Here is a 121,896-nt window from a genome sequence, read left to right on the forward strand (position 1 = left end):
TGACACCTGACAGAGACACACTGCTTCCTTCCAAGAAAGGTCAGCAAATGAAAGTCAATGCAAAATGGGCAGTAACTTGGAGGGACGATAGTGCCCCACAGAGCTCACCTGCAGCTCAGCAGATGTAAAGAAGATCACAGGTGGTTGCCCACATCAAGGACAAGTAGGGAGCTCAGCAGCTTGCAGGCAAAACCTGGCACTGAGGTTTCTCGTGGCCTCCTGGCAGAGCAGCTCCCCTTGGCCCCTTGGCCCAGCTGAGGCAGAGGGAAGGGGTTTTAATCAAGACCTGGGTCTGGTAGAAGGAAACGCCCTCACCCACAAGCCACCAAGAAACAGTTAAACACAACTTTTCCAACCACCAGGTGCAAAGCACTGTCCTTCTGGGGGAAATTTGGGGGAATTCCTACTCCCCAGCCATCTGCTCTCTTCGCTGCCAAGAACATTTTTATAGTTCTTTATCCTTCTCACTGTGGAAGGCAACACAGACTGATGCTGCTCTTTTGCCATCTTTTGGGAAACAAGGCTGCCTACACCACTGTGTCAGCCCGGGAGCAAAGGTCTCCCATCAGTTGGATGTCCTGCACTGCTGAACAAGGAGAGGAGCTGGATTTTTCCATTGTATATTAGTATAAAAGTTCACCATAACAAAAACAGAGGACACCAGTCCATCAGCAGTTCACATCCAGCCACAAACCATATCCCCCAAGTGCCAGGCACTAAAGGAACAGCATCTTCTGCAGATGTCTAAGAACAGGGCAAGGGACAAGTATGGTTTGTGAACATCTCTTGCAAGAAGACGTTATCTGGAAGAATGACAATCACTCTTAAAAGCTAATTAGGCCTTGCCTATGACAAAACGTCAGAGTGAAATAAAAGTGTCTGATCCAAATTTGTCAAGTGTCTCCCAGCTCTTCCATAAGACATTGCGATTTTTGACAGAACTGTGATGCATGAAGTCAAGACTCATCTGCAAACTGCAGATGAAGGTATGATTAAGGGAATAAGAATCACTCCTAGTGGTCTTAATCAATTAGTTTCCACTCCTTGAACACCTGCCAATGTAAAGTCTATTCTACAGGCCATTTGCAAGTGAGCAAGGAAACCTAAGTTGCCAGTAATTTCCTGTAACATCCGGAAAACACAGTAACCGATAAAGCAGAAGGTGAATGCAAGTTATTAAGTCTTCCAAAACTCTTTGTTCAAATTCCAAGTTGGCCATTATTTTGTAGTTAATCTTCTGTCCGTTTGTGGTGATGAAGGAGGCAGATGTTTAATTAGTTTTAACAAAAAATTCCATTAAAAATTGTCTTGCTTCTACTGAACTAGATTTATAACCTGTGTAGACACAGACAACTGAAATGCCAGAGAAAAATATTCTTGTGGGGAAGCTAAGAAAATCTGTATCTCAGAACATTTTCTCGTGCTCTCTGGGACCTTCAAGGTCTGTAGTCTCGGATAGAAAAAAAACACATGCATTTTTCAGCTGTCACCATCACTTATTCACTTAACAAAGGAAAAAGAAAAGCCTAATTATTCATGGGTCCCTTTTAATTTGCAGGGTTAGTGATGTTCAAGAAATAAATTTTTTTTAAAAAAAGAGAGAAAGAAAAACACACTGATTAATTATCCCTGCACTTAGAGCAGTAAAAAGAGAGAATTGTTTCCAGGCAGGTAGATCCAGAGTGGAACGCTCAGGAAGCATTACAACCCACAGTTATCCCAGCCTAGCACTAACACCACAGGGTTGCATTTACTTTTCAACCTTCTGCAGTTTTTGCTTGCACGTTTTTATGTAATATTTTGCTCGGGGACTTGTTTTGGTGCTATTCTGCCCAAACAATCTCATCAATGCAATTTATATACCCATCCTCCTCATCTACCGCTTCCCCAGAATCCTCAATTCAGCAGATCGAGCAAGCAGAGTTTTTTTTTTTTCCTGTATAAAACAATCTTTTTAGCTAGATTAGGGTCATTTATTTTAATTTTTAAAAGCGTCCTTTCATCATAACCCCCCCCCCAGCTGTAACAGGAAAACCCTCCACATGCAGACAAACTGTTAACAAATAACTACAAGATGTTTCAAGCTCGTGTTTTGCAATCATATATTTTGCTATTATCCTATTGTGCACAGAAAGACCTACAGTCCTGGTAATTTTGGCTGTTCAGCCCTCTCTGTGCTCCACACGTGCTGCTGTGACTGGGAACAGATCCACCCCCAAAAGGCTGCTGGCATCGTTTTTCCACTTGTTGCAATTTTCTTTCCTCTTCTCCTAATTAACTCTATAAAGCTCAATGCTCTCCCTTAACCTAAAATATTTTAACATATGCAATAACATCAAACCACCCCACAATTAATTATTTGCAAATACCAATAAAAACATACTTTGTGGCACTGCACAGCCCCACCAATGCAAATTGAGCTTAGATGTAAAGCAGATGAAGAGCTGAAAGGACTCGCTTTTGATCACAGAAAAAGCCTGTAGCACAATGAGACTTTGGCCTCTTTCAAGCTGCATTCTCGTTTTCCCATATAAAGAAATAAAAAAGGCAAACATTTCTTCCAGGGCAGATTTCAGCCTTATACAAAATTGAAATTTTCACCTTCTTTAAATAACACTACCCTCTTTGCCACAGTGAGCTGCAAACTACATTTGCCAAGACCATTTTTTAAATGGCTGTTACAAAAAAGGTTTTTCCAGTAAACATAATCATGTGCTTAGACTGGGCCTGGGAAGCGTCCACTAAAACCACCCAAAGAGAGAGATGTAACGGCAGCAAAGTTTTCCTTCATGCAAGAACAGGTCTTAGCTGGAGGACATTCAGAGTAAGCCTTCACCACAGAGTGGCAAGGGGCTTCTTTAAGAAAGCATAAAAAAATAAGAAAAAAGCTAAATTTTCTCCATTGATTCAGCCCCCCCACTTTTCCCAGATAGTTCAGATGCAGCTGATGAGAGTTGGGCTTCTTCCTCAGCTGGAACCAGAGCTCTGAGGAGTTATTGCAAAGCCCAGCACCTTGCTCAATAATTGCATTGTCAGAGGTTGCATTTTCATTACATGTGTCCACAGCCCCCCCCACCCCTCGCTAATGCACCCCAGCCCTGCACTGGGCAGGCTGCAAAGTCTCATTCCTGGTGAGTAATAAAAGCTGCTTGTCAATATACACAGGAGCAAACCCTGACAGAAAGAGGGTCACTGGAAGGAAACGTCATAAAGGGTGGGGTTTTTTTTAGGTTTCCAACAATCAGGGCCAGGTTCCCCCTGGTCCTCAGAAAAGGGGGAGAGGAACATAGGCTGGAGCCCCAGGGTCAGCTCCTGCTTCCAGAGCCATCCCACTTCTGACCCAGCAAACCTCTGTTGTCACACACAAAGCCATTCCCCGCTCAGAAATGCCCAGATGGTTTAGATTATCTTTCTGCCTTTCTAAGATGTGCCTTGTGCCCAGGGCAGGAGCAGTTTAGATAGCATATATAGAAATAAATGGTAACTATAAAGCAAATAACAGCAGCGTGGAGGGAATGATGTCTCCCATAGTGTGTTAAGGGACTGTTAAGAAACACAGAACAAGCCACACTGAGTATCAGATCAGGAAGAATGGTGTTTTTCTTCCTCCTGGTGAAAGCCCAAAGGCATTTCTTGCTCTGCTCCGAGGCACAGTGCCAGCACCACTTCTAACAGAAACTTGTTTTCTGGCCAAGCAGACAGACTGGGAAGCTCTGGTTAATCTGAAAATGTCCTGCTCTCAATACTCCAGCGGGTGCTAGATTTTTCTAAACTACTTCTTTACCTCCCATAACAGCAACTGACAGAACATCCTAGCAAGAGAAGTCTGCTTTCCCCTCCCTTTCCTCAACTACAGAAGTCCCTTCCTCCTCCCCTCCCTGAGCATATCCCATTCATCAGCCTTCCTCAGCAACACTTCCATCCTCTTCTGAACTTACTGCTCCCACCTGGCATCTCCTGCTTTATCATTCAAGCAATGGTTTGCAGGAGGAGTCTGAAAGCACCCTATGTGTATAGTATGGGGGCCTAAGGAGGCTGTTGGGAAGGAAGAATGTATTTTATTAGATTGAATGGAGAAGGGGCACAGTTTAATCAGTAGAAATGGGGTGGGGGGGAGCGCTGCTTGCAAAGGTTTGAAATGCCTTGCATGGGCCACAAAAAGACAGGACATTGAAATACAAGGGAAAAAATAAGTACTATCACTTGACTGACATCTTGCAATGTCACAGGAGACCTGGGAGTTTCTGCATCTCAAACATCACTTTCCGAGGGGCAGGTTGATTCCTGGACCATTGCTTTTCCCCCCTCGAAGCAGGGCTAAGGTCCTGAGCACAGGGAGCGGAAGTCAAAAAAAGAACACACCATACCAAAACAAAACAGACACCACACATGCAGGGATGTTCCAGAAGCATATTCAAGGTGGTTTTGGGGTTAACAGAAGTCCAGCTCCTCGAGGGTGGTGAATGTGGCCAGTGAGAGACAATCAAGGAACGTGCATGATAATCAAAGACACTGAGCAAGAGTCTTCAGAATCAACATGGCTTTGGCAGGACCCAAAGCCAGCCCTAGGGTAGTAAAAACATCACTGCCCAAATAAACTAGAACAAGCATCGAGATGCTGTTGGGTAAATAAAGCAGATGGGAAAAAAAAATAGGCACTGGGCTCTTTGTAGCAACAGGCAGGTTCAATGCGAACCGCTGAAGACTGGAAAAATCACACCATGGAAATGTCACTGCCTGCCCTGCTTCTCTTGTACTCTTCTCTGCACAACATCCATGGGCCACCAGCTCAGACTGATGGCTCTTCAAGGCAGCTTCCACCATAGGGTGAGTCCTGCACAGCAGGAATATAACAAAAAAATAAGTATAACTTGGTATGGTCCCAAAACTAAATGAACACTTAGCTTCAATTTGCACTCAAAAAGGTGGATTTTGAGCTCTGAGACACAAATAGGATGAGTAATATGAATGAGTTAATAGAAACGGAAATCACCCCCATCTGAAGTGGAAGTAAAACCCAGAGCTTAACGCACTCAAATTAGGAGAACTGGGTAATTCCTGAGGATAATGATAATTAAAAAAAATAAATCTATCAAGGCATAAATGGCAGTGTGTGCTAGGGAACAGCAAATGTAAAGCTGCATTTAAGAGAAGCCTATTAATCTGGCTGCACTAGTGTGCAAGATTTCCTGAACAAGTTATGAAGGGAACAATAATTAAAAGATACAGTGGTTAATGGAAAGTGGTATAAAATGTAGCATGGGTTTACAAAGGGAATCTCATGCCAGACTGAATCTAGTACCTTTCTTTAAAAAGATAACTGGCTTTCAACAGGGGAAATGTGGTAGGTCTAATATATTTGCACATCTGTTAGGAACTTGGTAATAAAAGTGCATGGGAAATTACTAGTTGAAACTACAAAAAGAGAGAGGATGCTACAAGAATTAGTAGCAGGTGAGGAACTTGCCAAGGAGGTAATGGGGATACACACACGCAGAAAATTGGTCCTTGAGGAGGCTCAGCTCTCCTGGATGGAGCTCAGGAGCAGCATTGCCTGGCACTTTCACTGCCAGCACTGGCTCAGGCAGGACATCTGCAAACTTTGGTGGCAACCTCGGTGGGACAGAACATGTCACAGAGGCACCCTAAAATGACTCCAAGCAAATAATAAGCTTAAACTGACTTTAAATCAGAACTGAAACTGAATGACAGACCAAAGCCAAACAACAGAAACCAATGTAAGACGGGGGGGTAATCCAAAGTTAGTCAGCGCTCTGAAAAGGTTTAATAAACTGAAGGTTCAATGTCCCAGTTGGGGATATTGATATTATCACCATAAGACCACATCAGAGTGATGCTCCCCAGCATGCAGCCCTTGCAACAAGAGGCCTCACTCGCTTCAGGGCACCCAGAAGAAATAAACACTTGTCCGGGCAGAACAAAGGCTCACTCAAGGATAAATCCAAAAGAAAATCACTCAAGGAGAAAGTGAGGGTTCTCCATCACAGGAAGTCTCCTCAGGTGGCATCCCTGGTCTAAGGGCAGGGCTCCGATCACAGTCCCGTTGCTCTGAGCGGACTGGTCCCATCTGGCTGTGGCCATCATGACCATGGACCAGGAGCTTCTCTAGTTCTGGGCTGAGGACCCTGTCTATTGACCAGGAGTCCAGCCCCTTCTGTTCCCCCAGCCTGGGGGAGTTGTCTGTGAGGAGCCACTGTACCCCGAGGCACAAAACATGCTGAAGAGCTGTTAACTGCCCTATTGAAAGCTCCAGATCTCATGGGGTGTGTGTAACTGCTGCAGGTCAGCTCCAAGAAGGCTGGGCTTTACTGCACAGGGGTCACAGAGCAATCCCCAAGAGCAGATTAATAAAGTGGGATTAAAAACAAACAAAAAACCCCACACGACACATCTCTAAATTCAGTCACACATTTAGGCATTACTGAGCATCTGTGGTCTGACACGAGAGCACATCATTTGGAAAGGGACCCCAACTCAGAGTAGACATGAGACACCAAATGAGAGGTAGCCATGAAAAAAAAAGAGAAATTCAGTTCTCAAATACACCAAGTTAGGAAGCTACCCAAAACCTTTACATAACATTACAGAAGAACACAGCAACATGCCCGTTAAGGATGTATGCACCATTTCATCACTCACATTTTGGAAAGTTTGAATGGCACCCATCACTCAGACACACACAATGTCCTTTCCAGACACAGCAATAAAACTACAACATTGAGAACAGCTTGTGTTTGGCTGAAAACAAACAGCCAGCAGATCCTTCCTGGTGACAGGCACAAGTTCCAGCCCAGCGTTCACCAGCTGATAGTTGCATCCCACCTGGTTCAGACCAATTGCCAACAAAACATTTTCTCCATGTTCTTGCCCTCCCATCTTTTATCTTCGGCGACCCTGAAAAAATTAAAGCCACTGCTGGGTTTCTGTGGTTGATGAAATTCAATTCTCACATTTCAGGCACTTAATAAACCTACATGCAGAACCAGGGTTTTTTTTCAGGGAGTGTAACAATTTATTGTCCTTTGAAGTAGGCAAGGACAGTGGTGTAAATGTGCTTAGTTTTAGAAAAGTTCTGTGGAAATTGTATGCCATAAAACATCCAGTTTCTGATGCTCCCCAAGCCTGCAGTTCTCTCCACAGCTGCACAACAGCTTTGTTTCTTTGCATGGTTTAAGTCCAGAATCCCTCATTTCCCTGCAAGTTCAGCCACATCACTGTATGTGGCAAGATGTGAAGTTTGCTTTGCGCTGACAAAGAGGAAACCCAAATACTTCATCCCCAGCTGTGAGCTATGGATACTGCTGGGGCACCAAAAATGGAAATCAAGCATGTAGCAAACCACCTGCCCCACAACGACCAGCAGCATCAGCCCCCACCACAGCCAGACTAATTTCGTGACATTTTGCAGCATTTAAGGTTGTTCTCCATAACCTAGACAGAACCCCCTGAAATCTACTACTAGTGTAGTTTAGGAAAAAAAAGACACCCCTTGGCAAAGGAAAGGACTTGGACCATTCTCCTGCTATCAGACAGGGAAACCCAGTGCTTATTTTTGGCTATTAATCAATATGGTGCTGGCACTGGTCAAACCCCACACAAACTGATTGGGGAAAAGCCCACACACCTTCCCTGCACCACGCTGGGCAATTTCAATATCAAACAGGAATGATATTGGTCTGCACCATGGCTGGCTGTGTTGCTGCTTGGGAAAGCTTTCCTCAAAGGCACCTTCTCCTTGTCTTGCAGGAGCACCTCCCACCCCAAGTTTCCCCCAAGCACAGTGGCTCTTCAGCTCCAGAATCACAAGCCACTGCCTAGAAGGCACAAATTTCCCTATTTTAGCAAAGTGGCAGATACTCCATCAGCATGAAAGTGTCTGTATGGTTATTAAAGAAATAAAATCAGGAAAGGCTGCACACATCAAGTGGTACTAAACCGCTATAAAATTCAAATCAGGCTGCATTACGTTACACAAACTTGCCCCAAAACCCATCCCAAGTAAGGTTATTAAATGGAAGTGACTCAAGTGCTGTAGAGGAAAAAGAATATGAAAATTCCCGAGAAAGCCAATGCATAATTTTCCCATCTCAGTTCTGTAATGTGGCAATGCTAGGAACACTTCTTATTTTGGGAACATCAGGCCAGCACATTCTGTCTCCATCCCAGCATGCTCTAATCAAAAGCATCCTGATCTCAGGTTCAGCAGCTATTTACAGGAACAGGCAGCAGTGTGCGAGCAATCAAAGATATTACAGAAGCAACGAGTCCAAGCAGCCTTAGCTGGGTCTCCTACCCTCGTGAAAGGCACATGTCTTTGTGCTTTAAAATCTCCATCCACCACTACACCGAGCCAAATGGAGCAACGCAGACAAGATGTGGGTGGTATGGCCAAGCCAGGCTTTCCAGGGCATTTCCCACTCAAGGTTGCTAAAGATATTTTGGTTTAATTGCACTTTCTGTGGTGTGTCTTGCTGCCTCTGGGTACAGTCAAGAAATAAGAGAGGAGGTTAGGAAGGTGCTCGACCAGCCTGGAAAGCACCTGCAAAAGAGCAACAGCACTTAAAACTTGGCTTTCCAACAGCAGACAGAAGAAGGTCCAGTCCTGATGAAGTTTATGGTTTAACTGTCTTGAAGAGGTTCAGGCATGCAGTAACTCACAGCTCTGCCCTCCCCAAAACCAAAGATTCAGACATTGTGAAATGGAAATCAGTGTTGATGAGCGAGAGCTCACTTTTTATTACCAAAATAATGAACAAACAGCTACTGCTCAAAAGGGCAATAGAAGGCTTTACAAGACCATCCACAATTTGAATCTTAACAAGCATAAAATATCTGAATACCACAAGCATTTGATCTTTTATGAGAGGGAGAATATTAATTTACTGCTGAAGAACATTTTGGTTTTTCGCCTCCTATGATGAATCTCCCAGAGAAAATCAAATCAGTTCACATTACTACATGTATATCATTAGATCATACTGAGGTACCATTCAGAAGGTAATTGAATAAAGTTTTTAATCTTAGGTGACATTCAAACATAAGTAAACAGTTTTCTCACTATTAAATATCACTCTTACTTAACAGGCAGCAGACGCAATGTCAGCTTTTACAGAGATTGCAGTATTAAGCTGGACAAAATGACAGAGCTGACAGTCTCTCTTCAGTGATCTTTAGAAAACAAAGTTTGCTTGCAAACATCACCATCTCAAACTCTCTGGGAAAGATCAGCTATACATGGAGATGGTCAGAAATTTATAGAAGACATTTAAGCTTTATTTGCAGAAAGTTAATGTTAGTTTTCAAAAAGACAAGAAAACTGATACAGTTTATGAAACAATATCTTAGCATTTCTCTTATTCTGTTACTACTATTAGCTTTTAGGAAGAATATGAACATGTTGTCATAACAGTTGGTATTTAACTGAAATGCCAATTATGGAAAAAGGCAATACATAATATTGGTAATCAGTGTTTTCATTTCTGCTTATCTCAATAAAGGCATACTTTGAAATAATTCCATTGAAAAACTGTGATAGCTTTCACTGAAAGCCTCATTTTAAAGAGATGAAAAGAGACTTTGGGGTTTTTTTGTTGTTTTTTGTTTTTCCCTGACACAAGGGCAGTTTGCCCAGCTGCTCCCCAGTCTCCCAGCTGCCCCCTCCAGTGTTCGGTCCCGCTGGACCCGCACAGCCCTGCAGAGAGCACACGGCCATAAGCCCCAGCAAAGCTGGTGGGATCACTAAAAAAACACCCACAATTAAAACTCCAGTTTTCTTTGCACCCTGTCTACAACCAGCAATTTGCCACCCGCAGGCCCCCACGCCCCCCATACTCGGGGAGGATGCTTGTGCTGCTGAGCCACAGGGCATCTCCTGGGGTTAGCCACCCCGACCCCCAGCAACCATCACAAGAGCAGCATGGAAAAAGCCAGCCTGACAGTGGTTTTCCCTCTCTGGCATTTGATTGAGCCCCCTTAAGACACAGCTCTTGGTTCCTCCATGCCCATCCTTCTGCTGAGAGTCACTGGGAAAACTGGGGCAGCTCAGGTGCTGGTGTCCAACTCTGCCTCTACTCATCACCTTTTTGGGCACATACGCCCTCCTGAGGATTTAAGGAAATCAATATCCTCTGGTCTATGGGTATAAGTAAAACAAGGCTTCCAGGAAGCAGCACTATATTTTTTTTTTTTTTTACTACATCACTGTTCCAATAATAGAGTAAAATAAGAAGGAATAGACTTGCCTGGAAGCTTTCCTCACTGCTTCTTTTACCTTAATAGAGATATCACAAACCCCTTTTTCTCTAGACATACAAACATTTAAAGAGTTTGCAGAATTTGCCAAACACTTCGAAACTGGCTCCACCTCAACACAAAAGTTCCCACAGTATAACCACCCTGCAATAACATCGACCTGTAAGAGACATTGCAGCCAAAAACCAGCATGCCTGCTAAATTGAATGGTATTGCAGACTGCAAAATTCTCCAAAAATGAGAACTAAATGCAAGAGTCCACAGACAACTGGTGGCCTCCTGGTTAGTGCCAAGTTCACCCAAGCCAAAACCTCCCAGGGACTTCTTCAGAAATCTCAGCTCGTGGCTTCAGAGACACCCATCTCCCCCTTACTGCCTGATCTATACATCAAAATATAGATTTTCCTACTGCCCTGCACCAGGCTCAGTCCTGCTTAACCTGCATGGTACCCGCTACATCCCAGTGTGTTTGGGAAACCCCTGCAGTCAGAATTGCTCTCTGATAATGGTTAACAATCCAATTAGCTTAAAATTAGCTGGTTTTAAGGTGCAAGGCAATAACATTTTTAAGTCAGGAAGAATCCTCTCCTTTAATTAACTTTTGGAGAAAATAAGTTTGTCAAATCAGGTATGGATATGTTTGTTTTGGTTCACTAGGTTTCTTAATAAACACATTAGCTGCAACATACTATGCTGAGCTTAATTGCACAGCTATAACAAAATTCAATAAAGAACATAGTTAACAATTGCTAAACTGCAGTTGCTCCTGTTATTGCTCCTCAAGTTATTACAGCTGGTAGCAGTCATCTGGTTCCCCTGGAGTCCGAGCAGAGCAGGGACAACATCAATCCATAAAAGAGGCATAAAAATGGAGAGGCTAAAATACACTGAAATAATTGTGTAGCATGGTTTTATAAATTTCAATTTCTGTTAACACTGCTTCCCATGAAGAACAAACAGCTTTGGCTGGCACAGTCCATGCTTCTCCCACCCAGAAGCTGCTCTGTTCCCTCACCAAGAGCTGAGCTCACTGTGAATTTAGCTGCAGAGATGCTCAGAGCACTGAGGACGAGCCCTGCCAAACTCTGCAACAACACACCAGAATGAAGGATCACAGCATCTCTCGCTCCTGTGGGGCTCACTCCTAGGCCAGGGAGGATCTAATGAATCATTTTACTCTGCAAGTCAGGACATGGCTTTAAGCATTTCTGTTCATGGACTGGAAGGAAGAGTAAAGAAAGAGGTACCACCACCACCTCCCTGCTGCCATGGGACACATCATCACTGCTGTAAGGATTACCAGGGATGCCCCCCCTGCACTGAGAGCAGTATGGAGAAGGTCTGCACACAATGGATTTTGCTGGAGGAGACATGTCCCCCCTGCAGGGAGCACTCCAGGCACAGCCTCCTCCGCATCCCAGCCCCTGCAAGTCCCACGCTGTGCGCAGGCTGACCCAGCCGAGACAAGAAGCAGCAGTGACAGAGACACAAACAATTCTAGTTTTGTTTGACATAGCTTCAAATTTCTGTTCCACCTGATAAGCTCAGCAGCAGCAGTTGATCCCAATACATATATATATATAGAACACACATTCATGTGATTCATGAGATGGACGTTTCCTTCTCTGCCCATATCCCTCAGTCAGCACACAAATTAACCTCAGTCAATCAATCATTCTGCTATCAGCACCCATCACCATATATTAATGCCAGTGATAAGATGAAGTTTAGATACAGGCCTCTAACCTCTGGCTGCTGCAAGTGAGTTTACACAGCCCGTACTTTCACAATCCCATGAGAAGCAATAATACCTACTACCTCTGTTTTAATGATGAACACAGACTGCAGATCCGTACTTTTACGGATACCCTGCAGAAAGGTGAGGGGAAATGCACTCCATAAGCATACTGATGAGTTATATAGAAGAGCTCCCAGTATCTATTAGACCCTCCAGTGTGATGTAGTCTATTAAGGGGGACACAGGCTGGATGAATTACCTTTCTCCACTCTTTGAACAGTAGACAAGAGAAGCTGTGGACAGAAGGAAGTTTTCTGGCTAAAATTTAATCAGACAGAAGACAGTGCACAGGGGGTTTTTGCTGCTGTTCCACCCATCATCCTTCAAGAGGAAAAAAATGATCCTTGCTCAGCGATGCTAGTAGAGAATTACTGCTGCACTGGGGATGAGGGTTGAGGGCATTTTCTTCACAAAACAGACTCCAAGAGTTGTTCATTCACTTTTGCCTCTTCCCAAAAGCAAATAGTGTCCCAAGCCATCCATTGCACATACCCTCAAAATGGTGTCATTTGTTCCACTTCTTAGTAAAGTCCATTTTGGTCTAAAACAGCAGCAATTTAGCAAAGCAAAATAAATTCAACTTCTTTTGGTAGATGAAGCATATTAGTCCTGAAAAAGATATGCAGCTTTCCACCCCACTCTGCTTGCAATTGCAGCCTGTACTTGGCCTCGGGTGCTTCAAAGCATTTATGTTTGGAAATACTGGTTGTCTGCAAGTAAAATTGTACATTACCATTCATGGGAAAGGGCAAAAACTCTCGCCAAAGATTTTGCAGGTGTCTGGCTGACCATACGCCTCTCCAGACCACACAGCCATCCCAGTAGGCATCACCTGTGACTCAGTCATAGTTTCCCCACTGTTTGGTGCATATTTTCTCTGCAAAGGTGGTAACAAATAGCAGAAAGAAGTAACCCACTTTAGTTGTGTCACAGCAGAAAGTCTAGAGAGCATCAATTAAGGTCAAGGGGAAGATTTAAGAGGACTAAGAGCACAGGAGCAGTCAGCAGCAAAACACTGCCAATTAACATAAAAAGCACACAAGATGTTCATTCTATTAAAGCTAGTTAAATATTGAGATTAAATGTTATGAACTATTAAATAAAATTAAAGCCAAAATGAACTGCCATGCATGCTATGCTTTGCCTTATAGTGGCTTATTAGCAGTGCTGGCCAAGGAGCACCACTCTGCACACATCACCAATGCTGCTTCCTCCCAGGGTTTGCCACCTCATGCATCAGGCTCTTGGTAAAGCAGATGAGCAAATGCTCAGCCCTTGTGTTTCAGGAGCCTGGCCTCATCTATCTGAGCTAGTAACAGCTGGCAATGCATAATAACCAGCAACTATCACCCAAATGTTTCAAGTGACAGCACACTTTTCAGAGCAGCTTTTATACCCCTACTTCCACATGGTCACTAATTAGTCACTCCTAAAAATACATCATTTGCCCTAGAGACCAAGGGGATTAAGTCATAGAATTTCTAAGACAACATGATATTTCTATAGGAAGAAAAATTGGTAAGTATATGGAAATGAACAAGCTCTCAGAAAAGGTTCTTTAATTTTAAGTGAAGACTGTTCCACATCACCAACTGTTTATATGCACTGATTGAAGGCTTAATTGACAAGGGATAATTGCTTATTCTTCCTAATATAAGGTGAATTACTTTTTTCTGACTCAGCACATCATGCTGATGAGAAGCCTTGCAAAACATTTGTGACAGAATAAGTTTGAGAGAGCTGGAACTGCATACACTTTTCAACAGGAGCAGGTCAGTCGTCTACATAGACTGTGTCTGCCTCACCCCAAGCACTGAAGGACCTTGCTGAGACCTGAATCAAGCCCATGACACCAGCCACGAGGGCTGGATCTCCATGAAAATAGCTCAGCTCAGTGCCACTGATGTACCAGCAAATCATCCCTGGTGCAAAATCTGCAATCAAGGAAGCACAGACGTGTTCTGAATGTACAATAGGACCAGAGCTCAAAACTGTGAGAGGCTCTAAATATTATTCACTAGTCCAGTGAATGTAAGATCTACTTAAGACTACAAGCATTTAATAAAAATTAGCAAAGGCTGATAATTTCTTTGCAGAAAATACAGCACAAGGAATGAGTGGGAAGAGGATTTAAACCCCTGTAATATTTGAAAGTAAAATGTTTGTCCTTAAAACGCTTCACAGCTCCTTAAAGTAAGAAAAAGATTTTCCAAAAAGGGTTTTACGGATTTGAGAAGTATATTTGGAAATCTTTCCAGAAGTCTTGGAGATTAAGCTGGAAGAAGTTATTACTGGGTGCCTTCAAGTCCAACCAATTCCCCAGGCTCAGCCCACTAGCAGCAGCAATCCTCCTCAGCACAGCTTGCAGGGTGGTACAAGGTCTTGTCAGTGTTGACAGTGAGGTCTTGTACAAGCCAAGATGACAGGATTCTTCCTTGATATCATGCATTTGCTTGAGCACCAAAATCTGTTTCAGGCAAGCAAAGCAGACCACAGTAGTACTTTATGGATGTTCTCACCACCCACCCCAGCCCTACTGACTTCAAAGGCTTTGGATGAGGCTATCACACTCCAGGAGTATCTCCAGCTCTGTTTTATCAGATTAGAAGCTGCTTTGAAATCTAACATAATCCCAATGTTCATCCTGTTTCAGTGGAAAGATATTTAACCTAATCCTTTTTAACTCTGGCTACAGAGAATAATTGGCCAAGACTGGCAGATAAGCAGTTAAATTCTCCAGTTCCTTTTTCAATTAAGGCTTCCTTGAAAATAACCTATATAACGTTTAATGAACTTAAAATAAGCAATGCTTATTCAGTAAGTTTCACTGGAATTAATTTTTGTTTTTATATCCAAACAACACTTCTGACAGGTAGAAAAGTAATATCTCAACATTAAAATCTGCTGTTGGGAGATGTAATCTAGTATTTCTTTCAGATCAATGCCAATGCTAGTGAAGAAGTTTCTTAATCAACTTCACTGCTCCAAAGACCTCTTAAAGACAGAAAATAAGTAAAATAAGTTACATACGCAGAGATCAGGGTTCATCTTCCCTTGTGGGGTACCCAAAAGGTTCCCCTTTGCTGGCTTTCCCATTTGCACACACACTAGGGATGGCTGCTGAGCATACGTGGGTCTGAGTTCAACTTCTTGCCTCACAATGGGACAGGACTCACTGCTTGGCCACAAACCGACCAAGTCAAGGTCTTTTTGCTAGATCTGCCTCCAGTGTGTGCATCCCACACGATCAGTGTGGTTGGGTTGCACTTCACAGCTGGACAGTTCTTGGCCACAGCCTGTGCCCTGATTTACACAGGCACTTGGAAGCATCCTGATGCTCAACTCTTAAACATCCTTTGCACAGATCTCTTCAGGAGTTAGTGGCAGCATACAGCAAAAGGCAACAGCAATCTGTCAGCTAGTGTGAGGTTCGCCCTGACGTAATTTCCCTAAGTCAGAGCTGGACAAGGAGGAATCAAGGCTGACCCTCATCACCTAGATCAGATCTGAAAATGGAGCAATATTGCCTTAACAAGTGCCACTGAAGAATCTCAGCAAAAGGCAGATAAGCACTAACAAGACGCAGATTAACAGTCACTTTGGCTTATCTGTTCTTACCTAAGGGAGGGAAGAGTCTCTAACAGCAGGAGAAATGGTCCCAAGCAGCAGCAGAAGCTTCAGGAAGCCCTCTAAGCCCCCACATCCCCAGGCTTCCTTACCCAGACTTTAGTACTCATTACTTGCCTGAGTGGAGAGGTGGAATACACTCACTTCACCCCAAGGACAGGCACTTACAACTCAACACACACTGCTAAAGGCTTTGCAATACACATGTTGTATTTCCATGCTGTAAAACATCACTGTTACAGGTTTCTGCTGTTAAAGTGAGGGAGACAAGAAGGGAAATGGTGGAAAGCTATGAGGCTGGATTGTGTCTTTGAAGCATTTTAGGGCTCCAGCAGTGATGTCCAATTAACACAAACAGCCAGTGCCAAGAGCACTCCCAAAGAACCAGGTGCAGATTACTCTGCAAAATACACACACCAGCTTGCCATCTGCATGTGATATGTTTTCCAGAGGCTTTGCTACCTCACCAAGTAGAGTTGCTTTCTTAGCCTACTGCTGTAGGCTGTGGGTTTAGAAGCAACACAACAGAAAAGAGGAAAAGTGAGGATAACCCAAAGAAAATAAACCTGAACTTGCTCTAAAGGAAACTACTGGCTCATTCATCAGCCAAGAATTAAATGGCAATGGCTGTTCAGCTTGGGTTTTGCAGTACTACCACGTGAAATGAGGCACTTTTACCCTGAATTCACTTGCTCTGCATGCCAGAGGAGGGTTATTGATATATAGTTGACAGAGGGCAAATATTTTGAGATCCATTCAGCATTCCTGCCACATGGAGGGTCTGCAAGAGGCTGTATCATTCACAGACAAGGGTATGATGGCAACACACAGTGCCTCTGCTGCTAGCACAAGATGCTCAGCAAGAACACAGCCCAGGTCCCTGCACACATGTGCTGGCCTCCAGCTGCACCAAGTCCATAGTGGAAGGTGTGATTCTCCAAACTCCAGCCCCAGAGTGGGACCTCTGTGCCCATCATTATTGCTGTCATAATGAGCTCAGAGCCCAATGCTTGGAGCTGTGGCGACACCAGTGTGGTTTTTACAGCTCGAAACGAATCCTTGAAGGTACAAGTGAGAACTGCAAGGTGAGGGACTCACCTTCATGCTGTGCAGAGCACACCAGCCCATCCAGGTGAGGTGTCTCTGCAGTCAGCTGCTGTATGGAAACAGATTTCTCCATCAAGCATTTACTTTCATCCTACCAGCCTAAGTTTAGCCAATCTTACTATCTGTCAGAGAAAGTAAGAGGGGGAAAGATTACATCAGGGAAAATAGGAAATCAAAGATGCTTCCTCTGCACTTCAGAGTATGAGAATTATTGAGGTATGTCCATAACCTCAAGAGGTCTCCAAGTGATCCTCAGAAAAATTAGTTATGATACATGATTAAGCCAAAGAAATTACCCGTGGCTGTTGAACAAGCTCTTGTAGCTCAAAAGATGAGACTGTGTTAAAGCCCAGTGGCACTGCTGAGCAGCTTTGCATGCTCTCTTCATGCTACAGTTAATGGGGCACAAGGATGGAGGCTCACATCTGTGGTGCTTGACATCAGCCTGTGAGATGGTAACACATGTGACAGGTGCTCGAGGACAGCTATGCTGATTGGCCTCATTTTTCTCATTTTGTACCTTACCCCTGATTTCCACCTTGGAAAATTTAAATGAACTAAGACAGTGGTGGTTTCTCCTTTGCTCTCCTGGGTTAAATTTCTTCACTGTTCCAGACTCTTCAAGCAACACTGGGATTAATAGAAGAAGAAAGGAAGGAGATATTAGGGTTTAAACGCAATTTATATAGCCAGAAACTTAGGAACAGGGTGGAAATTAAAAAAAAAAAAAAAACAAACAAGCTATTTCATTCTTCTAGGACAAATTTTTGTATATTTACATTGTACCTACTTCTTGGTCATCAAAAACATAAGAGCAAAGGGGATCCTTAGGGGCACCCTTGCCCTATACTGCTATGTCACACTCTCTTGTGCCACCAGCTCTTCATTCAGATTTTATAAAAAATAGCATTTTCAGCCCCAAGCTTAGAGCATCCAAGAGACAGTTAGCTTTGTGCTGGCCAACCTCTACCTGAAGTGTTAATGGAGACAGCACAAAGAACTTATAGGGACAGAAATAAAAGGTTGGGGAAGGCAGTGAGCTGCAGAAACACATTGGGCTTCTCATATCACTTTCTCACTACATAACCAGGGGGGAACAAAAAAAACCCCATAGTCTACATAGATTGCAGCAGCATGCTTTGCACCAACACGCATGCAGCTTGTGCTGCCATCTTGCTTTACAAGTCCCTACACAGAAAGACTCTTCAATCTCAACCACCACCACCTAAAGAAAAGAAACATTGCAAGAAGGTGGAGAAAAAGCCATTTTCCTAGATTGTGTTAGAGTTGCTGTAATGAAGGGATAATGTGAGCCTTCCTCATGCAGGAGGTGCTGAGCAAACAGCAAGCTGCACCCAGTGGAGAGGCCACCAGCTGCTGTGCAGAGCTGGACACAGAGCCATGTTCTGCTCATATCCCAGACCCTGGTGGGAGTCACCCTCGCAGCAGCACAGGGTGCACATAGTGCTTCAGAAGAGAACAAGCTGCCTCAGACAAACAAAATAACTTGAATTTCTGCCCAGCAAATCATCCCCCTGAAAAGGAACTTTCGGATCAGCATTTATTAATTCTGGAGTGTGGGTTTGTTTCCAAGAAGCTTTGTCGGCTACAACAATAAAAAAAAAAAAACCTGCTGATTTGGCAAAGTTTCTGATTGAGAAGAATTCAAGTGACAGCATGAATGTTTTGCTGATAATGAAATCATATACGTTTCTGTTTTATAGCCACTGCTATCTGCTGCAGAATATTTATGGAATGTGCAAAAAAAAAAATCTATATGCTCAGCACAGCTCGAACTTCTTTCCCCTGGACAGTTTTTTTCCCCAGAGGCTTTTTGTGTAAAAAGAGCAGATGTTACCTCCCAGAGGTCCAACAAACTGACATCTCTGCTGCACACACATGGACCAGCTCACCCCTTCTGCACAGGATCGAGCTACCAAGAAGCATTAGATGTGCAGGTAGGAGCTACACAAGACATGGATTCACCCACACACATGAAATCCCATTACCTGGAGTGCAACAGCCCCTGCTCGTAGAACTCAAGGGGGCAGAGGACCTTGCAAAGGGACATCAGCCAACAGGGCTAACACTGCTTTGAAGCCCCCAGGCTCTCCCCAGAGCCTCAGCAGCACCAGCCAGAGCCCTCCAGCCACAGCATTACTTTATCCAGCAAAGCCTTCACCAAACAAATCTCACTTGGGAAACATCTGAAATTTAGTTTAGCCAGAGGAACATACAGTTGTCCTGCTGCTATGCACAAGGCACATAAAAGCCCACTTAACAGCTCTGTTTCCCTCCTATAATTTAATTTAAATCTAATCAACATTAGTCCAAATAGATGCCCTCATAAAAGATTCTTCTAGGCAGCCTAGCTTATGTGTGTTCTTTTATGTGACTTGAAAAGTCTTAAAAAAAATCACCTCTTGCAGTTAAGACTGGAAGCATAAGGCAATTTCCAGCTCTGGCTCTTTCCTTACTCAGTTTGCCTGATAGATCTTTGGGCAATGCTGCCAATTACTTGATTGTTGCAAATTCTCACACTGCTACCTCTGAAAAAGTGTGTTGACAGACACCGATGACTGTAGGTCAGAGTAAACAGCTGGCAAAGGGCTACTAGTGTTTCTGTGGAGGAAGCAAGACTATCAAGCCTGGAGTATTTATCAGACTGCAGGAGAGCTGACTTGACTGCTAAACAGGGGAGGCTGGGTTTTTTTCCTCTGTTCAGAAGAGAAGGGAGTAGGGATCTCATACAGCTGTTTGCTGGAAAGGAACAGCTTTCCAGTCTAGCAACAGCAGCCCTGCCTGAATTACCACTATCCTGACAGCCAGGATATATTGCCCTACTACTACAAGAACAAAATTCATGGATTCTCAGCTACAGCCCCTATCATTAATCATCTAGGTACAGAGATTTGCCTTGTGTGCATCTCCAGCAGAGCCCTTTGATATGCAAAGGATGTCTTGTCCCCCAGGTGATGGCTCTGACATGGTGGCTCAAGTGCACAAACCAGGACCACTTGTTTCCCTTTAAAGGACCATGATACAAGTGAGGCACACTGTGAAGGGCCTGGATGCCATCTTTGACACCTGCCTTCCTTAAGGACGTGCACATGCTGGAGATATAGAAGTCTCCCACTCAACTGAGAAATGCAGCCTGCGTGCACCAGATCAGGATACCCAGCTAAACTGTTATGGTTCATATTTGCCAAGTAAAAGCATCCCAGGTATGTGCAGACAGGGCACTGCTCAAAACTTGATGTGTGTGCCATCGTTACTGAACACAGCTGGTTTCCTGCATTTCTCTGTTAAGTTCACCAATCCATATAGAGAGGCTGTTACTGTTATTGATGTGCCTTGGACCCCAGGAGTCCTCACACTCCCAACCCCAAGAGCTTTCAAGTCATGAATTAAGCCCTAAGAGTCATTATTAAAAAAGCTCCAACCATTGCATTATTTTCATCTGCCATCTGTTTAAATGCTTTAGGCTATACTTAGCTCAAGGTTTCTCTCCACAAGAGCTAGAAATATACTTGCTCTTAATGAAAAAAGTCCGATTGTCCTGGAGTTATGCAATGATTTTAAGTTTTCATTATTGCAAGACATGCAGTAAAGGCAAAATGCTCCAATGCTCCCAACTTGCCCTTGAGAATGTCTTGCTTAAGGTGGGGAAGAATAAAAATCCAGGATCTGTCCAGAGCTCACCTCACATCATTTGTTTCTTTACACCTATGGAAAACAGAGGTGAGACTGTGCCACAGTTCACACCATCAAGACAGATTTTTCTTATGATTAGGTTTCCTCTCTTAGGTGTTCACATGCACTCCTCCTCTTTGATTTTAAGCCACTAGATCAAGAGGGACAGGGTTTATCTTAACTTTTTCACTCAGATTCATTTTCAAGTCACTGAAAGTGACCTGGAAAGACCACAGCTTGAACTTTCTAATCTGTTCTAATGGATCCACCCCACTCCTCACAGAAAGCAATCTTCATTCACCTGCTTTCACCACAAGCATCATTAATGGTAACAACATGGGGAAGAAAAGAGAACATTTGCCATCAACAATAAGGCTTTTTAAATTCTGCGTTTTCCTCTTTACTGAGCTCCCATTTTCCACAAGTCCTAAAGAGGAACAAAGCTCAACTACAGCTGATAAAAAGATGTTCCCTTCAAGAGTTACAGTACCTGAAGTCTACAGACCCCCAGCCAAAAATAGAAGTAACAAAAATCTAAATGGGCTAGCTCATGTAGGAGAACACTTGTGGTTACAAATTAGGACCCAATGCTCCTTGAAATGAGTGAAAAAATGTCACTGAGATCACACTTGGCCTTGCAAAGAAAAAAAAAAATCTTTAAGAATAGCCTTAATTTCTATATTCAGTAGGAATTCAAGAAAAATCCAGTATGTTGTTCAAGCTGGGCAGCACTTCAGTTTATTTTCTGCTCTATAAAATAGTCCAATTGGAAACATCTCCGTGCATACATTCAGTAACTCTATTTCAACAGAAAAAGAAGCCCTACCCAATACTGCAGATAGCTTTAACAAATATTGAAAGGATTGCTCCACAAATACCACAGTCCTGCACAGCTCTGGAATCAAGGACAGCAGCCAGAAGGTGGATGCACCTTCCATACATAAAGCACCCCACTCTCCTTCCACAATACCCTTGCTATGCAATAATTCCCTCTATTTGGATATCAGCTTAGTCAATAGCAATATAAAGCAGATTTATAGCAAGACATCCACAAAAGAAAGTCACAAGGAACTCAGGCATTCACATGGCTGGAAAGGTAATTGCTCCATTAAGGAATGAGACTGTTCACTGAAGTCAATGGAAATGGTCTTTATTTGTAACTGAGAGCCCACAAAAATAGCTATGCCTTGTACCGTGCTCTGAGCAGCTCCAGCTCGCGTGGCTTGACTTCAGAAGTTGTTAGCAGACTCAGACATCTGTGAGTCTTCACATCATTGATGAGGACCAGGCACCTTGCACAGTCCCCACTTTTGGGTGGCAAGATGAGCAAAAAAATGGAAGTAATTATACCCTAAGTTAAAGTAATCTGCAGATTCAAAACACCTGTCCTGGCTGTATCAAATAATATTTCCTGCTGCTGATACCAAGGTCTCCTTTCTGGAGAGCACTGAATGCTCTAAAGCAGCTGTATCACTCACAAGGGCACTAACAATTCCTTTAATAAGTAATTTTTAAACCACCTACCACACTCAGCCATTCATACCTTTGGTGCTTATCTGCTGCTTTACTGAGGCCCTCTGGTAAGGTACAACATGATTGACTGGAAGCTCTCTAGGGTGAGGCAATTTCCACAGAATATGGCTTTAACAAATTCTACATAGCCAGCTGGAAAATTAAGAACTGTCGCTTTCTGATTTATTAAGATTGAAGTGGTCTTTATAAGTGTCTTCTCAACATGCCAGTGCTATCTAATCAATTTAAGATAAATTAAGGGTTTGATCAGCTTTTGTTCCACAAAAAATTGACTTGATGATTAGAGACAATACCCTGTGCATTATTTCATCCAGTGCAAGACAAAACCAACTGTAGCTTGCTATGAGTGGCCAATTTAGGGTGCTTGAGGCAACCTGACCCATTAAGCATCACTCCATACTACTGCTGACTAAGAATGACTGTAAAACATACTTGCTTTTCATTTGACTTTATGGGAGAACTGTAACAACCAGTGTTTAAATAGCTTTACACTGCAACATCTTGAAATGTGGAGGGGCAGAATGGATCAGGCAAGCTCCAGCAACTCCATGCAGCTCTCCAAGATCACAACAATGCCTCCTCCAAAGCCTTCCTGACCAGAGACAGAAATGCTTTCTGATTTTTCATCTCAAAAAAAGAGAACAGTCTCCAAGCAGTCAAGGGTAGTTGACAATAGCAAAGCCCAGAACCACAAATTCCTGTGTCAGGTAACCAACCATTTCCTAAATCAGGTAGAGAAGAGGCTGGGAAGCCCACACCATCCTTTCCTCCAGACATCTGCAGGGTCTGTAGAAATACCCCCACAAGGAAAGAAAAAGCATCACCATGGAAGCATCTTCCCAGCATCTACAGCATAATCGATCCTTCAATCTCTTACAACACAGGGCAGCCAGACACTAACTTTAACACAGCTGCTTTGACTTGCTATTGAGACATCAGAATTGCTGGACAGTATTGATAAATTTGGCCCAACATCCTTCACCCTCTCAGTTGCAAGAGATGCTTCCCAAACACACATTACTGATGGCTGCCAGTCTCCTACCTGCCTGCAGAGATCCTGAAACAACTGTGTATTCATTTCAGGGAAATTATTGAAACAGGGACAGGAAAATATATAACCCACAGGAAAAAAATAGTTCCTCTTTGAGTGTAACAGATTGCCCCCGGAAAGATGACAACCTTTGTGTATTTGCTAATGGAATAAGCCAATGATATGACTGGGCCACAAGAACGGCTAATGAGTTTTTTGCAATTACTACAGAAGGTCTGCTCAGGAGAAGCTGGAGATTAGTGTCATTGCTCAGGCAGTAGGGAATCTGAAAAACAGGACAAGCCCAGGCATCCCAATTCAAGAAAGATCTAATTCAGACTGGAACAGGTACAAAGAACTGTAGATATTTAGTTAATCTCACAGAAGGAGATTTAAAATAGCCGATTTGAGTTTGCAAATGAAAGGCCAAGGGTATAATTACAGTCTTTGAATAGATCAGGGAGATCACTAGCATCAGACCCTGCCTATTTGTACACTGAGGGCCCCAAGAGCTGGAGTGATCCCTGTCTCCACCACCAAAGTGTAAGACAAAAAGCAGTTTTGGCACATTTGGGGTTTTGCATATAATTTCCAGCACAAACTCATTGGTTAGTTAAGTGTCTAAGCATCAGATGAGACAAGCCTAGAAGAGCTTTCTCATGGGGGAAAGGGAAAAATAGGCATCCCTTGTTAAAAGGCATCTCCTCATGTAGAGAGGGTGACACTGTGGCACAGCCAGCAGCAGCCTGGTCTGGACTTCATTTGCTTGTGGCTTTGACAACAATATCTACATGAGCATCATTTCACCTTTTCATTGGCAACCGTCTTTCTCCTGGGAGGCTGTCTGAGCACATCCCAGCAGCAGCACTGGGATCCTCCCCTGAGCCAAGACACCCAGTTAAACTTTCAGCTACTTTTTTTCCTGACAGCAAGTTGTATGAAAAAAGAAAAAAACAAAAGCCCCAATAGCATCTGCAAAACTGTCCAGATTTTTCAGTCTCCTCATCATTTAATATTTCCATGAAGCAATTACAAGTTTTTCAGAAGAGGAAGGGGGAGAAAGCAAGCTTAACATATTGAAAAATTAAAAATTTAGGGGCAGGATAAAACTAATTGAATCTTATGTTGAATTATACAACCACAGGAATGCCAGTGCAATTTTATTATTCATACTTAGTCTAATAAAACCCTCAGGCCTTTAATTTGTCTCCACTCCAGTGCCATCCTGCATCAAGAAAGGGTTTGGCTGTGGAGCAGAGATCACACTCGCTACAGAGCACCACAAGCTGTAAACACAGCCAACTGGTTCCCCTATGGGACTGTCATCAGGATGCTCTTTTCTAAGGATAAGTCAGAGAAGTACAGCATCCGAGAGCTCATTTACTTTCATGCTCTGTACAACTGCTTTGCTGTTGAAAGTTGGCACAAAACCACACAAAGCACCACCACCCCCACCTCAAACGAGCTCACAGACATAATTCAGCAAGTCCATCACCACTTGCTGCACTCAGAGGGATCCCAACAGCATTAACTGCGTCACTATTTTACAGTATCTCCACCTGTTTTTTAAAACGCTCCGATTACATCATAGCTCAGCTTCTCCAGACCTCCCATCTAGATTTTTGGGGGGAAGCAGGAGGTGGTACCACAGCACGAAGGAAAGCAGGCAGCACAATACAGGAAGGAAGTTCTTGGCCATGAAATGCTTCAGCTATCATTATCCTCAAAGGCTAAATCTTTATAAGGCCCTGGAGACACAGATAATTTCAATTTTCCATGCACTAGTGGGCAATGCAGAGGGGGAAAAGGAGCACCTAGATGGAGTACTGATCCCTGCCAGTCACTTGCCCCTCTCAAACCATCAGACATGCCTAACTGGGCAGGGTATAACTTCCACAATGCATTTTAAGAAAATTTCAGCTATAAAAAGGCAACAAGAAAATGAACAGCTGACTAAACTGTGGCAAAACTGAGATGTTGCATGATTTTGAGGAATTATTTAATTGCCCTTATTGATACAAGCTATGCATTTGTAAGCAGCTCAGTGCCTCACCAGCCTCCCGCCAGACTCAGTCATCTTAGCTGGAAGACAAGAAACCATGAAGTTCAAGGTTACCACACCAGCAACCAGGCTTTAGGTCTGGAAATAATATAGACAAGTAAGCAAAATATCTCTCAGCCTCAGGGCATTCAAGATTCAATTTCATCTAGTAATGCCAGCCACATGCTATACACCGCAGTGCTTGGCAGCATCATGGGCAGAGCGAGGCACACGCTGATGCCCGTGACCACCCAGTACCAAAAGGTACTCTGGAGGGATCCATCCTGTCTTCGCTGTAAAGATGCCCTTTATGCAGTTCTTATCTTCAAAGTTTAAACCTCCTCCAGGATGAAAAGGACCATCAGAGCTTCTCCCTCAGACTGCAAAAGGCAACATGACTACACTATCCTGCTGCCTCTGCAGGAACATCCAGGGCAGCAACCTGTAGAGCTGCACTAAGTAGGTACATATGGTCAGGGACCACCTTCAAAACACAGCAATTTTAATTATTTTTGTTCCTGTGCTTGACACATGGCATTTCACCTTCTATTCCCACACTGTTCCTACCTAAAACTTGCTCTTTCTCCTCCTCACTTTAATATTTTAAGCTGCAATGGAACTAGATTTTTTTCTAAGTAAAAGTTCATAGCCAAACAAATATGTCCATGTCATAAGAAGAAGGATTAAACAGCTAAAGCGGTGATGTTTTCAGGATTAATCTTACCTAAATAGTTTATTTCTTCATTTTGAATTATGAACCTCTTTTTACATAAATACTGATAGAGTTTATAGATCATTCCTGAAAGCAACGTTTGGTTAAAGAACCTCAGAAAAACACACTCAGGGAAGAGAACTTGAGTCTTATTTAAAAGGCAGTTTTTGCTATCTACCAAAGAATCCACAGCAAGATGATAGATAGGTCACTTTTTTTTATAGTGTTTTTATTTTGACTAAGAGGATTATCATAAGTGTTGTGCTACTTTCACCATTGTTGGATTAATATAAAATGAAACATTTACTTGATTATAAAACCATTAGGCATTTCCAAGGACTATCTGGGACTCACCATTCTGAAGGATTCAGCACTGCATGTACCCCCTGTATTGTGGAATTCATTGAGAGCTGTCGATACACATTTCCTTCAGAAAATCAGAAGGCATAAGAAACCCCATGGCAGACAAGATGCAAGACTGATGAGCTGCAATCAGTATAAATTAGCACCTGCAAAGGACAAATCCAATACTCAAGAAAAAAATATCTATTATGACTATCAGAAAATTCAGGTGCAACACAAACTTGAGGAAGTCACAAGATTGTTATTTACAGAAAGGCCTGTTCAGCAACTGGAGCTTCACAAAAATCCAAGAAGCTGCCAGTATCCACTCAGACACCGTGGAGATGGGTGTAGACCAGCACAGCTGGACAAACCCAGCTCCACCAAGCAAACTTGAACCTACATTTACAGACTCTTTTCTTAGCAGTGCTGTCTGCTGGCCCCTGGCACCCCAGATACCTTCCATCTGTATTCTGACATGCAGACTAGCTCTGACCACCAGGCAGGACTGTCCGTGCCCTGGTTTCTCACAGCTATTTCCCATCTGTTTTGAAGACCACCTTGTCAGACCCCGCAATGACCTGGGATAGCTTTAGTGTCTTGCTTTAACAAGACAGCTAATGTGGAAAAGCCTGTCCCAGATGCTGCTGGGTGTAGCTGGTTCCCAGTCCTGTCCAGGCTGCTTGTGCCAAAGCCAGATGCTCAGCTCCGAGCTTGGCACCAGCTCAGGGGTTGTTGGAGGGCTAGCTGGAATGGAAGAAGTGTTGGTTCTTCCAGAGGAGCAGTTCTGCAGAAGGTTTCTGTGTGTTGTGCAGGTCCAACGCATGTATTTTTTCCTATGCACAGCTGTGCAGCCAGTACAGAGACCCAAATGGACTGGAAATGCTCTAACAGACCATGTAGATGAGAAAAGGGTCAAGGACAAGCACAGCCCAGTGTCACCAGGCAGCCCCAGCAGGTGACATAAGCTGAAGTTATTAATTTCATCTAGATCTCCAAGTTCTTACTACATCTGCACAATCTGGGTAGCAATCTTATCCAACTGCTCTTCCTTAACTAGGAGATTAGAACCATTAATTAGCAGCAGGTCTGAAGATATCTCCTTTCCCTACTACCCCAGTTTCTCAGGCACTTTGATAAATACTGAGTTTCCTCTTGCAGGGGGAGGGATCATATCTGCAAAGTGTTAATAGTCTAAAGCCACTTTCAAAATAGCTTGTACCAACAGATAAGTTTATCTCAGCATTTTAAAGACAGCAGCTCCAAACACATTTTCCCCCCCAACCAATTTATCATGATTTATATCAGGCTTGGGTTTTCTATTTCAGCTTCACTTGCCTGATTTTTCAGCATTCTGTAATCAAACCCCAAGAGGCCCACGACTCCTGTGCATGACATCATCTGCTTTCAAGATGTTCTTGTGTTATGAAATAAAGTAGTCACTGTGTCAGGCAATAAACAAGAAGAGAATATTTCGTTAATACAAAAGAAATTATTAAAACTTGGCAATTTATTTGGGAACATGTAAGTGCTTTTGTTGGTAGAAGAATGCCATCCCCAGGTTTTTTTTATCTTGGGATGCACTGATGGATGGTGATACTTTGTGCTTTGCAGTGCTGTGCATTTACATCTACTTTGTTCCCTCAAGTGGGGCAGGCTTTCCAATGGATTGTCACCATTTAGTAATTACAAATATAAATGTCACTGCTGTCAAATAATATAATGCACCTCACACATCAGGACACAAGCTGTTTAAAAATCAAACTATTATAGTAAAGCCACCGCTGTGTGAATACGCCTTGATTAAATTCATACGCATTAATCATTTTTAATAAAAACTGAATTTTGTCAAGGCAGCAATGAACTTTCCAGAAGATGTAGGAGCGAAATGTTTCCAGAAAGCACTGTTCCTCCAGGCATTGCTTTAGCGCTGGAGAACAGTTTGAGCATATAGCGTACGGCTGAAAAAAGCATTTTATAAAAGTGACTCCCATATAGCAGTTCAATTCTGCAAAAGCCCTGAAAGCTGCAACTCTCAACATACGGCAACTGCTCACCTGAGCACAAGTGGAGCCCTCACAATCAGTAGCGTTGTCTGCATAAGCACGGTCCCTGCAAGCCAGGGCCAGGGTCCATGGTAATTGGTTTTACCACACTGTCAATCCCACTCCCAGGAAGAGGTTTCCCTGCCAGCCTGCTCAATGCCAAGACAGTTTCTATTTTCCACGCTGTCAGTCTCAAATCCTATCAGATTTCAGGCTGTAGAAGATGGATTATCTCAGCAGCATTATGACGGATGCACTGCTGAGGATGTCCAGTTACTCAAAGAGAAAAGGGTAAATCTTTTCCCCTATGCCTTTCTATTCACTTCAGACCCATCTGCCATCCATTGCTGCCTTCATGTCCGTCACGCCTGGGAACTGCAACTCTACTGAAGGGTCTGCTGTATGCATTAATTAAACAGAAACACAGTTTGATGGAAGGATTCAGCTTCTTTATACTTTTAGAAGAGGGATACCCTGTGCAAACAAGCTATGATTATTTCCCCTATATATTACAGAAGTTATTCTGCATTGGGATCAAATTGTAGTCATAGAGCAGAGCAGCCACTCGGCAACATGATAGATTGCTGTATCAGTCACACCTGTGAACCTTATTTACAGAAGCACCACAAAAAAATATTTGAGCTGGCAGCTGTTCCATTTTGAGAGCAAATATAGCTAAAAATGTTTTCTATTCTGCAGAATTTATGACTTAAAAAAAAAAAAAGCGTGTGCAAAACATGTGCTTCTCCTCACAGTCCTTCAGCTCCTGCTCGCCTTTTTCAATAAAGAGCCTTAAAAGCATGAAGTATTTGCTAAAACACAGACAATGATGTTGATGGCATTGTTCAGTCTATTTATGAGAGTTCAACTCTGAGATTGAGAGCAGATAAGAGAGGAGAGAAATCTTGTTCAGCCCCAGATGCTGCTCAGCCTCAGCCTGCTACACATCCAGCCAAACCAGAGGCTCTATTCTGGATTTACACTACTGGAGCTGGGTTCCACCATCATGGAGTTTGCCTGCACTTCAAACACTGGTTTCCCAGGTGAGATAGAGCCTTGCCCAGTTTGAGGTGAGTGGAGACACTGGTGCCAGCCCAAACAACAATGGCACAGGGGACAGCAGAAATCACCTTGGGACACAGCACAGCAGCTGCCCACTCCCTGGGTCAGACCAGTCCCAGATCCTCAATTTCTTACCTTCCTCACCACACTTCAAAATCCCAGGAGAGCTCAGACTCCCCACGTAAATTAGGCATAGCCAGAGGTACAGTCCTGCTGATCTCCCCCTGCTCTCAGCCCCATGCTGCTCCTTCCATCACCCTGGTACAGCTGCACATGCAGCTGCACAGCACAACACACTGAGGAACTGATTTGGGCTAAAAATAGGGGCAACTCTTTTCAAACAGTCTCTTAAATTTAGCTTCAGAAGATGCAGCAAAACTCTGCTTGAATTGAGGCTAGTCTGCCAGGAGCGAGATGCCTCCTGGCAGGGAGCACCCATGGTAGCACGCTATGCTCCTGTCCAGAGATATGAGGTTTCTCTGTGCTGCCCTCATGCACATCACCATTGCACACCACAGAACCCATGGCCCCCAGCAACACTGCAGTCCTCCCATGGGCAGCCCCACACCAGATAACATTGCAATGCAGCTCTTGTGACCTGCCCCAAGGGTACCAAGTGGCTTCATCACATCATCTTAACCAGCAGCAAAAGCCCCTAGATTTGGGGGTTTACTATTTTCAGTATCTGTTCCTGATCAGCTGAAACATGCATCCAGGCACTCCACAAAAGCCATCTCTCTGCAACCCACAAAGACAACCAGGCACATAAAATGCGAAGAAGGCAGAATTTGTTATAAATGCAATAGCCGGAGTCCACAGCCCTTCCCCTTCCAACTCACACCCTCCTCTCAGTTAAGCACATTAACCAGCTCCGCAGCCCAACCTCCTCTTCCTGATGTAGATGCATGTCAGCAGAGAAGTTGTGCCAGGACACAGACCACATTGCCACCTACCCACAGAGTCAGCACTGCACTTCATACCCACAAATCTTTCCCAGGTGCTCATTACAAACTCTGGTCAACATTTGAGTTCCCTGGCACCAGCCAGAACAGCTCTACTGAAAGCTGCTTGAACTGCAAGATCTTGCACCGGCACAGCCCCCTCTACCCAAATGTGCCCCCTGAAAGACCAGAGAACTTCACCATGTTTAAGTAGATTTGCTTTCTCACTTGGTTTACCCAAGCAGAAGCCTTCTCCTGCTCCTCAGCACTCCACAACAAGAGATTGAGCCCCAAAGCAAAGCAGCCATTTCAAGCACAAGCAAAACAGACTCTCCCCAGACCTTCACCCAGGCTCTTGAGCAGCATCTCTTCCCACAGCCATCATCCCATCTGCAAAAGCTCTTCACCCATCACCAACCCTCTGATGTGGGGAAGAGCCTTTTATAAATTCATGGCCCTTAATGTTTTTCAGGTGGTCTGCATTCAATGCACCAAAAAAAGAGAACTCATCTTCTCCACCTGAAAACTCATACCCCAACCTCCTGGGTTGCTCAGGGAGGAAACATGTGACTCTCATAATAAATCATTTGTGTTGCTTCATAGGAGAGAAAGAAGAGGCCAACCTAGAGGAAAAGGCTGACAGTGACCAAATGTAAATATATGTCATGGTTTGTTGTTATTCTTTTCTTTCTGGACAAAGAAACAAACTTTGTATGTGGTAGAAATATAAAGATGTTAGGGGGTGTAGTCAGCAGCAAAGCACACATCTTCTAAAAAAAAGCCCACATGCATACAAATATAATAAAATAATCCATGTCTCACTGTATTTCAGCATCAGTATGTCAGTGAGGTGTACATGCCACTGATGAAAAACCAGCACTGGTGCTCCATTTGCAGAGCCAGGTCAGAGATGGAAGAACAACCTGGAGTTCACTTGCCCCCATAAATCACCAGCAAAATTGTCCTGTGTGGAGAATCCCCTCTGCAGCCAGCTGGGGGAGGCAGAATGAGCAAAGCTCGTGATTGCCAGCTGGGCTGCAGTGGCCAGCGGGGCTGGTTGGCAGCCACCACCTGTCAGAATGTCATCTCCAACCACGGTGTACTGGCTGGACCTGCGCCTGTTTTCAATGTGCAGGGTTAAAGTTCTTTGCATTAGTTTCAGAAGAGACACCAGCTCCTCAGCAGTCTTCAACACCGCAAACCTGTCAGCAATTGCTGCTGGGGTGCGATGAGGCACCCCCTACTCTTGTCCTTGCATTATGAATGAAAGTCAATCAAAGGGGACCTTATTGTGGACCATTGCAGAAATGATGCTCTGCAAAACATAGTTTTGCTCTGCACGTGCAAAACGTGAGGTCACTGAGATCTCATAGGTGTCACTTGCAGGTTTGGAGCACCAAAATCCCATGCGTCCCCAGCTCGGGGCAGCAGCAGGGGCTGAGAGCAGCATCCCTGCTGCAGCATCCCTGAGGCTGCTCTAACTTACACTGGGGTGGATGTGAATACCAATTCTCACTCCAATAGCAATCCAGAGAGCACAGCATCCTCCTCATCACTGTAACGCCTGTGCAAGAGCAGAAGGGGTGAGCACTGGAACCTGTTTCTTTGCAGCTGGGAAAGGCACTTGCCCTGCTGCGAGGACTCTGGGAGGTAAAAAAGTCATTTTGCTGAAGTCATGGCCATATACAATACTTCAGTGATAACATAGCCCTGGAACCCATCTCCATAAACACCGGTGTTCTGATCTGAATCTGAAAATCTTTTAAAAACCTGTTCAGACACCTTAATTATTTTAACCACTTAGCCATCATGTTCCAGTATTGATTTGAACACATACCAATTATTTAAGTCAATTGCCTATTAAAATTCATTTTTGGTGAAAGGTCAAACTTGCAAATTGAAACCAGATGCACTAAATTATGCCTATCCCTACTGCGATCTGCACACAAGTTCATTGTTATGTTTCTCCAAAAGTAATTTCTCTTGTCAAATTTTGCTTTGTATGCCCGTGTCGCTATTACAAATCCTACTAATTAAGAGAGCTTTTTATTATTGTTAACAGAAGGTTTTAAATACTGCAATTTCAAATAAAGATATGTAAAAAGGCATTGGGGCTTAGCTACCTATAGCGTGCTGCTCCTGATGTTCAGAGAGAAAGGAAAAGGAACTAAGTTTGCAGCTGGATGTGCATTTTATTCAGTTACAGAGATCTAAGGAGCTTTAAGACTTCCTATTGAGTACAACAGCGATAAGTGGTACCCTCCTCCAAATCTGCCTGCAACATCCTGGCTGCACACGCAGGACCGCATCACTCACACACTGCGGTGACTTCTGGGCAGCTGTTAATCCACTTGACGCCCATCAAGAGGAAAAGGACCCGGGAATGGCCTCTCCGTGTCACCTTGAAACTTCTCCCGGCTTCTGATGAAAGGCAGCAGAAGCACAGCAAACCTCAAAGCAGCTTCAAAGTGGTTACGCTGCTCTCTCCCTTCACAGCCAGAGCTGGGAAATCCCACCCTGGTTTGCGTTGGGTTGCCCTGGGGTAGCATCTGATTTTAAGGTCCTAGAAAAATAAAGGCCAGTTACTCATGGGTCGCTCTGCCACTGTTTGCACATCTTCCTCCAACACACCTGCTGCTCTTTGCATGTTTCTTTTATGAAAAGGATAAAAGTGGCTTGCACAGTAAAAAGGCACTGGCACAAGGTGGGAAACATGGTATTTTTTCCCCAGGGTCTCAGAAGTGTTTTGTTTCCTTTGAGATTGACCCTGTAACTGTCCCGAGGGAAAAATTAATTTTCTTCCCAACTGAAAATCATTTGAAAGGAGGAAGGCAGTTCCAGCGGGAATATGCTGGCATTCCCCCTGGGAAAAATGGAAACAAGCCAAAAAGGAAATTTTCATTTTAAAATGCCAACTTCAAATAGGACATCTGCATTTTTGCCCTCCAATAGCAGGCATCGTTTTTTTATTAAGATGTTTTGAAATAAGGTTGTGTTTTGGTGGAAGGAGGGGGTGGTTGATACTTCTGATTCATAGGAAAATCTGATCTCTGGCCATCTCTGAACATCTGAAAATGTTTTGAGCTCTCTGCAACACAGCCTACATTCTCGTTTCAGGGTGCTACAAGTTGCACAGTTCGAGTCAACAAATTTTAAGCATCTTATGTTCAGTTCATTATGTGTCTCCCAGCCCAGGGAATCGCTTCACTTGCACATTGCACCAACGCACACCAAGGCTGTACTTTAATTACAGCTACTTCCATAGTTCTTCCAAGTTTTTCTAATAGCTCTTCAAGACAATCACCAGGGAAAAGTGGAACAGAAAAGCCAAGAGAAAGGAGCTGCTGTCAGTGCCAAGCACAGTCAGTGGTTCAGCAAGTACCCACAGACAAATGATCTTTTCTTCCAAAAAGTTAAACATTTCCTTTCTAAGGTTCTCATTACTTTCTAAAAAAAAAATATATTAAAAAAAAAAATATATATATATATATGTGTGTGTGTGTATTTCTTTTCAGTGGAGCTCTAGAAAATCTTTCCAATTTCCATATACTGTATTTGCTGAAGAAAGGAGCAGCCAGTCCCAAGTGGGTCATGCCAGAAGCAAATGGGAGCATGTGGGTGTTATAGGGAGGGTGGGTGGGTGTCATGGGGAAGACACATGGGTGAGTGTGACTCTCAGAGCTCTGTCCCAGAGTGAGTCCTTTGTCCTCTTATCTGTCACAATCGATTTCATTTTTGTCTGCTGTTGAGCATGGCTGGGGTTTCTTGAGGCATTTGCGACAAGAGCAGGGGACATGCTGCCCAGGGCACCACCTCCCCAGCTGTGGTCGCTGGAGGCCATGGCAAAAGGTCTGCAGGACCACAGCTTTTGGAGGTCCCCACTGGGGTTTGAAACTCTCCATTTGGCCAAATGAAACCATAGGAAGAATTAGTGCCTTGGAGTTACATAACCCAGGGTTTAAATCCCAAATTCCTATATCCTCTCTCCCTTCCTTCTTTAAAACAAGGGTGAGATAAATAACAGCCTAGACTCAGGCAGGATTCCACAGTCCGTGTCGGACAAGTCCTGCCTGTCTGAATGCGAATCACAAAGGGGAGACATCTCAGAGCAACTTCCAAATGACCAACATTGAGGAGTTACAACAATTTGGCTGAGCTCATCCCATCGCCATTGTGAGATGGTCCCCAGGTAGGGAATGCAGCTGATGTGAAACTGATGCTACACTTGATCTTAGCTGAAAGCCCATTAAAAAGAAATCAGAAGAGACTGGCTAAAAGCAATTTATGGGGTTACAAAATGATGTATTACATGCACCATGGCTCTAGGTTTGCGGTAATTTAGGCTGGTATTGATTGAGCAGAGACTGGGGCATATTCCACTACCTTTTTAATTTCAGTCTGATTTGCCCACTGCTTGCAGGTCAGCAGGCAATTTGATGAGACAAAAACAAACCAAGCATTAGAGCAGCCTAAATCACCCACTTTTAGAAGTACCTTGTAAATAACTTTTAAAGCTGAACAAGGAGAACAAAATGAAAGAGCTGGCTATTAAGGAAATCGAGACTGAAGTTTCAGGCTGAGAAAAAATGGTTTCACGGCATAGCTAAGAAGGAATATCACTTACACACACCATCGTTGCATGCCTTTATTTTCCCAAACAAATAGGCTGTATTTTTCCTCATATTACAGTGCTAATTCTGATTCAATGTGAACTGATTAGATAGCAAAATAAAGCGAAAGTACACAAGGTTTCTTACAAAGGCCTCTAATCATATCATTGCAGCAAGGGGATGGGTGATTTGGTGCTATTCCAGATTATTCAAACCATGTAATTGTGCAGGATTGTCTCTATGATCCAAGGAAAGGGACAGGCTGTAAATCTGAATGTAAATCTCCTATAAGGGTAAATCTGGGATGATTTTTCTCCTGGAGATACAGCACTAAGTGTACTAGCACACGGGAGGTGTTAGTCAATAGTCAAAACCCATCAGTAGCTGAGGTGGGGAAATTGCCAGTTGACTGACAATATGAAAGAAAATTCAGGAGATGAAGTGCAGGCAGAGGAACTGGGAGGAAAAGGTCATTTAATTCTTTGTTATGCCCCTTTGAATCTGGGGTTGGAGTAGTACCCTCCTCACAAAGCCGCATTAATGTGCGTGAAATCCCAGTTCTTTTCCCCTCTCCTACTCTCTACTTCTAGAAATATGCCCCGGGTAACTTTTCAAACACATCCACAGTCTCACAGGGTGAGAGGGTGGAAGAGGGATGTGGTAAAAGGGGGAATTGCTTCAAACCAATGAGTATATCTGACTGCAAATGACCTTCAGTGTCAGCTACGGCCCCGAGCTCACCTCTGCTGCCTTCGGGTATTGATCACCTGTAGGTCATAGGCAAAGGTCTATGTAAAGAAGATAAATTATGTAGCTTATACAAGCCGTCAAGTGTTGGATAGAAATGGATTTTCCAAGTTTACTGTTACTATCAAAAGCTTGAACTCTGATGTGCACAGGGAAAGAGAGACACACAAATCTCTGATTGGACTAATTAGCACTTTCCTGCAAGAAGACTTCTCTGATCTCCAATTGCACTTTCATTTCAGTCTTTTATTATCGCACTTGTGAGGCTCTTTTCTACTTTCTGCAGGTAAAGGGAGGCATGACCTTATATTCTGTCACACGCAGATATGATGTCAAGATTTGCTGAAGCTCAGGAGGGAGCAGGAAAACTTTCTGTATTTACTCCAGACCAAACAGTCACCGAGGACCCAGTTCTTTATTTCAGGTTACCAGGGTGTTTGATCAAATAGCATCCCAGGCAAGATGAATTCCCACAGTTTTGGCTCATAATAAAAATCAAGATGAGTGGAGTGGGAGAGGATAACATCTGTTTCCATGGATAGGCCTGTGGAAGTGGTAACCTGTTCCCAGATACACGTGTGTTGGGAAGGCCAGCCTAGCCAGGCTCTGATGGGCTCTCACAGCATGGAAACTGCAGGGCTCAGCTGCCAGACAAGCCAATTACACCCTTCTAATAATCAGTTCTACAATAAAACGAAACGACCTGAGCATCTTGTTCCTTTGCTTCAACTCCAGCAGTCAAAGAACTCAAAAGTTATTGGCAGTTTTAATTAAAACTAGCTTTGAGATACAGAGCAACCTGTAATGGTTATGGCTCATCCTAGATAATATTGCAATAACCCTCTCTCATATTAAATATAGCAGCAATATTGTTCACCAGAGATGAGGACATTAACACAAATAATCAGCCTCACTGTCATGGGGAGGGCACTGAAGCCAAGAGGGGGCCTAAAATGATTGCATAAAAGGCATTTGCTCCTGAAAAAGAGAATAACCTGGAGCTCCCTGCCCTCATCAGCATCCTTCCCAGAAGGCCCCTGAGTCTCCAGCAGATTTAGTTCAAAATTCCCTTCCTCTCTCAGCAACGTGCTGTTGGTAGGATGCAATTTCCAGGTTCCTGCCCCTGCCTGGGCACGGCCTGCATCAGACGCAGTCTCACTCACATCAGCCATTTGTCACCAGCACAGAGCTTCTGCAGGCACAACAACTGCAGATGTGTCCACAGTTTCAGCCCTGCTCAGCTTTTCTGACTCCACACCCTTGCCTTGGCCCAAGGGGTTGCAGCAAACACAGGGCTCAGCTCACGGTTATCTAGAACTTAATATTAGAGATTTCTTCTTCCTTCTTCACCTTGTGTCTCTAATTAGATAATAAAGACAGGTGAAAAAATACTGGGTTTGTACTCAAGATCTGTAAACACCTTCACAGGATTGTTTTCAAACTTCTTGGGGAAGCGCTTAGGTTTCCGACAGATGATACATGCCTTATAGAACAATTAGATCCTGCTAACTTGAAATCCTCACAAAATCAAATGCACTTTAGTGGCCATTCTGTTCAGGAACAGTTCATCCTTGGGAAAATATTATTGCTGAAATGCTATGTGGGTCTACAGCTTAGAGCTGGAAGATACACTTAAATTCTCTAAAGAGGCTTTAGGAATTCATAACAGTGCTTGATCTACCTTTTGGGGAGGGAATATGTCTTTTTTGCACTGCAACAGCTGAAAGCATTAATTGGTTGACATTTTCACCAACAATTCATTATATTTTATTATGTGCCTTTTACGTGTCTGTTCTGTTGCCCCAGTGCCTTGCTAAATATTTCCTAGCTGCAGGATGGCATCTTGAAAAGGGGGAGAGTTGCTCTGTCCCCAAAGAATAAAAGCAAGTCAAAATTAAATGGGAAAACAACTATCACCACAACAATAATCAAACTGCAAACTGTTTTTCCTCTGGAAACTCTGGAATGTGGCAACAAGACACATGTTTTTCAGCAAAATAATTATGATATAATGAGGCTGCCCTAATGTGTTCAGTGAGAGACACTGTTTTTAAGACTGACTTAAATGGAAGTACAGAAGCAGAAGAGGTAGCCTAAATGATAGTTAGGCTCTGTATATTCTTCCCCAATCTGGAAGATTAGGATCAGTGTGGTCAGAGAGAGACACAAGTGTAAAATCCAGATCTGGATGTCAGGCTTTCCCTCAAGAGGTAGAGAATGTACAGAGGGAAGCTTTTGATTAAGATTCATTTTGTAAAGGAAATGTGTAAGTCTCTATCTTTATCTGTTCACTCTAGTGCCAACAAGTAAATAACCTCAGCCTTTCTGATCCCTGAGGAATGATGATTTACAACACTGGTAATGTGCACTGAAAAAAAATACAACTTGTTCCTGAAAACCACTGATTAAAGTGATCATAGCAAAGCAAAATAACTCAGAGCTTCCTCCTTTTATCACTCATACCTGCTTTACCCCTTGTTACTCTTCTCAGCAGCACCTGCTTGGATTTAATCTGCAGGAAGGGTGCTTGTCCGCAATGCCGATCAACATAATTCAGCCTTTGCAAACATTTACCAGTGCCAAGGGACCTTCTGGTAATTATTTTGGCAGAAATATTTTTAAGAAAATGAATTGCTAAAATAGAGCATCCACAGAGACAGCGACAGAAGAAAAGAGATGACTAAACTGTAGTATCCACTGCTGTGAAGGGCTGTTGAAAGAGAGGGAAGCACAACCTGGGAGATGTTCAGTCTTGTCTCATCCTCCATCACCGCCCGATCTCCACCAGGACTCTGTCGTGGGAGGAATCCATAAAGAGCAAAAGCTACTAGTAATGGAACTGAATATTCAATTCCCATTTGGGCAATTACAAATCTTTTTTCCTGGTCTGTCTCCCCTCTCCTGGTGCCTCTCTGCACTGCCCCAAGAATTGGGTGACACGCTTTTCTCATTTTCCTCCGCCACACTAGAAGTATGTTGTAGCCTTCATGGAAAGAAAGGACCTGAGTGCAGAACGTACGGGGAAGGCTTCAGGAATGCAGACACCATTTCACTTTTAGAAACTGAGAATCACAGGAAACTGGGCTTAGAAAGAACTCAAGACTTTCCCCTACACGAGTGAATCTCCCTGGTCAGGGCAAGGTCTATGTGATGTCATTCCTGGCAGATGTTTGAGGAGGTTTCCATCAATGGACACTGCATGACTTTCCAGAAAAACTACCCTAATGCTGCCTCCATGGCCAGCACAAATTTCTCCTCACACCTAACCTGAACGCACTGCTTTGCTCCACCATGGACACTGAGAACATTTCAGTTTCCCTACATTTGCTTTGTACACATACATGGCTTGTAAGTCCTTCCACTCAAACCTTTTGCTGGTGAGCTCTTCCATCTCCCAAAGATCCAGCAAGGTCCAGTGACTGGATAAGGGAATGTGGCCGATTCAGATTAGCAACAGGGTGTAAATTCAAACAACACAGGTATTTTAACAACTGGGACAATTTACCACAGGCTGTGCTGGCATGTAAGACTGGCAGTTTAAAATTAGGATACCCGATATTTTTAAATTATCACTGTGTTTCCAAAAGGAATTAATTCAGAAGCATCCTCCAAGTGTTTACCCCGCATTACTGCACTATATTAGCCTATAATTGATTGTTAGGTCAGGATTGCAACCTGGCAGGTTCCTCTTCCTTGCCTAATTAGCATTTCTTCCTCATAGCTCAGTGCAGGACTTGTTTTTTCCCTACAGCTCTCCACCTCCCATGCACACCCACTCACAACACGCACCTCTTCCCTCTCCCACTGACAATGATCCAGCAGAAGAACTGCCATTTGCTCAAGTGGTCTGACTCAAAGTTTCTAACAGAACAAGGTGTTCAGCCTGATGAGCTCAAAGCAGTCAAAGTGTTTCACACTCGGCAGCCCAGGCCAATTTGCCATTCACATCCTGTACGTTTTCCCTCCCGCCTCATCTGCAGCCCTGCAGTGGCATGAGTCACTCACCTTTCCAGCCTCTTTAAGCAGAGACTTTCCTGGGGCTGAGCCAGCCCATGGCACGGCACAGAGGTGTGACACGGGAAGACCTGGCCCTTATGATGAGTGCACAACCAGCCTTCCCCAACCCCAGCACTTGGCTTACACAGGGTGTAAGTTCTTCATAGCATGAGCCCTGTCTGTCTTCAGCTGCATAAAGTGCCTGTGAATAGCTGAAACACAGCATCACCCTAGTCATCATGCAAATCTCTTTCTAGCACCCTCAGCCAACTTCCCCCTTTATTTTGGTCTCAAAAACACAACTCTTTTCTCATCCCAGCCGATGGTCCTGCTCTCACAGAACCAGGTATGAGGGCCAGCTGAACCAGTCACTGTGAACGACCATATATCAGTATTGTATAATACCAGATCCTAGGCAGAGCAGTGCCAGAAATACTGGACAACCGCAAACTGGAACAGAAAAAGAGACAAACTGGAAGGGGTTTGCAGAAACCTCAAATTAAACCAGACTGAGATGTCTGGCACAATGCATTAGGGAAGATTAAAAGAGTTAATCTGCATAGCTTGGCTGAACAGCGCAACTTGACAGCAATAGCCTGGATTCAAAGGAAGGCGAGAAACTGTTCCCTGGTACAGGGAACTGGCATAAGAGGTAATGAGGCGACACCAGTTTGGACAAGAGCAATTTGAGCAATTAGGAGCGGTTCACCTATATCTAGATACAAATTTGTAAAGCAGGGGAGGATGCTTGAGTTTCTGCAGCCCCTACACCCGAGTGTTTCCCTTCTTCCACAGCAAACAGAGAAAGCACTTGCTGGAACTGCCCTGCTGCAGGCACCTCTGCATTTCCCACAGTGTCTTGCAGGGACATTATTTGCCCCAGATAGGACACAGATGTCTTTGCAGATTCCTCCTTAGGATGGCTTCAGGTTGTACGTGGTGAAGCACCATTGGATGTGTGGGTTGTTGCATGAAAGCTGGCAGTATGGGTACAAGGAGTGCAGCTCCTGGAGCACACAATGGTCCAGCTCTTCTGAGGACTACAGTCCTTTCAGCAGCGCAGACGTGGCTTACCCAAACAGCCCGAACCTTTGTTGGCCCTTGGGAGTGGGGGAATCTTATCAGATCAGCCTCTGATTTCCTCTCCTTCCACAGCACAAGCAAGTATGCAAAGAAGTAAGATGACATTTGGCGTCTTGCAGAGAACAGCAGATAGTTTAGTGAGATTAAAGAACAGCCTCATCTCCCACAGAGAGCATCTCGGCAGGGCTGGGCAGAAACTGGCTCCGCTGGAAAAACGCTGCTCCAGCGCCTCTCTGTGGAGCTGAGCTCCTGTTCTTCCCTCACAGTCCTCAATCCACCAAACAATTTTCTTCTTATTATTTATTTCATTTTATTTTTAATACAGAGCCAAATTGCTCCTGTTATAACCAGGCAGCACTTCTGAGTTCACCGAACTTGGCACTGAGCTAGGAGTTGGCTCAGCCGAAACTCTAACAGTTTCATCTTTTGATGGTGATATTTATGATACCTCTTAAAGGCATTTCTATGGTTTCCAGCAGCAGAATAGCTCATATTGGCTCAGACCTTCAGCTGCCACGGGCTCAGAGTGACCAGGAGTGGAATAATAGCTGGCAAGGGCATTGTCTTTGGAACAAGCAAGCAGGTGTCCCTGGTCGTCTCTAGAACATGCTGTGGAGCTCAGCACACAGCTCCATCACCAACACACGTGTCAATACACTGAGCATACCAATTTTTCTGTATCCCTTCAAAGAAGCAGGAAACAAATGGTCCCCTGCTGAAGTCATGAGTAAAAACAAAGGCTCTTCATCAGCCTCCTGCAATGCTTGTTGTTTTCCTTTCTCAGTGGAGCCTGCCAGCTCCTGGTTATCTTGGCCAAGCACATGATTAGGGTTTTAGAGCAAATTCAAGCTGCAAACAAACAAGCACATCTTGAGATGAATGCACACAAACTGGTGGCTGCAGAGTACTTCTAACTGTTTAGCGGATCCTGTACTGCCTCTTCTTCTGATGCTAGGCAAGCCCTGCTCCTCTTCTGGATGGAAAGCAGATGGGGCAGGATTTAGGGAACAGATCCACAAGCCCTTTACATTTGCAAAAATAGCAAGAATTAGAGCTAGTGCTGTTCGATGGGTCACACATTAATTGTGCTGGCTCTTTGCAGCATGGGAAGCAATACAGGAATAGGAATTGCTGCCCTGAGTAATACCCTGGGCCCAGTTACAGCAGAAGGTCCGTTGTTTCTTAAAGTACCATAGAAACAAAATAATTAAGTTGTCTCTGCCACCACAGCAAGAACAGAAGAATCAAGGATTGTTCCTTGTTCACCTCAGTGCTGAATCAGGTGGCTCAGCTTAAACAGGCATTGAAGGTGGTTTGAGCAAACCCACTTGACTTTGCCCTGAAGCAGATGGCAAGGGCTCACACAACCCAGTAGCAATATCTGTAACAATCAGATGAGCTGCGAAGCTGTAGATGGTGGCAGATGGAAAATGACAGCACAAAAGGCTTTCCTATGGCCCTCAAAGCCCTTCACAAAGGTAACAAATAGGAAGGTTTAATTCAAATAGCTGTCCTTCTCCAACCAGGCATCTGAGACTGGAACAAGTGGAATGCTTCTCCCCTTTCCTACCTCCGCAAAAGACTGGCTGACTTTATTTTCAGAGGATGAGCTGAGACCTCTCATCAAAACTCAGTCCAATGCAAAACAACTTGCTATGAGAAACTGAGTGTCTACATCGCTCTGTCTGTGCTGAATCCCTGGCACCCTGCATTGATGCTTTGTGGAATCTTTGAGGGAATCATGAGAGGGAGATCTGGAAAAAATACCACTCACCCATGCACACAGATCGGATTGCTTGCTGGCAGATTTGTCAGATTCTTTATGGATTAGGCAGTGATCCTGGAAGCACAATCAGTTGTCAAAAGACTGTGGCTTTCTCATGGTTTTTATGCTTGAGAAAGCATGTATTTGCTATACTCGAAAATGTGTGTTTTGTGTCACCTCCCCTAAAGCCCATCAAGTTCCAGCAGACCCCTGACTGCTTGAAGAGCAGCAAAGGTGCTCCATGCAAAACGCTGTTATGCTGTCAGCCCCTGACAGAGCAATGAAACCCTGCAGCTCATGTCTAGGTGCTGCCGGTCTGCCACAAGACTGTGGACCTGAAAATACTAACGGGTGAAAGACTGGTCAGAGAGCCTGCATCACTTTTTGCCCCATCTCTTGAAGTATACAGGGCAAGCTACTAACTTAATACACTTCTGGAGTAAGAAACAAATATGTGGATGCTTGGCCTCACATTGCCACTGCTAGTTCTGTGTCCTGTGCTGCCTGTAGGAGGGATGCTTGTTTTTGACATTGTGCTGGCCATGCTCCTGGCCTGTTTTTGGCTAAGCACAGCTCTGATTTCTCCAAAACCCCAGTTTCTGTCCTGCTCCTCAGTGACATTAATTCTTGGCTCTAACACCAGTTCTAGCCTGACCTTAACCCAGTGAACGCGCCTGCACATTTGAAGACTTCAGTTTCTAAGCAATCTTATCCCAAAGCTGCCTGCTTTGAATTCAGAAGAAACAACTGGACTGTGGAACAGCCTAGGTCAGGCCTGATAACACTTTGCAGTGTCACTGCTGCTTGGCGCTGCTGTGCTCTGGAGGATGCCACCTTCACAGCTGATTTGCTGCCTGGTTTGAAAAGACCAGGTCTCTTGTCAAGCAAGAGCTGGGTCAGAGAAGAAGATGAAACACATGGGTGAGCCCCAGCAACACAAGGACAGAACATCAGAATCATAAAATGCCAGTCCTGTGAAGAGCAAGAGACATTTACGGGAGAAAACGCTTTATTAATGAGGGACATTGTAACATACCACATTGCTCTGATGCTCCACGTCTATGGAAGGACTCAGAGATCCAGCACAAATCCTTCGCTGAACCACACAGGCTTGCCACCTCGATGGGAAGCCTTTCCCACCCCAAGACTCCTCCATCAGCAATGTTTGTCTCTGAGGAGGAGGGGCTGAACCCTGCTGGAACAGGCTGAGGGAGAGGAGAGAGGCATGGCACAGAGCCTTGTGGCTGAGCAGTGGCAGACAGGCAGCTATTTCAGATAACAAACTGCCCCAGGCTGGCAAGCAGCAGGATAGATTTGAAAAGAGTCACTGTCAAAATATCAGTGCTGGATCCTGGGTCTGCAGGACGGTGATAGTGCAGAGCCTGGCCCTCAGGATGCAAGGCTGACTACAGCTTCTTCTGTCCCTTTACCTTCTGTCTCTCTTTGTCCATGGCAGCTGCTCGTGCCTGCAGCCGACTCCAGTATTCAGGCAACAGTTCCCTGAGTCCTGGCAGGCTCTGCTGTCTAATGAGGGAAGAAAAGGTGGTTAAAACAATCCCAGCCATTCCCCTGGTGCTCAGACAACCCTCCATAGCTCCCTGAAGCTCACTACAAATCAACCAGTTCAGACTTTGTGTCCAAAATCCTCAGTGATTCCCTGAGTAACCAAGGAGCAAGATACCCCTGGAGGTGATGTCTCCCTGATTTTTCTGCTGTAAGGCAGACAAGAGTCTCCTCTCCAGCTTTATGAGAAGGAGAGACAGAACTGGTGGCTGATACCATGCAATGAAACTTTTCTCCACTTAAATAGCCACACAGCACCACAGGACTCACTCTGGAGACAAGACACGAGGGAAGGCTACCAGCAAATGTGTGCTGTAAGGTCAGGCCCGCACCCACCTGTTCCACTCCAAATTGGAGAATTAAGGCATAGGGAAGAAAGAAAAACAACAACAACAACATTGACATGGATTTGGCTCCAGGTTCCCAAAACAATTCAAGGAAAAGGTCACCCAATAAGAGATGTCACATTGCCATCTAGTGACGGCATGAACTCAATGCATCAGCTAAGCTCTGCAACCGGCCTGAGTGTGCTGGGAACCTTCTCAAACCCAGAAACAATCAACACTAATCTTTTTAAACATCAAATGAACCCCGGAATGGAGGGGAGGAGCAAGGTACAGAGAGATCCGAGCTCTGCCTGGCTATGGGGCCGGAAGGCAGAGGCAGGTACTTAAGTGAGGATTGTATTCCCTGACAAACTTGCACAATCTGTGTTGTACAAAGGCACATCAGAACCAGCAAGACCTCTCTACCTGGAATGACAAGCTTGCCCCAGGCATCCTGACTTAAAGCTCTTAAGTTGTTCCAGGAAGGACAAGGGAGAGGAGGAAGGGTTCTGGGTGGCTCTCAGGAAACCAGCTACTTCAACATCAACCTTACCCAGACATAAATCTGTCACAGCACACAGAAGAACCCAGAAACGCCAGGGTGAAACCTTGCATGGACCTGAGAAACACCATAGCTGACAATAACAAAGGTGCACTTACCTATGAGGCAGAAGGAGAACCTTACCTCTCATGTAAGAAAATGTTACATCTCTCAACCCATGGCAGGTTCTGCATGGATTTGAGTGGCAAACTGGGTTCCTTTGGGAAAGCCTCCTTCAATGAGTAGGAGTTGAAATCAAAAATAAAGATTGTGCTGTGACTGGCTGTGCTCTCTGCCAATGCACCTCTCTGCTGCTGCTTATGTCCTAGACAGAAATGAGAACCATGGGCTAGTGCATCAGGAGTCATCAAATAAAAAGAGCTACCAAGGATCAGCGCACAGCTGAATGCACCCAGTGACCATGTACCTATGACCACTCCAAGGTGTTACCCACCTTGAAGCAGCAGGCACCAATTCATACTATCCACTGTGAACACTGGCTGCCAGGGAGATGCTACAGCATGAGAAGGTGGAGTACTGAAGCAGTAAACAATCTGTGATGTGGCAGTGTTCATCAGGGACACTGTGCCATTCCAGGAGAAGACCAGGGCCTGAAACAGCAAATTGACCCTTAGAAATGGACATAAGAAAGGTGAAAGTATTTCCTGAAAGGACATGGAATGACATTCAGGACTTCACCTCTCCAACAATGGTGCTGTTTTCTTTGCCTGTTCAGTAGTCATAGGGCCACAGAAGATGAAGAACAGGCTGTGCAGGGAACTTGGACTGGAATTTCTGCAGGCTGGGATTGGGAAGGGCCAACAGTGCAGGTCGGAACTGAATTAGATCCAGAATTCTGCTCTAGAAAGAAGCTTTTACTCTTTTTCTCACCATGCCTGAAAACTTTCTGAGACCACCTGAAAGGTCTGGCTGGATTTGTGCTTGCAACTTCTCCTCACCCTGATGCCCTCTCATATTTGACCCTGATGCCTGAAGCTTTGTGCCTGGACCTCCTCACCTTTGCAGATGGACCTGTCCATATGCAGAGGGCCTCCAGTGCCTCCCAACTCAGTGGTCAATCAGGGGACATGGGTGCAAGGGGATTCTAAGTAATATCATAGAAGAGAAATCCTTTGAGAGTTACCAGCTACATACAGATCTGTAACTGGTGCAGGAAGTCCCCACGCTAAAAACAGTTGGAGGCTGGGAAAGGATGTGAGGGCAGCACCATATCTGATCACCCTGTTCTTTATCTTCCAGGCACTGAGTTACAGTCATTACTGGAAACAGGATCCTAGGCCAGATGGACCTGTGTTCTCACCCAGTTCTTAAGAGAGCCGGCAGCAATACTCACTGCACTGGGGAATGCCAGGACAGGCACCACAGCACTGACAGCAAGATTCGGATCTTCAGGCCTGTAAAACAGATTCAGGCTTATGCCACTGTTTTGTGTACCTGTCACGTACTGAGAGGCTGTAATAGCGACAATGGTCATTTGTGGCATGCAGGCTGACGTAAAGTTCCATCCAAGCACCTTCCCTATGGAGACTAAGCCTCTCTTCTCCTGAGATGGAATCCCCAAGGCCAGCCCCAGTGCATACCTGCCTAGGAACTATGTTGGAGATACAAACCCCCTGCCTGCCAAGGAGGCATGAAACCACAGCCTTCAGAGCAGCGGCTTCCCCAAAGCTGACCCTTCTCCTCAAACCAAGGTGACAAATGAACATAAAACTGATAGAAAGATGGCAAGAAATGCTTGTTCTTACTTCTATAGGGAAGTTATTCTGGCAAGGGCAGAAGAGAAGAAAGCTCCCCTGGGAACCTGGCAGTAACCGGGCTAGCTGAACATCAGCCCTGGGTCAGTGCTACAAGCACTTGTTCTCTAGTGCATAGAAGAACCCAGAAACACCCCTAATTCTGATATAACCATTGGATTTTAGCACGGGAACTAGCCCCTAGCAAAACCACACTTGCTGCTGACAGCAGCAAAGCAGAGCTATCTGAGTAAAAGGAGCAGAAAGTTCTCTGCACCACAGAAATCTGTGGCTCCCTGCTGGACCTGACCACCGTGCCACGCAGTTGCTTTGGCTGGAGGAAGGTCTGTCAGAGTCTGGCTCACCTGTCCGCCAAGAGCGTGATGCTGGACTTCCCAGCCACGGGTGTTTTCACCAAATAGAAAGAGCTGTCTGTACACAGCACTAGGAGCTGCACAATGGGACAGGCAGGGTCTGTACCAGGGCAAGGTGTCTCCTCACTGGCAGCTGCAGAACTCTGCAAGAAGTGGATGCTACGGATGAGACGTTCCTCTAAAATGGCAGTCACAGACAGTGGGTATCCTGGGGAGGCAGGAAAAAAAAAATCCAACACAACAGTTGGGGAAGAAAAAGGAACAGGCAGTTTATCCAAGAAAAGCTTAGCTTGGACTGTGGCCTGCTCAGTAATCCTGATGGCAGTGGTGACAGCCTGGACTGTGATGCCACAGCAGCTTCAAAGATGACCCGAGTGTGCAGCGGCCAAGCAGTGACTGTCTCACAGCCTCAGGGCAGGACAAGCACCAGCACTCGCTGCAGCGGCTCACAGCCCCTGCATTGCTGTGTATGGGAAGGGTTCTGCCGCGGCTAAGGCGGTCATGCTGCCTTGGCAACTTCTGGCCAAGCATCCCATGAAGAAGTGAGTCCTAACGATTTTCAGATTTGCTTGTAAACTTGCCGGTCCCTGTTCACACCAAGGCAGAATCTCAGACTCCTAGGGAAGGGAGCAATTTATCCACTGTGATCCCAATACACCGTCCCAAAGGGCAAACTCACCTAGGTGTGCATCCCAAATAATTATTGTTGCATCTTCACATGCCAGTGCCAGGTACCTGGAGCAGGAGCTGACAGCTGAGCACACAATTGGAGCTGCACATGGCCACACAACTTCAGGTTTTGGATCAGAATCTAAACAGAAGGACACAGAGATAACTGTAAGAAGGTGCAGAGCATTCTCTTTCATTGTACCAGCTTCTAGTTTCCCAACAAAACATGCACCATTCTGGGGCCTCCTGCCAGAGTGGCTTCACTAAAAATACTGCCAACCTGTGCAACATGGAGCCCTACAATCCAGCCTAACCCACAAGATACAGGGCCACTCTCCGTCCCATTCCTTATTTCCCTGAATCATGAAGATCTGTCTCAACGACAGCCACTGAGCACTCCCACTCCCTACAGAGCACTCTGCTAGAGAAAACAAGACTTTCCTACCCACTTTATCCTTGAGTGGATGGTTAAGTAAGTAGAAACAGAGATTGTGGCTCCCATCCCAGTGCACACTGATGCCAGCTGGAACATCTGGTACAGAAAAGGCAACAGGAAAAGACAGAAGACTGAGGACAAAGAAAGGAACAATCCAGGACACCAAAACACCATTAGAAAACTCTCATTAGTACTCCTTCAGTCTCCCTGATGAGACTTATAGAAACTCTGCTCACACAGAAATAAACTACAACAAACTCTCCCCTTGTCTGTTATTTTAACCTTACCTATGTGCCCCCTCATCTTTTTTGGTGTTGGGGGGCTCTGTTTTTGTTCGTTTGTTGTTTTTTTTAACTATGGAGCTAAGTTTGACTTCATGATGGTGACTGACAAGTCTCAGGGCTGAAGTTTTTATCCAGGCTTATGTCCTTGGAGATGCAATTTATATAGTGAACCCAAGCCAGAGCCATTGGCTCTATCTGCAGTACAATGTAATACAACAACATGCTTCATAGGTTAACAGCTTTTTGCCTGTTTGGATTACCTGGCTGTACTTTCATTTCTGGTTGCACTTGTAGGATCTGGCTAGGGAGAAGAAAATGAAAAGTAGCATGTCTGAAGAAAAAAAAAAAAAATAAAAGGAAGTAAGAAATGTATATAAAATAAATGCCTTGATAAGTACAGAGCACTGCAACAAGACCTGGAATGGTTCTATCCCCCTGCCCTGAAGCCTTGGGATGAAGGAAGCAAAGCTAAGACAGGCGCTTCCACCTACACTTGAAAAAGTACCCTGTGTTGAAGTCTCATGGGCTGAAATCCTGCTTGGTTCTCCCTCTCACCTGGGGATCTCCTCCTTGTTCTTTCTCTCACCCTCAGCCTCCAGACACTCTGGATAAGTGCTGCAGAAGATTCCTTCCCGCTGCTCCCACTGGGAGTCCTTGATTAGGTGGTTGTAGCCCAAGCCAAGCATGATGCCATCATCCACTTTCTTCAAGGCATCCAAGGGGCTTTTAAAACTACTGCCTGGATTGGAAACACAAAGAGAAAAGGCACAGCCCTGGAGGAGCAAACACCTTGGAGTGTTCAGCGGCACTTTGACCATCCCTCCTTCACAGTGACATTGTCTTGCAGAGGGACAGACTGCATCTTCCTGGTAGAAGTATTTAAACATCAAGAATATATTCTGTGTGACTTCTCATATCACTAGCCCATCTTCCAATATTTGAAGGTAGGGACTAGGACCCAGCTCACTTTGCCTTTCTGTGGCATCCTCCCTCACAGTGTGCCAGCATGAGGTCTCCTCCCTCCTCATCCTCAGCATTTTCTTATGAATCCGGGCCTCAGAGAGGTGAACTAGGGGTTCAACCTCTACCCTCTCTAGCGACAATGAAGCCAAGGGTGTACAACACCCACTTCAAGACACTCTGAAGTATTTTGTGCTAACAAAGATGACATGCAAGCTGGTCAGCTAAGAAGCAACTTCCACTGCAGGATGACATAACTACAAAGACAGGTCAGAAAGGTACCAGGGAGCACATATGGAAACTGCCTGACCTGTTCTGCAATCATAAGGGCCACAATTCCTTTGCTACATGAAGAGGGATGCAGGCTGCAAGCACAGAATCAGTCCTGACCTGTAACAGGTTTGGGTGGCTTCACTTTCAGCAGCAGCACTGGGAGACTCAGCTTTGCATCAGCTTTAGTTGCAGGCACAGGAGACTCCTGCAACAGAAAAACATCACCCCAAGAACTGTATTGTGCTGCTATGTTTTCACCTGTTCATGGGTATCAAATGCTTCCTAAAGTAAGTGTATGCAAAGCTTGGCTGTTGGTTGACATTGCCTAGGAGATACTAGTTTTAGGCTCATTCTTTAGGCCAAAGCAAAGAAGCTTCAGGGACATCACTACTTTCTCAACAATATTACAAAGGATAACATGCCCAGACACCTCCTGTCTTTGTGCTCTAAATAACCTCTGCTTCTGATTCTGCTAATCTCTCTGAATTACTCTTGTTGCAGCACAGGCCTGGGTGGGGCACAGCAGGGCTCAGGAAAAATAATAAAAATGAAAAAAAAAAAGAAAAAAAGAAGAAACAGGACTAAAGGTTGCAGAGTGCTGCTGAATACAAGAACCAGATTTTACTTCAGAGAACCCAGGACAGAAGGAGGTCATGTAGATGCTTGGCTAGGAATGGAAAATCCTAACAGGGGACGAGCACCATTGTGGCCCACAGACACCATCCCACCCACACATGTTGACACTTGGCTAAATAGAAAAGATCTGGCTAAATAATCAAGCATGTCCAAGAAGGAAGAGGCAAGAACGTGGGTAGTTTACATGGAATCAGCAAAGAGGGAATGCCTGGGTGTTTGGTTTTGGCTTGGCCAAGTTAAGGGGCATGTTTGCCCTGAAGATAGGGCTGAGAAGCAGCTCCTGCTTAAATGGCCAGAAAAGTTTCTGCTTGAGGGAGAAGGGAAGAGTTATGAGACAGGTATCACAGAGAGCTGGCTGGAGGTGCTGAGCAGAAGGTGCCTGTATCTTGAGAGGTAAAATCTAGCAGGGCAAAAGCGATGCAGGAGAGGGCTAAGCACTGACTCAGCACTTAAAATTCCCCCTAACAGCTCAGGACGTTCATTGAAGCCAGTTACCATCTCTGCAGAACCATCTCCACGCAGCTCCAGACTTTTCTGCCAAAAGAAGAAGAGATGGCAGTGATTAGCGCCCTGCTCAGGGGGGTTCAGCCATGACCCCACCAGGCTCCTCTTTTAGACAATCTAACACACAAACCCTGGTTCAGGGCTCCCACTTCCTTCACCTTCCCCCAGTGACATCAGGGAGAAGCCCTGTGGGAATACCCTTGCATGGGGCCTCCTCAGATGGGGCAACACTGCTGGGAAAGGAGGTGCCAATTTCAGGGAGCAGCAGGGGGAATGTTAGCCCTGGGACACAGGGAACCTCTCTGGAAAGTCTGTCTTGGGAGGGTAAACATGTCACAATAACAAAAAGGCCTTATGAAATGTGGGATGGGCAGCTGTAGAGACATATATTCCAGCCCCCTGGGCCAACAGGCTTGTTCAGCCTGTATCTTGCTGTCTCTGTCTGCAGGAGTAAGGCATGGGGAAAGACTTGTAGGCAAAAGGGTGTAAGAAAAAATAGCACAGTGGGAGATGGAACTAGTTTGTACCATAGATATGGCAGTTGACCTCCTCCTCCTCCAGTGAGCCAGCCCCGCTGCAGCTCCTGAGCTCTTTTCCATCTCCTTCAGCCAGGAATCCTTAGGCAATCGGTAGATCTCCAGCCAAGCTTTTGTACTGTCTGCATTGGGAAACCACGTTGAGCAATTGGAGATGAGGAGAAAAGGTCTTTCGAGCAAGAAGCCTCTGTTATCTTACATCCTTAAAACAAGATCTGGGTATTTTTTGGAATATAAAATCCCTGTGAACTCAATGCAGCCCACCTCTCCTCTCACCTCTCAGCCTCCAGTTGAAGTCCTTGAGGTCCCACATCCACCAAAGAAATGTCATAAAATGACTCAGTTAAAGAATTTGAGCTGTAGCCTCCGAGGTAAAGTAGAAAGTGATATAGTCTCTATGCTACATATCTCATTCTCAGCATATTTCCATGCAGATTCCACCAAACACGGGTGCAGAAAACCTGCCAGCATCAAATGGGTTGACAAAGGCAGCTGCCATGAAACAGAAGAACGTTGCAGCAAGGAGTTTGTTGTAGTGTTTTTAAAGACTGTCTCTATGCTGCTTGGCTTACACCTGCACAGAAAATTAATCAGATCTACATTTTTGCAGCGTAAAAGTGAGCCACAGCAAACCAGAGGAAGAATTGAGTTTGGTACTTCTGGAGAGAGAAAGCTGCATTCACTGAGCCTTCTGGGAGCTGGGAACAGCACTGACCAGTTCCAGACAGCTCACCCAGAACACCTGGAGCATTTTAAAAGCATTGCTGCTGGCCCTTCTGCTTGAACACAACAGCCATCACCCAACACACCATGTTCCCACACTTGCCTTGCAGCAGGAATCCTGCGTAATCACCTCCTGGGGACAGCACTACCTCCACACAAGTACTTCGCTTGCTGATATCCTCCTGCCAAGAACAACAGGCTGGTATCACAGTAAGATCACAAACTCAGAGAGCTCCGTGGCCTTACACAGCTCACAACAGGGTGAAGCCCAGACAGATTATTGGGAGAACAATAATAAATATTGGGCCGCACTTCTGGAGTGCTGCTGACCATGACAGAAATTCCTGAGGCTTATTAGTACTCCTCATGATTGATTACTTACCAGCCTGTGCCCAGCATCTTTGGAATTAGCTCTGTACTTACCACTTCATTTAGGATTTTAATGAGTCGGAAGCTTTCCTTGTGAAAGCAGAAGAGCCAGACAAGCCCTGGAATAGAAATACAAAAGTAACAGCAGTAGGAGAAAAGTTAACAGATAGTAGTGGTGCTTTTGGGAGACGGCTGTTACAACACGAGCAGGAGAGTGAACAGGACTACATTTTTTTCCTGGACTCAAGCAGGAATATCCCACTGCTTCCAGTACTAAACTTTTGCTGGCTTCCTTATGCCAGCACCAGCATATACTCAGTTGTACACAGAGATGGATAAACCAGTTTGAAAAGCATCTCCAGCAGAATTGAAAGGTTTCAGGTGAATCAACAAACTAGCCTGTTTACCACAGGGCTGTGCAATTACAGGTGCTGAAACAAAGCATGGGCAGGAGTTCATACCTAGCCATGGATCTTTCTGCCTAGTCCAAGGTGTTCTCAAAATTTACTGCACTTCACTCTCAGCTCTGCACCTGCCTCTGCTGCTCCGGATGGAACACCAAACCCACACCCGCTACTGATCACAAGGCCCTAAGACCATTATTTCACCCTACAACCTGTAATTTAATGCCCTTTTATCAGGGATTTCTAGGAAACCTGTCAGCCATTCCAACGTTCCTCCTGATTTGCCACTCTTCCATAATGCAGCTGCCAACTCTGCATCTCCAGAGCACAACCATTCCCTGCTAGGTCAAGGAAATCCACGTCACACTAACCCATTTCATCCACAGCAAGCAGGATGTGGTGCTCATTCTCCAAATCCAAGGTGTGGATGGCACAAATCTCAGTCTTGACTGCATCCCAAGCACAGACCTCCTCCCAGCTGAAGACTGTGAAGGCAGCGAGACCCTCAGACAGACCAACAAAGATGTATTTTCCAGACACTGCCAGGCAATTGGCTCTTCCGGTTACCTACCAAGAAAGGGAAAACATGAGTGTATCCAGCTGCTTCCCCAGCACAGGACACATCAGCCATACTAGCAATATCCACCAACAGAAAAGGCTGATTTATTCTACAAGGGGAAAAAATTTTGCATGAGCTTTCATCATAAGAGCAGGGGAGGGGATCTCATCTCTGCCACAGAGATTGTTCTATGTTGGGAATGAGAAAGTCTGCTTCCACCTTCCCCTTCTGATAAACAGAAAATGCTTTAAAGGCCAAGAACTCAGGAGCACTCGGTCCTCCCATGGCTAATGCAGAGCTGTGATGGGATGCTGAGCAGCTCCAGGCAACTGCAGAGCCCCAGCAGACACCAGTGTACCCTCCTGGGTACCTCCATGTAACGCTGGGGAAGGCAGCACTGCCCATCTGCTCACACTGCTCCCGTTAGGGTGTTCACATAACCCAGAGCTGGGTTTGCCCATCTATATGCTCCTGACTAATTAACTTCTCCTTGACAGACAAGGGTGGAGCAGCCTGAGGAGAAGGAGGTGAGTTCAGTGCTGTTTAAATTCTGCTTCTCTCTTTTCAGAGAGGTGTCATAGATGGGTGGGAAGCAGAACCTGTCGGACAAGCTTTGAAGCTGCAGCTTTTTCCAGTGAATCAGTGCGATGGTGGTGGATTCTGAAGAAGGGGATGTACAGAAGAATGTAAAATCAATTGAATGGATATCCTCTAGAAAAACTGCTGTGCTGCTTATAGAATCATAGAATCATTTTGGTTGGAAGAGACCCACAGGATCATCAAACATTATCTCTGCTTTGAGGAGCTCTGTACCTGGAATTCAGCTGTGGGAAAGCATTTTGTGGGCTGGACCTTTAGTTTCTCCACTTCTCGGAGCATCTCCCTTTCTTCAATGATTTCCATAGCATTCTCAAAAACAAGCGTGACCAGTTTGTTGACCATCCTGAAGGGCTGAGGCAACGCATCACGCTGTCGATCGGGATCCTGCAGGAAGAAATCTTCCTCGTCATCCTTTAGCCAGTCCTTTTCAGATGGTGGAGGAATCTCCAGGGGATGCTTCGGGATTTGCGCGGCCATGATCCTGCCCTTCCAGCTGCAGAACACGCCCCAGATGCATGAATCACGGTAGATGCAGAAGAACGAAGAATCGTGAGATATCTGCTTTCATGAGGTAACAAGTGAAAATAAAAAGATTAATGATTTCTAAACGAGAAGGGTGGTACCTTTCAGTATAAATAGCCAGAGCAATTCTATTCTATATAGCTCATTCCTACTTGCTGCGTTGCTTCTGTTACTCAGGGGTTTTGTCCTGCTCTGGGATTATCAGCCACACAGATACCTGTAGGCTGCCTACAGAAAAAGGGAGCATAAAAACTTTGGCATGAGTTTGTATAGAATTATGAAAAGCATTTAAAAAATACTAGCTTGTTCTTCATTTAAAAAATAAATAAATAAATAAATAAAATATATATATAAAGGAAAAAACAACACCTCACTCGACGTGGCTAAAATCCCAACAAATAATTTGCAAAGCAGGTGATTTCACTGGGAGTTACAAACTTCATTTCCAAGCCACCGGGTCGCTTTCTCAGCCTTCCCCTCTGCGGCGGGGCCGGGGCAGCTCCCGGCGGACCCACCTCCGAGCAGAGCCGTGGGGTGAGACGGGACCGGGACCGGGACCGGGACCGGGACCGGGACCGGGACCGGGACCGGGACCGGGACCGGGACCAACCCGCTCCCCTGATGTCTCCCCGGGCCGAACCGCCGCAGCCGCTACCTGCGGGTCCCAGGCGCCGCGGCCGGGGGAGCCTTTAGCGGGTACAACCGCCCGGTTGTTGACGGTCGCCGTGGCAACGGCGCGGGGCGGCGCGGCCCGGCCGGAACCGCGCACGGGAGCGGAGGGTTCCGCCGGCGGGGCGGGGCCTGGGCGGAGCGGCCGCGGTCCCCGCACACCTCCCGCCGCTGCCGCCCTTCCACCGCCGCCATGGAGGGCTTCGTGGACTTTACCAACCGCAGCCAGGGCCGTGACCAGCTGTTCCGGTGAGTGCGGGGGCCAAGCAGCCTCCCCGTGCCGGGCAGCGACCCCTGGGTGCCGGCTCTTGGAGGCCCCCCGTGGGGCAATGAGACCCGAGCGGGTCTCTCTCGCAGCCCCCAGTCGCTTTAGGAACGCTGCCCGGGACCCCGGCTGGCACCAGCCGCACTCCGCTCGCTGCTCCCCGCTTCGCACGGCCTCGGCCGCCCCGTCTGCGCTTGTGCCCCTTCCACGGGTGTCACCGGCCCAGGCGCTGCCGGGGTGAACTTCAGGACACGCTGTCCCGCTGCTGCCGTTCCTGTGGACTGCCCGTGTTTCACCCGTGTACTGTTTTCCTCTTCTTTTTTTCCATTGCAGAGCCACTCAGTGCACATGTATGTTGCTTAGCTATTTAATAGAGCATAAAGCTGATAAAGAGAAGCTGGTAATGAAACTCAAGAAGTTGGAATCTAGTGTGAGTTCTGGCCGGAAAAGTAAGTACCTGGTATCTAGAGCGGTTAGTCCTTCTTCACTTGCTCCTTCCAGCAGAACAGTTCCTGACCTCACGTTTTCTGTGGTTAACTTACCTGAGCCACAAAACTTCTTTTAGTATATTCACAAAGTTGTCAATGGACCTTGGCTTGCCAGGCTAGATAGGGACAAATAGACATTTATGGCTTCCTCAGCCTTCTCTCCTATCAGGCAAACTGAATTATTGCTGGGAAAACGAGAGAAATAAGTTAAGAGGCAGCTGTTGCTGCAGAGATCAAGTTGTCATCTCCACTTGGGGACAGACCACAAAGTTAGGGCACCAGGCTGGCTTGCTGTGCTCTCTCGTTAGTCTTTCCGGCTAATTGGTTGGAACAGCCTAACATTAAAGATCTTCATCCCAATAAAATCACCTCTGAAGGACTGTCCTTCAATATGGCTTTTTATATCCTACTTTGCATATTCATTTTCTTTAGCATTTATACTCTACTAAGTCATATACCCTTCCATACCCTTCTCATAGTCTAACCATATGCATCACTTCATTCTGTGTCACAGCTGTGTCCATTGTGGCTATGCTGTTGTTGTGGTTGTGTTGCTTGCTTTCGGGTTGACCTTACACCTACTTATCAATTGCTCAATCCTGGAACAACTTCAATATATGAGGCAAAGATTCTAATTTAATGTGTTACCATGGATTTGTTTTATTTTTCCAGTTAGCTCCTGAGCATGGTAATTTCTAGCACAGTGGCCAGCTGGTTTATCAGCATAGACATAATTCTCTTGCTTCTGCTAAATGAATCTCTAATAGACATCAGTCCTAAATTCAGAACTCCTACAGTTCCACTAAGCTTGGCTGCTGCCAACATCTGTCACTGTGACAGTGCAGCAGGTTCTGGAAAGTATTTTGCATAATATTGTGTTAACATTCACGGGATGAAACCTAAACAGTGCAGCAGATTAAATCAGGCTTGCCATATATTATAGCTTGAAACAGAATATACTGTTCCTTTTTGCAGGGGGCTACATGTACCTCTGACAAACTGATGGCTGAGGAGGGACTTGGGTCTCAGTGTGCTGGGCATGTGAATCACCAGCTCTCACAGAAGCTTAGCACAAATGTAACTCCTGGTTGCAGTGGGGTTAGTGCAGTAACATCTGCTCTCCACGGAGTTAAGAGAAACCCAGTGTAGCGTAAAGCTGAAATTGGAGGCTCTGTTTGTGTCATTTTTTTGCTGACACGGACTCATTCAGGGCCATGGGTGATACTGGTCCAGAGGGCACCCACGTGCTGAGAGGAGAACAGCAGGAGAAGGCTCCAAGTCCTCGCTATTGACAAAATTCATGTGTAGGTCCTAGGCTGCTGCAGGACATAGCTGAGATCTTTACACCTTTCCTTGCTAATATGAGCTTCTCACACTGTGAGAAGAAAATGCTTGAACATACAAATGCCCAAAGCCTGCTAAGGTTTTGAAAAGTACATGTGGACAGTGACATGCCAAGTTGTCCTGCGCAGGGCTGTTTCTGTAGTAAACACCATGCCACACTAACTTTTGTGGGGTTTCTTGCAGTGTTCAGACTGGGCAACATGGTACATGCCTTGGTAGCAGCCAGGAGAACTACAGAGCTGCCAGATGTGTTTCCTCGCTTCTGCCTTACAGCCTCCAACCTGACCCGTGCCCTCTACTTCACCTGCGATGCGGTCCTGTGGCTGAAGAGCACCGGGCTCCAACCTGACATCGATCAGCCAAAGTGGCAGAATTGGGCTACCAAGTGTTACTACTTTTCTGTCCTGTTGAATCTAGCCAGGGATGGGTATGAGATCTTCTGGAGGCTGGAACAAGCTGTGCAGGAAGAAAAGATGAAGGAGAATTTCTTCTGCGACAAACAGGATCGGGAACTAAACTGTGTGAATTGTGATGGTTTGCATGGTTTTCTCCTCCTCCTCTTTCAGATACTGAGAAGGCATCCTCCTTTGCTGCTGGACTTGGTGAAGAATGTCTGTGATCTCTCAGGTCCTTTGGACACGCTAGGGATCTACAAGACCAACCCAGGAGTGATTGGTTTCTGTGGTGTCCTCTCCTCGCTGGTGGGGATCCTCACATTAGCAAGACCACACCTGAAGCTGAAACAGTGACATAAAAAGAGCTGCATAGTGTGCAGTGAGCCAGCAGCTTTGATCCTCTGATAGGTTTTTATCCTCCATACAGCACTTTCAAAATGAACATGTCTGACAGTAACCTCAAGGTTAATTTTGTGAATTCTACCCTTTTCCTTCCCTGTGTTTTTGCAGATGAGTTTGGTGCCATGACACACTCTTTAATGGAGCAGAGATGGAACAAGGCGCAATAATATTTCACAAACAGAAACGAGACTTGGAACTTGCAAGATAAGGAAATATTGATGTTCCTATGTTTTAATACCGGGTTGTGAAATAGCTGCATAAGCAACTGTAATAGGTATATGACTCATAACTAATTGTATTTACACTGGAAAGCTGGAATTCACCAATCAAAGGTTCCTACAGTCAGATTTTCTATGGTGGGATCAGGCAGGTTAGGAGCTGTGGTTAAAATGGACTGAACAAGTATGAGTGTTTGATGGGTTTGGGTCACTGGATCCTGTTATCTGTAGGCAGTGGTTTGAATGCAGTGTGATGATAAGTGAAGAGTGGTGTGACCTGAACTTCGAATGATCTCTGTAACCAGCACTGGTGATGCTGGACCTGTAGTCTAGTGAGTGCCAACTTGTGTCCCAGTAAATCAGCACTTTCCTCTTTTCCTTTAATAATGTGAGCCAAGGACTATTTGCCACTCACTCTGACTTCTCCAGCAGGCCACGGCTGAGGGTTTTGGTGAAGGACAGAGCGTGGGAGAAGCTTGTCTGGGTGCTGGTGATGCTGTGATTTGCAGGGAACTGCGTTTCCAAAGCTGTGAATCTGGAACCACTCACAAGCACTACATTTCCCATCTCACACGCACCTTAACTCCCAAACCCCTGTGATTTCAAGTGCAACAATTTTCCATTAATTGTATTGTGACAAGGAGCGTATTTTACTGTTATAATTTTATGTGAAATATTCCAGTATAATAAGGAGCTTTGGAACCTGCAGTTAAAGAGAGAAGCCTGGCTCAGAGCTCACCAAGTCAGAAAAGCTGCAAGGGTGTGTTTCTAGTTGTGTAAGCTCTGGAGAGAAGGGAATGGAGTTGATCGTGATAATATCAGAATCCCCTGTGAGAAGAAAATAATTACTGGACTTGGGCATTCATGGTTTAGATTTTCTTTTCTGGTCTTGCCTATCCTTCCCTCCCATGACCACAAGATTTCTTGTGTGTTCCCTCACTGGTTGAATGGGTTCTACCATTTGAAAATGCCTTGTGTTTGCCCTGCAACTGCATTATTGCTCATCACTTACCTCGCTGGGAATGGTTGCCTGGCAGTGTAATCTAGCTTAAAGGAGAAATGCTGTGTCCAGCTGTTGAACAGTTACATGGCATGCAGTCTTTCTTGCTCCTGACTTTGCAGAGTACCAGTTCTGACACCATCTGAGAAAAATTTGCACATTATGTGGGGGTTAAAATTGTCATTTTTCTTCATCACAGTTAGGCCTGTGTGTTCTGCTGCTTTCTGGTGCAAGGGCTCCTTGTTTAATCTGTCAGGAGGTATGAGCAGAGACTACTCTAACCTTGACCAAGGTACTCTCTTATCATTTCTGATAGTGCCTGAAAACAAAAGAAGATAAAAGGTGCTGCTCTCCATTATTAAAAGGAGAAGGCTGTGGAACTGAGTAGGCACGGTAAGGCAGTGCCCCAGTTTACCTTCAGTCTTTGTTGTCAGGCTTGGAATTATTTCCAGTTTGAATCTGAAGTGTTCGCCTGCCAGTGGAGTGTTTGAAAACAAGATGTTGCGGGGCAGGCTGAGTAAGTGTGCTTGAAGACCAAATGTGACCTGCAGCAGCTCTTCTTTTTAATGCAGAAATAAATACCATTAAAAGTAGAGCATGCTGGCAGTTCAGACTGTGGTGGAGCATTACATATGGGGTGTGTTGGCTTCAGGGACTTCCTCTCCTCTTTAACAATGGAGTTGTTTTATTTCTTTGCTTCATTTGCCTTCGAGCTCCTGGCAATGTGGGGCCCATCCCTCCCTTGGTCAGATTTGGTCATTATCCCTGTGTACACCTGTAAGGAAGGAACAGGAGTCTTGATGATCTGGCAGCAGAGGTTTGGCCACCATTTGTCTACAGAATTTCATCTAACAAAATGCATTTTTAATTCCTCTCAGGGATGCTTTCAGGTAAAAAATACTTACTTCACTGTTTTGTGAGCTGATTTATCTTTTTCCCTTGTAGTTTGTGGGGAAAGGGAAATGCATTAACACACCGATGTGGCCTCTAGCCAGATATACCTCCCTATGTGCTGCGGAGGAAGAAGGGTGTTTTTTACCCTTGTGCCAGGCAAACACTGTGCAAAGCCATGAGCCGGGCTTTGGTGTTTCTGCTGGTGTGGATTAACAAGTACAGACTTAACCTGGGAGATGGGGCAGTGAATTTTCACCCTGTCTCAGCCTTACCTGTCCCTTTCTACATGACTTGGGCTGGAGCATACAGGAGTAACCCTCTTTACTGGATGTTAAGCACTAATATTTGCCTTCTGCTCCCCAGCTAGGGGCTAGCAATTTAACGTTCTTTAACGTAATGACTGAAGCCATAGACTCGTGATCAAATGGAGAAAATCCTTTTAGTGCCTTATTTGTTTTTTGTATCTGTTTCTAATACAGCGGTTGGAATACAGTTGTTTGAAAAGAAGAAATAAACTGAGATGAGCATGACACTGTGTCTGTCTGTGTAACTTAGAAGGTGGGAAAAAGAGATGCAGAGGGAGGAATCCTCCCTCCAATCTCTGGCTTTTCTGAAGGGAGGAATGGAGTCAGGATAACCATTAAAACCGAGCTTACTGTTAACTCCTATCCACTGCGGTAAGAGCCTTGCAAACTTGGAAGCTCCAAAATGTCAGTTCCTGAACAATACATAAAGCATTGCATTCAGCAATGATTTAGCAAGGGTTCCCTTCTGAATTACTGGTCTCATGCACATTTTGTAATGGAAACAATTAACAGGAGAGTGGTCTGTGTGAGATATGCAAAGTAATCTTCTGCTTACAGCCAAGGCCTTCCTATGTTAATACCGTGCTTGGCATGATATTTGAAGAAGTGCATGAGCCATTCGGGATTCCCAGGTGAGTGGCAAGAACAATCAAAGCTCTAAAAACCAACATCTCCAGGGAGGGACTGAATGAACCGGTTCTGCAGAGGAAAGGTGCCTGGGGGAGGGTGAGACGTCTCCCAGTGTCTAAAAGGTTGACTGCTGAGAGGAAGGCAATAAATTGGTCTCTAAATCCATCTGAGAGGTAATACTCTTATATTGCAGCCAAGGAGAATTAAGTCACACAAGCGACCTTTTTCGAACTGTAAGTAAAATAAAAGACTGAGTGGATTGCCCAGGAAGGCAGTCCTTAAAAAGAAACTGGACAGACATCTGCCAGCAGTGGTTTAGGGAGTGCTGATCCTGCCATAGGCCACAGAAATGAATTAGTTATCTCTCCAGCTCCCTCGCAGACCTGAGTGTGAAGGTACCTTGCAGGGCTTTGGGGATCTGGCTCATCCCCTCAGCGTGGTATATTAATAGCTATGGAGTAGACTGCAGAGACAAGGGTGTAAAAGTGCTTCCCTGCACCCAGATGACCCAGTGAGCTGTAAGTGTTGCCTGCAGAGACACAGAAAGTGTTTCTGGTGTGGGGTGGAGGCGGTGGTACCTTTGCACTGCAGAGCCGGGGGCTGGCACAGTCTTTGCCCCAGGGGAAGGCGGTGGGGTGAGCAGAGGCGTCAGTAGGGCAAAGGCTCTGTTTTCTGTCGATCCCAACTCCTGCCAAGGCAGAGGGAAGGTTGGCATGCCTCCTGCGTTTCAGCACAGCCAGCGGGGCTGTAAAAAGTCTGAGTGCCAAGAGAGCAAAATTTAGAGCAGGCTGCTGCCCTTTGTCCTGCTGTCTGGAGAGCAGTGACCCACCCCACCGTGGGCTGGAGACAGCCCAGGACATCCACATGCTGCTGTACCCAGCTAGCGAGGTGGGTCTGTGAGCTTTGCAGGGCTGGGGGCTGGAAGTGAACTCCAGGATCTGGGGGAGAAAAGGGGGTATTTTCCTCCTGTGTGTGCCTTTCCCACATCCCTGGGATGTCTCCCACTCCCACATATGAGCAGCGCAGCCAGGAGTGGGAGCCATGCAGACACATTGGGTGCACACCTCCACGTCCTGCATGGGGACATCAGGCAGTCGTGGGTGTTCAAGGACTCGGCTCTGCTGCTTGAGCCTCCCTGATCCTGACCTGCAGCCGAGGGTCTCCCTGCCTCATGCTGGGGGGTCCATGACACCAGCAGCCCTGTGCAGGCTGACTGCGTCCCTCCTCTGCCCCGATCCCCTCAGTTATTCCTTTATCCTCTGACATTTGTCCTCTTGTCACTATGTTGTCCTCATGTCATCAGTGTGGCTCTTCCTTGATCACTTGTGAGGCCACATTTGGGGACCTGTGTCCTGTTTCGGCAACACTAGCAGAGGTGAGATCTTGACTAGAGTCCAGCAGAGGATTGTTAAGAGAGTAAGATGTTTAGGGACATGGACCAGCACAGACTGGGGCACGAACTCTGCTCAGAAGTGCACAGAGCAAGGCTAAGAGATGGTGAGCACAAATTGCAACAAAGGAAATTCCAGTCGGATGTAAGGAAAAGGTGGTTTACCTTGAGCATGGTCAGTGCTGGAGATGCGCCCCAGAGAGGTGGGAATCTTTTCCTTGGAGATTTTTCAAGACTGGACAAGACCTTGAGCAGACTGATGTGGCTTTGAGGGTAGCCCTGCTTTGAGCAAGAGCTGGATGTGGTGACATCCAGGTCACTTCCAGCCTGACTTTTTCCTCCATTTCTGTCTCCTCCAAATGCCTGGAGTTTTCCTAATACAGTGTGTATCCTGGCCCTCAGCTAAAAGGCTCCTCACCAAAATCCTCAGTGAATTCTCATAGAAATTGCAGACATGGCCAACCTAGGTTATTGTATGCAGGTTGTGTCTGCTTCTTGTGTCTAGCAAACTCTCCTGGGGAGAAACTATGTTCCTGGTGTTGTGTTTCCCAATAGGATAGGATCCTGGTCTAGCACAGGGGATCACAGGAGCTACAGAAATGCAAGAAGGTTTTAATCTCTCAGGAAACCCTGCCTGACTTCACCTTCTCCCTGGCTGCCTGTGATCTGTTGCTTTCGAGGTGGTGATGTCCAAGGGCAGCTTCTTTTCATCTTCTCCTTGTGCGGAAGATTAAACCCTGGTGCCTCCCAGCTCTACCACAGCTCCTGGGCTCAGCAGGGCAGACAATGAAGGGGAATTTCTGCCGTCATCTGTTCCAAATTATGGTGGCTTCTTGGCCAGTTTCCACCACAACCCGCCAGCTCCCAAACCTGCGCAACTGGGAGGTGGGGCCTCGTGGTGGTAGTGGCCGAGGCACCAGGCATCGCTCACAGAGGACCTGGGCAAAGGGACAGTGCAGCCACCACCTTCTGCTCCTGCTCTGCTGGGGACAAGCTGCCCCTCGGTGAGTAGCGTGTCCCTACTGGGGCTCCAGAGACCAGAGGGATGTGAGAGGGATCACCTGCTTTCTCTAAATCTTCTGAATTCCATCTGTGGCTAAGAAAAGGGGGTGTGTGCCAGGGCTGGGAGCTGGAGCTGTGCTTTCAGGTGTCGCCCACCTGGGACTGCTGGAGACAGGTGTTCTGTGGCACTCACATCCAGCTGGGACTGCACCGGGATGGGCACTGGTGTTGTGAGCAGCAAAGCTGTGGGGAGAGGATGAACAGCACGGCTGGGCAGCTCACCCACAGCTCCCCTCTCAGCTCCTGTCCTGCCTTTGTAGCCTTTCTCATCCTGCACCTCTCATCCTGCACTTGTCATCCTGCACCTCTCATCCTGCATCTCTTAGCCTGGCTCCCATGCACATCTATAGTATCCCGGTTACTCTGAGTTTGCTGTACAGCTCTGCCAGTGCTCTTTATCTTGCCTTGCACTGTAGCTCCTCCAAACTGTTAATAGATGCCTCTCAACTAATTCTTTGCATTTTTGGGTGTTAAGACACACTAGCAGGGGAGGGCTGTGTGGAGTCATTGGTTTTACAGCTTATCTGGTAAAAAGTCAAGTGTTAGGCAATGCCACATCCATTGCACCCACAGGAGGTGTGTGTCTCAGCCCAGCTCCCGGCCCTGCCACGTTCAGGGGGGACAGAAGGGAGGGGGAAGGCTGAGCCCAGTGTTGCTTTCGCAGTGGGGTCTGCAGCTCCCAACTTTTCTTTGTAGGAGGACGTGTCGCCATGACAGCAAAGCAGACTCAGTCTCTGCAGAATGGAAGTGCCAAGGTGGGTGTGGGGAGAGGGAGAGAGGGGAAGGCAGAGGTGTGCACAGGGGACCAGGTAGCCTGTACGGGCTGTGGCCGGGGAATCCTTTTTGAGGTCAGTGTCCCTTTCTTGTCACAGTGGTGACAGGACAGAGTGCCACATAGGGAAAATGGACTTTGCTGGTCCCAGGCCAGGAGCAAGGGCTGGGGCAGATGGAAGAGGCAGCAGAGCAGGGTGGAAAGCCAGAGGGAGAACCTGGACGGTCGGGCTTGCAGGATGGGGGTATTGAGGACCATCATTTCTCCAACATTGCCTGTGGTGTCCCTGCTTCTGCAGTGGCAGCAGCCAGCCTGGTTGTCCATGGCTGTGCCATATGCGATGTACCTGAGAGACCCTCAGTGGGGTTTGAGAAATGCCTTCCTCCTCCTCCAGCATGAGCTGAGGTCCTCTGTGGTCGCTGCAACACACCAAATGCAACCAGTGTGTGGGTGATGGAGTGTTCCTTGGGGAAGGGCTGTTGGCTAATCAATATCCATCTCCCATGTGCAGGAGAACGTGCTGCAGAGGGTCCTGCAGCTCCCGGTGGTGAGCTCGACCTGCGAAAGCCTCCAGCGGACCTACACCAGCACCAAGGAAGCCCACCCGCTCATGGCCTCAGTGTGCGAGGTCTATGAGCGGGGGGTGCAGGGTGCTGGTGCCTTGGCCATGTGGAGCGTGGAGCCTGTGGTGCGGAGGCTGGAGCCCCAGTGTAAGTCCATCCACCAAAGCCTCCCTTGGTGGGAGCCCCTGGCACAGCCCAGGAGCTTTTCTCACCAACCCACCTCCATGCTTTTGCCCAAGGCAGTTGCCGTGGCTAACAACCTGGCATGCCGGGGCTTAGACCACCTGGAGGAGAAGATCCCTGCCCTCCAGTACCCTGTCGACAAGGTAAATCACAGGTGGGACAGTCTGGGACCCCCTGGCCCCTCTGCAGAGCCCACAGCACGTCTTCTCTGGGCTTGTTTCTGATGGTGATGGGCTGCTCAGGGGGAACAGTGTAGCACCTCCAAGCAGGAGCTCCTGCAATCCAGGGGATGGTTGGGGTGCTCTCAAATATAGGTCAGCAACATCCCAGGTCCCATGCCTGCCAGCTAACTCCAGCCCCCTCTTGTGGCTGTCTGCTAGCATGGCCATGGCCGATGTCCCCGTGGTCCCTCCAGTTGTCCCATTCTGCCCCAAGCACAGTGGCAGCCTTATTCTCCATCTCTTCACCCACAGCTCGCGTCCGAACTGAAGGACACCATCTCCTCCCCCCTCCAAAGTGCCAAAAGCACCATTGGCAACTCCGTGGATAAGATCAAGGAGCTGGCGGCGGAAGGCTACGAAGCCACCAAGAGCACCGTGGAAACAACAGCAAAGTACACGAGGAGGAACTCGGTGAGCCAGATGGCAGCTGCGGGGGTCGACACAGCCCTGGGAGGGCTGGAGAAGCTGGTGGAGTACCTGCTGCCGGAGGAGGATGAAGAAGCAGGTAGTCCTGACACCCAAATCCCATCTGAAGGTGTCTAGGGAGGGCTGGCCACATGTGGGGTGGCACCTCGCTCATGGGGTGTACATGGCAGGAGGAAGCCCCTGGATTTTGGCACAGGGCTGCTTAGGAGGGTCGTCCCACTGGGACATAACCCCCCACTGCTCTTCTGTCTGTGCTCTTCCACCTTTAGATCAGAAGCCCAAAGAGAAGCGTGGGTCAGCAGCCAAGGTCTCCCAGCAGCAGCCCAGTGCTCCCAGCACCCTGGACCGCATAAGTACCCTGGTTAGCACTGCTTCCCACCGCGCTTACCAGCAAACCACCCACGGCCTCCAGCGTGCCAAAGCCAAAGGGCAGGAGCTGGCCATCTTGATCCCCATCGTGGTGAGTGATAAAACCTGCTCCCCCCAGGTCCCTGCTCCCTCCCTCTTTTGGGCCATTTTTGCTTTTGGATGAGATATTTCAGGGTCATTGGAGCACACCTGAGAGCAGAGTGGTGGGCAATGCTGGTATACCCGCTCAGCAGGACAAGCCGGGGCTGGCAGTTTCCATGGCACATTCACACACAGCCTTGTACCATGTTAGAAGGATGAGTTATTTTTAGCCATTTCCTGATGTATATTGTTGATTTATAGCCTTACCATAACATCCTCCCTGAAGCAGAAAGCCCCTCCAGGGGCCCAGAGGGAACGGGGAGAAGGAGCCACCTCTCCTCTCCCACCCAGCACTGTGGTGGGAACCCTGTCCCTGACCTGCGCCAAAATCCCAGAGCTCCCAGTTACCCTCAGGATTTCTTCCCACGTACAAAGAAGCAAACCCCTCTGCTCCCTGGGCACCCCAGGGCCCTTGTGAAACATCCAGGATGAGCAGGATGGGGCAGATGGGACATGCCAGCTCCCCCCAGCAGTGGCTTTTTGTTCCCCTCCCAGGGCAGCCTGGCCAAGCCAAGCATGCCCGAGGCGCCGCGGGGCCACGGTGATGGGGAGAGCACCAGGGCCGGCTGGATGAGCCAGCGGCAGAGCAAGGTGCAGGAGCAGAAGCAGGAGAAGGTGGGGAAGAAAGATGACAACCACTCGAAGGAGGTATGGAGAAAAAGGGGGACAGTGAGCCAGGGGTGCCCCAAAACATACTCCTGCCCACGCATCATGTTGGCATAGGGGATGTTCCACCACACCCTTGGGGACCGGGCTCCCATCCCTTCTGAATCTTGGAGGAGGTGAGGAGGGGTAGCAGGGGGAGTGTGCACAACCCCATTCCCCGATCCCCCAAAACTGGGGGCTGTTGGCAGCCTCTGTGCCGGGCACAGTCACCCTGGCTTGTATATTCCAGACTCCTTTGCTGCTGTGGGGTCTCAGCACCGCACACCCCGTGTAGCCCCTGAACACCCCTGAAAAATCCTCCCTCCATGGTCCCAGCAGCAAAAGGCGGTGGGAGCTGGCGGAGCTGGGAACTGTCCCCAGCAGCAGCTCCGTTGGGACATGGGGACAGGAAGCAGCAGGTCAGGGTTGCTGCCCTTCGCCTCTGTGTGCAGCGGAAGCGCAGCTGGGGATGGGGGTTCCCCTGGGGCCTGGGAGTGGGGCAGGATGGAAAAGGGGGACAGGGAGTGACCCTGCTGCAAAGGGCCACGGTGACTTTTCCAAGCAGCAAGCTGAAAGTGTTCAGGCTTTGGGTTGCAGAGGGGATGGGGAGCCCAGTGCCAGCCCTGTCCTGCCTGGAGGGGCTGGCAGGGACAGGGCCAGCTCATGGTGTCTCTCGGCAGGCAGAGGACAGCCCCGGACTGGTGGGCAGTGTGGCTCATAACCTGCAAAGCGCCTGCGCCTCTGGCATCTCCAGTGTGAAGAAGGTCCCGGCTGTGGCCTGGGATGCAGCAGAGGGGTTGATCCTCTTCACCCCCCGCAGACTGTCCAAGGCCATGGAGACAGTGGATGCCCTTGGGGGCACCCTTGTCAGTGCCCCCAAGCATCTCCTGGGCACCCTGTACAGCTACGTGCCGGTGAGTTTGTCCCCAGCCAGGTCCCATCCATCTCCAACAAACCCCACTTTACCCACCCTTCTCCCATGAGCCAGGTGGTGCCACGAGGTACTAGAGCGCAGAGATGTGGTGGGACACCTTAGCCCCATCCTCCTCCTGAGCATCCCCCAAGCCGTAACAAGTCCTTCCCATAGAGCTGGCAGGTCAGCTGGTGGTGGCACCTCCATAAGGTTCATGCCTAAGCTGAGATGCAACCACAAATTCCTGGGAAAGCGAAAGTTCAGGATGAGACCTTCCTTCCACACACTTTCCTTCCCCTCACCCCACTGCTCCCCCAGGACCATTTCTCCACCGCAGCTGCCCAAGAGTCCCTCCACTGGGGACCAGACTGGCTTGTCCTGCAGTCCCTGCAGTTTTAGGGGGGCTGTGCGGCAGAGGGAGAGCAGAGCCCAGCCAGGCACTCACCCCAGCCCTCAGCTCCGCAGGCAGTCGGTGAAGGAAGAGGAGGCAGCCAGTAGCAGCAAACCCAGCCCGGAGACGGAGCAGAAGGAGGAGGACACCAAGCCTGACAGCCCCTCCACCGAGGACAAATCCCAGCTGAGGGGTGACTGGCGGATGTACCGCGGCCATCATCCCCTCTCCTTCCTGGGGCTCGAGGACCCCCTTTTCCTGCGGCACAACCTCTACCGCAGCTCAGCCTTCGAGCCCGAGTGCCCCCTCCCGCGGAAATCCGCCTTCACCCCCTACAACAGGCGGGTGAGTGAGGGCTCCTACCGTTTCAGCCCGGAGGCCATGTACAGCCGGGCTTACTACACCAACCTCTACAGCCCGGCCTTCAAGAAGGACTGAGCCACGAGGAGGATGAGCACATCCCAGCTCCCCTCTAAGCGCCCCCAGCACGCTTCGCTCGGGCCCCCACCAGCTGCCCACACGCACCCCTGTACCAGGACAGGAGCTCAAAGTGGTAGACGTGCCATGGGATGTCTTCTTCTGAAGCGCGTCGGGGCCAGGATGGTGGAATAAAGGCAGCCAAAAACCCTGTTGGTGGAAGGAGAAGGTAGAGGGAGGTGGGACCAGAAGTGACCAGAGAGGCAAAGGAGATGTGGAAAGAATGGTGAGACCAGAGAAAAGAAAAAGGGACCAACCAGGCCTGGTACTAGGCTATACTGGTCCCTCTTGAACAGATAGCCTGGACTTAGATGGGCTTCGTGCTGAGAACAGTGCTGAGACACAGAAGGGAGAACAGCAAAGCCACCAGACATCACCACAGCAAGCCTGGTTCCCCACCCTTCCTCTTTCTGTCCCTCCTCGCAAGGCCCATCCCTGGCCACAGATTGATCCCCTGTGGACAAGCTGAAGGTCCCCATCGAGCAGCAGCACTCACAAGTTGGAAAGCCCTGGGCACCCACCTCCAGCTCATGGTGGGATGGGTGGTGGGGTCAAGAAGAAAAACGGTGAGAACAAGTGGAGCTCCTGGAGGCCCTCTCTCCCACAGAACAGCCTGGCTTCCCGCAGCACCTTGTTGTAACTGCTGTAATAATAAATAAACTTTCCCAACCTGCCACTCACCTGGTCTGCTCGGCTGCTTTAGGACCAAAAGGATGGAGCAGAGCAGGGCAAGACACCCAAACCAGGGCCAAGGGAGGGGGTATGGGAAACATATCCTCAGGTCGCTGCTGCTGCAGGGATGGTGGGGGCTTGTGCCAGCACAATACGTGTCTTTTCCCATGTTCTGAGTACAAATTCACAGCTGAAAGGAGCTGGGGACCTCCTGCCAAAGATGATTTATTGCTTTTCCAGAACAGAGCAGAGAAATCACTGTCTGTACTGCACACACATGCCCAACATGCTGCTTTCCCAGGCAAATCAGGGGAAAGGTTTGGGAATAGGCAGTGAAAATCCTCCCAGCAGCACAAGCGTTCAGCGTTGAGCCTGGCGACCCCTTCCCCACCTCGTCTCCTCCCTAGGGACACGCAGCTCTGCAGAAGGAGCAGCTTGGGAAGGCGGACGGTGCAATCCCCACCCTGGGAACCAGCCACGCGCCTGGATTTTCCCAGGCAGGGCCCGTATGACACTTGCACAAAGGAAACTGCTGCAATCACTGAAAGGCTGTAGGCGAAAGAACCACCAGCAGGGCAGTTCAAAAGCAAAGTGGGTGGGATGGGAGGCGTCAGCCCTCACTGAGGTCCTCTGGAGTCAGCTGGTGCGGCTTCCTGGTGGAGAAACCCCCATCTTGCCAGCTCATGGGTGCTCCAGGGTTACCAGTGAGAAGACAGGAATAAGGATCCCAGGGCAGGAGCAGGGGGACAGGGAGCCAGGTGGCTGTGCAGAAGCAGCATGTCCTCCCTGCTCATCGACAACCCAGGCAGCTTCCACCAAAGGAGCTGGGGATGATGCTGCCTGGAGTAGTGGCAAAAATCACCTGGTGGTTTCCAGCACTGGAGGATGGAAGGAAAACTCAGGAGGCAACTAAAAATCTGGTACAGCAAAGAGTAGAGACTCTGTCCTATCATGGAGCCAAGAGGAAGGCACTACAGTCCTCAGCTGCACTGGCTGTGTATGGCAGAAGACCAAGATCCCGACGTTAGGAGGACAACAAGGAACCCATTGTACTTATGGAAATGCACACCATCTCCATGGGCATCCAGGGAGGAGGCTTGGTCCAGCTGGTCACTGCAGAGAGAAGCAACACCCATGCCATAGCTCAGAGTGAATCCGTTCGCTTACGGGCAAACACAGCTGACATGGTCTTGACGATGCCACGAATCCCCGTCCCCTTTTTCAGCGCCAGTTTGGTGTCAGGAATGCGCTCAGCCAGTCCGTGGAAGACCATGAGGGCCCCATGATAAGCTTCAGCTGCAGAGACCTCATAGAAACCACAGTCTAAAGAGAGGGCCAGGAGCCGACCCTCCTCGCTGGACACCACCCGTTGGTGGTGCAGGTCCCGTTTGTTGCCCACAATGACGATGGGCACCTTCTCCTGGCTCTGCCCCTCCTTGGCTGCCTTGATGAACTGGATTTTGAGGGGCAGGATGTTGAAGCTGGCGCGATCGCAGATGCTGTAGACCAGGACAAAGCAGTCTGCCCACTGGATTCGCTTCTCCTCCGAGGAACCCTCCTCTGCCTGCTCCTGGGGACAGAGAAAAGGAAGGTCTTTTATCCAGCTCCCTTCTTTCACACCTGCCTGCTAGCACAGGGTGCTGTGATCCTCAATCCAGGTTGACAACATTCGTGCTTCAGCCCCAACATCCTCAGTCAGAGGACCATGGGCTATGGTGGCTCTTGCTACCCTGTCAGCAAGGCTGCTGCAGGCAAGGATTTAGTTGTCTACAGACCACCTGACATGAGAGTTTTGCCTATGCCTATGGTTCCCCCCATGCAACTTTTAGTAGACCTCTTTTTTCTCCCCAGAGTGAAAACAAGGGATGGAAGAGGAGCCCTCTCACCTGGGAACTGGGGACATCCCAGATGTGGAAGAGAATCTCTCGGCCATCCACAGTTAGGTTGTGGCTGTAAATGAATTCTGCCAAGAAAATGAGAAAAATCATCATCTTTATGAATCCAGAAGAGAGCCCGTTCAACCCAGGTCTTCTGCTCATGGGGACAAACCTGTCATGTCCACCCTGGTAGACCATGCTCTACAAGGCAAGGTCTGCAGACTCTTTTCACACAGCAACACCCATGCAGCACATGGTGGCTTCCAGGGCTGTCACCACCACAGCGTGCAGTCCCCAGGCACACTGGTGACACCAGCTGCCACCCAGGACCTTTTGCACCCCAAAGGGGTGAGTCACTGAACAAATACAACCACTGAGCATCCCAGGAGCAAGCAAAGGCTCTGGAAAAAGGCAGGAAAGGATGGAAAGCAATGAAATCCCACAGGCAGGAGCCGGCTGCCTTCCTGACCCCCATCCCTAATGGGAACCACCTGGCCCTGGCCTGGCACTCACCCATGTCTCCGTACTCCCCGATAAAGCGCCGGGTGAGGAAACGCACAGTCAGAGCTGCAGAGAGGAGAATAAGCACCATCAGAATAACCCTAAACCTGAAGGATTTACATTTTTTAATCCAGAGCAGAGTCAGGCGCTGTCTCCCTATTTACTCCCTGTCTGCGAGCAGAGCAGAGGCGCAGCACGAACCAGAGCATCAGCAAACCACAGCTCAGCAGAAAATACCTTCCCCAGCCGCTCGCCTGCTGCCTCGAGGTTGTGCTGAGCTTCCCCACCTCGAATCACCATCCTACCCGAAAGCGCAGCCTCACCTCACCAGCTTGCTCCATGGGGCTGTTCTCTGCAGTTTGTTCTCCAAACACTGCTGCAGTTTTTAGCCTTTTTTCGGGGGAAAAAACAGGTCTCCCTGCCTGGGAACCCCCTGCTCCTAGCCCACGGTCAGTTCTTACCTGATTTCCCCACATTGTCCGCTCCCATAACAAGGACATTTGCTTCCATCTTCAGGGTGGTGGGACCAGGCATCTCCATGAGGGCAGGGTGGTCAGGGGTGAAGCTGGCGCTGCGGCGCAGCGGGAGCCGCAGCCCCATGCCGAGCGCAGCCATGACTTGCCAGTGGTCCCAGCGGCGTGTGCGACTCCCTCCGCGCAGCCGAGGAGCCAGCACTTCCCACGGCACCCAGGGGACCCGCGAGGGCCATCCCCCTCTCCGCGGCTGCAGGGGTGGTGCAGAGGGAGCTGCAGGCAGCCGGATGAAAAACTCTGTTATCGCTCAGATCATCCCAAATACACGTCAGTGCCCAGAGCAGGCCCCATCATCCCCCAGCGTGGTAGGCAGCCGGGAAGCACCAGTTGTCTGCACCAGCTGCTCTGCAAACCATATCCCAGGAGGCTGGCCACATCTTCACATCAGGAGCATTGTCCCTTGGCAGGGACACGCAGCCCCTTCTCCCTTCCCTGTGGCGACTGCAGGGCTGTCTGCAAGGGGTGGTGGAGCATCTCACGAGTGATGCAGTGTTATCTCACAAGGGATGGAGCGTCTCACAAGTGGTGGAGCGTTGTCTCACGAGTGACGGAGCGTCGTGCAAGTGATGGAGTGTTGTCAAACAAGTGATGGAGCATCTCAAGAGCGATGGAGCGTGTCATTAGCGATGGAGCATTGTCTCACAAGTGATGGAGCATCTCAAGAGCAATGGAGCATTGTCTGACAAGTGATGGAGCATTCCACGAGTGATGGAGCGTCGTCACGAAAGTGAGGGAGAATCTCACAAGTGATGGAGTATCTCAAAAGCAACAGAGCATTGTCTCGCAAGTGACGGAGCATCTCATGAGTGATGGAGTGTGCCATTAGTGACCAAGCGTTGCCTCACAAGTGATGGAGCAACAGAGCGTTGTCTGACAAGTGACGGAGAACCTCAAAAATGATGGAGCATGTCACTAGTGCCCAAGCGTTGTCTCACAAATGATGGAGCACCCCGGGAGCACCCCACCCCGTAATCCCCGCAGCCCACCCGTGTCCGCAGCCGCCACCTCCACCCACCGCGCATTCCACCCGCTCCCTCCCGGGCTGTTTCCTTTCTGCTCCGCCGAGCCCTCCTCTCCCCTCCTCTCCCCTCCTCTCCCCCTCCGCGGCGCCGTGCGGAGCCGCCTGACGCCATCGCTGCGCGCCGGGCCGGGCCCATCCCGCTGCCCGGGGCCGCCCCGCCATGGCGGCGGAGGGCGCGGCGGTGCGGGTGGCGGTGCGGGTGCGGCCGCTGCTGCCCCGGGAGGCGCTCCGGGGACACCGGCCCTGCCTGCGGGGCGACGCTGCCACCGGCGAGGTGGCGCTGGGCCGCCGCCGCTTCCGCTTCGCCGCCGTGCTGCCCGAGGCGGCGGGGCAGGCGGCCGTGTACCGGGCCTGCGTGCAGCCGCTGCTGCGGGCCTTCTTCCGCGGCATCAACGCCACCGTGTTCGCCTACGGGCAGACCGGCTCCGGCAAGACCTACACCATCGGGGAGGCCAGCGTCGGTGAGTCGCGGCACCGTGCCCGCCTGCATCCCGGTCCCACCAGCATCCCGGTCCCACCAGCATCTCCACCCTCCTCTGCTCTCCTCAGCAACCCACCGCTGCCACATCACCATATCCCTTCGTTTCAAGACACCACCGCCACCGTCCCAGACATTGCTCCCAACTCAGCAGCCCCACCGTTGCCACCATCCCCACCCATCTCACCAGCTTTGCTCTCTCCATCCAAGCCAACAGCATCACCATCTCCATCACTTCCAACATCACCATCCCAAATGCTCCTTCTACCCTGCCTTCCCTCTTGACCCTCCCTGCCCCCCCAGCCGAACCCCACCAACCCAACCACATCCCATCTCCATCCTGCCCACCCCAACAGCTTCTCCTCCCACCACCCACACTGCTGTAACCACCACCCCCCCCGGACAACACCTTCTTTGAGATCACAGCAAGTAGGTTTTCTTTTCTGCCGCTGCAGAGAGGACCATGGCTGTTCTGGAGGTGGTGGTGATCTTCCTAGGGCACCACTGCTGTCACCTGTCTGGAGTCTGTCAGCTTTGTCCTGAAATATGCCCTAAGGAGAGGGAGAACTGTGGGGTGGTATTCATGTTAGTTTATGTGAAGGAGAGAAGGAAAGAAGAAACCTTTCCCTAGCATAAGTGCTGGTTTAATGGTACTGTTGGTATCTTACTAGGATGTACTGTAGATGTTTTCGTCAGCCTTAGTTAACTGCACAATTTGTAAACATTAATTTGTTTCCATACTTTCAGTTTACCTCTGTTTTCAGTTTCCCAGTTCAGGCTGTCATTGCATCACATTTGGGGATGGCCTTTTTATGTGGCTGTTGGACACAAAAGCAAAACCATTTACAATTCAGACATTCAGACAGCAGAGTGCTGTGGCCAGATACGAGCAGGCTGCAAGCTCGAAACAAACAAACACGAACAAACAAAAACCCCACAACTTCTCAGGCTGGGAGAGGTTGTGGAGTTGTGCTGGCTTCAAAGGACAGCGTGATGTAGCTGCAGGTGTGCTGTTTGCTACCTGCTGAAATGCTAACATGCTTTTTCCTTCTTGAGGAAGGACTGGAAACAAGCAGCATTGCTGGAATCCAGCACAGCAGTGGGATAGGATTTGCTTAGAAACACTCAGGGGGATGTTTAATCCAGGCTGTGAGGCTGCTCCTGTCCAGCTGACGTGCACTCAAGCAGGCTCTTGCCCACGGCTCTGGCCCCGGCCAGCAAGGGCACCCCAGACATTCGCTGCCCCCCATGACCGCATGCATCTCTTTGGCAGCTTCCATCAATGAAGATGAGCAGGGCATCATCCCGCGAGCCATGGCCGAGACCTTCAGGCTCATTGATGAGAATGACCTGATCGACTACATGGTCCGAGTGTCCTATCTGGAAGTGTACAAGGAGGAGTTTCGGGACCTACTGCAGGTGGATACAGCCAGCAAAGACATCCAGATCCGTGAGGATGACAAGGGGAACATTGGTATGTGTGGCTTCTCACGAGCACCCTTTTCTTCCCACGCTAAGGCCAGTGTTGGGCTGTTTGTTCCTGGTGGCAGAGCCAGGTCTTCTCCCTCCATCCCTCCCCTGCAGCAGGTTGCTGTGCTTAGTCCTGCTCGGTGCTGAAAAGCCGGTCTGTGTGGGCAGGGTGATGGCACCAGGCTGTGCAGAGTATCTGCATCCTTGGGCACAGCCACAGCTCTGTTTGCTGTTGCAGTGCTCTGCGGTGTGAAGGAGGCAGAAGTAGAAGGGCTGGATGAGGTGCTGAGCCTGCTGGAGATGGGGAACACAGCCAAGCACACAGGAGCGACACACATCAACAGGCAGTCGAGCCGCTCGCACACCATCTTCACAGTGACCATGGAACAGCGGCGTGGGGCCGGCCGCCTGCTCCTCCACCACGCCCCTGCCTCCATCCCCGCCTCGGGCCAGGTCCTGGTTTCCAAGTTTCATTTTGTGGATCTGGCAGGCTCGGAGCGAATTGTGAAGACAGGAAACACAGGGGAGAGGCTAAAGGAGAGTATTCAGATCAACAGTGGTCTCCTGGCATTGGGCAACGTCATCAGTGCTTTGGGAGACCCTCGCAGGAAAAGCAGCCACATTCCCTACAGGGACTCCAAAATCACCAGGTACAGCTGGGACCGGGTCCCCCATGCTCTATACATTTCACAGGCTCTTGGCCCAGCAGGAGGGAGGTGACAGGTGCTCCTCCCCGCTTTTCTCATGTCCAGCCTGCAAGGTTGGGTGGTGGCAAAGTCTTCAGGGTAGCTAAGAGGAGCTTGCAGGGCCACTTGTCCCTTCTGCTTTCACACACCCGCTCTGTACACTTCCAGATAGGACACTCGGACCATGTCCTAACCCTTCCTGCCTGGCAGTGAATAAGAAAGGCTCCTAGTAGGCTTGTTTGATGGTCTGCAGTTAGTTTTTAGGTTGAGCAAGTGGCCTTTGCAATCTCCAGCAGGTTCCCGTGTAGCATGTGCCTAGCAGCGATCACAGAGCTGGGGCGCTCCCAGCCTCAGGAGTTATGCAGATGAAACTTGCCATGGTCCAAACTATTATTCCTCTGCATAATCATTCTGCTCACTTTATTGGTGCTGAGCCCTCCGCAGAGTGAGAATATGCTTTTCCTTGGGTTTAACTTCTGAAAGGGGTTGGAAACCTTCTGGTTCCTGTATTGTATTATATTTTGTCTATTTGAATTGCTGTGCTCTTCCCTAGGATCCTGAAAGACTCCCTGGGGGGGAATGCCCAGACCGTGATGATAGCCTGTGTGAGCCCATCCTCTGCTGACTTCGATGAAAGCCTCAATACTCTGAACTACGCCAGCCGGGCTCAAAACATCCAGAACAAAGCCGTGGTGAACTGCCGCAAGGAGACGGAGCACATCGAAGATCTTCACCGTCAGATAAAGAACCTGCAGAAGGCGCTGGAACAGCGGCACCGCTCCGAGACCCGTATCATCAACCGCGCGGCCACCGCCAAACGCTGCGCGCCCGACCCCACGGCTCGGCTGCTGGCCGAGTGTGCGCATTACCGGACCTGCACCGACGCCGCGTACCGACTGCTGATGGAGCTGCAGGAGGACAGTAACCTGACGGTGGAGCAGATCCTGCGGGTTAAGGAGTGGTTGTGCGCGGTGGAGAGCGAGAGGAGCGAGCTGACCTCGGCTGGGCTGGATAGCGGCATCGAGAGCACCTCGGCAGAAGACCAGACCCCCGATGCACAAGGCTCCAAGCTGGCAAAAGCCCAGGTAAGGGTTGGGGTGGTTTAGCCCCAAGGTGGGGTTCATCTGGTGGTCACTGAATGCAGCGGCCTCAGTACAGCTCAGTGGAAGGGGCAGGAGAGAAGAAGAAACCTGGCCAAGAGGCAGTGGGGAGGCAGAATGTCATGGTCCTCAGAGCAGGCAGGGAGAGCTGGATTCAGCTGTGGCAGAGAGATTTAATTCACAGGAAAAGTTTGGTTCTGCACAGCTGTTGTGCCCTTGTGGAATCCAGCATGGGAAGAGAAAAAACAAGGTGAATGCTGATGCTGCCTCTCTTGTATTTTGGGGTGCAGGGGAACAGCGAGAAGGGGTGTGAGTCCATCAAAGACGAGCAGGTGGCCAAACTGCAGAGGCAAGTGGAGCGCCTGGAGGAGGAGAACCGGGATTTCCTGGCTGCCCTGGAAGATGCCATGGAGCAGTACAAGCTGCAGGTATTTCTGGGCTCTGCTCTCTTTGTAGGGACCTGTCCCACTCCTCCTTTTCCTCCCCAGGAAAGCACAGCCCAGCTTTCAGGTTCCTCTGCAGCAAGTCCAGGATCCACATGTACAAAACCACATTTTTCTCGTTGCCTCCTAGAGTGACAAGCTACAGGAACAGCAGGATCAGATCTCAGAGCTGCACGTGCGCTTGGAGATGGCAATGCCCAACCTGTGTGTGCCAGAACTGCTGGAAAACCTTCACCTGGTGACTGCTGGCCAGAGACCTCACACGGCCCCGCTGGATGCCACCCCATCCCACGGCCTCAGCGGAGTTCCCTCAGGGCTCCTTCCCACAGAGCAGGGTGGAAAAGCTCTTTGCAGGAAGGTGAGGGTGCGGGTCTGTGCCATTGAGGAGCTGCTGCCTTTTCAGATGCTCTCCACCACAGGAACTGCTTTTTTCCCCTGACTCTGAATGTGAAGCTTGCCAGAGGCGTAGTCTAGAGGACTGTGCTCAGCGTTCACATCCAAAGAGATTCACAACTCTGGCAAAAACAGCCCAGCTTCAAAACTGAAGCTTTTACTTGGTTGTTACAGGCAGGTTTCACATTTGATCAGCTTCTGAGCAGCGGAAGGCGGGAGGGCAGGCAGCTGGGTCTAGCAACACACCATTCCTCCTGAAAACACGTTCAACTCCATTGTGTTGCTTTTATTTGTGTCTAGCAGTGGTAGCCACCTGCTTTTCCTAGCACCTGCTCTCACACAGTGTGTTCCCTCTCTTTTGATCCTCTGCCCCAGCAGCTCGACACCATCCCCTCCTTCCAGGAGGAGGACTCAGCCAGCTGGCACCCAAACCACACGCAGTGCCCAACCGGCAATCCAGAGATGAAGGACGCAGAGCTGAGGAGGGAGCTCAGCCAGGACCCGGAGAAGCCGGCAGAGCTGTCCTCAGGAGAGGAGGAGGAGTGGGAACAGAAACGGTCCCTGTCCCAGCGCCGGTGAGTTGAGACTGTCCCAGCACTGTGCAGTGCCCTGGCATTCGTGTGACCCAGCCCTCAATAGGATGTAGAAGCAAACGCTGTTTCTGGGGTTAGCAATTCTATCAAGACAGCTGCCTGCTTGCTGGGGAGCTAATTACAATCTTTACTGACCACAACGACTGTTTCTATATCCTTCTGAAGCTTGTGGATCTCACTGGAAACAGCTCTGGCAGTACCCAGACACTACTAATTCATTTGCTGCTCCTTCTAGAAACGGGATCCAAAGCTGGAGCAAGAAGGAGATCTGCAAGTTGAGCGAGGAGCTAAGTGGAGGCAATGCCCACTCGATTCAGGAGGAGCAGCTGGAGCTGTCAAAAGGCAAGTGCCAGCTGTAGGTTATTGGACAGTCTTCCTAGGGCTGGTGGTGCTTTGTTGGGTACTGTTGATAGGAAGGCAGCGTGTCTCACCTGGATGAGCCCAGAGGACAAAAATAGAGCAGATGACAGTCTAGCAGCTGCTTTTCTTAAGGAGAAACTTGAGCCGCTGGGGCTCTGGCGAGAGCTGCGTGTTTTGGCAGAAGCTGCAGGTGACCCTCAGCAACACTGTGCCAGATCTTGGCTACAGATCAGATTGTTCTTCTGTCACCTGGCTGCTAAGACAGGACCTTCCTCACCTGGGAATCTGTGTTGCAGAGGTCTGCAGGAGGCAGGAGCGCCTGCCAGGGAAAGGTTCTGAGTGGAGGCTGGTGCAAGCACAGCAGAAGATCCGAGAGCTGGCGATCAACATCCGCATGAAGGAGGAGCTGATCACGGAGCTCATTAAGACAGGTGCAGAGCTGCTGGCAGGAACGTGCACCCATTCCCCATGAAATCTCCTAATTGGGGTGCTTTGTCTCTACTCCCATCCTCACCTTCCGTCCCTGCATTGCTTATGCTCAATCCCTTCTCCTGTAGGCAGCAGAGCCCTGTTTCTCTATCCCTCTAGCTAAGACCCTTCCCATTGGTTTCTTCCTTCCCTGGAGCAGCTGAAGGAAGGGGAGCATTCAGTAGCAAAAAATAGTTGGGGAGAGAGAGAGGAAAGATCCGTCGCTTGGCAGGATCCTGCCTGCGAGGAAAGGGGCCTGGAGGTCACGGCAGAGGGGGGATGTGTTGCAGGCAAGGATGCGCAGGCTTTGAACAGGCAGTACTGCCAGAAGATCAGTGAGCTGGAGCAGGAGGCAGAACAGGTGCGGGCAGAGCTGAGCGACAGCCAGAAGCAGCTCCAGGAGCTGGAGAGCAAAGAGCTGTGCGACCCCGGGGAGAAGCGCAAGCTGCAGGAGTACCGCACGCGTGTGGCCGCCGCACAGAGCAAGGCACGGGTGAGTGGGAAGGGCTCTGTCTGGCCGGGGAGGTGGGCAGGGGCAGAGCTGGAAACATCTCTGCAAAAAACACCGAGCCCAAGAGCAGCTTTTGCCCTCCGGCAGGTTCTGTGCAAGAAGAAGCAGGCGACGGAGAGGCTGGTGTCACTCTCAGCCCAGAGCGAGAAGCGAGTGCAGGAGCTGGAGAGGAACATTCAGCTGATGCGGCGGCAGCAGGGCCAGCTGCAGCGCCGGCTGCGGGAGGAGAGCGAGCAGAAACGGCGGCTGGAGACGGAGGTGAATAAGAGGCAGCACCAAGTCAAGGTAGGAACAGGCAGGAGCAGTTGTGCTACCACCGTGTTTGTGAAGACAATGATGGGTGGGCTCTGCAAGCTGCTGGGCAGATGAGTAGCTCTGATGGGGTCTGTGATTGTCTTGGAGAGCATGGGGATGGAGAGAGGATTTTTTTTTCTAGGAGTATCCAAAGAACTAGCACAGAACAGAAACTTCCTCTTGAGGCTCACAGCTACTCCTTCCCGTACAGGAACTGGAACTGAAGCACGAGCAGCACCAGAAAATCCTGCGCATCAAAACAGAGGAAATAGCAGCTTTCCAGAGGAAGCGGCGGAGCGGCAGCAACGGCTCCATGATCAGCCTGGAGCAGCAGCAGGTACAGGCAGAGCGAACCTGCCACTTGCTTCCAGTTCCAAGGGGGTGGCTGTGGCAGAGTGCTGGTTGATGAGGAGGAAGCAGGAGCTTCAAGTTGAGATGGGACGTAGCCCATCCTGCCCTTGAGGAGGACAGTCCAGAATGTCACTTGTGTCTAGTAGCAGAGGACTTAGATCTTACATTACCCCAAGGACCAGGATTCTCTTCTAAATCCTATCATTGGTAGAGAAACTGTGAAATCTTGTCTATTAGCAGAAGGGCGGTGAGAGATGCAGCCCCTACGGGCTCCTTGGCAGCTGTGGTTGTAGCTCAGCTCTGCCTCTCAGAGCAGCTGGAAGGATAAAACCAGCGTTAGCAGAAATGGACTCAAGACTCTCAACCCCATTGCTCCCTTAGTCTAGCAGTCTTGGGCGTTGTTGCTGCTGTCTGCATGCACGCACATGCCTTTTTCCTCTCCTTCCATCAGAAAATCGAGGAACAGAAGAAGTGGCTGGATACAGAGATGGATAAAGTTCTGGAGCAGCGCCGGGCCCTGGATGAGCTGGAAGATGAGCTGCGGAAGCGGGAAGCTATTGTGGCCAAAAAGGAAGCCCTGCTGCAGGAGAAGAATGGCCTGGAGAGCAAACGGCTGCGTTCCAGCCAGGTAGGACAAGAGCGTGACACCTCAACCCCTTGCTTGATTTCCAGCAGAGGTGGGAGTAGAAAGGGACTGGGAGTCTGACTTGCCTTTGGAGCAGATCCCCTTGAGCATCTTCTGCTTCAGGCCCTGACAGATGACATAGTACGTGTGTCCAGCCGCCTGGAGCACCTGGAGAAGGAGCTGACCGAGAAGAATGGGCAGCTGCGTCACAGCAGCGCCCACGACCAGCAGCAGATCCGCCAGGAGATCAACAGCCTGCGCCAGGAGAAGGACCAGCTGCTCAAACAGAGGTTGGAACTCGACAACAAGCTGCGTCAGGGCACCCTGCTGTCCCCAGAGGTACCTTTTCTTGGGCTGGGCTCCTCTGCTTACAAGAGCAGAAAGTAGTAAGAAAGAAATACCTGAAAGGAGGTTATAGGGAGATGGGTGTCTGTCTCATCTCCCAACAAGCGATAGGAGAGAGAAAATAGCCTCAAGTTGCACTAGGGGAGGTTTAGATTGGTTGTTAGGAAAAATTTCTTCACCAAAAGGGTTGTCAGGCATCGGAACAGGCTGCCCAGGGAAGCGGTGGAATCATTTAAAAGACGTAGTAGTGGTGCTTAGGGACATGGCTTAGTGGTAGATTTGGCAGTGCTAGCTTAATGGTGGGACTTGATCTTAAAAGTCTTTTCCAACCTCATGATTCTGTGATTCTAAGTAAAGACCTGAGCATGTGGTTGTTAGCAGATATTTCCCAGCATCCCCAAACTCTGCATACCCACCTTCTTGCCAGCACTACTGAGGTGACAAGGGAGGTCAGGGCAAATTGAGACAGAGCAAACCCTTTGCTCTCTAGTAACTGCAGCTCTGCCCTGGCAGGAAGAACGGATCTTGTTCCAGTTGGACGAGGCAATCGAGGCTCTGGATGCAGCCATCGAGTACAAGAATGAGTCCATCACATGCAGGCAACGAGTCCTGCGGGCCTCAGCCAGCCTGCTGTCCCAGTGCGAGATGAACCTCATGGCCAAGCTCAGCTACCTGTCCTCCTCCGAGACCCGAGCTCTGCTCTGCAAGTACTTTGACAAGGTAGGAGACAACTGCCTTCTGGGCTGGTGGGAGCTCTATTATCTGGCCAAACTCTCATTTTCCTCAGTTTCAAGCTTTCTGCCTGCATCCTACTGTACTTTTACCCTGTAAAGTCAGGTCACAAAGCCACAGACAGCACCATGATCCCTGCCTGTCCCCAACATCTGGGAGAGAAGCCTAACTAGTGAATAGGATGCATGGATCCCTGCAGTGGCTCTGCCACAGCAGTGCAGCCACGTGTTGCTCTTCCCTCTGCAAGGCACCTGTGACATCCCAGAACTACTAACCTTTGTACGCTGTACCCAAAAAAGTAACTTGATCAGGCTCAGTGGTGCGGGAAAGCTTCCAGGCTCTGAAGGAGCTGAGATGTTTCTTGCTCTTGGGCCCTGGCCAGGTGGTGACGCTGCGAGAGGATCAGCACAGGCAGCACATTGCCTTCTCGGAGCTGGAGATGCAGCTGGAGGAGCAGCAGCAGCTGGTGTACTGGCTGGAGGCAGCTGTGGAACGCCAGCGCCTGGAGATGGACCGGCAGCTCACCCTGCAGCAGAAGGAGCACGAGCAGAACATTCAGTTACTGCTCCAGCAGAGCCGCGGTAACCGCCCAGCTCCGAAACGGGCAGCAGTGGCACAGCTTTTGTCTTTCACGGGGCTCGCAGCTTGAAATGGCCTCATTTTTCTTTGTAGAGCACATGGATGAGGGGCTGGCCAGCAGCAAGCTGCAGTACGAGGCGAGGATTCAGGTGCTGGAGAAGGAGCTGAGCCGTTACATGTGGGCAAACCAGGAGCTGAACCAGAGGCTGAGTAACATGAACCTCCATCCTGGACAGACCAAAGGTGAGAGGAAAAGCAGGCTGGGGCTTTGCTGATCCTACTGAATTAAAAGGAGTTTAAATTCCTTTCCCTGGCAGCAAGAGCCTGGAGCAGAGTGAGGAGTGGTGTGGGACTTTGCTGGCCTTGAACAAGTGCTCCACAGGCACTGATTTTGATGAGAAAATTAGATATCTTGATGCTCATAGAATAGTTTGGAAGGGACCTTCAAAGCTTATCTAGTCCAACCCCCTATAATGAACAGGGACATCTTCACCCAGATCACGTTGCTCAGAGCCCCGTCCAGCCTGACCTTAAATGTTTCCAGGGATGGGGCATGCGGCACCACTCTGGGCAACCTGTGCCAGTGTTCTACCACTCTCATTGTAAAATATTCTTCCTCATCTCACTGTACCCGAAATCTTTCCCAGTAGGCACAGAAAGAAGCATTCATGGGGCTGGGGACAGAGCTCCCCCTGTGCTCAGGACCTGCGAGGAGCCCAGCCTTGGGGAACAGCCTGTGCCCATGGAAGAAAGCCCTCGGGTGAGGGACGAGAGCAGGGACCTGGTGCACGCGCCTTTACCATCGACGTGGCGGCGTTCGTCCCTGCCCAACGACAGCCCCGCGGACCTTCGGCAGCGGGATGCTGAGCACTTGCCGAGAGCGGGGCAGCCCCTGGAGGTGCACCCACCGCGGAGCCTGGCTCCTGCCGCCAAGCCCCGGCGAGAGCTGCGCAGAGCCAGCCTGAGCGTCACCCCAGTGCCTTACCACCCAGCAATGATCGACGTGAGGAAAAACCCAGTCTAATTGCAGGCTTAGCGCTTACCTGGCACAGGGCAGGGAGTAGCAGATAGTAATGACATGAGTTTAAGAGCCTTTGTGCCCCATAAGCCAGCCTGGCTACAAACCTGGTACGTTTCAGAGGCCTGAGGAAGAAAATTACATGAATTTTCATCATAAGGGAAATAACTATCAGGCTACAGTGCCCACATTGCTGCCAGTCTACACAGTTGCTGACTGGACACCTTTGCTCCTGCATCCTCAGCAGCATCAACACTGGGTAGTGCGAGATACCTCCCACCCTGGCCTCTAAACACTAAAAAACCTGTTTACAGTTTGGAAACCCCTGCCCTAGGGCTTGCTCAGCCCTAGCAGCCTTGGAGAGAGATGCTCTGCAGTCCTGCAGAACTTGTACATAGATTTTTGTAGTAACTTTGCGGGTTTTTTACATTTTTACTGTAACTTTTCTAATAAAGCAGAGTGTTTTTTATGAAGCAGTCACTTACCAGAGGCTGTAGTCATTTACTCTTGGTATGTAGAAAGGGGTTATATTTAAACCTCACTGCATAGGAACTTGGCTGCTGTCACAGTGTTGCCTTAATGTTTAAGTAACTGCTTTTTAAGTATGCACAGAGCTGGTAGGCTTCCTACATTGAGTTGCTGCAGGAAAAGCATCTCCAGACAGCAGCAGAATTGTCTGAAGCATCCAGGGTAAAAGCAACCCTGGTTCAGTGCCATTTTCTGCTCCAGCCTACAAGCTGCTTTAAGCAGCATTTTCTTATTCTTGGGAAAACTTCTGGTCTGGATATAGGGGAGGTTAAATAAAATCCTGCAGCTTAACACTGACACCATCCACCTTGGGATGTGGGACATAAGTTTATTTCTAGCAGAGCTAAAAATGAAAGCCTAGCTCCCTGCTTTAAGAACAAGGGGAGAAAGCAGCTGGGCTACCTGACCCCCAAAAACAAGCCACTGCTTCAGTCTGAAATCACAAGGAGCACAGCTACCACAAGTACCATTTGAGGAATAACATACACCAAGCTGAAAGCTGCCATCTGATGTAGGAACTACCTGATCATCCTCTTACACACTTGATCTTGCCTGTAGGTGTGTAGCTTTGAGGGAGGACATTGCTGAGGGCTCTGGGTGTGGCTGAGCTGAACAAGATTTAAGTTCAGAGCCTTTATTTTCTGCTGCTAAAAAAAGATCTTCAGCAGAGACAAGAATAATCCATGCTACTCAGAAAGTAAGTAGTAGTGTTGGAGCTCCACACTTGTGTATCAATCCACATCTGTGAAGGAGGTGTCACCTCTCCCACAAGCAAAACAGGTTTGGAGTGGAAGGGACCTTAACAATCATCTAGTCCAACCCCCCATGCCATGGGCAGGGACACCTTCCACTAGACCAGGCTGCTCAAAGCCCCATCCAGCCTGGCCTTGAACACTCCCAGGCATGGGGCATCCACAGCTGCTCTGGGCAGCCTGTTCCAGGGCCTCACCACCCTCATGGGGAAGAATTTCTTCCTAATATCTAATGTAAACCTCCCCTCTTTTCAGTTTAAAGCCATTATCCCTTGTCCTGTCACTATGTACTGGTATAGACACTACTCCTCCTCTCTTGGCAGAGGGAGAGTCAGCCTTCCTACAATAAATAGCATTGCCAGGAAATAAATTTCATTCAATACCATGTAACAAATCTGTGCATTGCTGTGCCTGTTTTCAGGATGACCTCACACCATCCTCACAGCTCTGCTTCCTGTGCATTTGCTGGGCACAGTGGGGTGGCTTCCCCAATACCCTGCTGTGCACAGATTGCTGTCCTAAAGGAAAAACCCAGCCCTTCCAAGATAACGCACAATTTTAGCCCCTTGGAGGCCGCATCCCAGGCACTGAGTCACAGCTCCTGCTGCCTTCATGAGGTTAGAATGCAAGCACATTTCTCAGGCTACTAAGTCACTGTTCAAGCAGTGACTCAGATGGTAATCTTTGAACTGTCATCTCCAGTTATTCCACCAAGTTTCACCTCTTGAGAGTTTACCCAGCTTGTCCTCTCTGGCTCCTTGCAAGTTTGCAAGAAAACACAAAGTTAATCCATCAGCTTCTGCTTACCCAAAAGTGGCCAAGAGCAGATACACCAAACCATTCATGACCTACAGCAGAAGACTCAAACTCCTCTCCTTCAACTAAGTTGTCTTTCCCACCTCTCTAGTCTTTTGGCATTTAAGTATTTTTGAGTAATTTACTCATCCAGAATTTATCTGCTAGTTGTTTTCCCACTAAGCTGTAGCAAATTACATGCAACTAAGCAAGGGATCCAGTTAGTATGAGGATGAGATCCACAGCAGGAACACTCAGCTTGTTTTGTACATCCTTGTTTGCATCCTTCTTCCTGCATCCCAAAGCCCTCACCCATCATTTGGGTTCAAGACAGATTTCTCATTAAGTGACACAATGAAAATTCAGTTTATTTTACACAAAAACTGTAGAAAAGTGACAATTGTCCCTCTTTACCTAGCAGAATTGAACCTTCACTGCAGAACTCTGCTATCACATGCAGGAGAAGTACCAGAAAGACTGAGATAGGCCTTGAATGTATGGAGAGGTGCTGCAATTGAGGTTAAAAACAAACCCTTTTAGAGTTGTCCTTATTTCCATTGTCATAGGCTTGCATCCAGTCTCCTACCAACACAAGGCAGCTCCAGTCCAGCACCAAAAATAAGGTCCTGATTAAAAAGGATGTCGTACAGCTGGGATAATGCAAAGTTTTCCATGTTGTTCTGACTCCCAACTTCAGCTGAGCAGCTTTTTCCGTGAGTAAGTCCTACTAAGGGGATGCTTCCTGGAAGCCGTGATGGGGAATGGAGACAGCTCCTGGTCAGCAGTAATTTGGAAGGCATCGGTTTCCTCTTCTACAAAACAAAGAATAAATTAAGCCACGGTTTGCTAAAGTTTAATGGTGACTCCAATAAGCAAGATACCAACTGGAAACAATAAGAACAATAACTTCCTACTTAGCTGCTTTCTTCATTGCTACCTCCCCTCCCTTCCAAACTTCCTAATTCACAGCAAGTTTCTTGGAAGCGTGTGAGATGGAGACACTGCACACAAGTGGCAGATACAGCCATGGGCTCTCTAGACAAAGACCAATCCCTAGCACAGTATGCCTTTGTTCTCATTTAGCAGGAGGCAAGCAGAGTGGAAACCTGGTCTGCTCAAGCCTTTTCTTTCCAGCACAGGTGGTTACCTTGAAGACGCTTTCTCCGAGATGGTGGTGTCTGTCCCTGGCACAGCAGCGGGGACTGGGTCAGCGCTAGAAGGCTGTTAGCGGAGAGTGTGCTCTTCAGTGGTGGAGTCGAGCCTGGAAAAGCACAGTGAGATGCTGCAAACTGACCATACACAGCCTTTATTCTAGTTTGAAACTTCTATCAGTACAAGTGATAACTTTGAGTTTATCTGAATCAAAATCTAGGCTGGCATAGTGGGTTTCTGGCATCAGGAAAGGCAAACGACACTCTGGATTTAGCTCTTAGAGCTAGTTTTTTTGGTGGTTTTGTAGAAAAACACTTCACTTATTAAACTTACTCTTCAGTTACTTTATGTGTCCTGGAAGGAAACTGTTGTTACAACTGTGATTGTCTCTTACACAAAAAGGAGCTCTGTAGGTACAGAAATCTCTTACAGGTCCAGCTTAAGGCTAAATACTGCTATTATTCCATGTCCCAAATACAGACTAATGGTGCTTTAAAGTTTGTCCATTTTTCTCAGTGATACCTGTTGGACGAGTAAGACACTGCTGCTATGTACAAAGCTTTCCTTGTGAGGGGAAACAGACACTGAGGCTTAGCCTCAGGGCATGCAATGACTATAGAACAACATCTGCCATAGTCCCCCATAATCTAGAGTTGTTCCAGAAATAATGGAAGTTAAGTATTTGCAATTCACAAGGCCTTGATTACAGAGCTGAGACAGCCTGTTTCACCAAGGTCAGCTAATCATCTGTACCCACAGCAAAAGCAAACAGGTAGTTTAAAGTTAAATACCTACTGCCACAACATCACTGCTAGCAAGGCAAAAATTTCTGATACCTGCTTTCAGTGGCCCCACCCCCACAAGCAGATGGGGCACCAATAAATACCAGCATCCCCAGGACTAACCCCCCAAGGCTCCAGCCTATATTGCAGCAGCTTTACACTTAAAAGAGTTAAGTTCAGTGCTGGATGCTGGGCAGAAATAGCTGGCAGCATCACCTAAAACCCAAATAAATCACCTGGTCTGATTTCAACATGTATTGCAATACAAGAGCTATCACTTCCCTAAGTCACAGTTCACATTCCATTCAGTACACTGTAGTGACCTTACACCACCTTTATTCAACTTGAGTCATCACCATTTACAGGACAGCAGGCAGATGTAATTGTGACCCTCCCTCCCCAAGTTCTGCAAATTTTCCTTTTGCTTCCTCCAGCCTCCTACTTTTTCATATTTCTCTGATCTCTCTCACATCATTAATACTCCATTGATGAACTCCTCATATCTAATCTGCCTCTCCACATAATTAACTTCTACATCAATTAAAACCTACTCACCCCCTCCATCTAATTCTCCTTCAGAAAAGTTTTTTTCTTGTTTTTGTCTACCACACATTTTTAACCACTTCTGATTTCAATGGCGTCTCATTCATGCCACTTAATTACCTGACAAAAGGAAGACATCGTCATCCCCTCCACAACTGTGCTGCTCAGGAGTTATAAGCGCACATGCTCCTGGTTTCTCAGGAGGTACAGAGTCCATCCTTAATTTGCTTCTGCTGCTTTCATCTGTGGAAAAGCCAGTGAGATCCAAGTTGCGCCTATCAGTGCAAGATCTTTTGGGATCACGGTTCTCCTCCTTTTCTGGTGACAGATAAGTCAAGACTCGCTTCCGAGATTTCAAGCCAAAAGCTCCCATGGCAAAATCCTCAACAGCCCTCAAATCAGAGTCACTAGGAGATGCCTGATCCTGGAGCCTGTAAATCCCTTCCAGTCCAAATTCCCCAAGAGCATTTGTCACTTTGCTGCTGCAGTGCTCTAAGATCTTCACCTCTCCTTCTCTGCCTGTGGACATTCTCTTCTGTTCATCAGCATTCTTCTCGGTTTGACCACAGCTAGCATTAGCAGTTCTGCTTGCTGCTCTCTTTCTCCGGGGCCAATCATTGATGGCATCAGGGGTAGTCTTTCCCTTCTGCTTGGGAGAAGGTGTCCAGGGAACTCCTGCTTCCAAGGGGGATGGGGAGGTGGTATTAGAAGCGCAGCTTGTTGGGGTATACGACTGGCATATGTAGGTCTGTCCTCCGCCTTTCCCAGGTGTACTGTGGAAAGAGCGAAAGCAGGACGGTGAAACACAGGCAGCTGCTGGTTTTCCTGGGTGCTTGCTACACCAGGTCATAGCAAGATCACCAAAGGGGCTTTCTCCTCCCTTGGGTTTGCTGGCACTTGCTTCAGGTTGAACTTCCAACGATGAGCAAGAGCCAATTTTCTTAATGCGAAGCTTGGGCAGGCCTGAAGCTTGCATTTCAAGTTCGACTTCGTAAGTGGGTGGACTAACCAAAGGCGGTTTGCAACGACTTTTAGGAGTAGAGAACTTGTCTATAAGTTGAGGATTTCCCATCCGTGCTGCAGCCTCCCTCTGTCTCCTGTCTGCAGTGCAGCGTAAAGAATAGGCAGAAGCAGGTTTTGGCACAGGAGGTGAAGTATTCAGGGCAAATCTGGAGTGCCTCTTAAGACTTGGAACCTTCAGCCCCACATATTCTTCTTTCAGCAGGGTTCTTGGTTCCAAGTCATCACTAACTGTTTGAGAATCCCTTTGGAAGGATGCACAGGTGCTTGCACTGGAGTTCCCCTCTGTAATCAATTGCTCACACTCTATCACAGCATTCTGTGCATAGACCTGCCCTCCAGCAGGCTTGGGAGACAACTGCTTTTCCAAGTTTTCCAAGTCCTCTCTTGGAGAAGACTTTTGAGATGCCACATCCATCTGTTTATTCTTCTCCAATACAGCAGCATTTTCAGTAACTTGGGACTGACAAAGCTGGAGGCTTTTTACGCAAGAGTTACCAACACTATAACGATGATTCTCCTTATTCTTTGAAGGTGTTACACATGCAAGTGTGAGGTTCTCTCCTCCAGAATTTGGTTCACATTTGGCCTCCTTGGATGTGTGAAGCAGGGATCTCCGTGAAGTGCCAGTAATAACTGGAGATTTTTGAAGAGATGGTTCCCAATCAGACTCCATAGCCTGCACATGGGAAGGAGAGCAGATTGCCACAGCATTTGTGGGACTTTGACAGAGAGGGGGACTGAAGGAAGGCTCCAGCCTCACAGCAAGCGGTGACACTTCCACACTCAGTGGGCTGGTACATAATTTTGAACCTGGATCTTCAGGTTTCCTGGGAGTACTTTTAGTTGCTCGAGGTAATGAATCTGACTGCAGTTGAGTTTCCTTTGGGAGGATTTGCCTCCGAGTACCAACTGGAGATGCTAATTTTGAGAGGTATCTCAAGGAACGCCTTGGAGTTTGCTGCTCTGCAAAACATCTTTTCTGGACTGCAGAGGAGGGAGAGGCAGCTGGATTTGAATCTGTCAGAGGTAACAATGAGGCACTGAGCACTGTGAGCCCTTCAAGTTCTGGTACTTGTAAGCCAGTCTCTTTGCAAGGAGGGGAAAGTCCTTCTGCTGGAGAACAATCCTTAGAAGTTCCTTGCAGCAAGTGAACCCTCTTATTTTCACTTAACGCAGATGGTGACTTGACCCTTTGTACAGGATGAGAAAAGTACTTTCCCAAACACTTCACTGCAGTCTGCTTAGCAGCTGGACTTCTGCGAGGAGTCTTCTCCAGCTTCTGTGGTGTCCTGTGGAGAATGCGAGGTGATCTCCTCGGTAGCTTACTGGCAGAATGTGGTAGCTTCTGGGCAAATTTATGAGGAGTTTTTCTAGGAGTCTGAAGAGGGAGAGACATAAATTAAAGAACCATGCTTGTTCTTTCCAGAGGTATTATATACCCTTCTTGCAATTTATTCCTCAATATTCAAAACACAGAAACCATTTGATTAGACTTAATGGAAATACTAAGTTTAAGATGCATAGGATTCACTAAACATGAACAGAAAGAGAGGATGGGAAGAGAGTGTTTCTACCTGACATGTGGTCAACTCCTCTAAGTGTAAGGAATCTTTTCTTGTTCTCCTCCTGCCAGGTGAAGGCTTCGCTGCAGGACTACACATGTCAATGACCGCACCAAAGAAAAACCTCTTGGGAGTCTGGACAGTGGGGCTCTCTGAATGCTGCTTAATGCCTGTAAAGTGGAACAGTACTATTCAACTAACAGTAAGTAACCTGCAATGAACAATTGCTTCAATCACTTCAGATGTATGGACAAGTAGTGTACAAAGCCTATAGCCCTAGCATGTTCTTTTCTAGCCAAATGTTAAAGCTTCACCAGAATTACTGTTATTTCCCCAATATGAAACTAATATCCATCTGTAGAAAGAGTGCTCTAGTAGGACAAAAAGTACAAAATAGCTCAGCCTCTTATTCTATTTATAGCTTGTACCTTAAAGTTCTGGTTCATGACTAAGGATTCTAGCAAGTACAATATAAAGAACTAAATGTCACCATTTGTAGCTGATAATCCTACTGAGACAGCCAACAAAGAAGATCCCATCAGTCACTGCTTTATACTGCCACAGAGTAGACTGAAAGTAAGCTTTGGGGTTTCTGTCCCATATTTTACAAGGATTTCACTGCATTTAAGGAATGCAGACTGACAATCAGTGGTATTCCATTAGATGGGCCTGACTCCGTTAAGTTGGCAGTGTATCATCATAGAAATTAGTTGCCTTACCATCCTCCAAATTCAGATTCCCAATTCAAAAAATGATTACTGGGGATGAATTTTTGTCTACAGAAGATACTGCATGATAGCTCTTGGCTTCTTACAGTCTCTTGTAGAGACTAATCAAGTCAGACTTTGATCTATCCGCATCAGCTTTTCAGATCAGCAATATCAGCCTGCTCAGATCCCGTTCAGTACCTTTGACATCCTGCAGCATACAGCTCTCCCCTTCTTGTCCCTGATGGACTCGCTGTGAATTTCGTGAGCTGGCCTGTGTAGTGGAATTGAGAACACCAGAACAGGTCCTATTCAAAGACAGCTGTTTGATGCGTGGACTTCTTCTCAAACCTACTTCTGAAAAGGTAAAGACATTGGAAATTGAGCCTTCTTTCTCCCTCAACAACAGGGAGATCTTCAGGAACAGTACCTAACTGAAAACAACACACACTACTGAACTTCCATACGCCTAACAAATCTTCCAACTCATAATGCCCCCTCCTCTAAGTCATGATTACTCTCACCCCTCTCTGGCAATTATATAGAAAGGAATGCTAGAAAAGCCATGTTCAACTCAAATTACATCCAGGTTAAATGATCAATTCCTTCTCCTGCCTCTTTTTACTAGCAATTTTATCTTCCTCTTTGCCCAACCATGCTCTTTTCTACTTCCTTCCTGGGGAAAAGAAACAGTAGTAGTCAACATAACACGGAGACACTCCACAGAGCCCAGCAGCTGTCTGCTACAGTCAAAACTAGAGCAGTGTTCGGGTCACAGCACATTGAAGTTACATTAAAAAAATCACCTTGCACCCACTGGTTTGACAGTAATTATAGCAGCTCAGAATCTTGTTCACCTTTAAAGTTCTTCATGAATTTTCATTTAAGAGTTATATCTACCTTTCTTAACTTAACAACTGTACAAGGTTGTCAAAGCCACGAGCAGCAAGTGGTTCTGTCAGAGGAGGCTTTGCCCCACCAACAGAATAGTGCAATACTTTCATACTGACCATTCACAAATTGCCTAAATTGAAGCACAGTCATCTTACAAGCTACAACACAGCAAAACCACCTTTAATCAGAAGAAAAAGAGTGCTTACCATTTATGGTCTTCTCTGGAGATTCTTCTACAACGCCAGTGTCACAACCTGGATCAGAAGACCTTGAGAAACAGCAGACATTTTGGACTTTACATACTGGTCACATTTACGAAAACAGAATTTGCCACATAGACTGAAAAGCAGTGGTCTGTTCTACAACACATTGCTTTTTTGGCTGCTCTAAGTGATCAGTAAGCACTTTGCCTACTATTAAAAAAATGGTTGAGTATGGGAAACTGTCTAGCTGTATAGGTAATGGTTCCACATGGAGGTAAATGCTAAATTTCAGCCTGGAGTCCACAAAACACAGCTCAGGCCTTTCCTTCAGAGGCCCTTGAAACAGCAACTGACCCTGAACAAAAGTTAGCTGCAGGAATTAAAGCACGCTGACTTACACAATGAAGCAAGCAGTATTTCTCCTCACTCAGACAACAGAAATTAGCATCCGTTGGTTCTCTTGCTGACATAGGTGAGGATGACACTTTGACCACAAAAAGATACCTGGTTCTTGTGCTCACAGCCATTAATTATACATCTAATATTTACTGAACTCGAGAAAGAAAGCACTCACTCACCGGCCTTTGATCTGCTTATGTAGTAGTCTCCTGGAGACCTGCTTATGTAGTGGTGTTTCTGCAACTCTCTTCGTCAGTAACTTCCGATGATCTAAAAATCAAGCAAGAGCTACAACATCACACAGTTATAAAGCAGTTAGGACAAATAAATACATACAGTGTTGTACAGGTTTCAGTTTAAGAATGACAGCCAATATAGAATCATTGTGCAGTGTCCCAGCACTCATAAGCGACCATTTCAGAGCCCAGTGTCTACTTTTCCTTCTCAATCCCTCAATATCATTAATAGCACTGACTTTGCATCAGACATAATTAACTTAAAAACAAATTTCTTTCTTCATTTTCCATTCACAGATTCTCTTTTAACCAAGCACTTAACATGAGTTTTCTTTATGAGACACAGAGTTCAGTAAAAAATAGGTTTCAGTTTTAATATCTTATTCATCCTACAACCACCACAGCAATCATCTGAAATATTTTCTTCTTCATTAAAAAAAAGTATAATTGTTGCATAGAGCTGAAGATGCAAGAATAGGAACTTTAGCAGAAGATCATCCACAACAATCCTACGTGTGCAAGTCATGTCCTACCTTTAGTGCCTTCATCAGTGCATTTGTATCTTAGGCCTTCCACAGCAGACACTGACTGGCTTCTAGGCATCTTCTTCATTGACCTTTTGGATGGTGAAAGCAGCTCTTCATTGAAGAGGTTCCTCCTTACTTTTGTAACCTCTGTGAGACAAGAAAAAGCAATAAATGATCATATTAAAAGGAAAAAAAGAAGAAATCACTGGAAGATGGTTTTTTTTCTGGCCACTGGGGGTGGGAATATCACATACCAACATAGAAAAACAACTTTTTAGAGGCCACAAAGCATTGAAAAGTTGTTTTTCTGCTACATTTTAGAGGAAATGTCATCCTCTAAATCCATCCTGGACTTCTTACAAATTGGCATTCTTTGCATTATTTCAGCAATAAGCAACAAGCAGATGCCATAGCAGAAAAAGCAGCTAGTCAGTGTCCTAGATAGAGCAACATTAAGTGAGCTACAAAAATCTCAAGCAACATATTGGTTCAGAGAACACATGTGAGATTTCATTTTAAATATCTTGCAGAGAAATATCAGGTTTCCAGATATGAGTCCACTCTTGTCCTTGTTTTCAGGCCAGAGAAGGTAGAAATAATTGCAAGATTCAAGGACAAACAGAAAAGTTTTCCTCTCAGAACACAGGATTTAAGTTCTTTCTGTGTGAGCACACACAGAATAGAGATGATTTTTTGCTCAAAGTTTCTGCAGAATTCAGCAAAACTTCCTTTTGATTTCCAGCATGCTTCAGCATAATTTCATCACAGCTCACTAAAATTTACAGGGAGAACATGTGCTGAAGACGCACCTTTCCATGGAAAAGCTAGAAGTCAATATACCTTGCACTGCTTCTTTCTGCAACAAAGGCATCTGTTGGGACTTCTCAGTGGCAAGGTAAGAACGCAAGCTCTCCTGAAACAAAAAGAAATTAGCCCCACTGGTAATTTAATGTTACAGTTAACTATTATGAATATTAACTGTAAGCTCTGAACCATACACACATTGTTTCAATTTCTCCTTCAAAACTACTTTTATCTCTGTACAGCTGATACAGGACATACCTACTAAGTGAATACAGCACAAGAGTTTCTGCACTCAAGTGTCACTTCACAGCTTTGCTGCACCCTGCAGAAGCAATTCACACACAATCCTTCTGGAAGTTTTACCTTTCTGCTGGGATTCTTGGCTATCTTGGGAATCTCAATTTGACGCAAGTTCTGTGGTGCTTCTGTCATGCTCCTGTGTCTGGCTAATACATTATTCCTTCAGAAAGCAGACAAAGATTAAGTTAAAATAAAGTCAGAAGCATGGTTATCAACCTAATGACAATTCAACTTAGGCTTGACTTTAGACATAGGAAATCTTTACCTAAATTCACATTGCAAATTGCAATGGTACCTCAGTTAAGTTACAACACTGAAAAATTATTTGTGATATAAACAGCAATACCTAACTTTACAGTTGGTATTAAAACTCATTTCACAATTTATTAAAACATATGCAGGATCCCCAGCATAAAGGTCTACAGTATATTCCTTTTCTTCTCATGGAAGACACAAACTCTACTTATGCATAAGATACACATACAGAATGAAGATTACACTTGCATATAGTCAACAATGGCAAGTTCAAATGAAAAGTGGGAGCCCTTTATTTCTCTCAGGCTTGCAGAACTGTCAGCAGGTGCCAGCTTGCCCCAACCAGTTATCCAGCAACAGAAACAAAATTACTGAGCTATAGTTTAGACAATTCCTCAGCCCAGGCTGCAACAAACTGTCTCCCATTCGGAATTATTACCTTCTTTTTTTGGCAGAGCGGGTGCGCAGCTCCTCAAGCTGATCACTCTCAGTGCCTACACAAACAGCACCAGGAGTTAAGACAGATGATAAAGACAGTGGAAGGCCTGGAGATTTGCTATCCAGAGTCAGAGAGTCATCACTGAAGAAGTCCGAAGGCAGAACAGATGCCAGCTTTGAGGGTATTTGTGTACCGAGACCATAGTAAATATCTCCAAGAGTCTTGGGTATAAAGTTCATATACCTAGAGCAGAGAAAACCAACATCAAATGCAATCACCCACAAAACTGTCAATGTTCCAATCTTGAGGTCTGAATGAATTTTTTTCTCTAGTGTCAATTAAAAAAAACCCACAAGTGAAAAATCAACTTTTTTATTGAGTTTACTTCCTTATCTACTTTTTCTTTGATGAAGATACAAGAAAAGCATATCTAAACTGAAAGTTATAAAGATGCAGTAAATGAAAGCTGTAGATTGCTGTTTACTCAGATATCCAACCGAAACCACAGTACCCAGTAACACTTAAACCATCCTAAAGAACTTACAATTCTAATATTTCTTCTAGAAATTTTGTAAGATACCCTGGGTCTTCAGTCAGACATAAAATTCGCAGCATATCTGTCATCTGGAAAAGAAAGCCAGGTGGGAAAGTGAATTAAGCTGGTGACAGTTGCAACACCACTTTTTTTTTAGCAAGAAATATAAAACGGTTACAGTAAAAATTAGTGGAAAACTCTAGGCCCAAGGTCTGCATTTCTAGGGCCATCCAGAAACACAACCTGATCCATAATTTACCTCTTCTAACAGCTGCTCCATTTCATCAGCATTGCTTTGCAGTGAAGGGCACTGAAGACATAACTCAAGGCGCAAAAATACCTGAAGTCGGCACCTAAGAAAACAAGTAGTCATTCACTGCTTTTTTTTCTGGTGGAATCAGCATGTTTACTGCAGAAGGTATACTCAAAAAAGCAACGGGAGGGGAAGTGGTTCCTTTTGACAGCATAATTTGGTTGGCATTTAATTCTGGTGGCACGGTAGATGCCTCATTTCAGATATAGACTGCAATGCTTATCACACAGCCTGTGTATATTTGCATTTAATGGATGTTTTTACTGTGACCAGATATTCTCCTTGGAATATTTGCCCCATGTAAATACTTTTTCACTTGTACAAAAAAGCCACCACTAAAAACTGCTAACCAACTCTATAGTGTCTCAGAAGCTGAAGTAAATAGTGTCTCATACTCTCTGACTTTGGCCTCCTTCTGTGAACTGTGCTGTTGTCTGAGCGCTTTGCTGGTCTTCAGGAGATGGTTTCTGACTCTTTCCACACAGGCCACCTGCAGAGAGACAGAATTACAGCAAAAACTTTAAGTCCGTTCCCTGTCTGCAGGACATGGGTTTCCCCCCCGCCTCCTATCTTGACCCTTTATTTCTTTCTTCTCCTTCAAGGAAAAGAATTATCTTTTTCTTTCAGAAGCAAAGTTACAATGACACCAGACATAGAACTTAAGAGCTTGAAATCGCAAAGAACGTCACTTGCAGCTTCACGCTGCCTTCTATGGATTTATATATGGATATATAAAAATGGATTTGTCTTCCCACAGTATTTCTTTCAGTTGTTCACAAGTTTACCAATTTTGGTTTCAGTGAGTTACAATCTTTAACACCGTTTATACACTTAAAGTAAAACATACTTTGAACTATATTTATCTTTCCTGGAGAAGTAGCAGGTCTAGGTTTATTATGTAAAGCAAAACCAGAAGATGCACCTTTTGTAAAAGATGGTTTAGAATATTTTTTTAAATACTGTCTTTGAGTAAATGAAATTAGAATTCAGAATGAAGTCAACATAAAGATGTTACAATCTTTAGCAAAGGTCTAAACTGATAACTTAATTGGATTTCCTTACATTCTTGGCAACTACCCTTTTTCACTATTGAGTTGGCACAGGTAGAAGTAGCCAGTTGGTTATGATTTTGACTACATGTAACTGCCCCTAAAAACTTCACATAAGATGAAAAAAAAGGTAGTGTGGAATAGCAAAAAACACTTCCAGATCAGTAACAACCCTGCCCACATGCTCTTACTTACCTCTTTCTCATTGGCATCTTGTACTTTCAAGAACTTTTTAATGGCCATGATCATATTCTGGGCACACACAGATGAAATATCTCCCTCAGCAACAGCCTTCTGGTAGCTTGCAATTAAGTGGGACTGCAGTTCCTCCTCAGTTTTGAAGTCTGCAAGGGAAGTGGTCTAAAGTTAACTAAACACCCATTCACCACACCTTACTGATAAAACACTCATTGCAGGAGAATCTCACAGATTTTCTCCAAAGAGGCATCCAGATCACAGAACACCAAAAGAAGCAGTCCAAGGTTCAGACCCATGACAAATAAGCTTAGTTCCAAGTAGATCGGCAAGCTTTCAGATTACTGTAGCAGTCAAGAAATTCACTTAACTTCTGCGCAATTAATAAACAGGACTACATTTCCAGTTATACTTTGATAGGTGTTTCCCTCTACTTATTTTGGTTAAAAAAAAAAAGGGAAAGACAGTTCCTTATTGCTTTTTGCAGATGGAGACAAGGCAGGAAACTAACCCTGGGAGTAGCTGTAACACTAGGTTGTGAACATTTATAGAAACCAAAACTGGGAGAAAGATGAAAAAAAAAATAACCACACTCCATGCCAAGCTGAAGATTCAGAAACACAAGCACTGATCCACTCCCTAGCACCTAATACTCCATTATCATCCTTCCCCCTCCCTTCCATAAAAACCCCGTATGACCTACTAATATATCAGGACTGGTAACACATACCTATTGATATTTTAAGTGCCTTTTCCTTTTCTTCCACCTTTTCATCCAATCTTTTTGCTGAAAGCTTCTGTGGAAGCTTCTCATTCACTGCTAGTGACACACCATCAGGGTGAAACTTCTGAGCTTTTACATTCAGTCTTGCTACATTGAGCATCTGGAGGGATCTGGACATGGTCTTCATCTTCTGCCTGACTGGAGTTCGGGGAATTCCACCTGCAACACCACAAAAAGGGAGTTCTGCCATCAGACACACTGGGGCAGGAACTCCAACGAAGGTAGAGCATAATACTGAATTTTGTGGTACTGTCATATGAGATTAGCAACCTTCTAGTGGAAGGCAGGGCCCAGAAGGCTTGTATTTCTCCACAAAAATAACTGCAGAGGCAGCTGCTTCTCTAAGTAAAAATCAGGTAAAAACTCTTGCTCTGTGAAAGTAGTTATATAGGTATAATCAGAATTTACATATCCAAGGCGCAATCTTACATCACAGAAATAGCTGACAGAGCAAGACTTAGGGATACATAAGATCAGAATATATGCAGCTGTAGTTAGTGTACTGAAATGCAATGATTAAGTTCTTCTAGAAGGAAGTGTTTCCTTTCTCCAAATTAGAACAAAGTTGAGAGGTTGCAATATTTACTAGTAGTTGGGAGTGGTCCCTGTTTCAACATCTAGTGAAACTGCAAAGCTCTGCATGCTGCTTTTTAACAGTTTTGTCAGTTGCTGCACAGCTTTGAATTAGAGTTATTTGCATTGTATTAAAGGGCAGTCCTAATATTAATATGTAAATTACATTCTCTAAAAATAATTCTAAAGCATGCTCAGGAGAGTACAGACCTCTAGGGTTCAGGCATTAAGAAGGCCTGCTGAGAAGTATTTGTCATCTTTAATTGCCAACATGCACATGTGATCCTGAAGTATACATACGTCTTTTCTTGTTATTTTCTGGTCCAGTTGCAGCAGATGTTTCACTGAATTTTCTCTGGTACAGCTCAGATAGACTCTCTGAGAGTTCAACTTCAGATTGGTCTGTGTCATCCTTCCCATTAGCACAAGGAACCTGCAGCAGTCTATATAAAAGAGTAATTTAAAAGTTATCAAAAAAAATGGGAGTGGGAGGCATGTCCCTTGTTCTCATTATGCAGAAACCAGGTTTTTCTAGGTACCAGCCCACAGTAATATAGTGCAAGTAACACGTTAGTACTCTTCCAATGCCTGCTCCCCAAAACTCTTACTTAAAAGATACAAAAAAAATCCAAACCACCCTCTTATAAGGGTCACATCAAGTTGGAAACAAGCATAACAAGGGTTGCCTGATGTACAGTGGATATGCCACAAAACTACACGAGCAACTTTGGGCTAAGGTATCATATCCTGCATTAGGCTCTTTATTTTTTTGCTTCACTCAGCAAGCTCTTTGAAGAAAAGCAGGCTTCATTCCTAATAAATACCAACTATGACAATACAACCACTGTCTTCAGCATCTTGCAGTGGATCTTATCAAACCATAAGATGGTGAAGTCTGGCATTCCCCCAAGTAGTTTTGGTGATTTTAAGTCACCTCCACAACTCCTGAAACTGTCAAGATCTTAATGCGTGCAAACTGCTACCCAAGAAGCCTGTTCCCAGTTCCTTTTGTCAAATATGCCAAGACACAATGAAGCAAGAGCACACAGTAAACTCAGTACAGAAATACAAGCACTAAGAGAAACATTTAATTCTAGAACTCCAAGCAACACTACAGCCATACTCCCTTAACAGGAAGCAGAAATCCCTCGTTATTACTCAGATGTGTTTCAGAAAAATACCTGAACGACTCCATCAGATCTGAGGTTGCTCCACAAGCATTCGATGTGGGATACCATGCGTCAAGCACTGAGGGATGCCAGCCATCTGTATGGGACAGCTCCCGTTGGACCCACTCTGGCACAGGAGTTTCTTCTCCTGTGAGCAGACACACACAAAAAAAAAAGTTAGAAGGAAACTAAATGAAGTGGCAGAAGGTCCCAGCCTTCAGAGACCCTAAAGAAGGGTTTTCCAAACCTTTGCTCCTTGGGGTGACAATTTAATAGCCAATATATCAGGTTGGCAGGCTCATGAGAAGATTCACTCTAATACAAAACAGGTGAACTAAAGGCACACAGCCTTGCAGCCACACACAAAGGCTTTACTGGCCAGGGATGGCTGACGGGACACATTTTAGGAAACCTCATTCTAGAAACTTATCCCCAAGCACAAGCACCTGTGCTTTATCTACAAGCTAATGAGAACTAATTCTCTGTCAATAAAACAGAAAGGTACACCAGTGCAGATTTCTGCATCACATCACAAGGCTTGAGCCACAGAAGGCAAGACAAAATTAACAAGTCCCAAAAATGAGAGACACTCATTGAAGAAATTACTTTAGATTTCTCCATTCCAAATCATATCTAGGGATGATCATAAGATGGTAAGTTTTGCATTTCCTGATACCTACCCATACCAGCCAGAGAATCTTCCACCGATGTGTTAATTTTACTCAATACGCTATTCACAATCTCTGGGAGGTGAAGAGCAGAGTCTTGGGAAGAGTTCTCCACTACAGCTCCTGCAAGGCTGCACCGCTGAACTTCAGCAGTCTTCTCAGGACCAAGTATAGTCAGAACCGCAGCACACTCAGAAAGTGGTGATAAAACAGCAGTGCAGGGGCACCAAGTTTTAGATGGAGATACCTCAGCAACCTACATTTTTTTAAAAAAAGAGGAAAGTTTACATTTTCTAGAAATGCAGAGACCTAAGGAGTACAGACACTTTACAAACAGCTTATAGACTGACATGCTCTCCTAAAGAACATTCTGAATTTAACTCCAAATGACTTGCAGTGCAACAAATACCACTATTATTGTCTTCACAACATGATACACTGTCACCTCTTTGATCGCAGCTCATTTCAGAACAAATATTAGTTTAAGGCAAAGAGAAAGATTTACCATGTGCAGTTCTTCAGTCATTAGACTCTTTAACAGCCGATGAAACAGTGACCTGTTACCTTCTGCCTGCTCAGCCCGTGAGTTCTGCAATATCCAGCTCTCTGTGAGAAAGGGGCCAGCCTGTATCAAGCTCCAACCTGTCAAGCTACCCTTCAGAAAAATATGTACTGGAGAATGCAGCTGTCTTTGGCTCATGGCTAGGGGTTCCAGGATCACAGCACAGCTTTCCTGCTTCTTTCCTCCTGTGCAAGTAGAAGATAAAGGAAAAGTCCTGAAGCAAGTAAAATGGGGTTTTCATATAGATGAAGAGACTTCAATGCAAAAAAAAAAAAAAAGGTTTTGAGATTAAACTGCAAACAGCTCTACAGTAAGTGTATTGCAGAACAAATATCCTCAAAAAGAAGCTGAGTGCACAAGGGGACAACTAAAGAGAGAGCCAATGCACACTGCATGTTGCTTTAAAGCTAATCTCTTTTCTTTTAAAGGGGCTTTTTATTTGCATTCTTAGTTCAGCTAAACTGAAGCCAAGACAAAGCATGTATAAGAGTGTACAGCTACATAAGGTGAGACCAGCAAAGAGCTCTTCATACACCCAAACTTCTGGAAGCACAGAAAACTGAAGAAACAATCAGAAATACGGGTTAATAACTCTCATATCAGAGGAACTGAAGCACATGCAGGACTTTTTTTTTTAGACTTAGGCTCTTCAATATCTTAAGTTACTTCTACACATACTGTTCACAAGGGAAACTCATCAAGGATCCTGCATGAAAGATGACAGTTATTACTATGCACACCTAATTTATTTATTTTTTAATTACCAGGCATGCTGAGAACCAATGTTCCTTCTTGCTGGGGGAATACTGCTTGAAATACAGACGGCTTCGAGAACAAGCAGTTCAAAGTTGCATCCAACGGCAGGAGCATGGTCCAAGGCACAGTCTGAGGCACTGGGCAACTTAAGTCTCCAAGAAAACCACGAGCAAGATCTGCCCTGTGGTGACTCAAACATTGCACTAAGGTTTCAGATGGCAAAATGGTGCCACCCATCTGACGGATCAGTTCAAACATTGTCCAGTATCCAACATGATCTGGGGATTCAATCAGCTGAAATAAAATAAGAGAGGTCTCAAGTTAATGTTGGCAGTGAGATAACTTATATTTGAACAGAGATTGCATGCTTACAAAAAAACTGGCATAGGAAATGCAGACAGAGCATCTTAATACAGTGCTTTCTGTGTGTTTTTATGGATTTTATTAACCATATCAGAATCTAATAAAGAAAATACTATTCCCACTGAATTAAGAGGTAGCCAGTATTTTCAAGCATGTGTCTAGACACCTGAATTGTCAGGCTGCCATTTGCAATTCTGAATAGCTTTAACTCCCACCTAACTCAAAGCACAAGACGACTCATTAATAAACACTGTACAGCTACTCAATTGCTGATATATCTCCATCTCCATGGGGAGAATTACCATTCCAGTTTTCGGTCTCTTGCTGAACAAGACTGCGTGACAGTAACCAAACACCTTCCCCTATCACCCCAGGGACCGCAGCACAAAGCTGCCGTATAGAAGATGGCCACTGAAACCAGAGCAGTATAATCTCATTACCTGAGACCACTCAGCAGTGTCCACCCAGAACAACGTGATTTTCTGGTCCACGATCAGCTCCTGGACACTCTTGGGCAGGAGTTTCTCTGCCAGCTCCTGCACCGTGGGGGGGGCAAAAGGGGAGGAAGGGGCGTCGCTCCCAGACACGAACCGCCGCAGCTCCCTCCGCGAGTGCGGACAGGGGGAAAAGAGGAAGACAGCGTTCACAAATCCCTCGGGGGGGGGCTGGCTCTCGGGGGGCTCGCCCGTGGCCAGGCCAGTCCCTCGGCTCCTGCGGAGAGGCTTGGCGGGGGACGCGATCTCCGGGCGGTCCCACTGGAAGTCGAGGAGCGTCTCCTTGAGGCCATTGTGGGTGAGGGCGGCGCGGGGAGCCGGCCCGGGCAGGACGGCGGCGGGTCCCCGCGCCCCGAACCGCTCCGCCAGCTCCTCCTCGAAGCGGGCCCAGGCGCAGGGCCCCGGCGAGCGGAAGCCGCCGCCCCGCGAGGCCCCACCGCGACCCCCGAGCGAGTCGAAGAACCTGAAGGCCCAGCGGAGGCGGGGCAGGCCGAAGCGGCAGCCCAGGTGGTTGAGGAGCCGCAGGGCGCCGCGCTGGAGCCGCGCCCGCTGGCCCGGCCTGGCCGTGTCCAGCAGGAACACCACGCTGTGGGAGCACGCCATGGCCGCCTCAGCACAGCCCAACGGCCGCCCGCGGGCCCGTCAGAGCGCGGCTGCCGCCATCGCCCCGGATCACTTCTGGCGCCCTGGCCTCGCGCGTCCTCATTGGCCGCCGCCGAGCGCCCGCCCCCTCCATTCCTCGCTCCTCATTGGGCCGCGGCGGAGCGGCCGAATGGTGCGCCTGCGCAATGCGGCGCCCGCGCTGGCGGTGGGCGGGGGAGGGAAGGGAGAAGCGGCGCCAGCGGTTCGAGCGGTGCTCTCCGCTTATTGGCCAGCCGTGACGTGCGTGAGGAGCAGAGCGGCATTCCATTGGCGGGTGTCCGTGACGAAAGCAGAGGGCGAAGCCGGCGCTCGGAGCGAGCCGATTGGCCGCTGTCGCCAATTTAAAATTTAAAGCCGTCGGGGCGCGCGTAGTGGTGATGACGTTATTTCTGTCCTCTCCCCTCATTGGGCCTAAGGGCGGTGACGCCACGATGATGTCAGTGCTCTTGGGGCACGTCCGACCGTGCGGTGTCAGCAGGCGGGGCGCGGATGGGTCCCACAGGGAGGAGGGAGCCCCGCAGATCAGAGCCCCCCCTGTCCACACCCTTCTCAGAGCCCGACTGCCCCAGCCCAAACCAGTGTCACCGGCAGCCAGCCGTATTTACGGAGCAACAAAGGCAAGCGGGCAGCAAAGCACCTGTTCGGCTTTGTTGGTGACTGCAAACGCAAGTGGGGTTAATGAGCTGGAACGAGGAGCTGATCCACTCGGGTGCTCAGAATAAACCTGCCACCAAGAGCAAGGGAAGGACACCAGGTCTCCCTGGCTGAAAGGGTGGCTGGCAGCTTGGGGAGCCTTGGGTCCCTCCTCCTGGCTGGGAGTTGTTCTTGACCTGGTGAGACATCTTGTGCTGCTTGGCAATAAATCACTCGCCCGCACAAGCCCTGAAGAAAAGCCAACCCTGTCATGCTCGCACTGCCATTGCCCAGCACTGGTGTCCATCCCAGCAGCTTGCTGAGGACACTTAGCAGAGTGTGACCAAAATCTGCCGTATCACAGCCTACCTGGGACCAGAAACAAACTCAGGGCACTGGGTAGTTTCCCAGCCAAGCTTGGCAGCTCCCGACCCAGGAATTGCCACCAGCTGCTCAAACCCCTTCTCCTTTTCTGCCCACTCCAGTGTATTTGCTCTTGAAGTCCATCCAGCTCCCGGGAAAGCCACCAGAGATGTTTGCTGAGCCCCAGTGACCTGTGTGTTTCCCCCCTACAGTCATGCCTCTGCTTCTCATGCTGCCCCGCGCTTGCGCTGCTCACAGAGACATTCGCCCTCTCCGCCTGCTCCCCAAGGACACAGGCTACTCTCTCAAACACAGCCCTTGGACAATCATTTACTTGCTGATAAATGCAGTTTCTCTGGAGGAAGGAGAAGACACAAGAAAAACAATTTATAAATTGTGCTCATATTTGGTTGGCACTTTGACTGAGACAGAGTTTTTTAACTTTAAAAAGTCTTGCTTTATTTTGACCTTTTTCTAACATTTCTCTCTGAGTGATATTTAAAGGTGAGGGCTGAAAAGGGGGCTGAGAAAACCCAAACCTACACGAACTGTTTGATCTCCCACCATACCATCACTCTGTCCCACCCTGGTGGAAAGTTTATTTGCTGTTCTGCTGAGCCAGCAATAAAAAAAAGGCTTTGTTTTGGCTTGTCTTAGGTGATTTACTGTCAGGACACTCCTTGAAGATCTGCACAAGGAACGAGTCACCTTTGATACTGGGCAACACCCAGAGACTCCCTTGTGCTGCATGGAGCCTTCTGACCCCCCCAATATCATCATCCTCCAGTGCCCATGTGCCCAAAGGCTACTGGTAGTGGCTGCTGCTTATTTGCCCACTAATTCTGGAAGAGCAAGTCAAGCTGGGTAAAGGGGCTCCTTGGTGGATCTCCAGGCTGTTTTCTGAGAAGGGAGAGAGCTGCTGGAGGGGAAGGGGGCAAGCTGAAAGGGTTAGCTGTGCTTCTTGGACATTAAAGTTCTCGGAGGTGGCTTTGGCCTGGGTGTAGCATGATGTGGGATGTCACTGGTGCCTCCTGGGGAGGCAACTTCCCAGTTCCCTGTCTTAACAGAAGAGAACTTCATCTGTTTCCCTTCTAGGCTAGACCACGTGAGCTCTGGGGCAAATCCAGCCAGTAACAAGGATTGGTGCCCGCTGCATGCGAGCTGGCCCAGCCTCACATCCCTGCCCTGGAGAAGTTCTGGAATTGCCTGGTTTCACCCAGTTCTCCTCACTCCAGTGAATCCTTGGAGCTGCCAGGAGATAAAGGAGGGAAAGGCAAGGGTGAGCAGGCAGGGCTGTCAGGCCAGTGCCTGCAATGCTGCAGATGGTGGAGATGGTGCTTCCAGCTCTGCCCTTCCCCAGCACCTCCAGACCTCTGGGGTCCTCAGCTTTGGGGTCACCTCTCAGAGCTGGTGCAGTGCCTTGGCCCCAGTGTTGGCTGCAATAAGATCTACCAAGACAGTTCACAGTGAGCCAAGAAGCCCCTGTCTTGTCCTCTCCAGAGTGAAGCTGCCCTGAGCCCTCCAGGCAAGCGAGAGGGATTTCTGTGCACTTAAGATTTTGATTTTACATCTCTCAAGTATTTTTAGTGCTTGTAAAAGTGAAAAACTGAGAGAGACACAGCTGAGACCAGTACTGTATAACCCTCACCCAGAGCCTTCCCAGGGCAACTGAGACCTGAGTGCTGCCAGCCTGGTCCCACATCTCCAGGGCAGGAGGGCAAATGTACCTGCTCCTCTTCCCCCAGCATCATCCCAATGATTTTCTGGGGAAACCTTGCTGCTCTTACAGGTGGTGGACACGATGTACCAAATCCAGTGGTAGACCAGGCAAGTGTTGCTTCCAGCCCACATTGTGCTGCCTCACACTGGTGTAGAGTTTCCAAATGGGCTTTTAAGCAGGTTGGCGTTTGTGACTGGAGCACGGTGAAATCTGCCCCGTGCGTCCCATCACGCAGTTAGGTAGCTGGTAGGATGGACACAAAGGATTTGGTGTAACCCACTGCAGGAAGCACTCTGCCTGCATTGCTGGCAGCCTTGTCAGCCTTTCCGGCATTACTCTGGTCCGGCAAAGGAGCCTGGAGAGAATCTGGTCCTTTAACGATTCTCACAGTGTGGCAGCCAGCGAAGCATGCCCAGCTGGATGGGACTGCAGTGGCAAAGGACTGATCTGCAGGGCGATAAGAAGGGTCAGCACGAAGTGGTGCGGCAAGGTGAGACTATCAGGCCAGCCAAAAAGCTATTAGCCTTTGTCCTCAGCCTCCAGACGCTGGGGAGAGGGGCCAGGGACAGCAGGTGGAACAGAGCTGCTGCCTCCTGGGCTCTGCAAGGGCTTCACAGGCTGCTTTTCTGGGGACACTGCAATTTCAATGAAACCTTGGCTTGGAAATCCCTGCAGTTTGGTTTCTTCTGCTAAAAGGGTGATCACAAAGCATAACTGCTGGTGGCTACACTACCAGGTCGTAGCAAGTTCCCCTGTGATACAAAATGCTCCTCTGTGCCTCCATGTTCTCTTTCACAGAATCCCAGAATGTCAGGGGTTGAAGGGCCCTGGAAAGCTCATCCAGTGCAATCCCCCCATGGAGCAGGAACACCCAGATGAGGTTACACAGGAAGGTGTCCAGGCGGGTTGGAATGTCTGCAGAGAAGGAGACTCCACAACCCCCCTGGGCAGCCTGGGCCAGGCTCTGCCACCCTCACCATGAAGAAGTTTCTTCTCAAATTTAAGTGGAACCTTTTGTGTTCCAATTTGAACCCATTACCCCTTGTCCTACTGTTGGTTGTCACTGAGAAGAGCCTGGCTTCAGCCTCGTGACACTCACCCTTTATATATTTGTAAACATTAGTAAGGTCACCCCTCAGTCTCCTCTTTTCCAAGCTAAAGAGACCCAGCTCCCTCAGCCTTTCCTCATAAGGAAGATGCTCCACTCAAGGTGTCTAAGAGCTGCTGTAAGGTCTGGCTGAAGACTGATCCTACCATGCAGGCGGCAGAACATGCAACTATCAACAGTGCTTCTAGTGATTAGGGCTCAGGTATTATTTAGGGATTTCGGCTTCTTTCTAGCTGGAGATCTCTTCTTTCCTGGTGCACAGAGAGAACACCCCACAGAGACCATGTGTCATGGGAGACCCAAAACCACAGTGGGTGGGTCCTGAGCAGCATCACTCAAGGGAGTGCCCATCCTCAGGACAGCAACAACATCCACTTGTTTTAGGTGTCCCCACCCAGTGACCCTGGCCCAGCCAAAGCCGGCTGAAGCTCTGCTCGTGCAGTGTAAAGGGCTGGGCAGATGGAGCTCCCTTCTCCTTAGCACCAGCATGGATGGGAGGGGAACGGTGCTGGTCTGGACCCTTGGAAAGACAAGCGTAGAACTGTTTTGTGGCCCTGACCTCCCAGTGCTCCCCCAGGGCTGCAGGAAGGAGCCTGCACCCCAATGTTCTCCCATGGTTGGCATTCACTCGCTGTCAGTGTTCATTTGCTCTCTTGCTCCCAGCTGACCCTCCCTGGTGTGTCTGGATCACTGGCTGGTTCCTCTGCTATACAGAAGTGCTCCTGAGCTGCATCTCCCTGGCTCTTCTCAAAACTGCCTCTGCCCCGCTGCCTGCACAGGGCTCAAATAAGGTTGAAGAAGGATTTTGTGTGGCCTTCAGTCTCTTCAAGATCATCCACAACATTTTTCTGCCATCTGTCATTTTGAGAAGAATGCAAACAAGAAAAAAAAACAAAAACAAAAAACAAATTATTGCCTAATCAACACAGAAATCAGTGTTGCTTGCTCAGCCTGCAGGCCACAATTAGATGCCATCAGCAAATTTAGGCAGCTTGCCTGGGCTGCAGTCTTTCATCCCTTGAAGACTGACAGGCATCTCTGGGATCTGCAGGCAAAGGAAGGAGCTGGGACCCACTTGGAGGTCTCAGCTGGCTCTTTGGGGAAAGAGCACACCGTTCAAAACCACGGGAAGAAAGGAGCATTGTGTTTATTAACTAAAGGAAGCCCCATAGCAGAGGAGGGGACATTTAGGCTGCAGCTCTGAGGTCTCCTGCACCATCTCCAGCACCATCTCAGAGAACTGCCCTGGTTCACACAGCCCCAGCCTGGCTCGTCTCGATGGAAGGGTGCACTGGGTAAATCGTTGTGGGAGATGATGGATCATGTGTCACTTCTGTATCCCTATAGACACATGGCAGCCTTGTCTGTGCATGTGTGTACAACCTGAGTGTCTGATTTGAAGCACGTATCTTCCTTCTGGGACTGTCCCATACCAGGACCTGCACCCAGTGACTCAGGCTGCCTTGGCAGGGTTGTGGGGAGGCCCCACAGCTCACCCCGTTTGCTCTGGGTCAGAGATGGCTGCTCTGAGGAGGGTGTGGGCAGCCCCAGGCAGACCCATGCTACAGCAGGGCTGTGTCCCCCCATCTCCACACCCAGGATAGAAGCTCTTAGGAGGAAACGGGCCCTGGTGACAGTTTGGTGTTGCCCAAGAGGCTCTGGGATTTGCTGTGCATGGGGTGGCAAGCCTGTTGCCACATACCTCCACCCTGGCTTGCACGGTGTAGTTGACTGTCCAGGTGCAGGCTGCAAAGCGGGGAGCAGGACAGTCTCACCCCAAGGCAAAGAGTCACCTGGGGCTGCTCCCTTGTGACCTGTGGGACATGGGCAGGGGGACAGCTGAGAGCTGGAGCAAGAAGGACCCTGCCTTCCTGCTCAGTACCGGCTGGGGAAGGGTGCTTGCAGAGCCAGGGGGTGTGAGGGGAGCACCCAGTGCGGGAAGGGAGGGTGCTGGGCATGGTGGTGGTCAGGGTGCTCCTGCAAGGGCAAGGGAAGGGGTGTGAGGCCAGGCAGAGCAGGGGGCAGGACACCCAGGCTCTACTCCCCGCTCCCACTGGCCTCCACATCTTCTTGTCCCCAGGGAGGCAGAGCTCAGAGGGGGAAAGACCTGTCCCTCCTCCCAGGGAGGAAGGAGGGCAAGAGGAGCAAACCTGCCAAAGTTCCTGAGCTCTGAAATGTGATCCTGCCACAGGCACCTCCCTGGGCCCCACCTCGCCCTCTCCAACCTATATATGTCACCTGCTTTGGCCGGGTGTGAGGGACACGGGCTCACACAGTCTGCCAGGACCCCAGGGATCCCTGCGGATGGAGCGGCCGAGGCACCAGGGGATGGCGAAGAATACATACATGCGCTGGCGGCTGCCGCTCGTGTGCCTCCTCTGGGAGGTGGCCATGATCGTCCTCTTCGGGGTCTTTGTGCGCTTCAACCCCGAAGCCGACGCACACTGGGAGAAAGAGAAGGGAAATAGGAACCTGACCAGTGACATAGAGAATGATTTCTACTTCAGATATCCATGTGAGTACTTGTGAAGCCTAGTCCTGGTGCTGGCTGGTCCCCATCCCATCCCATCCCATCCCATCCCATCCCATCCCATCCCATCCCATCCCACCCCATCCCATCCCATCCCATCGCTTGTCAGAGGTAACTTCTCCACCCATTGCTGGAAAATCAGGCTCTTGCCTTGAGGCTGATTTGGCGCACACCAGAGAGCAAGAGAAAAGCCTCATGACCCTCCAGTGCTCTTGGGGCTCTGTCAGCAGGGCACTGTGACACCAGTACGTGATGGCTTTTTTTCCAGGAATAGAGCTGACGTGTTCCCAGCACCCTGTAAGTTTCAGCTTGCTGCCCCCTCCCTCAGCTCTGGATCAGAGCAAGCTTTTCTGTGCATGCAGAGGAACGGCTGTCGAGATCCTGTGACATCTTCCTCCCCTTCCTACATCCTCCCCCTCACTAGTAAATTACCCTTTAGCTACTGGCATTTCGCTGCCGGAGCCCTCCTAACCTGCCAGCTTCCCAGGGCTCTTGGATCACTGCATTGTATTGCCATGGGGATTATTCAGGTGGTTAAAGCTCTTCTGGCCAGGCCGTGCCTTTGGCCAGCTTTGATCTCCAGGGCTGGTCATCTTTGCGAGCGGTTGGAAACGGGCTGCTTCTGCAGGCAATTGTTTCCAAGGAAGCAACAGGCCTGAGTCATGCATCTATTTAGAACATTTCCATTAAAAACACCTGCTAAATCAAAGGAGCTATAGAAACCTGTAGCTGCTGAGGATTAGCTAGTTCGGAAAAGGATTTGCTTACAGAAACCTGCTGCTCAGCCAGCCTCTGGGATAGTCTATGGCCATGGCTGCCCTGGGCTGACCCTTGAGATGTGCCCTTGGGACTAACCCCACACAGGCTGAGGGCTGCTCTTGTCACTGATGTGCTGGGAGGACAGCAAGGTCCAAGAGCCTTCAGGAGCTAAGGACATGACATCTCTTCTGTACTCATATCCCACCCCTGCTCCGCAGCGCAAAATACTCCCCTGCAAATGGCTGCATGGATTTGGGTAACTAAATCAACCTAAGAGCAACTTCTTAGCTCAGTTTAGCTTTGAATATGTTTCTGTTTCAGATCTGAGGAAGGGCTCATGTGCCCAAAAGCACAAATGGCTTTTCCTCCATTATCTAATCAGAAATATTCTCTCTCTGCAAAGAGGGACAAACACGGCAGGGTGACCAAATGCTGTCATTGTGATCCCTGTGTCCATCCAGCACGCAGAAAGACAGTGGGATGGTTGAACACTCAAGGATCGTTCGTATTAATGTTTCTGTGACTGCTGTTGTCCATAGGACGGGTCTGCAATGGCAGTGGGATAGGAGTGACAAACTGACAGCTCCTCCAAGCCCAGAGCTGACTGGGAAGGCAGGAGAGGGAAGCCTGTACATGGTTGTGTCAGTGGTGTCCATTGCCAGGTCCAGTCTGTGTGACAATTCCTTCTCATTTTGAATCACACAGTGATGTTCCCTAACCGGTCACTCAGCCACTCTCTAGGGAAAATAAATGAGATTCTCCAGCACAGGTAGTGTTCCCAAAGCCTAGACACTGCCTCTTGATAGTGACAGCAATTGTCCTCCAACAAAAGCAAGGTTACAAAACCTTTAGGGCATGGCAGCACTTGAGCTGCCTCTGAACGATGCCAACACTATTCTTCCCAAGAGAAAACAAATGCAAGAGTTAGAATAATGCTTTAGACTGGGTGCAGTTTGAAGAAAGACCTGCTCTTCCTCCTGGCTTTGTACAGGTCTAACACACAGTGGGGATCCTCTGGGTTTTCAGAGGGCGCACAGTCCACAGCTTTAACTCTGAGCTCTGTATTTCTGCTTTCAGGATGAAAGTGGGAACATATAATGCAAATGGCAGCAGATAATTCTGGCTGTGTTTTGCGCTGCTTACATTGGAGAAGAGAGGCTGGGAGAATAAATACACCTGCAGAGGGACAGTCTGTGGGATTGTATGGTAAAATCAGAGTTAGGAAGACTGTTTCTTAGGACATGCATTTGAAGAAGATCTTGTCTCCTTCCATTTTTAACAAGTAAATTCATAGGCATGGAAGGCATTTTTAATTTTTAAAAACAAGCAGGTTAACCTGTCTGTGACATGGCACTACATTGCTGGAGCCCGTCCAAATGCTTGTCCTTAAACAAGTTTCAAGATCTTGTAAAGCACCAAAGGACAAAATCCAAGGCTTCTGCAGAACTACATCTCACCCAGATCCTCACCCAGCCCATAGTGGAAGCAGCAGACACAACCCCACTGTCACTGCAGGAGCAGATCGGGGCTGCTGGATTTCAGCACAGGTTCAGGGTAAAGCAGATTCTCAGTCACTGAATTTCCTTTGCCCTGAGCTTATGCCTTCTCTGAGGTGCACAGACGCTGCTGGTTAGAGAGGCTGTAATGGTTTGTGTGCTGCATAATGCAGAACTTGCTGCCGTAGCTCCATCAATGCTGTGTTTGTCTGTTCTACAGAGTGGGTTTGCTGGTGAGTCTCCCAGCAGGGGAACCCAACCTTGGGTCTCCTGCATTTTTCATGGGCAGAGTGGCCTCCAGAGTGGGGGTTTGTGTGGTTCAATTTGTAAGTATATGGTGTTTCAGCTCAATTAATTGCAAAGTGATGCTTATCTGGTAGAAATGTGCAGCATTAAAAAGTACAGCAGGTTTACTGCACCGAGAAGTTCTTTCAAGAGGCTCACGCAGGTTTGGTTTCCCCCGGGGAAGGGCATCTGAGGGGCTTGAGGTAGCAGGTCTGAGCATTTGTGGGAAGAACTGGGTCTCTGTGGTTTGAACACTCAAAATCTCACAAGGTGGGATCCTGGCCGCAAGGGTATTTTGCCACTGATTTCAGTGGCATTTAAAAAGGTATTTGTAAACTTCCCTTCTTGCTCTGAGCCATCACCGGGACCCTGCATTGGATGGACCTACCCACAATGATCACTCATGTCTTTTTAACAAAACTTCACATTTTATTTTACATGACATTTGCTGAGTTTTTTACAGAAGGGAAAAAAACAATCTGAATAGGAAATTGTTATCTTTTGTACACTCCATTGTTTCCAGTCTTCTCTTTCATGCAGCTTTTAATAGACATTTTTACTTTCAAGACTGAGCCTTTTAACCAAAAGCCAGTTTCCAAAAGCTGAGCTATTCTCAGACTTAGAAATGTGGGGACATGGGGCAAACACATGTTTCTCTTGAATTTCCTCCCTGCTGCCACCGATGTGATTAGTTTCCTTTCACCATTGACTTCAAACAGCACTTGCAGCCCTGCCTTCCCCACTGAGCTGATGGTCCCTTCTCTCTGCACAGCCTTCCAGGATGTCCACGTGATGATCTTTGTGGGCTTTGGGTTCCTCATGGTGTTCCTCAAGCGTTATGGATTCGGAGCCGTGGGATTCAATTTCCTCCTCGCTGCCTTTGGGATCCAGTGGGCTCTCCTGATGCAAGGCTGGTTCCACTCCTTCGAGAATGGGAAAATCCTCATTGGAGTGGAGAAGTAAGGAAGAGACGGGCTCTGGGATGCCACCTCTTGACCAGCCAGTGGAAGAGCTGGGACAGGAGCAGCTGGCAGCACCTATGCCTCTGTTACTTGCAAATGAGTCTCTAAAATGTTGCCTTCCCCCGTATACCTCCACTTGCTTTCCACCTTTGAGCCCAAAGGTACTTGCTGTTGTGCTGGTACTGCTCAAAGGGAAATGTGAGATGAGTGTCACCCCTTAGTCCCAAGCCAAGTGCCATGGATGCCAGTGCTGAAAACATACATAATCCACATTATTTAAATAATTTGTGGGAAAGCACCTGTCCTGGGCAGTGTGTCAGAATGGGAGGAAGGTCTGTGGGATATCCAGAGCTGGCTCTAAATCACCTATTTGTCTTCAGGTGGGATCTCTAGAGCTCAGGGTGGGTGAGGGTGAGTTACAGAAGAGTATTCCCTCATTAACCATATTTATCCTTCCCCTTTTTCCAGCCTGATCAATGCTGATTTCTGTGTGGGCTCTGTGTGCATTGCCTTTGGGGCCATCCTGGGCAAAACCAGCCCCATACAGCTCCTTGTCATGACTTTGTTTCAAGTCACACTCTTCGCAGTGAATGAGTACATCCTCCTCAACCTCCTTCATGTAAGGCTTTATGCAGCATTTTTGTCTCTCTCTCCCCATGACTGAGTGCAGGCTGGATGAATGGGTAGGCAGATGAGTTGGACATGATGCAAAACAGACCTCAGCTCCAAAACAAGTGACAACTGCAGAAGCAAACCTCTCTTTTCCCATGGCTGCAGGTTAAGGATGCTGGTGGCTCCATGACCATTCACACCTTTGGAGCTTACTTTGGCCTCATGGTGACACGTATCCTGTACAGACCCAATTTGGAGCAAAGTAAGGACAAGCAGGGCTCCGTGTACCAATCCGACCTCTTCGCTATGATCGGTGAGTCAGCCCCTGCCTCAGGGGCCCTGGTACATGCAGACCACTTGGCTGCAGAGGGCTGGTCCCTCCTTTGTCCCTGGGAAAACCAAACTGAAACCAGGATGTGGCGCTGAGAAGCTCTGTGTCCCAGTCTTCCACCTCTCAGAGCTCCTCAGCTCCTTTCATCAGTAGCTGGCCTGAGATAGCACCTTTGAAGACAAGGCTGCATTTTGGTTACCCCTCTCTTCCAGCCCCTCCTGATGCTCCCATCATGGGTTGTGCTGCTCCAGGGCAGCAGGACTGTGGGATTTAATTTCCCCCTGTGCAGAAAGATATTATTTAGAGTTTTTTTCACCCCTTGAATTATCTCTTTTCCCTTTCTCTTCTTTGTCATCTCCTCTCCATCCCACCAGGTACCCTGTATCTATGGATGTACTGGCCCAGTTTTAACTCGGCAATTTCTGAGCATGGGGATGCCCAGCACCGGGCTGCCATTAACACCTACTGCTCGCTGGCTGCTTGTGTCCTCACCACAGTGGCCTTCTCCAGCATGCTGCAGAAGAAAGGCAAGCTTGACATGGTAAGCTGGGAGCAGAGCCATGCACTGCCCAGGGGATGTATAATGAGGTTGACTGAGGGTTCAGTAAGCAAGTGGTGCTTGTCCATTGCTGAACAAATACTGGGTTTCAGGGCACGATGATGCAACCAGCCTCCAGCCAGAAACCCAGAGGCTGCATTGAACAAGCAGATGGGGAGTGAGTCCTGCAGTGCCTGAGGTGCAGGGTGATGTCCTGCACATGGTCACAGCAGGGACTGGACTTGCCCAGATTGCTACTGATGGGCATGTTGCAGAGCCACGTTTGGCTGAGCAGGGACTGCGCGGCAGCTCGTGAGCAATCGGGGGGCTGACTTGTACGTGTTATGTGTGTGGGTGACATGTCTCTGTGACAGCAGAGCTTGCATGACACATGGGTGAGACAATTTCCATCTCATCACAACTCCCATCCAGATTTGTGGATGTAAAGAATGTGTGTGGTACGGGGAGTGGGAGTCTATGTGCACCTGTGCTACAGACAGAGGCTGCCTGTTCTTCTCTTGTTTTTCACCAACAAGCAGGAAAATGGGCCCTGATATTTCCTCTGGAAACATTTTCAGAGCTGATTCTCCCACTTTGCCTTTTGCACCATCCCTGAGCAATTGCAGTCTCCCTGAGATGCCAACACAGCACGTTTTTTTGTACAGGTCCACATCCAGAACGCAACGCTGGCGGGCGGTGTGGCCGTGGGCACCAGCGCGGAGATGATGCTGACTCCATACGGCTCCCTCATTGTTGGGTTCATCTGTGGCATCGTGTCCACAGTGGGGTATGTCTACCTCACGGTGAGTGCTGCTCTAGAGGTCTGCAGCCCTGATCCTGCTAAGGAGACCAGAAATTGATTCACTTCCCTTTAAGGGTTCCTACTTTCCATCATCTATGCAGATGCACTTCTGACTTCATTTACAGCCCCAAAATGTTCAGGAAGGTTCAGTCTCCCAACAGGACAGTGTTTGGAGGACATGTTGTTATTTTATCTTCAGTTTGGCCCACATCTTTGTCTAAAAGCCCTTGGCTCTTTAATGGGACACAATATAACCCTTCTCTGTGTATTCCAGACCCCTATGGAAGAAACTAATCCTTTTCCAGGGCTGTGCTCATCTCCCTGATCGCTCTCTACCTCCTTTCTTCTCAGCCTTTTTTGGAGTCCAGGTTGCACATCCAGGACACGTGTGGCATCCACAATCTCCATGCCATGCCGGGCCTTATTGGGGGCATTGTGGGGGCCATCACTGCAGCTGCAGCCACAGTGGATGTATACGGAGAGGAAGGGTAAGACACCTTGAAACTCTTCCATGAAAATAGATTTTACCTGGGGCTCCTTGGGCTGGGAGCAAGGAGTGATTAACAGCCCTTGTTAATTGTCCAGAGTTGCACCTTTCCCCCTCAAAAACATGGGGGTGCACTGACTGTGTCAGGCTTACTGGAGTGTAAAAGATTCATCTCTTGCAAACTCTGGTGGCCTCAGAAAGTGAGCCACAACACTTCCGCTGGCATTATTCTGGGGAACAGTGGGTGGGGAAGTGTTCCTCCTTCACCCCTGCATAGTTTTTTGGGGGTCAGGTAGGGCTTGGATGTCTGAAAGACAAACAAAATGTTTATTTTTTGGGATAGTCCTAGATAAAGCTTTTCCAGGGGCCAGATGAGAAGGAAGTGTGCAGTTTTTTGTGTCAGTGCAATACTCTCCTGGTCCATTGCAGAAGAGGGATGGGATGAGGGAGGAAGCCCCAAGGGAGCAGAGCAACACGGCTCCTCTGGAGCTGGAGAAGATCTGCTGGGAGCAATCCTCGCCATTTCTGCCCTTGGCAGGTTCATCAAGGCATTTGACTTCACTGGCCCATACAAGACACGGACACCCAGCATCCAAGGAGGGTTCCAGGCAGCTGGCATTTTTGTGTCCCTGCTGATGGCTTTAGCTGGAGGGGCCCTTGTGGGTAAGCAGGAGGGGAGCACGGAGAGGGGAGGGTTGAATCCAACCTGTTGCTAAAATGGAGGTGTCCACGTACTGCTGCCTGTGGCTGGATGTGTCCTGCCCACTTGCATGGCGAGGGCTGCAGCCCCTGTCTTGCTCCCGTTTGGATGCTGTGTAACAGGACACCCCAAAGCTTACGGGAGCTGGGGAAACCGGGGAGCAAGCTCAAATGGGTTTGGAGAAAAGTGGAGATGGGCACCAAGCACCACGCCAGCGTGCATTTGTCCCTTTTGTTGCCGGGACGGGTGGACTCTTGCCATCCGCTCCCTGCCTACATCCCATGCACATTATGGTCCCCTGCCCACCGCGCTGCCCGGCTGCTTCCAGGGGCCATCCTGAAGCTACCCATCTGGGGCGACCCCGCCGACGAGAACTGCTTCGAGGACGACGTTTACTGGGAGGTGAGGCGGGGGGCGGCGCGGCCGAGGTTTGCGGTCGCGGCCGGGAGCGGGGCGGAGGGGGCGGAGGGCACAAGGTGGCGCTGTCGCCCCGCGGCGCTCAGGGGGCTCTGCCGCAGGTGCCGGAGGACGAGGAGAGCGACGTGTACCACATGCACAACCCCGACAAGCCCGCCTCGCCCTGAGCCGCCCGCCGCTCCCCGACAAGGGCTCTGCCTCCTCGGGATGGGACCCCGTGCCCCCCTCCTTGGGGGCGAAGGCTCGTTTGCTCCCTGTGAGGATGGAGCGCCCAGCTCTGCCCTTCTCTACAGTTTTTGTAACGAACTGTTATCAATCAAATAAAAACACGTTCTTCTTTGCAGAGCTGTGCTCCTTTGTGTGAGTAGTGGAGTGGGACGGGATGTCACCCAGAGCTGCAGTGGCGCAGGGCACCTACTGGGGGAGATCTTGGCTGGTGGGGGTAAAGCAGAGGCTCTGGGACACCCCCAGTGCCCAGGGACCAAAGTGGATGCACAAGCAATGGCGATGGGGAGGAGACACTTGGCTCGGGAAGAGACACTTGGCTCAGGACCTGTCACCTTAAAATACAGCAGCCAGAGGCAGCAGCCAGGCTGTCCATGGCGGGGGCTGAGCCTGTCTGGGAAGCACCGGCTGGGCTGGTGCGGTTTTTTTGGAGGGGGAGGTCACGCTGCCATCCAAGGGTCAGCTTTGCCTCTGGCTACACTTTTGCATGCCTCCACCATCACCTTCTCAGCTGCTCTACTGAGGCCCCCACCAGTTCCTCAGGAACCTTGTTTGCCTGTACGTCGCAGGCTGGCAAGACCCTTTCCTCTTCTTAGATCTCAGCCATTTCTTCCAGTGTCATCAAGCTGCTGCTTCCACTTAGCAGGGTTATCCTGATGGGCAGAGCATAAAGCCAGAGCACAGCCCCTGGCTCTTAGCCACACCATGAGGTTTCAGCCAGAGTTGGAGGAGACAGGAATGAAAATCAGACCTAAAACCCACATGTTTTCCAGGATGATATGATACAAGGCACAGGAGAAGAAAAGCCGGGGAGGGGGTGAGTGGGAAGGACGTAGGAGGGCTGATAGGTCTCATCACCGCGTCTAGCTGTAATTCTTACACCTGAGGGGGGGAGTCAAAAGTAGCTATTCACATCCCCTTGGGATATGACACCCTCATTTTCCATGCTGGGTAAAGACAAAAACCCTTTACAACATGTTTCTGGAATTTGTCAGCGGCTGCCAGCAGCAGCATATTAATTAAATGTCGGCAAAGATGGAAGTAAGAGGCTCCGCTCTAATTGGACACTTTGCTTGGTGGAGCTGAAAAACATTGTGACAGAGGAGGAGGCGCCAAAACACTGTGTTCCCCCACCATAGCATGGGGACGGGGACAGCCAGGAGCAGGAGATGCTCTCTTCTGAACCAGCATTACCTCTGGCCTGAGACAACCTCGCCGTCGAAAAAATAAGAGTAACAAAACAAGAAAAGGCCTAAAATCCTCCAGAGGCAAGGTCTCAAGCACAGCAGCAGCATGAGATGTAAGGAAAGGGTTTGTTGGCTAAGGGGAAATTCAGAAATACCGTGGTATATTGTGCATCCTGTTATGATGGCAAAGGAGATGTCTGATGGGTTAGAAATGGTCTCTAGAGAATGATCCTTGCAGAGGTTGAGTGCATGTTGAGCTGCACCCTTTCCACAGGGCAGGATTTGGAAAATGTGGGACAGTTTCTCATTTCCCTGTACTGGGATATGCTGAAGGAAGATCTCCCAGCCTCTTTGCGGTGGGGAAAGGATGTTAACAACCATTTTCTGTTCACAGCTTCATCCACAGACCCTGTCAGAAACCATCACAGGGACATTTCCTGACAGGCGCTGTAGACAATCTCATTTCAAAAGCCGAGTCCCAGACTTTTTGCCCTGAGTCTTCAAAACCACCTGAAAGCAGAGGCAGACCTCTTGGACACTGCATTTCCTACTGCCTCACTGGACCGCTTCTCTTCTGTCCCACCTATTTAAGCCTCTGGCCACGTCCCAGACAAGCCAGCATCCAGCCATGCCAGCCCCTGGGGAGGCAGTGTCCCACGATGGGGAGACAGTGTCCAGCCCCTGTGGCCTGTGGTCTTTCCTCCCAACAGCTTGCAAAGGGGCCATGGGGATCAGTAGCAGCAGAGACTGAGCAACTTGTGTTGCTTTAGCGAGGTGGCCAGCCCGAATCTCTGGTGCGGTCTGTGAGCACCGGGAGATGGTCCTACCCCACGTGCTGGCAGAAGAAGCCCCAACCCCGCTCCCCACTCCTCCAGGCTCTGCCTCCTCCTCGTGGGAAGACACCTAAATTGCCCAGGCTGCTGGGCAGCGAAGCATTTTATTGCCCATGCTCTTGCAGGGCTTAGTCTGGTCTCAGTACCTAAATCACTCGCCGGGACTGCCCTTGCAGTTTTAATTCCCTGGCACACAATGCCGCGGTCGGGCTGGTGTGTTTGAAGTGCGGTCGCGGCCCCAGCGGTGGACAGAGGGTTTCTCAACAGGGGAGCACGGGAAGCAAAGGACTGGGCTGCTCCGGCAGGCGGGAGGACGTGTGAGAAAGGGGCTGTCGATACCCGTGGGGATTAGGTGGTACAAATTGGCTGGGAAGCACCGGAGGCATTGACCAGAGTTATCCTGGGGCAGGTTCCCATGGCGGGGCTGGCTGAAACAACCCGCTTTTAAGGAGGCTGGAAGGCCCAGTCTGGCTGCTAATCCCTTGGGATCTATGGGACACAGAGCAGAAAAGAGTTTAAAAAATAAAAAAGGAAAATCTCATGTAAAGGTGGTGGTTTGCCCAAAGGAGGTTAGAGAGAGTGGGACAGGGAAGAGCATAATTTAATCCTGCTTTTAATAGGTAGGTGGTAGGTTTTGCTCACACCTCTACTCCTGCAAGTTGCTGCAGAGATTTTGGGGAAAGGTCTTTGCTTGTCTCTGCCATCCTCTACCCCTGGCAGGGACCCCAACACATCTGCAAAGGGTCCCCATCTACAGGTCTGCCTGGCAGAAGGGGTGTTGTGTGCTTGCATCTGCATCCATGTGTGTGTTGATGTGTGTGGGTGCAGGTACATGGCGCAAGCTCAAAATTTGGACTGAAATGGGCTCCTTGCACGGTGAGGCACCAGCTATGGCAGGTCTCCCACTGGTGATGTGCCCACACATATGCATTCAGCCTTCTTAACCAGACAGAACTGGGGCACTGAAAACCACATTGTCCACATTACCGGTGGTGTTGGTGTGCCCTCACACATGCGTGCCAACCTGCCAGCTGCTGCACCACTGTGCATATCCATTTACCTTTGCTGTGCACCCCCATTTACCTTTGCTGTGCATCCATCTACTTTGCTGTGCACATACACCCACCTTTACTGTGCACGTCCATCTACCTCTGCTGTGCATCCACCTGCGTTTGCTGTGCACATCTCTGCACTGCTGTGAGCGTGTGCGTGTCGGACCCGGCGTGTCCATGCCTGCGTGAGCACGGCTCCAGCCCCTTCTGAAGGAGTGCTGTAAATTGTAATCAGATTAGGGCAGCCGGTCGCTTAGGGCCCTTGAAAAGGGCATACGTCCCCTCATCAGTACGCAGCATTGAGTTCCACAAAGGGTCTAAGTAACTCGGCAGGGGTCGGGCCCTCTGGAGCGCAGGGGAGGGGGCTCGCCTTTCTTTTCTCCCTGTCCCTTGTAATTATGTCAATTTGCTAGCCAAATTGTTTGCTTGAGTGGACAGTGGGGACTTGCCCCCCTTCACGCCTCCCCCCACCCCTAACACCATTCATGTGCTAATGTGGGAAGGAGCTTGGCCTCCTGACTTCGGGGGGTGGCCGTTTAGGAGCAAAGCTCCTGGCATGGACCAGGAGCCCCCCATTTATGTGCCCATGGATGTTTTGGGTTCGCAGCCCAGCTGAACGGGGCATTCCTGTTTGCTTTAGCCCATGGTGGGATGTGCAATGCTCAGCCAGCCCGAGCCAGCCCTGTTTCATTCCAGCCAGCCCTCACCTACACCGTAACCCTGCTTGGGCCGCCGCATGCCCAGGGCCAGGAGCCGTGCCCCGCCGTGCAGCGCCTTTTTCGGCACACCTCCCTACCCACGCACCTCCCAGCATTTGCATATATTCTGCCCTCAAATCCTTGTCAAGGGGAGCTCCTTATTGCCTGTATAGATCACAGGGTGTTAGTTAAGGGGCTTCTTTGTATTGCCTCAGACAGCTGGGGTCATCAAAAGTCCTGCGGTGGGAAGGAGAGACAGGAGGAGGGGGGAAGCTCTGACAATACGGACTGAAGGATTAAAGGAGCATATAAAGTTCCTATTGAGTGAGACAAGAGGCTGTTCACTCCCAAGATTGACAGCGACCAGGAGGCGACTCCTAACACAATGTCCAATTAATTCTCTACCCTCTTCACTGCCGTCTCCTCCCTCCCTCCTCTCCTGGGCTGGAGCATGAGCAGGGAAGGGGCTGAAGCTAAGATCCTCAAGAAGGCAATTAATTATTC

At 48.0% G+C, this 121,896-nt stretch overlaps 7 protein-coding genes across 14 annotated transcripts; 4 read left to right on the top strand and 3 right to left on the bottom strand.

The window, feature by feature from the left end:
• Window positions 1–43,395: 43,395 nt before the first annotated feature.
• On the bottom strand, window positions 43,396–54,392 carry WDR93 (WD repeat domain 93). The gene is made up of 16 exons (XM_065076542.1): window positions 54,129–54,392; window positions 53,128–53,323; window positions 52,407–52,471; window positions 52,087–52,165; window positions 51,252–51,382; window positions 50,716–50,754; window positions 49,702–49,789; window positions 48,907–49,090; window positions 48,612–48,682; window positions 48,077–48,163; window positions 47,642–47,773; window positions 46,954–47,170; window positions 46,189–46,249; window positions 45,289–45,445; window positions 44,979–45,159; window positions 43,396–43,928 (listed from the first exon to the last, which is right to left on the bottom strand). The coding sequence occupies exons 1-16, from the start codon at window positions 54,390–54,392 to the stop codon at window positions 43,811–43,813; spliced, it is 2,070 nt and encodes a 689-aa protein (XP_064932614.1). The 3' UTR covers window positions 43,396–43,810.
• PEX11A (peroxisomal biogenesis factor 11 alpha) lies at window positions 54,346–60,642 on the top strand. 2 transcript variants are annotated; one of them, XM_065076546.1, is made up of 3 exons: window positions 54,346–54,486; window positions 55,705–55,820; window positions 57,387–60,642. In XM_065076546.1, exons 1-3 carry the CDS (start codon window positions 54,431–54,433, stop codon window positions 57,950–57,952), a joined length of 738 nt encoding a protein of 245 aa, XP_064932618.1. In that variant the 5' UTR covers window positions 54,346–54,430; the 3' UTR covers window positions 57,953–60,642. The 2 variants fall into 2 exon arrangements, with proteins under 2 accessions (XP_064932618.1, XP_005504187.2); XM_005504130.4 differs by lacking the exon at window positions 54,346–54,486 and adding an exon at window positions 55,226–55,355.
• A 2,698-nt stretch (window positions 60,643–63,340) lies between these two features.
• PLIN1 (perilipin 1) lies at window positions 63,341–69,276 on the top strand. 2 transcript variants are annotated; one of them, XM_005504107.3, is made up of 9 exons: window positions 63,341–63,441; window positions 64,196–64,254; window positions 64,783–64,981; window positions 65,078–65,160; window positions 65,491–65,743; window positions 65,934–66,124; window positions 66,670–66,822; window positions 67,500–67,733; window positions 68,190–69,276. In XM_005504107.3, exons 2-9 carry the CDS (start codon window positions 64,210–64,212, stop codon window positions 68,559–68,561), a joined length of 1,530 nt encoding a protein of 509 aa, XP_005504164.2. In that variant the 5' UTR covers window positions 63,341–63,441; window positions 64,196–64,209; the 3' UTR covers window positions 68,562–69,276. The 2 variants fall into 2 exon arrangements, with proteins under 2 accessions (XP_005504164.2, XP_064932615.1); XM_065076543.1 differs by lacking the exon at window positions 63,341–63,441 and having other exon boundaries at window positions 64,171–64,254; window positions 68,190–68,468; window positions 68,540–69,276.
• Window positions 69,277–69,473: 197 nt separating this feature from the next.
• Window positions 69,474–73,982, bottom strand: LOC102093199 (ras-related and estrogen-regulated growth inhibitor-like protein). 3 transcript variants are annotated; one of them, XM_065076547.1, is made up of 5 exons: window positions 73,870–73,982; window positions 72,112–73,072; window positions 71,663–71,716; window positions 71,159–71,235; window positions 69,474–70,842 (listed from the first exon to the last, which is right to left on the bottom strand). In XM_065076547.1, the coding sequence occupies exons 2-5, from the start codon at window positions 72,263–72,265 to the stop codon at window positions 70,417–70,419; spliced, it is 711 nt and encodes a 236-aa protein (XP_064932619.1). In that variant the 5' UTR covers window positions 72,266–73,072; window positions 73,870–73,982; the 3' UTR covers window positions 69,474–70,416. The 3 variants fall into 3 exon arrangements, with proteins under 3 accessions (XP_064932619.1, XP_064932620.1, XP_005504188.4); XM_065076548.1 differs by having other exon boundaries at window positions 72,112–72,396; window positions 73,870–73,978; XM_005504131.4 differs by lacking the exon at window positions 73,870–73,982 and having other exon boundaries at window positions 72,112–73,186.
• KIF7 (kinesin family member 7) lies at window positions 73,262–84,126 on the top strand. Of its 4 annotated transcripts, none has more exons than XM_065076540.1 (18): window positions 73,262–73,665; window positions 74,956–75,156; window positions 75,391–75,802; window positions 76,392–76,923; window positions 77,229–77,366; window positions 77,512–77,739; window positions 78,150–78,349; window positions 78,603–78,709; window positions 79,024–79,158; window positions 79,486–79,688; window positions 79,794–79,991; window positions 80,212–80,337; window positions 80,803–80,979; window positions 81,100–81,315; window positions 81,835–82,041; window positions 82,436–82,634; window positions 82,726–82,875; window positions 83,283–84,126. In XM_065076540.1, the coding sequence occupies exons 1-18, from the start codon at window positions 73,365–73,367 to the stop codon at window positions 83,654–83,656; spliced, it is 4,104 nt and encodes a 1,367-aa protein (XP_064932612.1). In that variant the 5' UTR covers window positions 73,262–73,364; the 3' UTR covers window positions 83,657–84,126. The 4 variants fall into 4 exon arrangements, with proteins under 4 accessions (XP_064932612.1, XP_064932610.1, XP_064932613.1 ...); XM_065076538.1 differs by having other exon boundaries at window positions 73,275–73,665; window positions 83,280–84,126; XM_065076541.1 differs by having other exon boundaries at window positions 73,275–73,665; window positions 78,153–78,349.
• Window positions 84,127–86,072: 1,946 nt separating this feature from the next.
• On the bottom strand, window positions 86,073–103,709 carry TICRR (TOPBP1 interacting checkpoint and replication regulator). The gene is made up of 22 exons (XM_021289917.2): window positions 102,959–103,709; window positions 102,164–102,449; window positions 101,343–101,584; window positions 100,850–101,093; window positions 100,182–100,317; window positions 99,301–99,443; window positions 98,374–98,586; window positions 97,644–97,792; window positions 96,795–96,889; window positions 96,346–96,439; window positions 96,096–96,175; window positions 95,552–95,794; window positions 94,921–95,017; window positions 94,594–94,666; window positions 93,760–93,900; window positions 93,170–93,260; window positions 92,595–92,656; window positions 91,696–91,851; window positions 90,800–90,957; window positions 88,323–90,603; window positions 86,873–86,986; window positions 86,073–86,537 (listed from the first exon to the last, which is right to left on the bottom strand). Exons 1-22 carry the CDS (start codon window positions 103,613–103,615, stop codon window positions 86,419–86,421), a joined length of 5,874 nt encoding a protein of 1,957 aa, XP_021145592.2. The 5' UTR covers window positions 103,616–103,709; the 3' UTR covers window positions 86,073–86,418.
• A 6,012-nt stretch (window positions 103,710–109,721) lies between these two features.
• RHCG (Rh family C glycoprotein) lies at window positions 109,722–117,742 on the top strand. Its single transcript, XM_065076545.1, has 10 exons — window positions 109,722–109,993; window positions 113,321–113,507; window positions 113,979–114,129; window positions 114,288–114,435; window positions 114,828–114,994; window positions 115,657–115,794; window positions 116,145–116,281; window positions 116,819–116,943; window positions 117,309–117,382; window positions 117,499–117,742. Exons 1-10 carry the CDS (start codon window positions 109,783–109,785, stop codon window positions 117,562–117,564), a joined length of 1,404 nt encoding a protein of 467 aa, XP_064932617.1. The 5' UTR covers window positions 109,722–109,782; the 3' UTR covers window positions 117,565–117,742.
• Window positions 117,743–121,896: the final 4,154 nt, after the last annotated feature.

This window comes from Columba livia, chromosome 11 (assembly GCF_036013475.1).
Source record: "Columba livia isolate bColLiv1 breed racing homer chromosome 11, bColLiv1.pat.W.v2, whole genome shotgun sequence".
NCBI classification, from domain to species: domain Eukaryota; kingdom Metazoa; phylum Chordata; class Aves; order Columbiformes; family Columbidae; genus Columba; species Columba livia.

Excerpts from the sequence above, each read along its gene's own strand:
- WDR93 (XM_065076542.1), bottom strand. The coding sequence starts at position 54,392 with ATGGCCGCGCAAATCCCGAAGCATCCCCTGGAGATTCCTCCACCATCT. Across the intron at positions 48,683-48,906 it reads AACAAGGAGGAGATCCCCAG|ACATGCTACTTTTCATTTTC; the intron begins GTGAGAGGGAGA and ends TTTTTTCTTCAG. Across the intron at positions 48,164-48,611 it reads AGAAATGAAAGTACAGCCAG|ATGTTCCAGCTGGCATCAGT; the intron begins GTAATCCAAACA and ends TTTCTGTACCAG.
- PEX11A (XM_065076546.1), top strand. The coding sequence starts at position 54,431 with ATGAATCACGGTAGATGCAGAAGAACGAAGAATCGTGAGATATCTGCT. Across the intron at positions 54,487-55,704 it reads GAGATATCTGCTTTCATGAG|AGCCACTCAGTGCACATGTA; the intron begins GTAACAAGTGAA and ends TTTCCATTGCAG. Across the intron at positions 55,821-57,386 it reads TGTGAGTTCTGGCCGGAAAA|TGTTCAGACTGGGCAACATG; the intron begins GTAAGTACCTGG and ends GGTTTCTTGCAG.
- PLIN1 (XM_005504107.3), top strand. The coding sequence starts at position 64,210 with ATGACAGCAAAGCAGACTCAGTCTCTGCAGAATGGAAGTGCCAAG. Across the intron at positions 66,125-66,669 it reads CCATCTTGATCCCCATCGTG|GGCAGCCTGGCCAAGCCAAG; the intron begins GTGAGTGATAAA and ends TTCCCCTCCCAG. Across the intron at positions 66,823-67,499 it reads ATGACAACCACTCGAAGGAG|GCAGAGGACAGCCCCGGACT; the intron begins GTATGGAGAAAA and ends GTCTCTCGGCAG.
- LOC102093199 (XM_065076547.1), bottom strand. The coding sequence starts at position 72,265 with ATGGCTGCGCTCGGCATGGGGCTGCGGCTCCCGCTGCGCCGCAGCGCC. Across the intron at positions 71,236-71,662 it reads CGGGGAGTACGGAGACATGG|AATTCATTTACAGCCACAAC; the intron begins GTGAGTGCCAGG and ends TTTTCTTGGCAG. Across the intron at positions 70,843-71,158 it reads GGGATGTCCCCAGTTCCCAG|GAGCAGGCAGAGGAGGGTTC; the intron begins GTGAGAGGGCTC and ends CTCTGTCCCCAG.
- KIF7 (XM_065076538.1), top strand. The coding sequence starts at position 73,365 with ATGGCGGCGGAGGGCGCGGCGGTGCGGGTGGCGGTGCGGGTGCGGCCG. Across the intron at positions 76,924-77,228 it reads CCAAGCTGGCAAAAGCCCAG|GGGAACAGCGAGAAGGGGTG; the intron begins GTAAGGGTTGGG and ends TTTGGGGTGCAG. Across the intron at positions 82,635-82,725 it reads ACTGCTCCAGCAGAGCCGCG|AGCACATGGATGAGGGGCTG; the intron begins GTAACCGCCCAG and ends TTTTCTTTGTAG.
- TICRR (XM_021289917.2), bottom strand. The coding sequence starts at position 103,615 with ATGGCGTGCTCCCACAGCGTGGTGTTCCTGCTGGACACGGCCAGGCCG. Across the intron at positions 101,094-101,342 it reads TGACTGAAGAACTGCACATG|GTTGCTGAGGTATCTCCATC; the intron begins GTAAATCTTTCT and ends AAAAAAATGTAG. Across the intron at positions 94,667-94,920 it reads CCAAGAATCCCAGCAGAAAG|GAGAGCTTGCGTTCTTACCT; the intron begins GTAAAACTTCCA and ends TTTTTGTTTCAG.
- RHCG (XM_065076545.1), top strand. The coding sequence starts at position 109,783 with ATGGAGCGGCCGAGGCACCAGGGGATGGCGAAGAATACATACATGCGC. Across the intron at positions 114,130-114,287 it reads TCCTCCTCAACCTCCTTCAT|GTTAAGGATGCTGGTGGCTC; the intron begins GTAAGGCTTTAT and ends CCATGGCTGCAG. Across the intron at positions 115,795-116,144 it reads TGGGGTATGTCTACCTCACG|CCTTTTTTGGAGTCCAGGTT; the intron begins GTGAGTGCTGCT and ends CTTTCTTCTCAG.